The 144,179-nt window shown below is 44.4% G+C and overlaps 2 protein-coding genes and 1 long non-coding RNA gene across 6 annotated transcripts; 1 reads left to right on the top strand and 2 right to left on the bottom strand.

The window, feature by feature from the left end:
- Nucleotides 1-37,486: 37,486 nt before the first annotated feature.
- Nucleotides 37,487-95,663, bottom strand: LOC112543789 (uncharacterized). Of its 3 annotated transcripts, none has more exons than XR_012902489.1 (5): nt 95,345-95,663; nt 94,468-94,587; nt 43,464-43,628; nt 39,848-42,158; nt 37,487-39,548 (listed from the first exon to the last, which is right to left on the bottom strand). It is a non-coding gene; the product is annotated as an uncharacterized LOC112543789 (long non-coding RNA). The 3 variants fall into 3 exon arrangements; XR_012902491.1 differs by lacking the exons at nt 94,468-94,587; nt 95,345-95,663 and adding exons at nt 57,869-57,977; nt 58,726-59,678; XR_012902490.1 differs by lacking the exon at nt 94,468-94,587.
- Nucleotides 95,664-98,201: 2,538 nt separating this feature from the next.
- Nucleotides 98,202-119,327, top strand: LOC106731259 (uncharacterized). Of its 2 annotated transcripts, XM_075923439.1 has the most exons (23): nt 98,202-98,331; nt 98,417-98,487; nt 98,598-98,690; nt 100,229-100,356; nt 103,905-104,051; nt 105,537-105,608; nt 106,635-106,802; nt 106,893-106,989; nt 107,708-107,922; nt 108,975-109,128; nt 110,049-110,257; nt 112,345-112,462; nt 113,464-113,669; nt 114,297-114,414; nt 114,495-114,661; nt 114,737-114,837; nt 114,916-115,043; nt 115,165-115,215; nt 115,605-115,788; nt 115,878-116,001; nt 118,435-118,537; nt 118,783-118,890; nt 119,193-119,327. In XM_075923439.1, exons 1-22 carry the CDS (start codon nt 98,234-98,236, stop codon nt 118,878-118,880), a joined length of 2,850 nt encoding a protein of 949 aa, XP_075779554.1. In that variant the 5' UTR covers nt 98,202-98,233; the 3' UTR covers nt 118,881-118,890; nt 119,193-119,327. The 2 variants fall into 2 exon arrangements, with proteins under 2 accessions (XP_075779554.1, XP_025034524.2); XM_025178739.2 differs by lacking the exon at nt 103,905-104,051.
- A 9,004-nt stretch (nt 119,328-128,331) lies between these two features.
- Nucleotides 128,332-141,258, bottom strand: TTC32 (tetratricopeptide repeat domain 32). The gene is made up of 3 exons (XM_075923440.1): nt 140,970-141,258; nt 135,704-135,870; nt 128,332-129,293 (listed from the first exon to the last, which is right to left on the bottom strand). The coding sequence occupies exons 1-3, from the start codon at nt 141,116-141,118 to the stop codon at nt 129,166-129,168; spliced, it is 444 nt and encodes a 147-aa protein (XP_075779555.1). The 5' UTR covers nt 141,119-141,258; the 3' UTR covers nt 128,332-129,165.
- Nucleotides 141,259-144,179: the final 2,921 nt, after the last annotated feature.

Below are 144,179 nucleotides of genomic sequence, written 5' to 3'. Positions count from 1 at the left end.
GTGTCCACCAATTGTGTATGCCTCATTTTCTGGTTGCTTGACTTGATACACTGAGGTCTGATTTGCAGAACATTTGAGTACAGGCAGTCCCCGACTTACGCGGATCCGACTTATGTCGGATCCGCACTTACAAACGGGGCTTTCTCGCGGCGAGAAAGCCCCGTTCGTAAGCTGCTCCGGTGCCCCTGGTCTGCTGGAGACCATCTCCAGCAGACCAGGGGCACCAGGCGGGTTCCCGCGCCTCTGAGGCTTTGCCAGAGCAAAGCCTCAGAGGCGCGGGACCCCCCCGCGGCTGCGGCTTCAGTCCGGGAGCCTGTGGTCTGCTGGGGACCGTCCCCAGCAGACCACAGGCTCCCGGACTGAAGCCGCAGCCGCGGCGGGGTCCCTCGCCTCTGAGGCTTTGCCAGAGCAAAGCCTCAGAGGCTCTGCTCCCCGTGTCCCTGGTCTGCTGGGGAGGGGGGGGGGGGCAGCTAGTGTGCTCCCCCCCCCCCCCCCAGCAGACCAGGCTTTTGTTTTGGACTCTGGGGCAGAGCAGCTGGGGCGCTGCCGATTGGTCCTGCAGCGCCCGCTCTGGGCACTACTGGATCAACCCTGCAGCACCCCAGCTGCTCTGCCCCAGGCGTCCTGATTCAGCCGCTGCTGGTCAGTTTCAGCAGCGGCTGAATCAGGACGCCTGGGGCAGAGCAGATGGGGTGCTGCTAGGTTGGTCCAGTAGCACCCAAGAGCGGCGCTACTGGAGCAACCCAGCAGCACCCCAGCTGCTCTGCCCCAGGCGTCCCCAAGTCAGCTTCTGCTGAAAATGACCAGCGCTGACTACAGGAAGCCCCAGGCAGAGTTGCTCTGCCCCGGGCTTCCTGGAATCAGCTGCTGATCAGTTTCAGCAGCAGCTGACTTGGGGAAGCCTGGGGTTCTTAAGTTGATTCTGTATGTAAGTCAGAACTGGCGGTCAGTTTCAGCAGTGTCTGAATCTGGACGCCAGTTCCGACTTACATACAGATTCAACTTAAGAACAAACCTACAGTCCCTATCTTGTACGTAACCCGGGGACTGCCTGTACTCGCAACTGCAGCTGAAGCCAATGGGGGCTGTGCTCTAAATATATAAAGTGCTGTATAATGCTAATTACTCTGAAAAATTGGGTTCTGCTTATCTCAAGGTGAGCCCTCAAAATTAATGGAAACTTTTTACCTTAATCTGTTTGTGCTTCAGTTCTCCATTTGTAAAATGGGGGTAATACCCTTCACCTGACAAGAGACTTTCTGAAGATAAATGAATTATTGGTTTTGAAATACTCAGGGTACGTCTAGACTGCATGCTTCTTGCGCAAGAAGCTTTTATAGGAAGAAATCTTCTGCAAAAACTTCTTATGCAAGAGCGCGTCCACACTGCAAAAACTCATCAAAAAAGCGATAAGCTTTTGCAAAAGAGAGCATCCAGACTTCATGGACGCCCTCTCAAAAGTAAGCACTGATTGGTATGCACAGAATGGCCACCAGGGAACATGTGCTTTTCTCTCTTTCCACGTTTTGTGCAAAAACCCACTCTTCCCCGTCCACACAAACCTTTTTGTGAAAGAACTCTTTTGCAAAAAGGCTTCTTCCTCATAGAAAGAGGAATACCAACTGTGCAAAAACCCTTCTGTTCTTTCGATTCTCTTGCACAAAAACATGCTTGAGGTGTGGATGCTCCGCGAGTTTTTGCAGAAAAACAGTCATGTAGACATAGTCTCAGACGCTGTAGTGATGAGCACAATCAAACGTGTGAGAGGAAATTAATAGTTCTGTCTGCTCAGCAGGGTTTGAATGCTATGCTGTGATAAGGCCTCAGGTTACACACTGAACAATGAAAATAAAATAAAAATTAAAAAATATTGAATAGTTGTTCAGTAATGAGCACCATCAGTTCTGTGCACTACATAAGACAGTTTTTTCCACTGGTCCCTAACATGTAATCATGCAATTAAAGGCTGTATCATAATGCATATGCATAAGACCGTCAAATTAAGGTTGCACAGACAACTTTAATTCTGGCATTTCCTAACTTGAGTGCTTTACATTGCAGTCTAATTCATGTTATTTAACATGCTTTGTATAAAAAGGCTCTAGATCATGAGGTAACATTGTCTGGGGGAAAAAAGGTCTGGCCTTCACTTTGATAGGTGGGACATATTTCATTGTTATATTACAAATAGTTTTAGTACCATGACTGTATTTATCCCCTAATTTTTCCATACTTACAACTTTATCTCAGCTAGTTTACAAATTCACTTCCAGGAGAAAATAGCCCAAAGTTCAACTGGAGTGAGTTTTATAAAAAGACTGGGGAAAATAGAAATTAATTCTGACACATCCTATCAGCAATTTGTGCCATCATTCATCTCATAGTCCCTGGATAATTGAAAGCAACAAAAGATAATAATCATTTTAAGTATAATTTTCAACTGGAAAGATTTTTCTATTCTTTTTTCTACCCTACACTCCCCTCCCCCATAAAGAAAATGAAAGCTTTTTACATAGCAATATCTTTATCTTTTCATTTGCCTTTGTAGTATGTGATACAGATGTGCAACAAGAAAACCTGGCCAAAATCCACTTCTAAACAAAAGAATGAAACCCAAAAGAATGACTGCAAACATCCCAACCTGTTAAATATGTAAGTTTCAAAAGAAAGAATACAAAATGAGAGGTTTTTTATTTATTGGCAATTTGAGTGTGTATTGTTAATAGTTTAACTCTTTGTATTATGTTTTGGCCTAGCAGCCTCAACACAGACCAGGGTCCTGTTGTGCTAGGCATTGCACATACACATAGCCGCAACAGAGAGCAGGAGGACACTGTTTGGCACTGTGTCATGTAATTCACTAGTGAATGGATGCTACCCAGATATATAGCAAAAAATTGTACTTGGCCCCACTCCACAGAGGTTACAATCTTAAATAGCTAAGATCAAAAAAGAAATCTTATTATCCCCACTTTACAGCTGGGCTACTGATACAAAGATAATAAATGACTCATCCAAATTCCTGCAAGAAGTGTGTGGGGCAAAGCAAAAATCTAAACTCCAACCTCTGGTGTACCTGTCCAATGTCTTAATCACGAGACCACATTTTCTCTCTATTTATAATTCCTCCTTTTAAATGTCTGTCAATAATAGGGCCCTGAATTAGTGAAACTGCCTCCTGAGTACTGTACATGCAAAATCCTATGCCAAAAGTGTGATGAAGCTAACACTCCTATACGTCTACACTGCAGAGGAAGATTGAAGCTGCCACTGTTGATCTTCCAAGGTTCAAATTATCAGTCTAACTAAGACAGCTAATTCACAGAGAGAGGGGCACTCCAGTAGATGCCCTGCTTTCACAGGAGTAAGAGAAGTCAAAGGAAGAGAGTGTTCCCCATTTGACTTCCTGCTGTGTAGTCAGCACCAAAAGCCAAACACTCTTCCTTGAACTTCCCTTACTCCTCATGAAATGAAGGGTACAGAAGTTGCAGCAAGAAGTCCACCATCTCAAAATTATTTTGAAATAGCAACTTGATATGTGGACGCACTCTTTGTTATTTTGAAATAACATCAGTTATTCTGAAATAATGCTGCTGTGTAGATGTACTCCAAATAGTCCGGGATGTTCCTGTAGCATCTCATCTGCCTGTAGAAACTTTACCTGTAAGGACTAAAAAGGAAGGTGGACTGTGTGAATATGACTTTTGTTAAATGGCAAAAATAGTCCATCAAGGGTAGAATAACCTGTGAAATTGCTATCAAAGTTCATGGAAGTCTTTCCAATGTTCTCAATTTAAACTCAAAAAAGGTTTATTTGCAGTATAGTATTCAGCCATTAGATGTTTCTATGGGTTGTATAACATGTCTTAAAGGGTGTGATCCCTGCTAAAGGAGGAAGACAAAGCTAGAAGTCAAGCAATGTGGAAATTGTGTATATAGTTTTTACTAGTTTTCTTTTTTTAAAAATCCCTCTTACTGAAAATGGCTGATTTTTTATCTCATGACAGTCAGAATGGTCATAAACATACTAGATTTACCTGCAAATAAATTAGATTAAACAGAGATGTACTGAAAATCCTGTAAAGAATCAGCCAGCTGTATGTTCTGCTGAATACAATAACAGTTCATTGCATTCTTGACCAGTGTATGTGACTTGAAGGAGTGTTACTTAATTATGTCACAGAAGCATCATGCATTGCTGTCATTAGTGCATGAGTTTAAAATTCAACCCCAGGTATATAGCTATATTTGGCAAAAAGCAAAAATCTTCACAATGCTGACCTGAAGAAGAGCTCTGGTTTGATTTAAAGCTTGTGTCTTTCTCTGACAGAAACTGGTCCAATAAAAGATTTTCTCACCAGTCTTGTCTGTTTTAGCAGTGAGCCAAACCAAACTCTGAGATGTTCAGAATTAAGGATCAAATTTTGTGGCCGGAGCTAAGGATATTGGCATACAACCAGATTTTGAGATTGGTAAATAAAAGATCATTTGTTGTGTAGCTAATCAGTGCAACAAGTTTGCAAAAGTTAGCTGATCGCCATATTTGGGGTCGGGAGGGAATTTTCCTCCAGGGTAGATTGGCAGAGGCCCTGGAGGTTTTTCGCCTTCCTCTGTAGCATGGGGTACAGATCACAGCTAGACGATTCTCTGCATCTTGGGGTCTTCAAAGTATTTGAAGGCTTCAATATCTGAGATATAAGTGAGAGGATTATTCTGGGAGGGGTGGGTGAGATTCTGTGGCCTGCACTGTGCAGGGGGGTCAGACTAGATAATCATAATGGTCCCTTCTGACCTTAAAGTCTATGAGTCTATGAGTCTATAAAATGAATCAATTAAAATGAAGTACGAAGATGACATCATACTATATTGTAACCCATCACTACCGTACGATTGGACAGGAAATACCAATGGGACACACAGTAACCCTATCCTGGACAAGCTATGCCCATCACTGAGAGAAACCTGAGATATCTCTGTCTTTCTCTTACACTTTGGCAGCCATGTATCATTTGTGGTGCTAATAAAGTCCCACTAAATTGAACAAAGTGAGAAAAGTCTCCTTGCTTTACAATCTTAGTCCTCTATAGAGCAATTAGGATTGTAGTCCACAAATAAATCTCTCTCTGTTTAAACCTTCTGCTTCGATGTCTACCATCTGCATGGTATCAGAATTCACAAACTTAAATTCGTTTATTCTCAAAACATCCTCTTTGGCCACTGAGACCCAGTTCCTATACACTACCTCCACATTCTATCTTCACTAGTGCAGTGTAGCCCAGTTATACAAACAAGCAAGATTTAAAACATACTCTACTATGAATAACAGAGTTTCCTTAAGGGCAGTTTAGATCAGCATATTTTTTAGATTTCCTGTGTGCTGCATGCCACTGTGATGTAATCCAGTGAGATGCTTCAAAATGTGACAGGCATCTGAAAATGTGAAAAACATGTTTCCAAAAACCAAAGTTAGTATCACAGCTGATACTTAGCTTTGAAGTCAACTAAAAAACTAGGGGTGATAGTTCTGAACTGGATATTTAATACCATTTTGAGCAGTAATAGGCAGTTAGATGCTCAGATACTCACATGATGAGTGCAGTATAAAGAACCCATGTAGAATGCAATAAAAATAAGAATAAACAGGCAACCACTGGACAGCTCACACTGTACTTTTAGGGGATTAATGTCTGACATCCTTTAACAATACAGGCAACGTTTCATCAATTTTCAACTCAAGGTATCATACATTTAGATTTTTAAATGTACGTTTTAAGCCAGCAAGTTGAATTGTCCAGATCAATTGGCCAAAGTCCAATGTGTCAATTCCAAAATTTAAAAATAAACAATTTCTAAAATTATTTATTGCAACTAAAATATTAACAAAAGTAGCTCTTTTTCCTTCTCATGAATTATTTGTGAACTTATCCTGAATTCTACTCATCTACATGTAAGCTTTTGCTAAACCTTAGCCTATGGGTAGTCCCATGGCACATTAGAGACCAACAAAAATATATAGAATCATGAGCTTTCATGGGTAAAACCCACTTCATCAGATAAACGGATGCAAATAACAGAAAAAAATCTATATACATGTACAAATAGACAGCATCAGAAGTACCTGTCAATTGTAGGACCCATGTTAATGAGGCTGAGTTGGATGTGCCCTATTTGTAGCCTTTAATGCAAAAATGTGTATGTCAGAGGGAGGAGAAATTGGCTAACATGCATTTTCACATCTAAAGCTATGAATGGGGTACATCCAGCCCACTTAATTAGCCTCATTGACATGGGAATTCCACCTTTTTTGGGGGGGGGGCAGTAAATGTCTAGCCCACAGTTGCGGCGTATAAACACCCCATCCCATGGGGCTTGGGTACTAAGGGTGAGGATGCCACCCATTCAGCCATCGATGACCCCTTCTGTCCATCACCATGAGGCACTGAAGCCCATTGGCCTGAGTTGGTAGTGTAATCCTTTGTTCACAGGGCAGCAGATCCTAATGGCTAGAGTCAGTAACAACAGCTCTAGATTCAGCGAAGCACGAAGTCAGTAGCTTGGGGCAGCAGCCCCACTAGGCGGGCCTGGACCCACCCTACTTCACAGGGCCCCAACCCAGGGACTTATTAGAAGCAGAGTGGAGTGATCCACCACTCACCCTGCAGGGAATCTGATCACAACACGCTGGATTCACGCACGCTCTGTGGGTCACTACTTCCCAGATCGGTGTTTGTGGTGCTTCATGTGGTCTCTGGACCCTCTGGTTCTGCAGCATCAGCCTCTCCACAAGGCTCCTCTGACTCTGGAGGCTTGAAACAAGCTCCCAGGTCTCTGGCTGGGGTGCTCTGGAGCTCTGGAAGCAGATCCTTCTCCTCCAGCATCCAGTCCAGACTGAGCAGAGCTATTCTCTTTTATACCGCTCCAGCACTTGGAGCATGCCCAGTCTGGGTGGAGAGGTGGGACTTTCTCTGCCCACAGGGTTTTAACCCCTTTTCTCTCAGTGCAGGGTATGCACAGCCTGTCTCACCCTCATTGTGTAGTGAAAAACCTAAAAACATAGCCAGCGTGTATCAAAAAGACGCAGAAACCAGAATGGCCTATTTTTTAATCTCATTATTTGTAATGATTTTGAAGGACTTGACTCAAGACTTCTGAACACTCAGGGTTGACAATATTGCCTTTCCAACAGTAACTTAGCTACATAGATTCAGTATATTTTATAGCACATGGGGAAAAGAGTAATGCAATCAGATCAAATTAATGTTGCTATAGAACACTTACATTTTATTTTCTTTATTTTGTTTCAACTCCGTAACCATAAAGTTCACATTTTCCCCATTCAATTTCCTGGTTTTGTTTTTGTTTTACATTTAGACAAGGTTGAAATATTAATTACCTGCTTTTCATCATCACATTCAGTACATAGAAAGCAGAACTATTGAATAAAAGTGATGTTTTTATGTACTCGCTTTTCTGCTCCTAGCCACAGTTAGTTCCATTCCATTGTACTTTCAGAGCTACCATTGTCTTTAGTTATGGGCTATGTCTACACTGGCATGATTTTCCAGAAATGCTTTTAATGGAAAAGCGCGTCTAGATTGGCAGGACGCTTTTCCGCAAAAGCACTTTTTGCGGAAAAGCGTCCGTGGCCAATCTATACGTGCTTTTCCACAAAAAAGCCCCGATCGCCATTTTCGCGATCGGGGCTTTTTTGCGGAAAACGGTACTGTGCTGTTTACACTGGCCCTCTTGCGCAAATGATTTGTGCAAGAGGGCTTTAGCCCGAACGGGAGCAGCACAGTATTTCCGCAAGAACACTAACGATCTTACATGAGATCGTCAGTGTTCTTACGGAAATTCAAGCGGCCAGTGTAGACAGCTGGCAAGTTTTTCTGCAAAAGCAGATGATTTTGCGGAAAAACTTGCCAGTCTAGACACAGCCATGATGTTTTCCAGTTGTTGTTTCTTAAATATCAAGAAATTTAAAAATTATGCCTCTATTCAGGAAACCATCCCTTTTCAAGCTAGCACTTAAAAGGTGCTTAAGTCCTATTGAACCTATGTAGTTAAATTGATCCGCTATTAATTAACTCAGGAAAGAGATAATTCAGAATAAATTCGGGAAAGATTTAGAAATACAAATACATCCTTTTAGGGATTAGAAAGTTTTTCCTCACATTCAAGCCACGTCTACGCCCCCCACCCCCAGTGACATAAATTCACTGGCATTAGTTTGTAGTACCATACTCATTGAGAGTGCTTTAATTATGTGGACAGAACTCTCCCCCTCTTGGCACAGAGCAGCTACACAAGAGGTCTTACAGCAGCACAGCTGCATCAGTACAGTTGTGCAGTTGTAAGCTCTCTAAAAGGGACATAGCCTCAATCTGAATTCTCCTGTTCCTATTTGTTACTTATCTCCCATGGTCTTTCATCCCACGCTGCCTCATTAACCCCCTTGAGCCAACTAAAACAATTTCCCCTCTATTTGGCAACATGTGCAGGTAGATTGGACATTAGTGCTGTCTACTCTTCTGAGATATTTATTGATTGCTTCTCATCTCTTTATTCCTCACTCAGCAAAGGTGCTTTAAACTTTCCTCAGAAACCTCACTAATTACACCTCTTCCATTATGCAAGACAGGGTACAAAGGAGGAGAATGACAACTCATTGGTTTCCAAAGCCAAACTGTGGCCCTGTAAATCATACCAAAACATCTTAACAGTTTGTTTGCAAGGAGTATTGTAATCCTTTAATCTCCTGGCATGAACACCATGTGCACTAGGGGTGTTACCAGGCAGGATTTGCGTTCCCAATTCTTCTGTGGTAGAAGAAATTAAATCTGACCAGAAACTTTTCCCAGGTTCAGACTTGTTAATCAACAAAATAGTTTGGATCATTTTAGCACATTTCATGGAAATACCGTAGATAATGCATATTAGTATTATATTACATCATGGTAAAAAATAAATGGGAAATTTGGATGGATAAATGATTTCCTACAACATGAATCTTTTACAAGTACTTATGGTTTTATTACTTAGCTCATTACTGCACCCTACCATCACAAATGCCATAATACACTCCCACACAAATTTGTCCATCTCTCTCTCAAAATTTCCCATGTGGTTTGGTGTCATGAAACACAGATCTTGAACACAGTTATGGTTTGGATGAATGGTCTTTAAAGTGCTTAGAAAGTTGGCTGGGTCGTCAGATTCAATGGGTAATGATCAACAGCTCGGTGTCTAGTTGGCAACCAGTATCAACAGTGCCCCAGGGTTGTGGGGCTGGTTTGTTCAACATCTTCATTGATTATTTGGCAACATGTGCAGGTAGACAGGACATTAGTAGACAAAATTATAGGATCATCAGACAGGGAGGGATCTCAAGAGGTCATCTAGTCCAATCCCCTGCACTCATGGCAGGATTAAGTATTACCTAGAAAAGTGTAGTTCATGGACCACTAGTGGTCTGTGACCGTCTTACAGGTGTGCTCTGGGATCAGGTGTCACTCCCCCAAAGTAGGGAGCCTGTGGTGATGTTCCAACCCCACAGCCTCCTCTCTCATGAGGTTGGAGTGCCAGCACTGGCTTCCCACTGCAGAGGAGGGGATGAGTCTCATGGACTGAATCCAGCTTTCAGGAGAAGGAAGCAGCTCCTCGCAGTGCCACTATCCCTTCCCCCAGCTGTGGGAATGGCACCACAGGAAACTGCTCACCTGCAGGCTTTCCCTGATGCTCCCATTGGCCCAAATCGCAGCCTGGAAGCAGTGGGAGGCACGAAGACAAGTAATCCCCCTCATGCCCAGACCCTGTACCCCATCCCCCTCACCCACACCCCTCCCTCCAAGACTCCGTAACCTCGCTCTACTCCTACACCCTCCCTCCTTCACCCCCCATGTTAATCTTTGATGTCAGCAGGGGAGCGTCCAGACTATCGCGCTGAGCCGACAAACAGCTGATCAGCTGTTTGTCGGCTCAAAGCGGCAGCCATGTAAATTTAAATGAAGCGGCGATTATTTAAATCGCCGCTTCATTTTACTCTGTCGGGTAGCCTAATCTACATGCCTCTGGCGACAGAGGCATGTAGTCTAGACGTACCCTCAGACTTCAATCATCAACAATGGGAATGACTGTCATTTCTCTACTTCGGCTATATGGTATCTAGAGTTGAAAATCATTCTCGACCATAGATCCAAATAAGAACTGAATTTTAAGCACTTCCACCTTGTTCCTGTTCCTTGCAGTTCAATGTTTCAACTTTAGCATATCTGCATATAAATCAATGCAGCATTGAAGTTTTCTCTAATAGGTTTGAGCTGCCATTGAGTGGAAAAGAAGAAAATTGTGTAAAGCCACAAAGCTGGTTCAAAGGCTGGTCAGCAGGTTTGGTGTGCATTTTCTGCAGCATAGAACTTTTCACACAAGAAAATAAATCTCAGTTCGACTGCTGTAGAGTATAATTGTACATGACAGTCCATATTAGCTCTCAGTAGTGAAAATGGAGAAAAATAAATACTTTTTTCAACTGGACCCAAACATCAGCCTAATATGTAACCGTTTTTTTCGTTGGTCAGGAAAACATTGTTTTTATATTCTCACCATTTCACATTAGTTTATGTCACAGGATTCGAGCAGAACATTTACCACTGTAAAAAGTAATTCAGCTGAATAACCAATAACTGTCCAAATAGTAGCTTTATGAAATATTCCACTTGTGGCAAAAAAAAGTGTTTACTTTAAATCATCTGCTGGGGCACTGGTAATTGCAGGCGGGTTTATACCTTACTAAATGGCACTTATTGCCAATATGAGGTTTCACCTGCTAATCAGAACAAACCCTTAGCTGTATTATGGTTGGAAGTGTTTGGGCCAGTTATTAGTTCAATACGTACTGTGCTAGTTACAATTTTAAGATATGTTCAGCACACCAACTATAGCTGCTCTGTGCATTAAACATAAGTATTATTAGTTTTCTCACAAATGATGAATCCTGCAGAACTATACATATAGAGTGGGCAAAGTGATTTTTTTTCTTCAAGAGAAAAACTAGCATAACACAGGGAGTATTTATTTCATGAAGAAAATTAATGTTAATGTTAATGCTAAACATTCATTTTAAAATATGATCTAGTCAAAATTTTATTTTTTCAACATATTCTATTTAATAAGCTCTTCTCCTTCCACAATATGGTAGATTTGATATACACAAGAAATGAATAAGATCAACTAGTGTGCCAGAGAATATGAATCAGTGTTATGTTAATTCCTAGTGAGACACAACAGTGGGGTCCTAGCCACTTGTAGTCATCAACGATTTCATGGCAGTTTTTTCAAGAATGGCGATTTAACCTGGTCTAAAACTGTGTTGATTTATATTCTCTGCTTATATTCCTCCTTCTGTTTCAAGAGGATATCATATTCCTCTTTATTTCTTGATCCATATTATTATATAGCATTGCTGTGGGTTGTTAAGGCATATTACCACAGTAGATTAATCACTTTGAAACATACATTTGAAAGCACAATGTAAGTATTATGATGTTATGGTGATTAGTTACCATCCTGGCGTAAGGCTGCAATATTTGATTGTTCGGTTTGTTTTTTGTTGGTAGTGGTGGGTTTTCTGACAGGGCTGATGATGAGAGTGGCTTTAAGACACATTTCTAAATTTCAACAGAAAACCTGATTGTGATTATGAGCTTAAAAGTTGTGTGTGGGGGGGTGCATTCTCTCATGATAACTAATGTCTTGGAAGCATTGGCAGGTTACATGGTGTCTCTAGTTTCAAAGCATCTAAATCATCCTGTAATCAAGAGGCTTGAATTTTCACATATGTAGTTCTAGAAGCCCACTCTCACTGCAGAATTTTGGGGCCAGGTGAGAAGCACCTCTCCATGGTCACTGCAGCTCCTAGTGACCCCACTGTTGTGTTTCACTAGGAATTAACATAACACTGATTCATATATTCTCTGGCACACTAGTTGATCTTATTCATTTCTTGTGTATATCAAATCTACCATATTGTGGAAGGAGAAGAGCTTATTAAATAGAATATGTTGAAAAAATAAAATTTTGACTAGATCATATTTTAAAATGAATGTTTAGCATTAACATTATTTTTCTTCATGAAGTAAATACTATCATATTCCTTTTTATTTCTTGATCCATATTATTATATAGCGTTGCTGTGGGTTGTTAAGGCATATTACCATAGTAGATTAATCACTTTGAAACATACATTTGAAAGCACTATGTAAGTATTATGATGTTATGGTGATTAGTTACCATCCTGGCGTAAGGTTGCAATATTTGATTGTTCGGTTTGTTTTTTGTTGGTAGTGAAGGGGTACATGTCCCCTGACTGGGGCAGGTCCAGGTTCATCTGCCCCCCTCAGTCAGAGGAATACAACAAACTGGGCACTTTCCTCTCCCTGATGAAAAGGAACAGCAAGCAATGTTACTAGATGAATCGGGGGTGGAGGGGAGATCTTCCCCTCCTCCCACCCTCCCTAAATGGTGCATGGGGGAATGGGCGCCAACCCCTTTCACCTGGTGATTCTACCTCTTTTTTGTATGGTTTTATGAGACAATCCCATTCCAAGCACATCCCATGTCCCTGGCAAAACCAAATCCTGACCTTGCTTTAAGTTATGATAAAAAGAAGCTGTATATTGAATTTGGTGGCCCTAGATTTTACCATTTAGGAGGAGTTCTTGAATAAACAGACAAATAGAGAGATACACAGGCAGACAAATTCTCTCAAATATATAATAGATGATAGTTTATCGTATGTGTGTGTGCGCGTGTGTGTGTACATACAAACCTTCAGCCAATATGTATAAACTATCAAGCTGGTATGTACAATATTCTATGTGTTACTGGGATGGGTATCAAATTATCAATGGACCTATCAAGTACCTAAAAACAAATAGTGTCACGTCACAGGAGAAGCACCCTAATTCCAAGAAAAAGTAAAAATACCCAGTTTGTAACCATTATCTAGTCAAACTTCTCCTTGGTCTCCTCTTAAAACAAATCACCTTTGCCTGTTAAGAATGATGTCCAAATATTGCCTGATCTTTTGTATTTTGACACTATTCTTTCTAGCAGAAAAACATTGTGATATTGGTCTGCTAACAGGAAATGGGTCTGCTAATATGGCCTATTAAGTTTGGAGGCAGCTTTTACAATGCTTAATGCCAGGGCAAAAATATGAGCCATATGCCCAATGTGTGAAGTATAACACCACCATTACAAAGTGATGATATGTTTACATAGTCTTTATAACAGGCTTAAGGTTTTGTTAATTGTCCGCTGTTTGAACTTAATGTAATATTTTTGGTGTATCCTATAGAATAATATTGAAAGAATGAACAAATCAGTGGTAGAACCTTCTGAGATTTGCCTAATTACAACTCAAATTGTTCCCATATTGGAAATTACATGCATATAATGCCTTTTGGGGCACAGCATAGAAGCAGTATACAAAGGTCAGCCAACAATGCATTGCAATGAGTTCTGTCTTCATGAACTTTTTAAAAGTCATTTTCATGCAATGAGACACACACTGATTTACCAGAAACATATTTCAGAATTGCTTTATCCAATTTTTGAGAGTTAATTCTGCAACCCATGCAAATCTACGCTATTAAACACAAATTATGATTACATTGAATCTAGTCTGAGTTCCACCAACAGAAATCACTTTGCTTGGTCATGCGTGGAATTAGAATGATACTGTCACTTTAGATATCTACTCCCATTCACTCAGCAAGATCCCAAAGACCTTTACAAAATTTAGATCAGAATCTGCATCTCTGAGCATGTAGAATTCCCGTTGATATTAATGGGAAACAACAGCAGACACCTCAAGATGGATATACGGGTGCATTTCCGTGACACAGCTCACTTGCTGTAGCCTTATTTAATCCCTGCACTAATCCTTTAAGAATACATGTTTATGTACACAAACACTGCTATGGGAATTGATAGCTAAAGGGAATTAAACCTTGAACGATGGAATTACACACCTGAACTCAGTGAGATGTGTTTGAACTACGCCTACATATGTGGCTAAGGACACATTAAAGATGAATTAGATCATATTGAAGCCTGTGATAAGAGTCCAATGTTTGAAAACAGTCTATTTGCTATTGCCTTTATCTCCATTTTACATGCTAAAAGTTATCAAGAGACCCATCATTAAAGATATTTTATAGCTATTTTGACCATATTCCTCAAACCATGTGTACAAATAATAAAAGTATATCTCAGACCAGGTAAATATGGTTATATTTTGAACAGTCAAATACCATGTGAAAGGCAGCTGTTCTCTGCACAACTTAAATTGGTTAATAAATTGTTTGGATAAGATTTTTAAAGCCATCTTATTGCTATATTTCACCTGTATATGAAATCATATTTTAAAATCCCACTGCCACCCATACTTATGTATTGCTAAATGTCCCCTAATACTACCCCTCTGTTCCCCCAACCTGCACAGGGCACCCATTTGTTGGAAATGGTGTCAACTCACAGGGCCAAAGGATGGACAGGATTATAGGATTTGCTTCAACACAGATCCAGTTAGGGATAATGTACTTTATTAAGCTTACTACTCCACAGGGCACACACTAGCAAGTGACAGCACTACAGGACAATGCTTAGAGGAGTAAAAGACTCTTTGGAATGCTTACGCCTCTTCTGCCACGGGGAGTCCCGATCCCGAGATGCCTCACATCGGGGCTGCGGAGGACATGGCTCAAGCTGGGGGAATTCGGGGCACCTCTGAGGCTGAAGGTCCGCGATGAGACTCAGCTAGGGGCAGGAATCCCAGTAATCTTATACTTTAGCGGTTTACTGAGTGTGCGCGAGTTGGCCCAATGCCACTTTTAACATTCCCACAGGGCTGAGAGCTGAGGTCACATTATTTATCCCATAGTCGACTCTCAGCTTGCAAGCATAGGGAGTTGTGGCGGATGAACTGGTTCCTTATCAGACCATAAGGAACACCTGGGAGTTGTGCTGGCAGGATACCAGACTATGCTGTGTACAGATAAGATGGAAACTTCCATTCCTGCTCTCTGAGACCTGCAGGCAGTCCTGACGGCATGTCTCATGACCAATGGGCTCTTCACTTTTCCCCCACCATTAAAATAAAACTCACTAGATATTGTCAGGATGCTCCCACAGAATGGCTGTATGCCCCCAAAAAAAGGGTTTCCAAGGAAGGGAGTAGATTTCATGTGTGGTATATGGGGGTCCTGGGAACATACAGCCAGGCTCAGAGTCATAAGGCTATTTAGGTGTTCCTCCACTCACCAATGCAATGCCTCATCTCTAGGTACCTTACTGTCCAATTGAATCCTCAGCCATGGGCTAGGCACCTAAGATGAAGGGATTCAGTGAAGACAGCAAAGTGAACAGGGAACCACCTAAACCTGGAAAAAGCAACATATAGCAAAAGAGGAAGGGGCTTAGGCACCTAACATGGTGCTCCTCAGATAAGGATCTTCTTTTGCTCGGCATACTCCAGAAGTTAGGCATGTAAGCCACACCAGTCACTTAGGTAGCCTATACCTGGTTTTCCCTAAGATCAAGAATTTTTGTCATAAGCTGGGGACTCATCATTTGGAAGTGACAGAATAGGAAGAAATCATCCTGGAATCGACTAATGCACCCAAAAGTCTTTGAACCACTAGTGTGGTGTGGTTGTGGAAAAAGCAAATGTGATCTTCGGATGTATCAGACGAAGTATTTCCAGCAGACATGGGGAAGTATTAATACAAGGCACTGATGAGACCTCATCTGAAACACAATTCTGGTCATTTGTGTTCAAGAAAGATGAATTCATGTTGGAAAAGTGCTGAGAAGTGCTACCAAGATGGTTGGGGGTGAAGAACTTACTATATATGAAACAAAATACAGGACTATGTAGCACTTTAAAGACTAACAAGATGGTTTATTAGATGATGAGCTTTCGTGGGCCAGACCCACTTCCTCAGATCAAATAGTGGAAGAAAATAGTCACAACCATATATACCAAAGGATACAATTAAAAAAATTGAACACATATGAAAAGGACAAATCACATTTCAGAACAGAAGGGGGAGGTGGGGGGGGGGAAGGAAGGTAAATGTCTGTGAGTTAATGATATTAGAGGTGGGGAAAGGTAAATGTCTGTGAGCTAATGGTATTAGAGGTGATAATTGGAATTATCACCAATTAATACCATTAGCTCACAGACATTTACCTTTCCCCACCTCTAATATCATTAACTCACAGACATTTACCTTCCTTCCTCCCCCCCTCTCCCCGCATCCCTCTTCTGTTTTGAAATGTGACTTGTCCTTTTCATATGTGTTCATTTTTTTTAATTATATCCTTTGGTATATATGGTTGTGACTATTTTCTTCCACTATTTGATCTGAGGAAGTGGGTCTGGCTCACGATAGCTTATCATCTAATAAATCATCTTGTTAGTCTTTAAAGTGCTACATAGTCCTGTATTTTGTTTCAGCTACACCAGACTAACACGGCTACATTTCTATCACTATTTTACTACATATAAGGAGACTAAAAAAGCTGGGCTTGCGTAACCTAGTAAAATGAAAGCCAAGAATGGATATGATTGCACTCTATAAACACATTGGAAGAACAGGGATTCATCAGAGAGGTAAGAGAGTCATTTAAGGTTAAGGGCAAAACTGACACAAATAAATGGGCATGAATAAACTCAGACTGGAAATTAGAGGGCCATTTCTAATCATCAGAGGAGTGACATGCTGGAAAAGCCTTCCAGTGGGAGTAGTACTGGGAAAACAACTTAACTGGTTTTGAGATGGCTCTTGATACATTTGTTTATAGCAATTATATGTTGGATTTTTCCAGGCCTGTGTCTCTGCATGCAGTTAAGCTGGACCCCAGAATTTGGTCTCTGTTGCATGCGTTGTTCGTATGGGCAGGCAGCAACCATTTCCAATGGAAAAAAATAAATATGAATAGTGCCAGGCACTTCTTAACATCATATACTGTTATTCTTCCCCCAAATGAACCAACAATGACTCACTGCTATTGCTAATTTTGGCACGTTGGAAGCGTTATCTCAGATAATCAGCTTTGGTAGCAAAAACATTTCTCGCAGCTCCCTTTGGCCTGGTTCACTGCAAAAGAACCCTCGCAATTTAAGCTGAGTCTGAACCAGCTGCTCAGATGGGGACTGCCAAGTCTGAATGCATGCTTCTGTGCAATTATAATTATAAAAATTGCTCTCTAGCTCATGAAATGGCAGAGTCTTGCAGGCTTTTGTAATTAAGAAGCTGTCAGAAATGTATGCAGATCCAGTCCATACAGCCATGCTGCTTTAGAAATAAATCAATCAATAAAAGTAAAAAATCCTCTTTAACTGAAGGATTGGGGATTCTGCTTATGCTATTTCTTGACTTTGAAAGTTGCAATGGACTTTAAAGCAGTACGCTGAGGTAAAAGAAATGGGGATTGTGATTATGCAAATTTAGAACTATAATCTAAATAATCCTGGTTGCAGTAGGGAAAGGATTACCAAAAATATTAACAATGCTCTGATGAAAAAGTGCCAATTTGCTTTGATGTCACTTTTTGATCTAAATAGGTGTAGGTTCCCACCACCACTATAATATCTGAGTGCCTCTTACACATTAATTGCTTTATCCTCACAATACCCCGACAGCTAATTCATATTGATTACATTTTACAGATAGGCACGTGAGGTAATTACATTACTTCTTTGGGTGTCACAGCTGAGTCAAGAAAGGCCAGACATTGTCATCAGGGACTGCAGTCCTGAGACAGGAGTCACGAGTTGGTTGGATTGGGTTACTGCATGGGCAAAAGCAAGAGACAAACTGGAGATCAGAACCTCGAGCTAGGAACCAGAGTCAAGACAGCTTAGGATAACAGGGGGTCAGGCGTGAGAGAGAAACTGGAGGTAAGGACCCACAAGTCAGATACCAGGAGTCAAGTTAGGTCACAATGCCAAGAGATCAAGTAGAGGAAACAAAAGCAAGAAGCACAAAGACACACATCCAGAGTGGAATACAGCCCAGTTTCTCAGATGTCTTCCTGTTCAGTTGGTGGAGGGACTTACACTGGGACTAGGCTTTGTGGATCTCAGATATGCTACTGCTAGCATACTGCCACGTGGAAGATTGGAGTGTGGCCGTTCCCCTAAACTTTGAATCATAGAATACTAGGACTGGAAGGGACCTCGAGAGGTCATCGAGTCCAGTCCCCTGCCCTCATGGCAGGGCCCAGTACTGTCTAGACCATACCTGATAGACATTTATCTAACCTACTCTTAAATCTCTCCACAGATGGAGATTCCACAACCTCCCTGGGCAATTTATTCCAGTGTCTGACTACCCTGACACCTAGGAACTTTTTCCTAATGTCCAACCTAAACCTCCCTTGCTGCAGTTTAAGCCCATTTCATAGAATCATAGAATAATAGGACTGGAAGGGACCTCGAGAGGTCATCGAGTCCAGCCCCCCGCCCTCAAGGCAGGATCAAGCTCCGTCTACACCATCCCTGACAGATGTCTATCTAACCTGTTCTTAAATATCTCCAGACAGGGAGATTCCACCACCTCCCTTGGCAATTTATTCCAATATTTGACCACCCTGACAGTTAGGAATTTTTTCCTAATGTCCAATCTAAACTTCCCCTGCTGCACTTTAAGCCCATTACTCCTTGTCCTGTCCTCAGAAACCAAGAGGAACAAATTTTCGCCTTCCTCCTTGTGACACCCTTTTAGATATTTGAAAACCGCTATCATGTCCCCCCTTAATCTTCTTTTTTCCAAACTAAACAAGCCCAGTTCATGAAGCCTGGCTTCATAGGTCATGTTCTCTAGACCTTTAATCATTCTTGTCGCTCTTCTCTGTACCCTTTCCAATTTCTCCACATCTTTCTTGAAATGTGGCGCCCAGAACTGGACACAGTACTCCAGCTGAGGCCTAACTAGTGCAGAATAGAGCGGCAGAATGACTTCACGAGTTTTGCTTACAACACACCTGTTGATACAACCTAGAATCATATTTGCTTTTTTTGCAACAGCATCACACTGTTGACTCATATTCAACTTGTGGTCCACTATGACCCCTAGATCCCTTTCCGCCATGCTCCTTCCTAGACAGTCGCTTCCCATCTTGTATGTATGGAACTGATTGTTCCTTCCTAAGTGGAGCACTTTGCATTTCTCTTTATTAAACCTCATCCTGTTTACCTCTGTTTACCTGTTTATTTCTTCTTGTACTATCACCAGAGGCCAAGATAAACAAGTTTTCTCCCTCCTCCTTATGACACCCTTTTAGATATCTGAAAACTGCTATTATGTCCCTCCTCAATCTTCTCTTTTCTAAACTAAACAAGCCCAATTCCTTCAGTCTTCCCTCATAGGTCATGTTCTCTAGACCTTTACTCATTCTCGTTGCTCTTCTCTGGACCCTCTCCAATTTCTCCACATCTTTCTTGAAATGCGGTGCCCAGAACTGGACACAATACTGCAACTGAGGCCTAACCAGTGCAGAGTAGAGCGGAAGAATGACTTCTCGTGTCTTGCTTACAACACACCTGTTAATGCATCCCAGAATCATGTTTGCTTTCTTTTCATCAGCATCAGACCGCTGACTCATATTCAACTTTTGATCCACTATAACCCTTAGATCCCTTTCTGCCGTACTCCTTCCCAGACAGTTGCTTCCCATTCTGTATGTATGAAACTGATTGCTCCTTCCTAAGTGGAGCACTTTGCATTTGTCTTTATTAAACTTCATCCTAATTATCTCAGATCATTTCTCCAATTTGTTCAGGTCATTTTGAATTATCCTATCCTCCAGATTAGTCGCAGCCTCTCCCAGCTTGGTATCATCTGCAAACTTAATAGGCGTACTTTCTATACCAATATCTAAATCGTTGATGAAGATATTGAACAGAGCCAGTCCCAAAATAGACCCCTGCGGAACTCCACTTGTTATGCCTTTCCAGCAGGATTGTGAACCATTAATAACTACTCTCTAAGTACGGTTATCCAGCCAGTTATGCACCCACCTTATAGTAGCCCCATCTAAGTTGTATTTACCTAGTTTATTGATAAGACAGCATTCCAGACATGTGGGTCATGATATCACTCCCTTCTCCAGGGTTATCCTGTAGGCAACATGGATCCAGGTTTCTTGGGATGGCTCCTATGCAAAGCCTTAATCAAGGCAAGTTAAATGTTTTCAGATGACTCCCAAGTACTTTCCTCCAAACCATAACATTCCCAATCAAATCAGGCACCATATTTTGCTTCACTTGATCTTAGAGTCAATGACTCAACGAAGTGTACTCGCCTGACCCTATACTTGCTATGCTGGGGGTGAAGAGTAGGATCTATGGGGAAATATGTTCTTGGTATTTGGTTTTACAAGTAAGACATGGAATTCTGGGTAAACTCAAAGGCTATGTCTACACAGCAACATTATTTCAAAATAACTAGCATTATTTCGAAATAACTTAGTCCGAGCCTACATAGCAGGATATTTTGAAATAATGTCGAAATACTGTCAAACTGGAGGACTTTTTACTCTGACTCCTGTAATCCTCATTATAGAAGGAGTAAGGGAAGTCAGAGGAAGAATGTTCTATTTTGAAATAAGAGCTGTGTAGATGCCTCCAATTTTGGAATAAGCTACACAATTGACACAGCTCAATTTGCGTAGTTTATTTCAAGTTAAGCCCCGCTGCGTAGACACACCCTAAGGGACTGAGAGAGCTGGAGTTCAAAAGGTAACCAAGTTGATTTGTTTCTAAGGGCACGTCTACACTGCAACACTATTTTGAAATAACTAGTGCTATTCTGAAATAACTTAGTCCTGGTCTACATAGCAGGCAGTTATTTCAAAATAGTGTCAAAATACTGTCAAACTGGAGGACTTCTTACTCCAACTGTAACCCTCATTGTATGAGGAATAAGGGAAGCCAGAAGAGTGCTCTATTTCAAAATAAGTTCTGTGTAGATGCTCCCTATTTCAAAATAAGACACGCAATTGATGTAGCTCAATTTGTGTAGCTTATTTTGAGTTAAGTGCTGCAGTATAGACACACCCTTAGGGCAGTGTGGACATACTGCAGGGCTTAACTTGAAATAAGCTACGCAAATTGAGCTACGTCAATTGCATATCTTATTTCGAAAGAGCTTATTTTGAAATAGGGAACATCTATACAGCACTTATTTCAAAATAGAGCACTCTTCCTCTGACTTCCTTTATTCCTCATACAATGAGAGTTACAGGAGTCAGAGTAAGAAGTCCTCAGGCTTGACACTATTTCGAAATAGCCTCCTGCTGTGTAGATGTGGAATAAGTTATTTCGGAATAGTGTTGTAGTGTAGACGTACCCAAAGTCTGGCACGGGCCAGGGAACAGATAGGTTAGTTTCTGTCTGTCCATGCAGAGGTGCTCTTCTGAAAGCCCTACCTTTGTCCTACAAAAATTAGGACTGCTTGTCTGCATGCCTTCTGTAGTCCTAGTCACCTTTTCAAGGTGTCCCTTCACCTCCACTTAGATGTGATAAGCGTGCTGTACTAGTACAAGGCAGATGGGTCAGGCGGGGGATGTAGTTGTGGGCAAAATCTGGGTTGGCACCTGCAACGGATAAAGAAAGGGCTGTGGCTGTGAATGTGAGGTCCATATTATTATATGAGAACACTGCAAAGACTCACGGTGAAGACCAATAGTGTTGTATTGTTTGAGTTGGTTAGTTCTGTTTAGCCATTTGAGTGAAGATGGTAGGTAGAGGACAAGAGTGTATGGACTCCTAATACATATAGGGCCTTCTGCCAGAAGCAGATGGTGATGTGATCCAGGAGGCTGTGAAGACAGACTATTTTGTTTATGCACAGTTGGGGGATTTCCTCTGTGAAAGATAAGATGGAGCAGAGAACAAAGTGAGCATTCGTAGAAGTAGTGATCTACCACAATGAGGATGGTCATGAAACCACTGGATTCTGCTAATACCATAACAGAATACAGGAAATGGCATACCAGGGGTAAGATGAGGTGTTCAGAGAAGGGAGGAGATGCAGAGTCTCTGGTGTGGGATCTTGGTTCATGCACACACCCTCCTGGAAGTCGAAGAGGTCTTATTTGTTACACACATGAGGCCACAAAAAGAAATGGGATATTAATCATACTAAGTCACGGCATTATTGAAGAACTGCTACTCTTGTAGCTATGGGAACAGGATGAAACTCAGGAATTTGTGCAATTCTCAAGTTTAGTATGGAGACTAGTATCAGAGGGGTAGCCGTGATAGTCTGAATCTGCAAAAGCGGAGAGGAGTCCTGTGGCACCTTATAGACTAACCGAAGTGTAGGAGCATAAGCTTTCGCAGGCAAAGACCCACTTCATCAGATGCATGTATGGAGACTGTTGTTGCCTCTCCAGAACAGTGCAGATATGAGCAGTGTGTTGGACCAGATTAGCTGAGAAGATCCAAGTATGCATTAGACAGATCCAGAAGGTCTCGTAGCTCATAGTTAATGAAGTGGTGGAGCTTTGCTCAGGCATTAGCCAGTCAGAATGGCACAAATTGATGAGGACCTGCTGGAGGGAAATATGTAAGGATGCACCAGCAAATAAAAAGCCCCTGAACATGGCTCAGGCAGCATCTCAGTGAGAACCAGAGTGCACAGAGCTGCGTAATCTGGCTTCTTTCCCCAAACTCTTAGGCAGAACCCCAAATGCAAGTCACCCTGATGCTTCCTGTGTCTGCACTGAGATCAAAGCCATAAGTAAAGCAAATGGTTTCACATCTGGAACCTTAACCCAGGTAATACAGACTTCTGGCATTTGATGGGGTTTCATGACACAAGTCCTAACAAGGGTTTTCTGTCCCAGAATCTGTCCACGCCATGCAAGTCTCCCAATTAACCACCATCTTCCACTCCCACTAGGGAACAGATGGGTCTGAACCCAGGAGAGTGCAGCAGGATGCCTGGCATGGGAGCCCATCAGTAACCTCCCTGGTGTCCCGGAGCAGTGTGTTGAAAGACCTCTTTCTTCCAAAAGTCGTCATGTAGTTCATTCGCAAAGCCCGAGCTACAGGCTGGCCTTCCTGATCACATAGCATCTGGCAATGGTAGTTTCTCTGTAATTTGAAGTCTATAAACCAGGACTGGAGAACTTCAGTAACTCAGCCAGAGGGTAGAGGTCAATTACAGGAGTGAATAGGTGAGGTGCTGTGGTCTGCACAGCAAAAAGGGTCAGATTGAATCAGTGGTCAGAGCCCCAAAGTGGGCCATGATCCCATTTTAATGGGATCACCAGGGCTAGCAGTAGACATACTGGAGCCTAGAACTGAAGCTAAAACCTAAGTCTGAAACCTGCTGCCCGGAACGGAAGCCAAAGCCCCAGGGTTTCCACATAGAGCAGCGAGGTTCAAGCTCAACTTCATCACCTGCGCCAGGGATCAAGTAATACGTTTTGTTATGAGAAGGAGGTCACAATACGATGAAGTTTGTGAACCACTTATAAAGGATTTGACTAAATTGGTGGAACCCTATCAATCCCTAGCAGCAGCAGCCTACCACCAACCCCAAATTCTACAATGATAGCCTATTTCAACAATATACTCATTTTCAGTGCCCTTTCCAAAAGCATAATTTATTATGTCACAATAACGGAAACGCCTTGTTTGTATAGGAACCAAATGTGATACTAACTGTCATCTTTGTAAATCAGCTGTAGTATATCAAAACAAATCTCGGTCATATCAAACTGTCACCAAGGACAATGAATGTGCAGCTAAGCAGAGGACTTAACATACACAAGTCTTATGGTGACACACTGAAATAGGGTGAAATTCACCCTAAAACTAAATTCACAATTAAATGGCCCATGAAACCTGGCATGAGAATGGACCATTTCTATATACTTGCAGTCCTTTATCACTGATAGGGACTGATTCTGCATGGCATGTCCATCTGTTTTATATTGGTGTAATTGTTAAACTCAGTGAAGTTAATAGGATTGTCAGGGTGCACGCCCCACTGTGCCTCAGTGCCCCCTGACTGTCCTCATCTAGCCCCTCTCAGGGCAAGTTACAGTCTGTGTGGGTTGCCTATCATTGGCAATGGGGTTATCTCTACTGCCCCGCTTACCTAGGCTGCCTTGCCATCCGCCTCCAAATCTTGGGCCTTGCCTCCGGCCCCTAGCCCAGGGGAGTCTTGGCTGGCCCTCTCCCAGCCCTAACTGGCTATCCCCAGCTGGTCTCCCTCCTGGGAGCTCCTGCTTCCTCTGCAGTCAGCTGTTCACTGCCCTCTCTCTAAGCAAACTGCTTCTTTATATAGCTGCCAGCTGGGCTCTCACTCGCCCTAATGGTTTCAGCTGGCCTCTCTGTTTCCAGCCCCAGCTCAGGACCTGAGTCCTGGTCTTAAAGGGCCAGTGCAGGGCAGGCGCCCTGTCACAAGGATAAAACAGTGCATTTACAATCAGGCGAATAGTGAATAATTATAACACCTTCAAATATGTTTATATTTCAGCAAATTATTAAAATGAAAAATTATTACTTTTTTAGTAATACCGAATTTTCCCTCCCAGTTCTAATTTGCTTTTCTCCAAAAATTTAGCCTTTTCCTCATTTAATATACTAGGTTAATAGTCATTCTTCCACTCTTTGACATTTAAGTTTCTCAGTTAGAATTCATCAGTACCTATGGATTGATCATCTTTTAAAAAGATTACAAATATAGGCTGAACCCTCTGTAAACTGAGACTCACATAACAGCCATTGTCCAGCAGGGCCACAGAAGTTCCAGGACCAGAGAGTCCCAGTGAAAGGCTGCCAGACACAACCCAGCTGGGCTGCCCAGCAGGGACGTTGGGGGGAGAGACAGGACAGTGAGGCCTACAAAGGGTGGGGAGTCAGCCAGGAGGTTAGCAGCTGGACCAGGACTGCGGGGATGGGGAGCAGCAGATACAGGCAGTCCCCGGGTTACATGGATCCGATTTACATCGGATCCCTACTTACAAATGGGCTGAGGCAACCCCGCACTAGCTGCTTCCCCCCAGCAGACCAGGGAGACGCGAAGCTAGCGCCCCCCCCCCCCAGCAGACCAGGGAGATGCGGAGCGGCTTTTCTCAGCAGACACCTCAGCTTGAGAATAAAGGACTGAGGGGAGTGAGGTGTGGGAGAATAAAACTGAGCTCTGGAGAAATGTTTGGCTAGAGTTTCCCCTACAATATGTACCAGTTCCGACTTACATACAAATTCAACTTAAGAACAAACCTACAGTCCCTATCTTGTACGTAACCCGGGGACTGCCTGTATGAGCTCCCCTAGTCCAACAAAATCTTTCATCCAGGGCTGGTCAAATCCCAAGTGCAACCTGTACATTTAAAAGCATTTGAAGAATTAGAAAGAAATATCTCTGAGGCGATGTCTACGCTAGAGGGTTTTTGCACAAAAACAGCCATTTTTGCGCAAAAACCCATGGAGCGTCCACACCTCAAGTGCGTTTTTGCACAAGAAAATTTACTGTAAAATGGCAGAACAGAGGGCTTTTTTGCAGTGTAGGTATACCTCCTTCTAAGAGGCACAACTCCTTTTTGCACAAAAAGGTGTGTGTGGACACTCAACAGCAGTTTCTTGCATAAAAAGAGCCTATCAGAAAAAGCACAGGTGCTCTGATGGCCAATCAGAACTTTCTTGTGCAAGAGTGTCCATGAAGTGTGGATGCTCTCTTGGGCAAAAGCACATCACTTTTGCAATGCGCTTTTGATGTGTGGACGCGCTTTTGCGCAAGAAGTTTTTCTGGAAGATCTCTTCCGCAAAAAGCATCTTGCGCAAAAACCCTGCAGTGTAGACAAAGCCTGAGTGACCAGACAGAATATGGATAAAGCTAGAAGTAGTGAGGTTCTACTGTTGTAGTAACAGTCACTCACATAAAGGTTACTGGTCAAAGAAAGATTTAAGCCAGACCCGCAATTTTGCAGAAAAGTGCCACCGAATATAACAGAAGTCCCCATGGGAATACTTTGCTGACTAGTGTTAGTTAGATCTGGATGAAGAACATACATACTACTATCATGTAACATAATTATGGCTCTACCAATGCTTCAAATATCTGCTAGTGAAATTTAGCATCTTGTTATTAGAAGTGCCATTTGTTGGTAATATTGTGGTAAAAGCTGACTACCATGTTGCTAGAAGCTTCATGTTTCATAATGACTATGCTTTGTGCAATTGTTTTATGATGCATGTATGTAAACAGCAAACAGGAGCAACAAGCAGGTGGCCAGTGGGAACAACAAGCAGATGGCCAGCAGGAATAAGCGAAGCAGAACATGCACACGCACATGCACACACAGCCCAATGGTGGAAAGAGAATTCTTACAGCTGTACCTCTGAACTCTGGGTCTTCACTGACCAAAGAAAACTGTGAGGGGGGTTTGAAGAGGGAGATCATATCACAGACACTTTGGTGTTGGATTCAAGAAACTGAGGCAAAAAGACACCACCGAACCTACTCTGTGGCAGGTGTCTTGCTCGTGCACTTATATTTATGAATGCTGCTTGTGCTGTTTTCCTAATTTAATGGATGGCTACTTCTGTTAAATTCTTTCTATCCTCAGACTCTTGCAAGAGAAGTATTACCTCTCAGAGGTGCCGAGGGGGTGGCAAAGAGTCTGGGTGGGGCTCAAACCAGTTCTGTGCTATAATATTGAAAAGGAACCTCTAGATACTGAACCCAGCCCTTCTTGCTACCCACTTCAACTGGCAGAAGGGTTACACGTAAATGGGGAGTAGGATAATACTTTCCAAAACAGCCAGATTCAAATTTATTTCTGCAAAGGTGTAATGCTCATGCATGAACTCAGGAAGTCATATCATTTTTCATATTACTGCATTTACAGCTACATTCTTCATTTTCTTTTTTATTAACTCCCCCTTCTCTTTGCCAGTGACCCCTCTCTTTGCTCAGGCACTCCGTCTAGACTGGTTGAATGTTTTCCCCACTGAATGTGGTACAGGCAGTCCCCGGGTTACGTACAAGATAGGGACTGTAGGTTTGTTCTTAAGTTGAATCTGTATGTAAGTCGGAACTGGCATCCAGATTCAGCCGCTGCTGAAACTGACCGCCAGTTCTGACTTACATACAGAATCAACTTAAGAACCCCAGGCGTCCCCAAGTCAGCTGCTGCTGAAACTGATCAGCAGCTGATTCCAGGAAGCCCGGGGCAGAGCAACTCTGCCTCGGGCTTCCTGTAATCAGCGCTGGTCAGTTTCAGCAGCAGCTGACTTGGGGACGCCTGGGGCAGAGCAGCTGGGGTGCTACTGGACCAACCCAGCAGCACCCCATCTGCTCTGCCCCAGACGTTCTGATTCAGCCGCTGCTGAAACTGACCAGCAGCGGCTGAATCAGGACCTGGGGCAGAGCAGCTGGGGTGCTGCCGGGTTGGTCCAGTAGTGCCCACGGGCGCTGCAGGACCAATCGGCAGCGCCCCAGCTGCTCTGCCCCAGAGTCCAAAACAAAAGCCTGGTCTGCTGGGGGGGGGAGCACACTAGCTGCGCCCCCCCCCCCAGCAGACCAGGACACGGGGAGCAGAGCCGCAGCGGCAGCGGGGTGCCGCGCCTCTGAGGCTTTGCTCTGGCAAAGCCTCAGAGGCAGGGACCCCCCCCGCGGCTGCGGCTTCAGTCTGGGTGCCTGTGGTCTGCTGCCGCTTCAGTCAAAGCTCTGGCAAAGCCTCAGAGGCGCAGGACCCCCCCCCCACGGCTGCGGCTTCAGTCCGGGTGCCTGTGGTCTGCTGGGGACCGTCCCCAGCAGACCACAGGCACCGGGTTTCAAGGGGCAGCAGCAGCGGTTCCCGCGCTTCTGAGGCTTTGCTCTGGCAAAGCCTCAGAAGCGCGGGAACCCGCCCGGTGCCCCTGGTCTGCTGGAGACTGTCTCCAGCAGACCAGGGGCACCGGAGCAGCTTACGAACGGGGCTTTCTCGCCCCGACTTCCGGGGCGAGAAAGCTCCGTTCGTAAGTGCGGATCCGACGTAAGTCGGATCCACGTAAGTCGGGGACTGCCTGTACTTACAGATTTCTTACCCTATGCAAAAGGCACTCAGAGGCTGGGCAGTTACCTGATGCTAATTCTGTACACACATGAATCTCTCGGTTGTTCTACTAACACAGGGCCTGATCCAACTTATTGAAGTGACCTGAATTCTTTTTTGTGAATTTAATGGAAATTGGCTTGGGCCCTTAGTGCTAAATGTTCATAAGGAAGGTGAGATTTCAGACTTGACTGATGTCAAGTAATAACCAAGTGTCTTCACTTATTTTGTTAATTAATTATTTCAACTAAAACATCATACTCTAAAGAACAGAAATCTATTATTAAGGCAATGAGAACATTAAATTGAGTTTCACCCAGATTTTCCTTTTTATTAGTGAAAATGGGTCAGATCCTCAGTGAGCGTAAGGCAGTCAATGCAGTTCCATTGATTTATATCAACAGAGGAGCTGGCTCTATCACTTTTATCCAACCACAGACTGGGCACAGTTCCTTTTCAACCTTTTGATTTACCATTTACTTTACCATATTGATGCAAAACTCTTTGTCATCAAACACAAAGTCAAAATTCTGACCCAATTCTGAGCACTGAAAACCCAATGCATGTAACAAACCTTCTCTGATGAAAACAAAACCAAAGAAGCCAATGGCTTTCTTCCGAGACTAAATGTGTTGTGGTTTTGTTTTGGTATAGGAGTTTGGAAGAGGTGGGGGTTGGGAGTTCAGAAACACAAACAATCCAACAATCATCACTAAATTATTTTATCTGGAGTAATGCTAGAATGTTCAAAAGAACATTAGAACAGCAGTACAGGCAGTCCCCGGGTTACATGGATCCGACTTACCCCGTTTGTAAGTAGGGATCCGATGTGAGGCAACCCTGCACTAGCTGCTTCCCCCCAGCAGACCAGGGAGACGCGAAGCTAGCGCCGCCCCCCCCCCAGCAGACCAGGGAGACGCGGAGCAGCTTTTCTCAGCAGACACCTCAGCTTGAGAATAAAGGACTGAGGGAAGTGAGGTGTGGGAGAATAAAACTGAGCTCTGGAGAAATGTTTGGCTAGAGTTTCCCCTACAATATGTACCAGTTCCGACTTACATACAAATTCAACTTAAGAACAAACCTACAGTCCCTATCTTGTACGTAACCCGGGGACTGCCTGTACTTTTTCAGAAGCTTATCTCAGCAGCAGGAAAGCTAGAGTCACCATTTTAGATCCACACTCGAGGACCATCATGTTCTAAGGGCCAAAGCCCAACAAAGAATTCAGTGGACTTGGGATCAAGACCAATAGGTCCTACAGCAAAATACTAAGAGGTGACACACAAAACTAGTTAAACCAGGCAGAAGCACTAGAAATCTCTTTCACTGACTGAAGACTAAGACATTTACATAGCAACTTCCTGCACACCCGCCAGAAAGCTAGCAGAGATGATAGAGTGGTGGAATAGAAGGTTCTTATCCACAACAAACCAGGATTACCTAATCCCTAAAAACCCTGCATTTTTGGTTACATTTGCCAGATCAGATATTTTCTCATGTGTCTATTTGGCCACCTCTCAGAATTAAATTCTGATTGTTATTCTTTGCCACAACACAGCCCTATGTTACATGCAATTTCATGGTTCTTTTCCAGTAATTAACACCATACCAAGGGCAGCAAGAGTTGAGATGAAAATTAATGCTATAGCAAAGGCCCATTAATCACTGCTTTCTACAAGCCAAATTAACTACAGAAGGTAGGGCTGATAACATGACAGAAATTAAATAGAGAAAGCTGCTAAAAATATGTAAATAGAGTCTGCGCCTTTAGAACTTTTTCCTTAAAAAGCCTTAAAAAGAACAAAACAATAGCGTCAGTTATAGAAAATAACTTGTCAGTTTAGTTGCATGCAGCATTAGAAACGGAAGAGCAAGACAACAAATAATGAATGTAATTAAGAACTGGCTGGATTTTGTTTTCTATTTATTGATTTCTAATCAAGATACCTGAATAAAAAATGTTTTTGTTTCTGTTCCAGTTATCCAAGATTTTGGGGACAGAAGAACAATCATTCTTAGCATGATTGATTGCATGAATTTTTATCTAAAAATCTCACCACACACAACACTGGATGATAGCCAACATCTTCCAGATAAAAGAAATATTCGTTCAGACCAGAAAACATTAAAAATAGCCAAATAATTCTGTGACCCATCAAACCCTTAATGCCAACTGGCAAAAAAGGCCTTATTTCTAGAATGCATATTCTGGTTCACCAAATAATATTATGTGACATCTTAAATGAAAGCTGGGGTCACACTGGTCATTAATATAACTGTTGAATGTAGTTACTATGCAAGGAGGGGTTTAATACACATCTGCAAATACTGAAAATATGTCTTTAATACAGACTTTAAAAACATAAGTCACCAGAAGCAGTGAAAAAAAACCAGGTTTTCCTTTAGATAGGAGGTACAAAATGCTTCTCTGTCGAGCTCTTACTTAAGCATTGTAAGTTAATATACTAGACATCCATTTATATACGAAGTTAAATGATAACTAAGAGATGTGAAGTTGGTAGGGAAGTTACACAGGAAATACAGTCATGGGAGGTTATCGAGTCTTGGAGCACATATGATGTTACGCAAAATGCTGGTTCTAAAATGAATTTTGCAATCTGAAGTGTACGCTGTCCCTTTGGGGAGAGTAGACCTTGTATTTCTCAGAGTGTTCAGAGGATAAGGAGCTGGCCACTACCAGAATTCAAAGAGACCTGGGGACTGGGGAGCCACCTATTTGTTACTTGCAGCCTGAAATAAAAGCTAGACTAGTTGAAAGGAGAGAAGACTGCCTGAGTGACTAACAGGGTTGTGATATTAGGGAGCTGATACCTAGCTAAGCACAAGTTGACTCGCAGTCCTGGTTACCCTGAGAATAGTTATGCATTCTGAGCCTAGCCAGTGCCCACTGAAGCCAATGAAAGGACATCTCTAGATCTAAGTAGACACTGGATCAGACCCTTTAATAGCATTCACAGGTCAAAATACAAGACTTTATTTCAAACCTAAGAAGCATATACTGTCATGGCATAGGCACTATAATGTACATAAATTATCTTCAAAATCAAAACATTTCACAACCAACTTACCTATAGCAGGCCCTGAAATACAAACCGTCTAAGGCTGTTCCCCATTCTAGCTCTCTAAGTGTAGAAGGTGGGGGCCCACAAGAGACTTTAAAATACCTTGCCACTAAAGGCATGTGTTAAACTCTCCAAGGGTATGTCTACGCAGCAGGGCTAAAGCCGAAATAAGCTACGCAACTTGAGCTACGTCAATTGCGTAGCTTAAGTCGAAATAGCTTATTTCAGCTTTTAGTACTGCCTATGCAGCAGGAAGCCCGACTTCCCTTACTCCTTGTAAAACAAGGGTTACAGGAGTCAGAGTAAGAAGTCCTCCAGCTTGACATTATTTTGACGTTATGTCAAAATAACTGCTTGTAGCTGGTTTGGGCCTGTCACAGACAAGATATCAGATAGCAATAATAAGATCTCATGCTGTTCACCAATGTGTGAAATGGACAAGTAACATACGGATTAGCTCAATAAAAAGAACAGTCATGATGCTTACAATATCTGCGGCGCATTATGGGTAGAGTTGATTAGAAAAATTGGAGGAAAGGTTTCCAAGGAAAGCTTTGATGAAAGTGGAGGGAGGGAGGAAATTCAAAGTTTTCTATGGAAAATTTTGACTTTGACTGAAAAGATCAAAAAATACAATGCTTTACCTGAGCACCAGCTCGTTTTACAGCTCAAGCTGTAGAGGCTCTAACATTAAGTTCCAGAGGTCCCAGGTTCAAATCTACCTACAGGTGGTTACAACTGCACTGTATTTTAAAAGTGTCATTGGCCTATGCCAGCTGATTTGTGTTCACAGGGCTCAGGCTACCAGACTGTTTAATTACAGTGTAGATGTTTGGACTTGGGCTGAAACCTGGCCCCTAAGACACTGTGAGGTGGGAGGATCTGAAAGCTCAGGCTGCAATCTCAGCCCAAACATCTAGGCCACAGTTAAAAAGCCCCACAGCCTGAGACATACCAGCCAAGGGTGTCTAATTGTAGTGCAGACATACCCTAAAAGTTTGCTACTGTGCATGAATGTAATACTGTTTGAAAAAGGACTGTTAACACACAATAGAGAGTCCATTAGTGCACAACCCTCTAGTGTGGACTCATGCACCATATAGACAAGCCCTCAGAGAAGTCACCTGATTTCTGAATGATTCCATTCCCCCCCATTTAAAATGTGATGGATACATATCCCACAGACTTATTGTGAGGCTTAATCTACTACAGGTTGTACTTCTAAAATCCGGGATTTTCTGATCCAGCAGCACCACAGATATTGCAGGGCCGGAGAGCCCCTGCTGGCCAGGTTCAGGGACTGAGCTGGTGGTAAGGCACATAGGTGCAGCGGTAATGGAGCAGGCCTGGTGGGAAGCACAGCTCTGTCTAGCCAGAGGCAGCAGATCCAGTGGCTGGAAGCACAGCCCCAGACAGAGGGAACTGGCAGCACAGCCCTTACTGGGCTGGCATAGCAAGGAGAATAGCCCCGCCCAGGCTGGAAGCAACAGGGCCTGTGCCCAAGAGCATAGCCTGGGCCGGCAGTGGGAGTGCAGCCCTAGCTGGAGTCTGCACTGGGGAGCACAGCCCCAGCACTGGGCAGAGAGTGCCACCCCAGCAGGGCTGGGGGCAGTGGGCCTGTGGCAGGAGAAGGGCTAACAGTCGGGAGGGGGAGCTTTGACCTCCCCAGGTCTGGCAAACACCATGGTGCTGGATTAGGGAGTTCACACCTGTACATACTTTAGAGCCACACACAAGTGAGAAGCCAAACAAAAAACAAAACAAAAAACTCACTGGTGTGGCCCCTGACTGAGAAGGAGAAAGACACTCCCCACATTCACCTCACACACCAAGCCTAGTAGGGCCAAGGCTAGTACACTTTGTGCGCTCCAGTCCTGCAGTAGGTGCTGGGGGGCAGGATCCAGGCAAGCTGGGGGCCACATCCAGCCTCCAGTGGTTCCCCACTCCTGTTTTAGAGAGTTTGTCTGTTTGATCAAGAACTCCTAAATGGTAAGAACTAGGACCACCAAATGCGATACAGCTTCTTCTTAGTGTGACTGAAAGCCACATAAGGGCTTGGTTGTGCCAGAAAAACAGGATGTGCCTGGAATGGGATTGCTTCTCAAAAACCACACCGAAAAGAGACAGAATCATCAAAGCAAGTACAGTCCTCACAACTGCCGTAACGGAGCTTTCAACTAACAGTTGAAAAAGACTGAGCCAGAAAAATAGGATCAGCCTAGAACAGTATTGCCTCTCAATAACCCTTACAGAAAAGAAATAAAATGAAGATATTTGGCGTAGTGCTCTGTTTTGGCCCTATGGGGCAATGTTGGGTAAATCTCCCAATTCCTTCATAATGGTAAAGCACGTGAGATGCCTGGGTGGAAGCTAGTATATCATCATGAATGGTATCACACTGCTGCACCGGCCTAGGTTCTAATGCCCATACACATGCAGAGGAGCATACTGAACTCCTCCTCTGTGAGCAGCCCCATAAAACATGGCAGAATCTGGCCCTTTATAAATACTACTTAATATGGAAGGGAATGACAAGCGGGGAGTGTCCCATCGGGCCTCTCCTGTGCCAAGCAAAAGGAAAAATATTTAAGAACAAGAAAAAAAATCTCTCAGAATTCCAGAAAGCAAACCAACGGCCTGATTTATAGCGCCAAGTAACCCTTACCTTGAACAGAAGATAGCATGAGGAAGCAGAACAGAGCCATGGTGAGGCAGGGATGGTTGAAAAGAAATGTGTGAGGGCCCCAGAGAAGGAAAAACTGTGGCTGTTAGGGGAGCCTGCAGTGAGGGGGAGCCCAGTATTGACTCTATGCTGAAGCATTAGTGTTTAAAGGACTATCCCAGAACTGCTGTCTTGGCTCCCAGGTGCACCATAGCAACAGCAGCATGAAGAGATCTGTATAAGCCAGTATAGCTGATCCCCGACTTACAACCGCCCAACTTACAACCCCCCGCATTTACAAGCATTTTTTCTCATGCAAGATAGCTCCTAAAGCCCCACAATTTACGTCCGCAGCTCGGATTTACGATGGTGTACGATACAGACTCCACGTCAACCCAAAACAAGAAACGCACAAAGTCAGTCAGACTCACCAGTCTGCAGCTGCTGCTTGACCTGGACGCATCTCCACCACATCAGTCTTCACTTTTTAGTTATTTTTGTGCATTATTTGAACTATTTCGTTTAGTTTTTCCATTTCCGTAGTCAATTTTGGTATTTTTAGGGTATGAAATGGGTTTCCAGGAATGGAACCGCCATTTATAACATTGCGCCTATGGGAAATAAGGGTTCATCTTATGACAGCTTGACTTACAACGGTTCTCCAGGAACCAATTAGGTCGTAAATGTGGGGGTCACCTGTACTTCAATGAGGACATAGTGGGTGGTAGAGCACCATGCTTGACTTCCTCTCCTGCCCCCCTGCACAGCCCAGCACTTCTCTAAACCACACTGAAATGCACAGCTTTAACTGATCTCTTGTGTAAATATAGCATGTTACATACTTTAACAGTCCACATCTGTCTGCAGAAAGCACGTCTTAGTCTAGCTCTGATCCAAGGTAGGTTTGTGCTTTTCAGCATGAGTTGGAGAAAGTGGATGTGTGTGCACTGTGATTAGTTACATGCTAGAAATGCAAGGGAGTCTCTTGTGGAGGTGAGGAGTCTGAGTATGTTTGGGTTTTAAGACATGAGAATGAAACTCGTCTTTGCCGGTGAATTCTTTGATTTTTACTGAGTACATCAGTGGGGAATACACTTCAGCAACTTTAAATTAATCATTTTAAAAAGTGTCAAAACTCTTTTCAATTAAATGTATTTTTGTGAAAGCTGAAACATTTGGCTGAGATGTATCCATTTCTTCAAAGTTTTCAACAGGAAGGTTTTTGAGATCCAGGATGGGCTCTCTGGTCACTTCTCATCAGAGAGAGACAGACTAATCGAAAACCTGACCTTTTCCATTCAAAACCAGACATTCTGAAACAATTCCATTTCATGGAAACATTCCCAGATTTTGATTTTGTTCCATGTAAAAACAAAACAAAATTTCAAAACCACAATATCTGCCACAAAATCAAATTGTCATCTTCTGGTCAGTTCTATTAATTGAACTTTTTGCTTGAGGGTATGAGAAAGTATTGAGTTGAGAAAGAAATTGGCCAAATTCTGCACTTGTTAACACTGAGGTGAATTCAGAGTAATTGCTAACTTCAGTAAAATCACTCTGAATTTACATTAGTGCAACTAGGAGCAGAATTTGTCTCTACTTGTTTTAGAAAATAATTTAAAACTGCAATAGGGGAGATTAAAAGTATAAAGGGAATATCTAAGTAACTTTTCTGCATTACTAATATTTTGAAACTTTCATCAGAATCTCAGCATTTAAAAAAGATACAGATCAGAATCCGAACCAGATTTCAAATATAATCTGCCCACTTCTCTTTTGTACTTTTCTGCTGAAAAGAGCAAGTATAAGTGTACTGAAATCAAGATACGTTGGACTAGAATATACAAACCAGGATATACATCTCCCAATTATTGTTCATTGTTGATTTGATTGTGTAAAGATTCAAAATTAACCACTGTCACATTACTGAATTGGAGGGAAGCTGCACCCCTAGGTGGGGATGTTGGCCCCAGAAATTGGTATAAAGGGAGCCATGTGGGGTATTGAATGGGAGCTTATTGTTTGTTGATCTTATGTACGCTATTTATGTGAGTGTATAATGTCTGTGTGTGTAGGTAGGAATCTGTAATCTGTGTGGAAGCTGAATATTTCTCTGAATGTGGGTAAGTGTCATGGGGCACACGCCCCCCAGTAGCCTCAGTGCCCCCTGACTGTCTTCACATGGCCCATCTCAGGGCGAGTTACAGTCTGTATGGGTTGCTCATCATCGGCTTAACAGCAGTTTATACTGGCCCTTTAACAGGCCGAGTCTACCAACAGAGTCTCGTCGTAGCTGGGCACCCCCCCCCGGTAGGGGGACCCGGGCCCACCCTACTCCACCGGGTCCCGGCCCAGGGCCCTGTGAGCAACCCGGTATAGGGTCACTCCCTCGGTGGGGTTAGCTAGCCAAAGCCCACCAAGTCTCTCGGGCCAAGAGGGGCGCCTCCCGCTCCTGCCCTGGGCCACTTCCTACCTGGCCTTGCCCAGCTGGCTGCGATCTCCAGGCCGGCGTCCCCTCGGCAGGTAGTCTCCAGGTGACACCAACTCGCCTCTGCTTTCCTCCAGGCCTCTCCTGGAGTCCCCGGCAACTGCTGAGGGAGAGCTTCCCTCTCCAGTCCCCCTCCTGCAGCTGTATCCCTCCCAGGAGCTCTTGCTGCCTCTGCAGTCAGCCCTGGCCTTCCTTCTCCAGCAACTGGGCCTCTCCTTTTATAGCTGGCAGCTGGGCTCATTAGCCTAACCATCTCAGCTGGTCTTCCAGCTTCCCTCAGGCTCGGGGCCTGAGCCTTGGGCTTAAAGGCCCAGTGCAGGGCAGGCGCCCTGTCACAGTAAGCATGGCTATGGACAGGCTGAGTAGCGAAGCCCTGTGGGACAATGGCTCTCAATGGGCTATGGACACACCCAAAGAATGGAGTTTGTCACCTGAGGGCAGCCAGCAGGGAACATAGAGATTGGCCTCTGACCAGGTGACTTGCTGCATACCAGAAGAGGCCAGGAAGGAGGTATAAAGAGGCCATGCGGTCGATGCCATTTTGTTCTCAGCTCAGCACTTCATCCCAGAGGCAGCACTGCAGGGACTGAAGAGCCCGGAAGACCTGTGAACCCATCCTGATCGTAGGATGTGCAATAAGAACTTTTAAACCAGCAGCTGTAACATCTCTGCTAGAGCCTGCATCGAGAACTGGGAGATTCGGTGCATGTAACGTACTGTACTTTAATAACCTTACTCTCATGCTTTTCTTTCCTGTAATAATAAACCTTTAGATATAGATTCTAAAGGATTGGCCCAGCGTGATTTGTGGGTAAGGTCCAGAGGGTAAATTGATCAGGGATCTGTGGCTGGTTTCTTGGAACCGGACAGAACTTGTTCGGGGTAGGTGGGATTGGGTGCTAGGACCCCCCACCTGTGTATAGGCCCGGGGCCATCTGGGGCACGGATATTGCTGGGGTGTCAGAGGGGTTTTGCTCGGGAGGCTTCAAGCAGGTTGCTGAAGCGCTCTGTGGGACTGGTTTGTGGCCTGTGTGGAAAGGTCACCAGTCGGGGGCTGTAAGAAGCCCCGGATTCGAGCAGTTCGCCCTGAGCGGATGCCCTCAGCTGTGCCCAGACACGGCCCGGTCCGTCACAACCACACAATTCAAAATAGTAATATAGAAGGGACATGAATAAAAGAGGTTGCCAACACATCTAAATACTTCATGAAAAGAAATGTAGAACTTTTGCTGATTCGGAGCAGACTTATATTTCAAAGAAAGAAAAGTATGAATGCAATATTCCTGTAAATGCTGGAGGGGACTGAATAGCCTCAGGTTGCAGTAGACTGAACAGCCTCACTCATCGCCAGTCCAAAGCCCACTTTCCAAAGCGTCTTTCTATTGACTACAAGAAGATTTGGCTCAGACTTAAATTTCCTTTTGAGTCAAGGCAACACAGTCTAAGGTGCAATCCTATCCCCACTGAAGTCCAGGGGAATTCTGCAATTGACTTCAACTGGATCAAACTATCACTCATAGTCTTGTCAGGATAGAAACCCTCTTTTGGGGGATCTATTCTAGTCTCAGGGCTTGTCTACACTACAGAGTTTTGTTGGAAAAATAGCAGTTTTTCTGCCAAAACCTGTGTTACATCCACACTGCAATCATGTTCTTTCGAAAGTAAATCGAAAGAACAGAGGGGTTTTTCCTCTTTCTACGAGGAAGAAGCCTTTTTCTGAAAGAGTTCTTTTGGAAAAACGTGTGTGGATGGAGAGGAGGATTTTCTTTCGAAAGAAGAGGCCTCCAGGAAATAACACAGGTGTCCTGGTGGACGCTCCATCCATACTAATCATAAATGTATCATTCCTGTCTCCTGCCAGCTCTTAAAGCTGCAGGCAACCCAGACAAACCTTGTGGCATGAAGCCAGCCTGAGAGCAGCACCCTGACTGCGCAGCTCCCCCTGCCACAAGCCTTGCCACCCATGGTGGAGCCACAAGCCCCCCGCGACCCTTCTGGCCCTTGCAGGGAGCAGCCCCAGAGGTCCTAGGACCCACCAAGGGGAACCAAGAAGGAGGCACCCTCCTGGTCCAGAGTGGAGATCCTGTCCCTCCTCGAGCTGTGGGGTGGGGAGGAGACATTGCAGGACCTCCGCTCCAAACGCCGCAAGGCGGACATCTTTGAGCACATGGAGGAGTACCTGGCGGAGCACGGACACCCACCCCAAACCTTGGAACAGGTCTGGAGTAAGATAAAGGAGCTCCGCTAGGGATACATCAGGGCCAGAGAGCGCAGCTTGCACTCAGGGGCAGGACCCAACCTATTACTCCTATTACCAGGAGCTCCACCAGATCCTGGGAGGTGGAGAAACATCTTCCCAACCTGTCATCGTGGATTCTGGCCTCGAGACCCCCGACGTCGCCCAGCTGGAGGTCACGGCAGAGGAGGAAAATGACCAAGGCCAGCAGGAGGAGGAGATGGACACCATCACCCTGTCCCTGGAGCTGGTGCCTGTCAGCCAGGATGTCTTCCAGGCCTCCTCTGACATTGGGGAGGGATCTTCAGGTGACTGCTCCCAGTTTGTCACACACATAGGGTGCCCCCCCTCCTGTCCACACAGCTCCAGCCCCCCCTCCTGTCCATCTTTCTGTGGTCCCGGACCCACCCAACCCCAACGAGGCCCCTGCACCCAAGGTGGCACATCTAGCCGCTCCCCACACCACTCCAAGACTCCTCCCCCCGTTCACCTTTTTTTAATGTAAGATAAATACAGACTTCATTTTGTTGGAAACCAAACAGGTGTTTTTACTGAGAGGTCAGGGAAGGGGTAAAGGGAGGGGTTGTGTTGGGAAAGGGATGGGGCAGCAAGCCAGAGGTCCCTGTTGGGGAGGCCCTGGGGAGAGTTATTGGGGTTCTGGAGAGAACCTTTCCCTCAGAGCCTCCCGGATGTGCACCCTGGCCTCATGGGCCTGGTGGACAGCAGCTCTCCGCAGCTCAAAGGCTCACTCCTTGAGGCTGTTGTCTGCTCCTCACCCTGGGAGGAAGGCCTCCCCCTTCCTCTCCACAATGTTGTGGAGGACATAACATGCCGTGATCCCCTCGGGGATGTTGTGCTCCCCTACAACTGAGGCGAGTCAGCAGACACTGAACTGTACCTTGAGGCACCGAAAGGCACACTCGATCTGGAACCTGGCCCGGTTCTCACAACCTGCAGAAGGAGACAAACACACACACAAAACAAACAGAGAATGAGAAAGGGAGTGCCTGAGCCCTTTGGAGGTGCCCGCCCTCCCCCTCCTCCCCCAAACACCCCAGGAGCCACACACAAACGCCAGTAACAGGACTGTGTGAGGGCGGGATTGCACCACCCCCAGGGATAGGGATGGGGCTTCTCTCCCATGCCCCACTCCACCCCCCCCCCACAGCCTCCAACCCTCCTTTCCCTAGGGTTCCCCTTTTCAGGACTTCCCTCCCCCCTGCAGGGACTGCAGCCCCGGGGTGCCTTACCTCCAAGAGAAGGGCCCCAAAGGTGGACTTTCCCACGCCAAACTGGTTGCCCACCGACTGGTAGCTGTCTGGGGTGGCAAGTTTCCAGATGGCGATTGTGACCCTCTTCTCCAGGGGGAATGGCGGGCCACCGGTGGGTCATGTCTCCGGAGGGCAGGGGCGAGCCAGGCACACAGCTCCAAAAAGGTGGCCTTCTGCATGCGGAAGTTTTGGAGCCACTGCTGGTCATCCCACCGCTCCACAACCAGCCAGGTCCCACCAGTCTGAACTGCTGTTGAGCCTCCAGAAACACCTCTCCACTGTGGGGTGCGGTTGCCAGAGTGTAGCTCCCACACCTAGGGAGAGCATCCCCAGAATGAGCTCAGGGTCAAGCACGGTCAGGACCAGGAAGGCAGCTGGCACACAGTGCTGCAAAAATTGCATCATGGTTGTGTGGAGCCATCACATGTCCAGGAGCAGCTCCGGCTCCATTGCACCAAGAGAAATGTGGCATCCAAAAAAGCAGGGCAACCACAGTATGCACTACAAGAGCTTTGCTGTCCCTTGAAGAGGTAGCAAGCATGCAGCAGAAGCAGAGAAATGGCTGTTCAAGGGGGTCCCTTTAAGTGCGTATCTCTGCAAGGCTCTGGCACCAGCACTCGGAAGCAACTGGTGACCTAAAGCCCTGGCTGAAGTGGTTCCGGGTGGCCTCTTATACAAGAGATCATCCAATCAGCCTGGATGCTCTTTTGGAAAAGCAGATCGCTTTTTCGATGCGCTTGTGTGTGCGGATGCTCTCTTTAGGAAGAGGTTTTTTCGGAAGATCTCTTCCGAAAAAAAGCTTCTTCCGAAAGCAGCCTGAAGTCTAGATGTGGAGAAAGGGAATAAAGGCTTTCATGATGCCTTAAACAGAGTCTAGATCATAAAATGTCCTCGTGTCAAATGAGATCCCTTCAAAAACTGACCCTAGACCATGAAGCAATGTGAGTGTATTACAGGGTGAACCTCTCTAGTCCACCACTCTCTGATCCAACAACAGCTGTGGTCCAGCATGATTTTAGTTAGTCAGATGTCCACTTATCATGGACGTGGCCAAGTTTCCCATGGTCCCATAAAGATTGGCAGTCCTGGCTCTCGTGTTCTGTGCTGTTAATTTAGCTCTAATTTACCCCTAAATGTCTTCTAAGAGCCCAATAAGCAGTGGAAGTGTGGGAAATGCTGCTACACAACATTGACCTCCCATGGTTTGGCATATTCTCTAGTTCAGCACAGGTGAGGTCCCAAGGGTTCCAGACTACAGAGGTTCAACGTGTACAAGCTCTCTCTCAAATTGACACGAAGTACAGTATATAGTGTAAGCTGTTCACACAATAGCTTTATGGCATCTGAATGCTAAGTGCTATATTTCCAAAAGAATTAGTTTGACTGTGCAATCTTGTTTACAGTGCTGGAGTCTGTTATGTCGCTAGACGTGCAGACAGATAGTATATACATTGACATTACACAAAAAAACCTATAGTTAAAGATGAATATCACCATTCGTTACAGCCCTTTTCAGTTATTCATAGCCTTCTGAAACAAACTGCTTCAGCTATCATTTTCTGTGCTAGAGCATAGTCCAGAAATTCAAATAAAAATCCCCCTCACTAAATACTTTCTCCATGAGTTTCAGTCACATATTCTATGAAACCCTAACTAGAAAAAAACAAGTCATTTTCTTTAAACTGTCTCCGTTTGTCAGCTGTCACAGAGATCTAAGGAGCAAGCCAAGCTTGAAGAATATATTTTAAAGGAAAAAGTGTATTTAAATTGTTCATTATAGCAAATGTAAAACTGAAACTTGCTACTTTGGACGAGACAAAAATAATATACCACATTGTTACTGTGAAGTCTGGAAACTGTACAGGTGAAACTGGCTTTGCAACAACATTGAGTATGCCCATGGCCTCATTCTGAGTTCTGGAATGTAAGCTCACAGAATGACATATTCAGAAATACTAGTATAAACATGGCACAAAATGTTTCAACTGTCCTCCACATTTTATATAAGTAATGTCCATTCTGTCAGATAGCTCTCTTACTTGTGTCGCCCTAACAAAAGTCATGAGAAGAGCAAGGAGAAGAGCCAAAATGAAATATAAAACATGCAGGAATGGGAGGATATGAAGTCAGAGATGTGGGTTGGAATAAGTCCATGAAGTGCTCTGAAACATTTTGAATTGGTTTCAGAGGTGAAAAGCCAGGCACTTAAGGATACTGGAGGATGCCAATGCTGTAGTCCTATTTTCCAGAGTGAGAGTCATTTTGCTGTAGAATTCTGGACCTCTGGAGGCTGAGAAGGAACATAAGCCAAATCAGAAACATGCAATGGGGAACACATTACACTTTCTCAATCTGGAGTTGTAACGGTTGACATACTATGCCATATGATGATGGCAGAGGAGAGGTTATATATTATTTGTACTAGGGAAACCTAAATCATCTGTATGGAAAAGCAACTAGTTTCTTAAACTTTACAGGACAGACTTTCAGAGACAGACCTCCAGTTTTGTGAGTGAAAATAATTATAGGCACAGATTTGCACCCTCTTTTATTTGTACTTGGAATTTAAGTTACTAGAGAGGTCTATGTGCAGGTGCAACCAGAGGCTTGGGCATCTAAGTGACCTAAATCATTGCACAAAATATGGGGGCACCTGTGAATAAAATTGTTTGTATTTTTGACAAATATGGAGGCCAGGCTGAAATGCTGGTTCTATTTCTCATCTAGATAGGACTTTGCCCATTAGCTCACTGCTAATCAGACCTCTTGGCTGTGGCCTATTACCATTAAGCCAATGTTATTCCATCCTATAATTGCTCTCCACATGTGAAGTTGTTCCTAATAACTGTATATTGTGATTACTTTTCCCCTCAGCATATCAGGCAATCATTAAAGACCCAGGCACAAGTGAAACAATGGAATGTTACCATTTCTTTCTGATGCATTCACATGGATGCAGTCCAGTTGGCTATTCCCATTATTTTCAAGGCAGTGTATATTTACACGCTCAGTTCTGCTCCAATGTAAGCACCTCTACTCATTGGGAGAGTAGTGAGATGCTTTATTTACTTTTGCTGGATGAAGTGAATTCTGCCATGAAGTGACCTTCATTAACTACAGTGATTTATATAGCCAGAAGATTGACACGGCAACAATAGGCTGGTGATCACGGGAAACTGCCACATCAATCACTTCCCAGGACTAGTACAGAGGCAGAAAAGCAGGAGTAGCCATTTAAAAATAATTTCATGTTATAAACAGTGATGACATGAGTTAATTACAATGTTATAACCCACCCCTAATTGCATTTCAAAAGAGTTTTCCAAGAAAGAACCATGATCTTATGGAAAGAGAACTCAGCTTGGGAAACTACCCCACTTAGTTTGTTTTGTTCCTAATATTCAACAATCATCTCAACAATGTCTGTCTTTGTTTTTTTCAGGTGATCCTGATCATAATCTTGGGACTGATCCGATTCCCTTCAAATATTTCCAAAGTCTATCAATAATTACCCTTCATTGTAAGTAATCATCACAGTTTTTCATTTGGGTTTTTATTTTTTAAATTATTTCATGATGTGAAGGAGTTCACTCACCACAGGTGCCTGTGGGGATGGGTGTGGGCATAGTAGGCTCTCTTCTTTCCTGGCAACCCTGTCAACAGTCATTCTAGCTGTGCGATGGTCCGCACCCTCTCATGACTTAACCATCCAGCCAGATCATGTTTTCATGTTCACCCCTTCCAAGGGTAAATAAGGAGCCTAGAAAAGAATAGCATTATAATCAGGCAGGAGGCCCTCCGTTAGGATGAGGTCTCAGATTTTAACTCTCATGGCTTCTGGGCCTTTTCTTGTCTAGATTTCCCCATTATATGGGTACTTTTTCCATCTCCTGCCCTGTGTTGGAATTGGCAAGGGAACTCAGGTCCACCCTGTCCACTGGGTTCCAATCCAGAACCCCATGGTAGGCAGCAAAAGACCATTCTTCAAAAGGTGCTGTACTGCTGCTTCCCTGGATTGCTTCCTACCAGTCCCCTTCTATCAGAGGGCAAAGTGGCAACATTAAACAAAATAAATACAGGCTAAGACTCAGACTTTCTCATTGTCCACAGTCCTTGTTTCTAGTAGAGTCCCAATAACAGAGACCCCAGGGAGCTGGACTTTCTCTGTCTGAGAGCGTATAAGTCTATTCACCTCCACTGACAGCCTAATACGAGACCAGACCCTAAGACAGGGGCATGGGATGGGGAGGGGATTGGCAGGGGCCTGCCCAATGTAAAAGGGCTTGGGTGCCCTGACTGCCATCGCCAGCAGTGTAACAGGCTAAGGCAGGCTTCCTGCTCACCCTCACTCCATGTCACTCCCAGAAGCAGTCAACCCCCTTCCCTGAGGCCAGGTCTTTGCATACAGCTTCTGCCCTGAGTACTAACTCTGCAGCAACCATTGGCCAAGAACTGCAGTCACTGGGAGCTGCAAGGGTGATGCTCACATATGGAGACCTCCTGACTCCCCTCCCCCTACCCCTGTCTAGAAGCTCCTGCCACAGGAGTGTGCTGGTCGCTTTTGTGATCTGCCTGAGGCAAGTACAGCTCCCTGACTGCCACTTTCACTCCAAGCCCCTGTCCACATCCTGCACACAAACCCGCCTGCCCCAGGCTCAGCCCAGAGCCCTCTCCACACCCAAACTCCCTCCAAGAGTCTGCATCCCCTTCTGTATCCCAAGTCCTTCCCCAGCCAGGTGAAAGTGAGTGGAGAGGGGAAAATCAAGCAATGGAGGGAGTGGTGATGGAGTGAGTCGGGGGAATCTTGGAGGTGTAGGACTCGGCCTTATAGAAGATTAGGATTGAAAGAGACCTCAGTAGACAATCTACTCCAGCCCCCTGCTTAATCATTCCAGCCAGATTTTTGTCAAGTCTCTCCTTAAAAATCTCCAAGGATGGAGATTCCACCTCCTTCCTAGGCAACCCTTTCCAGTGATTCACGACCTTCCTAGTGAAATAGTTTTTCCTAATATACAACCTAGACCTCCCACACTGCAACTTGAGACCATTGCTCCTTGCTCTATCATCTGCCATCACAGAGAATAGCTTGGCTCCATCCTCTTTGGACTCCCACCCCTTCAGGTAGTTAGCCTTCTTGGCAACAATAGCACTCTATTGACACATATCCAGCTTCTCATCTACTATAATCCCCAGGTCTTTTTTGCACAACTGCTGCCTAGCCAGTCAGTCCCCAGCCTGTAGCAGTGCTTGGAATTCTTCCATCCCAAATGTAGGACTCTCCCTTGTCATTTTTGAACCCCATTAGATTTCTTTTAGCCCAGTTCTCCAGACCCTATCTCTACCCTCCAGTTCATCCACCTCTCCCCCCTGCTTAGTGTCACTTAATGAAGACACTGATCAAAACTAGCCTCTGGACTGGCTTTTTGAGTACTTTGCTTGATACTGGCTGTTGATTGCTACCCATTGAGCCTGATGATCAAGCCAGCTTTCTGTCCACCTTGCAGTCCATTTATCCAGGCCATACTTCTATAACTTGCTGGCATGAATACTATGGGAGACCATATCAAAAGCTTTGCTAAAGACAAGGTAGATCATGTCCACAGCTTTCCTCATATTCATGGAGCCAGTTATTTCATCATAGAGGGCAATTAGTTTGGCCAGGCATGACTTGCCTTTGGTGAATCCATGTTGGATGTTCCTGATCACCTTCCTCTCCTCCAAGTGTTTCAAAACTGACTCCTTGGTGACCTGCTCCATGATTTTTCCTGGGACTGAGGGGAGACTGACTGGTCTATAATTCCCTGAATTCTCCTCCTTTCCCTTTTTGAAGATGAGCATCAGATTTGTCTTTTTCCAGTCATCTAGACCTCTCCTAGTTGCCAAAAGTTTTCAAAATAGCTCTCCCATCACATCAGCCAACTCTCTCAGCACCCTTGGATGCATTAGATCCAGCCCTATGGACTTGTGCATGTCCAGCTTTTCTAACTAGTCTTTAACCTGTCCTTTCACTACCGAGGGCTGCTCAGTGCAGTAGTTTTAGAACTGATTGTGCAAAGATCAAGGCAGAAGAAAGCATTGAGTAGCTCAACTTTTTCCACATCATCTGTCATTAGGTTGATTTCCCCATTCAGTAAGTCACACACTTTTCCTGACCCCTTCTTGTTGCAAACAGACCTGTAGAAACCCTTCACATTGCTTGCCAGCTGCAACTCCAGGTGTGCTTTGGCCTTCCTGGTTACACCCCTGACTGCTTGAGCAATGTTTTTATACTCTTCCCTAGTCATTAGTCATCTGTCCAAGTTTCCACTTCTTGTAAGCTTCCTTTTTGCGTTTAAACTCACCAAAGAGTTCTCTGTTAAGCCAAGCAGATCACCTGCCCTATTTGCTATTAGGGTTGCCAGATGGTTGAAACAAAAATACCGAACACCCTTTAAGAGTGAGTGCAGGGATAGGAACAGGGGAGCGATTGAGCACTAAGACCCTAGATCTTTTGGCGGGCAGCCATTTTGTGCCAGCAGCCTTGGGGAACCAGATAAGCATGGGGGCTGGGGTCAGGAGGCTGGGACTGTTGGGGGTCAGGGAGGGCTCAGGGGTGGGAGGGAGGAGGCCAGGCACTGAGTGTTTGTAGGGTTGCCAGGTGCCCAGCATTTTCTCCTCCTGGCTGGGGAAAAATTCAGAGAATACCAGACATCTCAGGTGTCAGGTATTCTCTGAATTTTTTTTACCGGACAGGAGGCAAAAATACTGGACTGTCCGGGTGAATACCGGACACCTGGCAACCCTATTTGCTATTTTTTCTGAACACTGGGACAGGGACTTGGCCCTAGGGCAGAGGTAAGGCTGGGGTCTTTGGGTTTGTGCACTTAGATCATTAGTAATCTTACCAGGCTAGCATGTGGAAGCCCTATCTGTGTCAGAAGAGCATGCCTAGCACTGCAGCTTGCTTGGCAACAGCCAGTAAAGTCACAGCACAGCCCAAATGTCAGGCAGACAGCTTCCACAGAGGTGCAGGGTGCGCACATGAGGGCCCATTGACTATTCTGCCTCAGGGCCCAGAATTGCTGTTGATGGGCCTGTAATAGACTGTTCTGTTCTCTTTTTAAGCTCCTCCTCCAGCAGATACAGGCTTTGCAGGTATGGTGGGATGGGGCTGTTTGAATTCAAAGTAACTCTAACATCTACCTATCCAGCACAGGGCTTTTGCACCCTGTCACACATGACCATTAGCTTTCCTTCACATTTATCCTATATGGCTCATCTGAAACTCATAGTGCAGAATGAAAGTAAGAGTTCAATATTGTTCTAACTGAACCAGGGTCATTTAGGTCACTTATTTCGGAAAGACTGTTTAAACGTGATATTCAGTTTCGGCAGACATTGGTGAAATCACTACTGCAATAACATGTCTATCACTAGTGCGTAAGCTTTACAATGGATGTTAGTAACTGGGAAGAGACTGAAAAAACCACACCTCGCAATGAGAAATTTAAGCAGTTCAGTGTATTTAGTCATAGGCAACAATCATAGTGTATAAAGAAATTACAACATGGCTGATGACAGTGAACTATCTTGGCTGAAAGTCCAAGACTGGAAATAAAAACACTAGTGAGAGAGAGAGAAATTAATAATTTGACCAGATTTCAAAGGAAAGTGATAAATTCATCATTACTCAAAGTTTTTAAACAGAGATAGGATATCTTTCTAAGGGTACGTCCAGACAGTGGTGCTATTTCAAGATAAGTCCAGTATCCTGAAATAGCGTTTTCCACATCTTAGCCACAAGACCATTATTTCTAAATATATTTGAAATAATGGGCTTGCTATTCAGATGTCCCAGGAAATCTTGTTCCATGAGGATTAAGGGACTAGTCAGAATAGTAGTCTATTTTGAAATTTGGCACTGTGCAGATAATAAGCTACGGAATTTGCATAGCTTATTTCAAGCTATGCGGCACTGTTTGGACATACACTAAGAAAGAGATGCTCTATTAATTCAATTACAAGTCACTGGGCTTTAGAGCAACCACTTAGGGTACATCTACACTACAGAGGAAGATTGAAGCTGCCACACAATTAGTTTAGCTGAAGTTGCATATCTTAATTTAACTTTGTCCTGTAGTGTAGATAGACCTATTGAGTAGAAGAATTCTCTCAACTACAGAATAATAGGTAGAATTGTATTATGCAGGAGGTTAGCAGACCTGAGTAGCTCCTTTTGGCCCTAAAAATCTATGAATGCATCTGCCATTATCATCATTATCAAGTTGTTTTTTTAAAGTATTGTTTTGGCTGTGGTATATATCTTGTATTTTTATTATAAATTAATAATGCTTACATTTCACAGAGGAAAACAAAAACAGAAAACGTTATGCATGTATAAGCAGCAGAATTAATGTGTCAGCATCAATCTGTGCTTTGGGAATTTTCTAACTTCCGAGTTGAAATTCCAGGCTAGGTATTCCACTAATTAATTATAGGATTTCTTGCATTTCAATTGTAATCGTTTTTAATCAAAATAAAATTATGAAGTTATTTTTCTTGGGGCACTTATAAGTTCCAGTTGGTAGAAGTTATAAATTTTCCTGTACATGTTTATATTAAAAGGCCCATTAGCCCTAACAGAGCTATTTGTAATTTAGCTATCCATAGCTGACTTGGCACATTTCTTGATATGGAAATATTCAACCTGTGGAGCTTGCAGTCTCCACTGGCTTCAGAAGAAAAAAAAAAGCATAAGTTCTTTGAACTGGAGGTGATACTTGTTGATCTTATATGCTCAGATGGTTTTCCAAATGAAATTGGGCATCCTTAAGTAAGTCGCCCCAAACAGATGCATTTCCCTACACAAACTCCAAAAAAAGAGCCCCACCCCCCACACAGGAATAATCTAAGGCTCATATCTGAAGCTGCTACATTTAAACATTCATAATTTCTAAACTACAGTGTCACTTTCTCTAAAATTTACAAATTTATCTTGTAAGCCTTTTGGATCCATAATTATTTTTTACCTGCCTGCACGATACTTAGCACAACAACAAATTCTCTCTTCCCTTTCTTCCCACTTAGAATATTTAAAGTATTTGCCCCCCCCCCCCCCAAAAAAACAAAACAAAACAAAACCCTCTGACACACAAAACTGTTCAGTTTTCAGCTACAAGGTTTTGGTTTTCAAATAAAAAATGCAATTTTAATAGAAAAACACTTCTCACAATTTTGTCAGAAACACAATTTTCTTCAAAAAAGTGGATAGAAAAATTTCAACCAGCCATGCCTACCACATGAAGGATACTATAACTGTAATATATAAGTAAGTAGACAGAAAAAATTAGCCCTACTGATCAGTGACATGCCAGAGAAAAAGAGTAAATCTTTCATTTGAAGCATGGCAGACTCAGATTGTGTTGGTCTGCCAAGAGAAGGGATGTCTATGGTATGTTTGGTCTCATTCTCCCCTGGGTATGTCTACACTAGGAAATAATTTCAAAATGGCTAAAATCAAAATAACTCCCAAAATAACAAAATGAAGTAGTGCGTCCACACTATTGGGGAGTATTGAAATAGCTCAGAATTATTTTGAAATAGCATGTCCACACTGATTGGATCCTGCTTCAGATTTAGAGCACCCAGAAGCCCTCTGGGTAGAGCACCAGGAGAGCAGACGCTTCCTGTGGCTGCTTCGTCAGGCAAGCTGAGACATGTGCTTTCAGGGACTCTCCTCTCTACAGCCACATCTTACACTCTACTCCTCCACTGCCTACCTCCTCGTAGGACACCAAACCAACGCAATGTGTGCTGGTTGCCCTTACAGATGCCACAGCACTGATAACATGGAGCTGGAGCTACTGCAAAGCAGTGCCAGGCTCACGAGCCTCGTGCTGTGCTTCATTGTGCAGTTCGTTCAGACTGATCACATGCTGCTACAGCAAGTGGAGAACCACTTCACCCAGGTCCTGGTGCTCCTGCTGCTGCAAATGCTCCTAAACCCCCAAGGACACCATCAAATGCCGCTTCTGGCAAAGGGAGACCAGTTCTGACTAGTGGGACCGCATCGTCATGCTGCGATGGGACAACCAGCAGTGGCTCCGGAACTTCCGCATGCACAAGGCCACCTTCCTGGAGCTCTGCACATGGTTCACCTCTGCCCCTGACAGGACACCCAACGGCATCCTGCCAACCTCTGCAGAAGTGTGTTGCAATTGCCCTGTGGAAGCTCGCCATGCCAGACTGCTTCTGCTCCGTCGGGAACCAGTTTGGTGTGGGGAAATCCACAGTCGGGGCCGTCCTCCTGCAGGTAGCCAAAGCCACTAGCAACATGGTGCTATGGAGGTTCATCACTCTGGGCAATGTCAACACCATCATCAATGGCTTTTCCTCCCACCCCCATGGGCTTCCCCAAATGTGGGGAGGGGGCATAGACGGCACTCACATCCCTGTCCTAGTCCCGACCACTGTGCCTTGGACTATATACACAAGAAGGGGTACTTTTTGATGGTGCTGCAGGCTGTGGTGGATCAGAAGGGCCTGTTCATGGATATCAAGGTTGCCTGGTCAGGGAAAGCACACGATGCCTGCATCTTCCAGAACTGCTGTCTGTTCCAGAAGATGCATGCCGGCACTTTTTTCCCCCAACCGCACCATCAGAGTTGGGGATGTGGACATGCCCATCTGCATCCTGGACAATGCAGCCTACCCCTTGCTCCCCTGGCTGATGAAGCCCTACACAGGCAGCCTGGACCCCACCAGACTGAGCAGGTGCCACATGGTCACAGAATGTGCACTTGGCCACTTGAAGAGGAGGTTCAGGAGTCTTCTCATCTGCCTGGACCTCAGTGACTGAAACATCCCCTTCATGGTGGTGGCTTGCTATGTTTTCCACAACCTATGCAAAAGCAAGGGGAAGACTTTCCCTCCTGGGTGTGGGGCAGAGGCTGAACAGCTGGCCGAGGAGGTGGCTGGTGGCCCACTCCATGCACGAGGCTATGCGCTGCATCACCAAGGTGAGGGAGAAGCACATGGCTTCATACTGGCTCAACAGGCGGTCCCAGATGGCTTTCCACTGCTCCCAGTCAGCCCAGTGCTCCTCCCGGTCAGCAGCCCGCTCCTGGCACTTGTCATCAAGCTCCCAAACGAGGGACTGGAGGCAGGCCACCTGCTCCTGCAGCAGGTCCTTGTGGGTTCTCTTCCTCCAGTGGATCCCACGGAATTGTGCCGACATGTGGGAGGTGGGGGATACTCCTAACTCGCAGCTGACCCAGCTGTGAAGATACAAGGTCAGTCATCCTAGGAGACACTGTGTATGAAGCCTAGTCCTAATCGCTGAGCCAACTCTGAAGGGCCTGGTTCAGCCAATGGCTATGTGCTTTGAGCAAGGCCATCTGTTGCCTAGACAACGGGTACTTTCCAGAGGAGGCACGGACAGACCAGCAGTGCATCGCTACAACCACGGCCCGGGAACACGCAGGCATTGGAAAGTGCTGGCCTGGTCAAGGGTCCATGTGTCTCTTCTAGACCAGGCTAGCGGCCATCCAGCCATAGGCATCGATCCTGAAGATTGGTCTTCTTGCTCCAGATCTCAATGAGGTCCAGAATCTCTGCATCAGTCCAGACTGGTGCTCACTTGAGTCCCTGGTCAGGGATAGCTGAGGGTGCTACAGAAGTGCTGGCAGCCGTTGGGAGCTCAGAGGGATGGTGCAGTGTGGCATGGGGCTGGCGAGGCTCTCCTTGGGCTACAAGCCCTTCTCCTGAAGCCTGCTGCTTTAAAAAATCCGCAGGAGAAGGGGAGCAGTGGAACTGGTAGTTGTGGCCAGAGCGCCCACAAGTGCAGCCAAGAGAGGCCTCTGGTGGCCAATTATTTTGTAATAGCAACAGCTGAGCATCCACACTAATGCGATTTAGAAATAATTTCAAAACAAGCATTATTCCTCATGGAAAGGATTTTGAAATAACGGGCTTGGTAGTGTGGACGCTCTGCTTGTTATTTCAAAATAAGGGACGTTATTTTGAAATATCTCCTTAGTGTAGACCAGGGCTCTGTGGACTGCATCTTTGAAACTTCTAAGAACTCTGCAGGGATGTAGGCACATCAGCTATTGTGTTCACAGAATTCCTGCTGTCTGTATACAGAAACTCAGAACACACACATACATACACACACTTCTCTCATGGTAGTTTTATATTTGCTCTTCATCTTAATCTAAAAATCAGAGACACAAGGTGGGTTGAAGAACTCACTTTTATTAGACCAACTTCTGTTGGTGAGAAGACGAGCTGCTGAGCTTACACGAGGAGGAGCTTGTGTAAGAAGTTGGGCCACTGAAATACAGTACTTCACCCACCTTGTCTCTCTAATACCCAGGGATCAGCACAGCTACAACACCATTGCATATCTAAAATCGAACTCATTAAGACTCACAAGTGTGCCATTGCTCATTGTGCATGGAAAAAAAACACAAGAATTCAAAATTGTAGGCATTTTCCATTGCAAAAGTTTTACCACAGTTGTTCCTGGAGCTAACAAGAACACCTACCTGGTCCAATGTTTATTACATGTGCTGCAGGACCAAAATACAATCTAAAAGCTAAGAGTAACCCACAGTAAGGACAGAATTAAAGTAAGTCCCTCTATGCAAGTTTCCAACCTCTATTTCTAATTATCTTGCTTTGGTTAATTTGTGTCAGAATTCATCTTGTTTATTTTGTGGTCAGTTTTCCACTTCAATCAACATTGCATGAATACCTCCTTTATGCAGCAAATTATCTAGTGATGGTGCATTATATTTTCAGACCAAAGCATTTATAATCATAATTTTACTCCTATTAAACCTGATACAGGTTGCTACATGATCCTTTCCTCCACATAACAAAAGTCCTAGTAACTGAACAGGGTTAGGAAGTTTCTAGGACAGCAGTTCTTTGTGATACTTCACACATTTTACCTACCTCTGTAAGTAATACCATAAGCACAGATTAAGTGTGCCCTAATGTGCAAGTATGTAAATGTCACCTGCTAGAAATGTCTTTATAGTCACATTTGTAGGCCAGCCTGGTTACTACTTCTGAAACAGGACAAAAGCAGGTGCCAATATTGACTGGCACATTATTCCAGTCTCCAGCTGTCTAAAAAAGGGAAGCACTGTTAGATCTCATTTGATAAGACAAGTTGTGTTGCAGTTGGCTAAAAACAAGGGGAGGGGAGGAATTAGGCTGTGCCACTCATTTGATTAAAAGTAAATAACAATGCCAATGAAAACCCAGCTCTCTTTCTATGGTTAATCATTGAGTACAATTTATCCTGAAATGATGTGTGAAATCTGGCAATTACTGTGCCTAGAGACAGCAGGCCTGGCCTCACGTATTTCATGTGACATAAAACGTGCAAAACTCCCCCATCCCTATCTGAACCTAAGCCCCACCTGTCAGTCCTGCAAAGTTGAAGCTGTGGCACTGAGATGGGTAAGTATATGCAGGGCTCTTAGTAGAGATAGGTAGAGCCCTGCAAATCTGCAGATATTCGCTTTATATTCGTGGGTACCTGCATCCATGGATGTGAATGTGGATCTCCATGGCTCTTTTTTGTGGATATGGATGCAGATGCGGATGCTAATTTTGTATCTAGAACCCTGCAAATTTGTGGCTATTCACTTTATATGCATAGGTATCCACATCCACAAGTGTGGATGAGAATATCTGTGACTTATTGTTGTAGATACAGATGGGGATACAGATACAATTTGTGTATCCAGCAAGGCTCTAGAGATATGTCCTATATGCCACCAAGGCAGAGGAATCAAATCTTGTTTTCGTGCATGCTTCTCTTTGGGTTCCTGTGCTATTCGGTGATCACTCTCGGTCTCCTTCCAATTTCATTCCCACTTCCCATGAGTGTTCACTACAGGACCCTCTTCTTACCCCTAGGCTTTTCTCTCTCCACATGACCCTACTGGCCCCTTACAGCCACCACCTCTCTCTGCAAATTTTCTCAAATCTCTTTCCACTACTGATTGTCCTTCAGGCAATGAAGTCCAGGTCCCAACTAGCAGATCAGTAACTGCCATGGACTTGATTTTGAAAAGGCTGCTTCTCTTTTCCATACCTTTCAGACTGGCAAAGTCATAGGCAATATGATCTTTGTTTCTGGGCTAGTAGGAGTCTTACTGTGCTCCCTCCCAAGCCTCAGGAAGGGCCAAGGCAGAGCATTCTGTTAGGTAATGCAGCTGATCAGTGGTGGAAAATTCCAGCCACTCCCTGTGAACATGTTGGATTGCAGAGGGCTCTTAAGTCTCGCAGACAAAAACATATCAAGATCCAATGCTGGAAATTCAAGATAGACAGATTAGACAAAAAATGCAAGCACCAATTGGTAATAGTGAGCATAATTATTTATTTGGACAACTTAGCAAGGGAGGCAGCGGAGTCCTCCTCACTAGAAGTCTTTACATCAGAGTGAGAGGGCTTTTTTAAAAGATATGCTTGTGCTCAAGCAGATGCCCTGGGTTTGTGCTTGACAGAACCCTTTACGTTCTCTGGCCTACATTATGAAGTAGGGCAGATTGAAAGATGAGAACGGTTCTTTCTTGCCTTAGACTCTGAGGCTGTGTCCAGACTCAGGGGTTTTTTCGAAAAAAAGTAGCCTTTTTTCGAAAAAACTTCACCTGCGTCTAGACTGCAGCCGCGTTCTTTCGAAATTAAATCGAAAGAATGCGGCTTTTCTTTCGACGGTGGTAAACCTAATTCCATGAGGAAGAACGCCTTCTTTCGAAAGTGCTCTTTCGAAAGAAGGCGTTCTTGAAAGCAAACAGGCTTTTTAGAAAGAGAGCATCCAGACTCACTGGGTGCTTTCTTTCGAAAAAGCGGCTTGCTTTTTCGAAATTCCGCGTGCAGTCTAGACGCTCTCTTTTGAAAGAGGCTTGCAGTCTAGACATAGCCTGAGAATGGATGAGTGGGAGCCTAGAGAGGGAAAATTGTTATGCATTGGAAAAATTAGAGAGATGGCCTGAGGAAAGGATGAAAAGGGACAGGGGGACCTGAGGAGGAGAAAAAAATGGAGGAAATGGTGGGCTGAAATCAAGCAAAAGAAGCCCCAAGGATAGATGAGATTTAATGGAGAAGGAAAAAGATAAAGTGATGTCTCCCCACCCCCCGTGTCTATGCTTGATGTGCAGGGGACATAAAAGCCACTTGTAACTGGTTGGGAGATGATTCCCCTAGCCTATTCAGTGCCTTTGCTATCTGTAGACTTCCCTAACCCATCTCTTCCCAAGCCCTATGTTAGCAGGAGTGCTGGGGGGAGGTGAAAGCAGTCAGGGGTGCAGGCAGCCCTGCAAACTGCTCCAATTACACCAGAGGAGCCAGTTCAGCCCCATACAAGAATCCTCTGAGTAAAAGTGGCCTAAAGGTGCCATCCATCTGCACCTGTGCATGCCACACTTTCCTGGCAGCACAGAGTGAGGAGGTCTGAAACAGGAAGAAGAGAGCCCTAGAGAACTGCTAAAAGGGTGTAAGATACAATTTAGCACAGTTTTCCCCCCTGACCTTTTTTGAATCATGCCCCATTTTAGTTTCCTTGTTTCTTTTTGGCGTGGGTTTGTTTGTTTTGCTTGGAGCCCTCCCATGTCCTGACAGAGTGCAAAAGTGCCATTTCTGATTTTGATTGGGTGGGGCAACTTTCAGTGGAGGCCTGGAGGCTATGGGATTTTTTTGTAGGTTAAAATTAAAATAAGTCTATTTAGGGACCACTTCTTGTGATTTTTTCTGTACCAGCAGAGCCCACCACCTGCAATCACCTACACATACCCTGGAACCAACAATGTCCCAACCATCATACTCACCCACACATCACTTGTCAGTGCTCCTCCATTCTCTATGCTTGTCCAAGACAGCTGGCTGCACCCCCCACGCCTCCCCAAACAAATATGAACATTATCATGTTCCTATTATGCCTCTGGCATTTAGGGCAGTGATGAAGCTCTTCCAAGCCTGTCTGTTTCTTGCAAGACTTTCAATGGTTCCTCAGCTGAGCCCCAGGTTTTTCAGCTCGACTTCCACAGCTCTTCACCATGTTCTCAGATGGCCTTGTTTTTGGATGCTTCCAGTATCCATCTTCTTGCTACTCTGGTGATGGAATCAGTTTTCATCTGAAGCACTTGGCCAATCCATCTCCAGTGCCTTCTAGCAATGCCTCTTGCCTGCACTGTGACAATAAATCTTGATTTAAGATTGTTCTGGGCCAAAAGATACAGAGCATTTTTCTGAGGTAGGTTGTATGGAATGAAGACAGTTTGGACTCATCATACTTTCTCATTCCCCAGCATTCTGCACCATGTTGAAATTACGCAGCTCTGATCAGTCTGAGGTTTGGTTTTGGTGTTGTATTTTGATGCTTTCCAGACTGTATTAAGCTCCTGAAGATGTTCCTGGCTTTATTGCTTTTGTTCCAGATGTTCTGGCTTGTTCCGCCCACCCTGGCTGATGGTGCTGCACAAGTATGTGAATGTTTCTACACTGGTGAAACGTAACCCTCTATCCATATGGGAGACAGTGAGGCAATATTAAAGGTCATGATATCTGTCTTACTGTGGTTGATTTGCAGTCTGATTTGCAAATCATTTTTTTTTTCTTGTATACGGTGTTGGGTGTGTTATAGGAGAGCAAAACCATCTGAGAAGGCAAGATCTTCAAGGGGTGAGAAGGGTGTACATTTAATGTCTCTTGCAATGTCTTCTGTTGTACACTGCATTACCCAGGCAATGGCAGTGTCAAAAAAGATTACAGACATGACACACTCCAATGTACTCCTGTTTTGACTTCAAAACTGAGCTCACTGCGATCAATGCATGTAAAGTTGAAATAGAAGTTTTTGATGATGTTGATTATATGGAGATGGATTCCATATAGCCACAAAATGTACACTGGCTAGTCCTATGAATGCTATCAAAAGTCTTTTCAAAATCTATGGGCAGAGATGGGGAGGAGTGGCAGCATAGAGAAGTACCTGCTGGCTTCAGGCTAGAGAGCTGAAGCTAACAGCCAGGGAGGATAGCAATGGACAAGCTTACTCATCGCTGTCTCCACACCCGACAGCTGGCCCCTGGGAATAGCAAGAGGGGCAGGTAAAGTGAGAGATGCTCCCTTGATCAAAATGCTCTCAGCAGAGAGGCTATAGGGAAGGGTTCTCCATCTCTCAGCCTGTGGACCATCCCTGGCTGCAGCAATTGTGCAATCTGGCCTGAAACTCTCAGCGGCGTGGGGGGGGCGGGTAGCAGTTCCCAAGCTCCTCCCCTTCCTGCCCCGAGACGCCCAGGAGGCCGTGGGAGTTACCAGCCCCCGAGCTCCACCCCTTCCTGCCATCATTCTGCCCTCTCCCCCATGGCACCTTATCCCCAAGATATGGCTTTAGGGATCACCAATGTGCTCTGCTTCCCCCATAGCTCCTGCCACCACAGGGAGTGTGTGTGGAAGAGCACATGCACTACCACTATGCATATCAGGTCCCCCAATCTGTCCCGGGGATCCCTGAAGCTGTAGCCTCAGGGACGGGGTTCCAAGAGGGGACAGTGCGGGGTCAGTGGTGGGAAGGGGTGGGATTGGGGCTAGTAATAGACATTTCCCCCACACACACCATGGCCTGCTCAATTGCTCTGGCTGGGGATAGTCTGTGGGCCAGGAGTTTCATACCCCTGTTGTAGGGGATTCCTGTTGAGAAAAGTTGGGTTTCCCTGCAGTTGGAAAGACTGGGTTGGCTGGCTTGGAAGAGGGAAAGAAGAGAACCAATAAGAAACCTAGATGTGATGGAAGACACCCAAGTGTGGTAGGGAAGGACTCCCACCAGCCTCTCTGCTGGGATTGCCCACTGGGAAGAGTGTGGGGGGGCGGGTCTAAGAACTGTAGACATTGCATGTGGAAGTGTTTGGGACTTTTGCTGGGGAGTATTTGACTCCTGTTTTGGCAATAAACAATGCTGATGTATGAGAGAATAAACTTGTATGGAGTTACTGGGGTTACCTTAGAGGGGAAACTCCGGTATGTGCCCTGCCATGGCTGTCTGAGGAGGCCATCATCAGGCAGTCACACCTTCTTGAACACCTTCCTGTTTTTTTCTCTGTATGCTATTCTAAAGGCAAGACAGTGTAAGTATGAACATCAGTATCCAAGAGTTCAAAAGAAAGAGCAAGCCAGCAACAAATTATGGGGGAGAAAGTACATTCTGTAGTAGTAAATAACTGAAGTGTTTATGACACAGAATGATAAGGCAAAAGGCACAACTCATATCAATGCACCCAGGCAATATCACTCTTTTGCTATTACTTGGCCAACACTAGTTGGTTCCAGTCCAGCATCCTCCCCTGAAATTCAAACTGTCAGAATAAATTAAATGAGAAATCTCAGTCGCCAGCTACAGAGTTCAAGAGTTAAAATATAAGTCTTAGCCTTACTATAGCTGTCAATGCAAAGGTGTCCTCAAGCTAATACACCTCTGTCCTTCATAGAGGACATTTACTTTGAAGGCCCAACATCGTGCTCCTCACTAAAGCAAAATTATCATTGGCTACTTTGGGGGATTTGTCTGCCTAGAGAAGTCAGGTTTGTGGACTTTGTCCTTTCTTTGTGCTCAATGAATGAACCGCCAGTTATTTTGTGGTAGACTCAATTACCTCAATCTGTTTAGTTCATGGGGTGACATGATTACAGTCTGTAAGAACCTGACCATGGGGAACAAACATTTAACAACTAGTTCTTGGGTCTAGCAGAGAAAGACATAACATGTTCCAATGGCAGGATACTGAAGCTAGACAAACTCACATTGGAAATAGGGTGTCAATTTTTAAACAGTAAGAAGAATAAAACATTGGAACACTTACCCACAGACGCATGGTAGATTCTGCTTCGGACGATGTTTAAATAAATATTGTATGTCTTTCTAAAAAGATATGAGTTCGGATTATTCTGGGGAAGTTCTATGGCCTGTGTTATACAAGAGGTCAGACTAGGTGATCGCAATCTGTGAATGTTCAGTACAAGTTGCAGCCCTTAAAATTCTGGATGGATCCAAAAGATACAAAGGCAAAATAAGGAAAAAAATGTTCCAAAGATTTTTCTGGACAACAGCCAGTCACCAGTGGAACTGGAGGAAACCCTATCATATGAGTCATTTAAAAAACAGGACCAGTCTGGACAAAGCACTGGAAAAATATACCATAAGGAACAATTTTGTATTGGCAGGGGAACAAACAAGTCTGATTTTGTAGGTCTTTTCCATCTCTATTTTCTATGGGCTTCATCTGCAACAGATCTTACAGGATCAGGCATATAGCATGTAAGATTGCTTTAAAGCGAAATTAATAGACGTTTTATCTAGAGCTACAATGGATTAGATCTACTATTTGATTTACTATTTGATTTCATTCATTATGTACCCAAACATCTCAAAGTTAATAAGATCACATCTGAAAGGCCTATGAGCAACCACCTCTGCTTTGTACTACATAGAGACTCAAGCCTCAATATCCACATCTAATATTCAGCAGTGAAAAGCCTGTTTTGATCGAGAGCTTGGGTTCAAGTTATTAGAGAGACAAGATTCAGCTGCGAAGCTCAGATCTGGATTCAGACTACTACAGAGTCTGTTCACATCCAGGAATTTGGTCTGTGAGGTTATCTAGTCAGAACATACTGGCAGCATGTGTGTTCAAAAGTAAAGTCATTCCGTAACTATGGGATGTGCTTAGCAACCCAGCCTAGAAGAAAAACAAATACACCAAAGGATGCGAGCTACAAACAGTGATACGAGGTTTTGGCAAAGGAGAAAGGTGAGAAAGATACTGAGTTATCTTCCTAATCATCATCAGATTAAGAGAAGGGGAGAGGAATTACTAAGCACAGTTCTAACTCTTCCCTCGCTTTGTAACTCATACTCAACTCTGTGCATGTAACCTTCACTGGAAAGGCACGTTTGGGCCTTTATATATAGGTATACTTAAAACAGCAGTATGCTAAATGGCTAGAGAAGGGGGACAAGGAGACAGGAGATCTAAGCTAGATTCCTGACTCTTAACAGTCACTGCATATACTTCAGAAGAGCCCCTTAGCCTCAGTATCCCAGTTTCCTCTTGTGAAGAAAGAGGGTAACAGCATTCACCTTGGCACAGCTCCTTTAGATTCTCAGCTAGAAGCACAAAATACTAGTGTTACAAAGGAGGGAAGGAGAGAGTTGCTGAGATGGTGCAAGTGGGTTTAAAGTCAGAGTAATGGGATGAAACTAATCAACGGGACATTTAGGCTGAATAGCAGGAAACACTAAATAATGAAGCCCATTAGACTGTGGAATAGATTCCCAGAGGGAAGTGCTGGCTGCCCCTTCCCTTGTCTCATTTCAAATAAGACTAGTCAAAGCACTAGAAAATAATACTGTGGGGAACAGTCGCGGGCTGTGCTTTGGGGAGCAGGAGGGAATGGGCCGGGTGACCTAACAGGTCTTTCCATCCCCAAATTCTATTAATTTATTATTGGCTGTTGCAGAATATGATGTAACCGGCAGCCTTCAGTGATTGGCAAACCAAAGGAAGGTCAGAAATAATTTTTTGGATGCCTTGAACCAAATGAATGTCCCAAGCGCTGACCACATTCATTCGGCATGTTTAGCCACCTGGCAGTCCCACTGCAGCCAACCTAAATATTTCATATGAATTTGAAATGAAATAGCAAACAACCATCATTCTCAGAAATGTTAATTTTTTCTAGGATTTCTTTTTGCAGACAATCTAAAAACAAGTGATCGAGCCGGGGCACTTGCTGAGGTAGTTCCAGATCCAGCAGATTCCAGTGAAAGCTGCGTGGCAACTGATGGCCTCCAACAGCAGTTCCACTATGCATTAACACGGGGGGATTCTTTTGTTGGAGTCTGCTACTATCTTAGGATTCCCCTAGAATGGCAGATTGCTCCTGATCTGATGCAGTGAGATGCATTACAAACCTAGCCTAATTTATTTCTAGCCAATTCCCTGTTTGTGGAGATATATCGGCCCAAGCTGCTCAGGTTTCTCACACTTTTCTGTCTGCGCCTCATTCAATGGACTCCTTTCAAATGAAACCAACAGACAAGAGCAGATGAATCATACCCACACACACCCTTACAAACCTCAGACTAGAATTTGCACCCCATAGGTTCCAATGGTTATTTACAGGACTAGGGCCCTTTTTCACCCCACTGTGGACCAACCAATGGGTGGCAATGGGATTCTCTGACATATTTATCCTGACTTTATGTCTCTCTCATCTATGCCTTCTAGACCTTGACTGCACCCTTCCCTGCTGGGAAGGGGTAAAATGAGATACTGCTGAACAAGAGTCCAACAGGAAATGTAGACTACTAAGTACTAAGGAAAGGGAGAGTGGATGGCTGAAGGAAGAGGTGGAATCAACTGATTTGGGGAAGTAGCAAAATGGATCACCCCAAGGGTTTGGTAGGAGGAATGAATGAACTGCAGGGTAGGGGAAGAAGAAGTGTTTTAATAGAAAACTGATGAAGCAAGTAGGAAATTACAGAAGTAAAAATCGGTGTCACATTCAGAAATGTATGTGATACAACTGATGGATCCTGCTGGACTACATGGAAGGGTGCCAACTTTGGAGTTTTATGCAAATGTTATGCAAGTTCTATGATAATTTTTACTTCAGTATTTTTAGTGGAGCTGATGTGGCCAAACCCTGAGGAACTGGGAAACCTGTGCTTCTGTCCCTGACTATCTGAACTACTTTTTCCCCCTCCCTATATACTGGGGAAGCCACAAGCCCCTAACATATTTTAGAGCATCCATGGAAATGCTCTAACTTAGAGAGAGCTACAGTAGCCCTCAGAAGCCTTTGTATCAGCTGAGAATAATCAGGAATACAACAACTCTCCAGCCATGCTGCCTCCCTCAGCCATGCCCACACCAGAGGGCATAGAGCTAGCATAACTGGGTCGACAAAGTCAACATCCTCTAGAGAAGTTGAGATCAATGGCCAGTATGGCCCCTTTACGCTCTTCAAGTAATAAAAGGGAACAAAGAGCAATGAAGAACCACCCATTCTATGAACTTTGCCTTGTTCCCACTAAATTTCAGATTTACATCTTTCTTCAAGTCGAAAAAAGATGGAGGCAGCGAAGAGAGCAGCTGTTTGCCCCCTTTCCAATGTTAGCTCCTTACCTGGCAAGGTGTCCATAATTTCATTTTCTTCACCCAGGGTTTTATTTGTCAGCCCAAACACACAACAGCAAACAGGTTTTAGAAAAGCTGGAGTAAATGATACTTTAACTCAATGTTTTTTTCACTGAGGAAATTAAACAGTGGCTGTGATTTCAGTGGCACATGCAGGAAGTGATGTGGGTTGAGAGATCAAATGGTCACTGGCACAGACAAAATTAATTATGTGCGCTGAGACCACTGAATCAGTAACAGCAGCAGCTACAGGCTAGAAAGAGCTGATTTGCACTGAAACATATAGGAAACACAGTGCGACACTGGCAATGAATAAAGAGAAAAGTTGCATTGTTTAGATGTGGGAACATGGTAGAACCACACGTGTCAGGATTAACCTGCACCTGCAGATTTATTTATTTTTTTCAAATTACTACTTGCTTATTAAAGAACTGGCCGAATGGTAATAGTTTACATGAAGTTATGCAGGGAGAGTTTGGATCCAGGCTTTTAGTTCTGTTCATTTTATAGAAAGGCCCACATGAAGGTTGGTTCCAGACCCAAAACCAGATCCAAACATCCCAAAATGCTGGGATCTGAGAACCAAAGATTCTGGGTTCTTCTCTCCATAGACAGACATGCTCTTTGGATGTCCACACTTGCAGTTCTGTGCTTAAACAGAGCTTCCAAAGAAGAATGAGAAACCTTTTATTGCAGGACAAATCTAGGATACGAGACTAAATGTGACTCCCTCTCTGTTCAAGAGTTCACAGTTAAGTGAGTTTTAAATGTATTGACCGATAAAAGGACAGAGGAAGAAGTGTTAAGTAGTTTGTATTCTCATTCTTTCTATATCTGAGCATGTGTCCCATCGACATTCTGATAGAAATCCTCCCATTCCCCCGTTCAATGTAATTCTCTCATTCATTCCGCACTATCCTGACGTCTGTTTTACATTTGATAATTACTTGCATACTATCTTTATGAAGATATATCTCTCTCTGACTCTTGTTTTCTGCGTATCAGGGGAGATAGCCCCTTTCTTTCTCTCCCGCTATTATGCCCCAAACAAACTGCATACCCACTGTGAGCCAGTTACTAGTGTCATGTGATCAGAGGCTGCCACCTAGTGCACCCAGATGTGTACTGGATCCAACACACATCTAGAGTATTAACCATACAGATCAGATTTATTAACCGTGGAAAATCTGATTTTTCTACTGAGTGTTTTTGCAGTGTGGCTGGAAAAGGAACACTCAGCCACTACCAGTATTTAACCTAGATGAAAACACCATACAAGCAAAAGAATGGAAGAAAGTGGGACTTGGGAAGCCGTAATAGAAGAGATACATTGGTGAACCTCAAAGATAGGGCCCTACCAAATTCATAGTCATGAGAAATATGGCATGGATCATGAAATCTGGTCTCCACCTATGAAGTCTGGGCTTTTGTGAGTTTTTATCCTATTCTATAACGATTTCCATAGGAGGAGACTAAATTGGAGGCCCTGACCCAAAAGAGAATTGCAGGGGACTTGCATAGCTAGAGAGGTGGTGTCACAGTATTGCCACCCTTACTTCTGTACTGCATTCAGAACCAGGTGGCCAGAGAGCCCAGCTCTGCAGGCGGCAGCACAGAAGTGTGGCAATACAATACCATGCCATCCTTACTTCTGCACTGCTGCTGGCAGCAGCTCTGCCTGTAGAACTGGTTTCCCAGGCAGCAGCCGCCACTCTCCAGCTACTCAGCTCTGAAGGCAGCGCAGAGCAGAGGAAGGGTAGCAGTACCACAACCCCCCCCCCCCCAGACACCACCACAAAATAACCTTGTAATGCCCTAGTATCTCTTTTTGGGGTCAGGATCCTTACAATCATTACACCATGACATTTCAGATTGAAGTAGTACAATCATGCAATGTCTGACCATGCAAATGACCAAAATGGACCATGAATTTGGTAAGACTCTAAAGACTCAAAACCTACTTTGCTTCATAGAAGAGCTAAGCTGCATGCATGCCATTCTCTGGCCATGATAAAGCAACCAGGAAGATTCTGCCACTTGGTCAGGAAACTGAATCAACAGTGTTTCTTTGGTCCTAGTCCCAATAGTCAGATACAGTACCCGGTAATCAATAACAGAACCATTCAGGGTTCTTGCAGACTTCTGAGCTTCCCTTTCCATTATTCAGTAGAGACTTAATTTCACTCTGGGTGGGAAGGAAACACTGCTTCACACAACATGCAGTGTTTCCTGGCATATTCATTTAGATAGAATAATTGGGCCAAAGGTGTAATAGAACCAAGTTATTGCCCAGCATCAAACAGTATTAAATAAGGTTTGGTGTACAGTACAGGGAACTCAGCTTGCTTAGCACCATGGCAAATACACTATGGCTATGTCTATATGGCAAGGCTATTCCACAAGAGGAAATGCAAATGGAGTGCTCATTTGCATATGTCACACTCGCAATTGCATTTCCTCTTCAGATTCCTTTTGCACAAGAGGTTTTTGTCAAAAAAAGAGCTGTGTAGACGGCTCCTTTTTGCACAAAAAAACCCTTTTGCGCAAGAGCCATTTTTCCTGAAAAAATTCTTCCTATTGAGAGAAAGAAAAGAAGCTAGTTGAAACAGGCCGGAGCTGTGGTTATTGCTTCTGCTGCCGCTAAAGTCAGATCTCATTTTATCTCATGCGGTATTTGGGATTCAGTTGGAGCTAGTTAAGGTGGCAATATTATCCCCGGCCTTCTCTTTGGCCCATCTGCTCAGACATCTCTCTGGATTAGGAGAGAAAGTTGTAGGTTCCATGAGATGTCAGGGTGGCAGCCTTGATGAAGAAGCTCACTCCAATAGCCTGTATCTGTACTTTCATTTTTTATCTCCTCCTCTAAAGGGAGTGAGAGATAGAATAGACCTTCCCCTTATTATGTGCCCACCAATTAGGCTTAATATTCAACATACCAATTCTGATCCATTAATTTCTGGTTCCACTTCTGGTTTTGTTATGCATGATTTCAACACAGTCATTGAGTTATATCACTAGGCCTTTTTGTTTACACTAATCCAGTGCATCTCCCTTTCATTCCTCCTCCCCCATCAACATTTGTTATTGTAGGTTATTGGATGATCTTTTACATACTATTTACAATTGAATTTACAATTAGATTAAATCTGTAGGGCCATTTATCATGACAGCCCATTGAGTTCTCTGCTCAAAGGCGGTGAATAAGTCATAGTTGCTTGACTGTATAAAGTGCAGGCCAATTACATGACCTATAACTGGAGTACTGGCAGCTACCATAATTAAAACAAAATTCCATGTTCCAGGTATGAACCAAATAATCTAGTCAAGGGTAAACTTTGGTTACCTGCATTTATCTCATTCAGATTTGGGGCTATGAAGTTTAAGTTAGTCTTCCCATTTTCACGCCATTTCAGTTAGGACTGATTCTACATACCACTATGGAATTGCCTAGGTGCATTATCAGAGATATTCTTTGCCTTGCTCTGAAGCCAAAGGTATGACCCGTTGCTGCAGATGAGACACTGGACTGGACAGACCAAAGGTCTATTCTGATTTGACAAATCCTGTTTATAAAACTAGAGAGCTATTTCCCTTTACCAGAGCAGAACCTCCTTCCTCAAACCAGCCACAACTGTCTTAATTCTTCCACATTCCATCCATATGTACAACCATTAAATCTGTTGTCTGACTACGCTGTATACATCCCATCTAAATGGATCATCATTGCCAAACAAATTCTGCTATTACACTTCTCTGCATTCCTCAAACACCAGGGCTGTGTCTAGACTGCATCCCTTTTTCGTAAAAGGGATGCAAATTAGACATATCGCAATTGCAAAAGAAGCGGGGATTTAAATCTCCCCCACTTCATTAGCATAAAAATGAGGGATTTTAAGAGGGATAAGGGTTCTTTCGGAAAAGGCTTTATTTTCCGAAAGATCCGCGTCTAGACTGGCACTTTTTTCCGGCAAAGCTCCAAGCCAGAAAAAAGCGGCAGCCATTTTTATGCTAATGAAGTGGGGGAGATTTAAATCCCCGCTTCATTTGCAATTGCGATATGTCTAATTTGCATCCCTTTTACGAAAAAGGGATGCAGTCTAGACACAGCCCAGAATTTTTTGTTGTATCGGTCCCTGCCCCTTAGCACTGGACTCTAGAGAGTTTTTTTACCCCCCCCCCAACTCCTCCATCAGTGATCTGGAATCTCTTAGCACTAGTCCTGACTAAGCTCCCTGATTCTTTTCAAGTCCCAGCTCAGCACTCATCTCTTCTTCCCTGCCATATAGCTCCTAATTCCTTCATGTAGAGAATAACATATTTTAAACCTGCTACCTCCCAGCTTTGGTCAACCACCTTTCCCAAAACCTGTGCTGCGCTATGCACCCACACACACAGTCTGCTTTTACACATCAGATAATAGATGTAATCCATCTAGAAATCAGGTGCACTTTCTTTAAACATTAAGTTAATTGGATCAAGGGATATGGTGGATTCATCATAAGAACATAAGAACGGCCATATTAAGTCAGACCAAAGGTCCATCTAGCCCAGTATCCTGTCTGCCGACAGTGGCCACCACCAGGTGCCCCAGAGAGGGTGGACCAAAGACAATGATCAAGCAATTTGTCTCTTGCCATCCTTCTCCAGCCTCTGACAAACAGAGGCCAGGGACACCATTTCTATCCCCTGGCTAATAGCCTTTTATGGACCTAACCTCATCCCTTGAAGTCTTGTACTTTTGACATTCCATTGTGATGTATCCATAAGGGTGGATGCAGGAATCAGATGCTAATAGCACGGTATATTGCAATCTGTAAGTGTATGTACCTTCCCCAGGGGCCTGCACAGTGAGAAGGCTTATGGTCCATCAATAGCCCCGAGAGGCATGCCAACAGGATTGTAACTCCTGGTAGACATATCAAGTGCAGGGACAAATCAAAGAGCCCATTGATCCTTCAGGTTGAGGGTTGAACAATAGGCCAACACCCTATCATCATCAAAAAGTTATAGAAACACAACAAGGTAGACATTCCAGCAAACAGAATGACAGATTGTGGATAGTAGAGGGACGGTGGCACCTTGTTAAAGCCCTAAGTGACATCCAAGAGCATTAGAAGGATTCAGACATATGTGTTGATTAGTCATCTGTGACACTCTTATGACACCAGCGCTAGATCAAAATCATTGGTTTTGTATTAGATAAAGTTTCATACCCATCAAGTCTCTTCCCAATATGAACTAGCAAAAGACCAGTGGACCAGGACAAATCCCATGGAAGCTTATTTTTGTAGGAATAATGCAGTGACATATTTTCAGCAATACATACTACATTTTCAAGTTATAATTAGACAAGCCAAGTATTTGTGTGATTTCTACCATAAAAATGTGAAAGCAGCAAAATTCAGACTGGCTTTTGTTAAATCTGCACTCCAAGAATAATAGGAGTTTATGTGAATTACCAACAAAATTGTTTGGGGGAAGAAAGTTGTTTGATGGCATAGGCAAATTCATTAAGCCAAAGTTTACATGAAAAATATTCCTGTAGAGCCCTATAGATTTAGGCATCCTGCATCTACCATATGATGCTGATCACTGGACCCGTCTCAAGCCTACAGTGTTTGGAGCATTTTCCAGTGGTTTGTTAGTGAAGATTTGTGACTCACATTTATTCTATATGCTATGGCATACTTACAACTAATTTAAGGTATATGCTTGCAAGAGTCATTTCACCCATCTGTTACCAGGTGCTGTTCAAACAGAATACAGGTGTGTGGAACAAGAAATGAATATTATCATCTCTCCAGGTATTCAAATGATTCCAGCAGAATAGAATCCAAGCACCTCCAATCTCTGAATAATAAAATTGTCAAAGCAGACTCCTGCTTTTGCTATTTGGCATCTGTACGCACCTTTACTTTTATACAGAGGTTCTTCACCAAATTGGCATCACTTTATCTGTTATGGGTCAGTTACAACAACTATGGAATCATCTTGACACAACCACAAAGTTCAGGATCTGTTTGAGGGGTATCCTTCCGTTGCAGCTGAGTTGAGAAACATGGATACCATGCCAGTCAGACCAGACAGCGCTGGAAGCTTTCTGCACAAAATGTCAACATCACATATTGGACATAAAGTGGAATGAATTCTTTACAGTCACTCTAGTCTACAAATTCATGGGGCCATTGCCCTTAGCTGGTGTATTACGCTTTTTAAACATGTACCCAGAATGCCACCAGACATTCTAGCGAATGCAATTCTCTGAGTGGCTGGTAATATCCAGGATAAAATTCCACCAACTGAGAGGTGGAGACATCCCAGAGGCAGACTCCCCCACCAATTACATGGGGGGGGGGAGAATCAATTCTGTTCCAATGTTGGACTTTTGGACCATCAAGCATGTCTGGCCACACAGGAACAGACCAAATGATGAATGATCACTATATCCAGCCATTCAGCTAAGTGTTAAAGAAAATGACCGTACCACTTTTCTGTATATATTGTATATATAGTAGAACCAACTTTGTGACACAGATAAGTATGACTAACTACAGTAATCTAGAGGTGTAGCCATTCTAGAGGTGTAGCCATGTTAGTCTGTTAACTTTAAATACAACGAGTAGTCCTGTGGCATCTTAGAGACTAACACAAATATATATAGTATCACGAGCTTTAGTGGGTGATGAGCTGATGAAGTAGGTTTTACCCACTAACGCTCACGATACTATATATTTTTGTTAGTGTCTAAGATGCCACAGGACTACTCATTTTTACAGTAATTCAATATCCTACAACAAACATTTATGGAGTACCTTTGTATCAAAATGAATATTTCAGCTCTGCTTCAGTTTACAGGGGGCAGGAAATCAAGCTTGCAGTAATAGATACTCTTAAACAAACAAAACAAAACTGCTCAAAGTTTGTTTTAACCCCCAATTCCTTGGCAGAATCAGCTGCCAAAAATCTGTCCTATCAACATAGAAAGCCAAGGAAACATACTCCTACCAGTCACTGTCTTTGCCTTAATCCAGCCAAAATATAATTACTCTTGATTGGTAAAGCTGTATACAAACCACTAGAGACAGACTATCAAACAAACCTTTAGACAGCAAGGAAATGGCCATGACAGGACCCAATACAAAAGACAGATCCATATATTATATCTGTAACAGTTCATGCAACCTAATACTAGTTTGAAGCAGCAACAAATCATGATAATATTTTCCCTTCTGGAAACAAGTGTCTGGATATATCTGAACCCTCCTCTTTTCCAGAGCTTTCTTCCACTGAGTGATCAACTGGTTTCTCATACTGCATTAGTTATTCCCAGTGCTTCTTAACCTGCCTGTTTCTCCTTATCTATGGTATTTACTTTCCTAATATCTCACTGTGATATTTCTACATTTCTAACTGCTGTTTATTGCAGAGATAATTGGGTGGCTCAGGGGATTGATAGTGGGATATGGAGCTCTTCACCTTCACATTACTCTCTCAAACCTGGAGAAGGTCACTGCTGTTTGACAGTGCCAATGACCTTTATTCAGGTACTAGTGGAAAGGCATGACGTCACAAGACAGAACCACAATTAGCAACTTTGCTGTGATCCCTGAGAGAGTTGTCATGGATTGAATGGGCCGAGAGACCAAACTATAATGGTAAATTATTACTTTTAGTGGCGACAACATGGTATCTGCGGGGGGAGGGGGGGTAACAGGCCGTGGCCTCTATTGGTAAATGTTGACATTTCAGTGGTGACCACCATACTACCTTGTCACATAAAAAGCCATAGGTAGGCCTGCAGGGGTTAAATTTGTATTCCTGTAGGTCAGCCATGAGTCCTGCTGGCAAAAATACCAGGTGTTCTTTATCAGACAGCCTTCATCAGCTGCAACTCCCTATGCTTGCTAGCTGAGAGCCAAGTATGGGATAAATATCATGACCTCAGCTCTTTGCTCCGTGGGAATGTTGAGAGTGGCATTGGGCCAACTCACGCACACTCAGTAAACAGCTAAAGTATAAGAACACTGGGAGTCCCATCCCTCTACAAGTCTCACCAGGGACCTAGACCTCGAAGGGTGCCCTGGATCCCTCTAGCTGGAGCCACATCCACTGTGGCCAAGTGTGAGGTGACCGGAACAAGACTTCCTGCAGACTGAAGGGGCATAAGCATTTCCAAGTGCCTGTTACTCTTTTATGAATTGCTCTGCCTATGCTTATTGGTGTATTACTTTGCAGTAGCTGTGTGACCATCTGGCAATATTAAGCCTGTAATAGTCGCGATGTAATAAGATTAATAAAAGCAACTATCCCTAATCGACTCTGTCGTGAAGTGAATCCACAGCCCTGTTGGGCCCTGCCTCTGTGAGCTGACACACATCAGTCACATTAGTACGGCAGTACAATGAAACATGCACTACCACGATGCTTGCTGCACTTGTTCTATGGAGAATTAAAGAATTCAGCTTTCAGGACTTTCAGTCTGTCATTTCATTAGCACTAAAGTCATTAAAAATAATCATATAAGTTATAGTTGTAGTACAAGTTATATGGTTCGTAGAGTCAGTATGCCTTGTAGTGAATGGAGTAGTGATTGTTGAAGGGCAATTACCTGTCATATGTCTCTAGAATAATCTAGGAAACTTCTGTTGCTAGAAAATGAAAAAATAATCTTGGGTTGCAGAAATCCCTCTGTTGAATTCCTCCATTAACCCACTCTCTCTGCCTCCGCTTCCATGTGAGGGAGTTGAGTTCTGGCACTTTCATTTGATCTTCAGATCACATCATGGGAATGCCAACCCCTTGGATCTGGCATCGGCCGTTATAGCATTTCCAGACAGACATAAATATACAGATTAGCCTTTTCTGCATTTTAACTCATAAAAACAACAGCAGCTTTGAAGCACACTGGCATTAGCACTAAGATTAAGTATTGCAACCTGCTATTGTTGGCAGAGTCAGACTGGCCTCTCTGTTTTCCCCCACCTTCTTGTAATCCTCCATCTTCTTGGAGCTGTGACGATTCATGTCACCACAGAGCAGTCTTGGCAGATGCACACCTTTAGGCTAGGATGATTTTACAAGCAACCTTTTCGTATTTCATTGTTTGCCTGGCTGGTTTATTCTCTGTTCTAGCAGTTAGACATATTGAACACTCTGTCAAATAGCTACATATTTCATGCTGAATTGTAGTCTATAGAAATATTTCCAAACACAGGTCTGGTCTAAATCTGCCAACTTTATTGCAAGACCAGGAATGAAGTCGATCCATAACCTTCTGAACACCAGCTTCTGAAACAAATATAACAGCAAAATCACAGATAATCTCTCTTGCACTTCGTACATGTATGCTCTTGTAAACAAACAGCTATTTGTCACCATTACTCAGTGGTTTACAACTCAAAGCAATGAAGTTTCAGATGCTCACGTGAGAGGTCCATCTTAACACATGGTTCATATTTTAAAGTCTGAGAGTATTTAGATTTAGCTGGAATAGCTCTCAGACTCTGGATGGCATGAGAACAAGTGCCATTTACAGTGCTCTCAATCACCTTCCTCATTTCAGCCACTGATCTAAGCTAAGGCTAAAGTAGGATGCAACAAAGAGGTTACGTCTACACAGCAATATTATTTTGAAATAACTTAGTCCGCATCTATACAGCAGGCAGTTATTTTGAAATCATGTAAAAATACTGTCAAACTGGAGTACTTCTTACTCTGACTCCTGTAATCCTCATTGTATAAGGAGCAAGGGAAGTCAGAAGAAGAGTGCTCTATTTCGAAATACGTGCTGTATAGACACTCCAAATTTCAAAATAAGCTACGCAATGGACTTAGCTCAACTTGTGCAGCTTATTTCAAAAGGTAAGTCCTGCTGTGTAGACCCACCCAGATAGGAGTTCTAAAGTCAAAGTTCATTTCTTTTCTTCTTGACTTGGAAGCAGCCCTTCGTCAGTGCTCACCCTCCTCTTTGGCTGATGCAGAGAGTCCTTCCTTCCTGTTTAAGAACTGGTTAAAAAAAACAGTCATTTGACATTTGTGGAAAAGTTTGAAAAAATATAATTTGCTCAAATTTTTCCCTGAAAAATCCAGGAGTAACACAAATTTATTCAGAAATATTCATTTTAAAAAGTCATTTCCTTTTAAAAAAGGTGACAAAATTGTTGACCAGATCTACTCCAGTTTCAGTCATCTATAGCCACTGGACTAAGGTGTATAAATGACAGTCTTAAGAAGCCAGTTTGTGCAGACCCATGACTGAAGCTAAGGAAGGAAAAGATGCAACTATAGTTCAGGAAAGGATTCCCTTTTGGGGTGAATATTAAAATTCAGAATAATAGGTTAAAGGAAGTAACAGAAGCAGGCACCAATTGTGTTTAAGGAAACAATAAAAAAATGCTTGTCACTTATTTAGCTTGGGTTTCAAAATGCCTCTCAACCTTCCTACCAAAGAACACAGATCCATGAAACAGGCCAAACCAGTGGAAGACGGTAGCACAACTTGTGAAATGAAAACTTTTCATCAGGAAAAAAAAAGGTTAAATCCACATAAAAGAGGAACCTTCTGCTCTGTTCAATTATCCCTATCTTTCCTGACCCTGATAATACTTTGCTGAGACTCATCTATGAGAAGTAATGAACTGGTCCAAACAGTAGAGGATACCCAGAGGGAATAAAGTGCAGTTGTGGTGATTAGGAGCTTGACAAAGGCTGACAGGGCCTTTGTTGTTTCTCATCAGTGATTCTATTTCAAATTGATTAGGTTAACAAGACAAAAATATGATTTTTTAGCTTTTCAGACTCCATTGGGGAATTGATCAAACTGTCTTCTTTAGGTTATTTACCTCATTATCAATAACAAGATATCTTTGTCAGAATCAAACTGACAATGTTCTTGATGATGCATTTGGTGCAGTAAGATCCTGTTCACTCTTCTGTAAACATATGATGGAAAATCGGAAACAAAAATATTGTGGCTGAATGCTTCACAGCAGTTGTAGTTCAATGTAGGCTGGTCTCTCTGGTTGAACTACATCTACCGTGATGCACCATGGCCTCTCTTCTTGGCAAGGGGAAAAGCAGTGCATCATGAGAGATGAGATTCATAGAACAGAATTGAAACATACAGCAAGTGAACTAAAACTGACATGACACACTGCATCAGCAACCTTTCTTAATCAAAATATGCAGGGGAAAATATCAATGTTTTCCACAGAAAGCAGAAACATTTAATTAAAAGTTGCTTCATCAAAAACCAAATTTTGATGAAAAACTTTCAACTAGGTCTAAAAATAATTGTTTTAAAATGAGCACTAAGATACTGTACGTTTTACTCAACCACGTATAAAGAGCTGATATAGAATAAGATGATGATATATTGAACACAATTACTTTCTGACCATAAACACACTTCAGCCTTATACTATGACCTCATAGAATTTATGCTTTAAATCTGCAAGTATGGCACTTAGAGTTCCAGGCATTTTGAAGTAATAACATCAGGTAATAACTAATCCTGAATTCACTGAGGAGGGAAAGGGATATTACCAGGTGAATGAAGGAAAATAAATACTTGACAAATAAAGCCAACTTTTAGTTTAAAAAAAATCTAATACAGAAAACAAGGACCAAATCCCATAGTTCTTATTCAGGGAAAACTTCCATCCAAGGCAATGGGAATGTTACACAGATAAGGACAGAAGATCTCAGATACAGAGGAACAGGGATGGAGGAGCTACTACCTACACCACTGTTAGCATCACAGATGGGAGGAGGCACTAGCATAGCCAGAACCGTCCCATCTCTACTCATAGAATCTAGGTACCAGCAGGTGGGGCAGCTGCCCCGCACTAGCTGGAAAGGCTTTCACAGAGCCCTGGTCAATCAGAGAGGAGCTTTGTAGTAGGTATGTGAAAGTGTAATAATGTACACGGTTCACCGATGAGCCTGGGTTCATCAGTTAACCTTTATGGTTACACGCAGGCTCCAAGTACATGTGGGAAGCCAAATTGAAAACCAGCTCCTCACATTCATCAGCTCCCTGGGGCGCTGCCTGCCTGCCCCACATTGCTGCTTCTGTATCAGAGGTGGCAGCACAGGGAGGCAGGGAGGAGCCAGTACATGCAGGGAGCCAGCTTAAAAGATGGCTCCCAGGGAGCCGGCCACTGCCCTTCATGTAACCGCTGAAATTTTCAGTGGTTACATGGTTACTTAATTAAACTCATTTTAACATCTCTTCTTTAAGAAGCCAACAAAGGGTAGCTTGCAGGAGCAGCCCTTTATATAAGGAGCTGCTCATTAGAGAGTGAACAGTTGGATCCTGACCAGGGAGGGTGCAGGACCAGTTCCCTGAGAGGCATTGTAGAGCAGTGCTGGGCGGGCTAAGATGAGCTAGAGACAAAGGCTCTAGCCTGATACCTGCCTGATCTCCCCACTTCCTTTCCCCTTACACCTCACCTTGCCACCAAGGTGTGGCCCATGCAGACTGTGGCTTCCCCTGAGACAGAGGGGCTAGGCTTTAGGGCCACTGTTGGCCACAGTGGCAGGTGAAACTGGGAACTGCTGATGCCTCCCATAAGGGGGAGGGCATGCAGACTGTGGCTTTCCCCTGCGACAGAGGGGTTAGGCGTGAAGACCACAGCTGGCCACAGAGGCAGCAGAGACCAAGGATCACCAATACAACCCCCGGGAGGGGGCAAGAGACCATTGTAGTGGGCATTGCCAGAAGGCAGTTTCCCGAAGAGGGCACTACGGTGTGGGAGCACCGTGGGTCTGGAGCATGGATGGGAGAGACACCAGCTAGAAGGAGGTACCCTGCTGACGATCAAACTAATTCCCTGGAGCTACCAGCAGGAGGTGCCAGAGCAGTGAGTCCCACCCCGTGACACCTATCCACACACAAGCACAGGGCACACAACAGCAGTGTGTGGACAGAGGGAAAGGGAACTATTCCCTAGGGCAGGACCATCATCTGGGAGACAGACACTGAACCATTAGTCCCTGGCCATTAGGAATCATTTCTTGATCTCGATTTCATTAGAAATGTCATGAAGAAACAGCAAACATATGCACCTGGAGGCTAGTTCCACAGACACTTTTCAGAGTTAAGCATTCTTGTCAAGCCACACTATGACCAGCTTTAACATAAGCAGCTCTTACTTTTCTGCTGGGTCACTTTTTGCAGAAGCATGAACAGCAGCAAATTGCTCATTTCAGCATGTGATATCTGATTCTACCTAGACAGGGCCTGCCTTCTGTACAGAGTGCCCGCCATAGCTTAGCTGGGAAGGCTGACATTATAGAAACCCTCCTACGTCCATCTCCTCTTCTGTATCCCCACACACACTAGCTTAAGTTTTGCACAATCCAGCTCCCAGAGGCACTGTTCCCATCCCCCACACAGGCCACCCCATCTGCCTTTTGGGCACAGGTCCTTGAGAGTCAAAGCAGGGTTTGTAAAAATAGTTCTCTATGTCTGCTCTACTTTTGATTCATGGTCCACTTAGGTAATGTCTCTTTCAGTTGCATGGAACAACTGGGGCCCCATTGACCCTGGGGACATTACATCTTCATAAATAAGGGAAGTTACATAAAGAAATAAATCAAGACAATATTTAAGACATGTTACAGGGAAGCAGTAAAATGCAAAGACAAAAAAAAGCATAATCAAAATTCAAGGATTCAAGCCAAATTCTTCATAAAAATAGCTCTTCCAAAGACATAGTGAACACTGTCAAGCTCACACTGGATTTCTCTCCAGCATCTTGGCTGACTCATTTTGCACAGGCTGGGGAGTAAGTTTCTTTCCCTAGCCACTGACTGACAAACATGGCTAAAACTAAGCAGATACAGCTCAACCCACTTTGATCGACGGGGCAACTCTTCAGGGAAACTATGCATTTCCGCAAATGCTACCGTACATCAGTGTTTCATGGTCAAGAAAATAGGGTGTTTTTTTTCCTTTTAAACCAGCACATTGTTCCAGTCAGTTCAGCACCTGCTGGTGTAATATACACCCGCAAGCATTTGCAACACAGACATCTGCTCAGGATATTGTGCTCGGTAGCCCTTTGAGATGTATCTGCAGGTCTCTCTCAGGTTTCCACATGCTAGTGCTATTCCATCTGCAAATCTGGGACTAGCCAATGGTTTGTTCGGACAGGTTCTTCATACCGCCATAGATTTGCAGGGATTAGACTCAATTCCATGTTTGGGGAGCAAATGGGATTATAAGCTTTGGCAAGCAGTTCAGCAAGGAGAAGGAAAACTCCAGTTTCAAACGAAAGGGGTTGGGTTTGTACAGCTGACCTGTATCACTTGTTCTACAGCTATGCTCACATGAACTAATGTCCATGTCCCATGTATTTCAGAAGGGTAAGTTAAAGAACATAATGCAGATTGCTCCAAGTGAAGACAAAAAGTTGAGGGAGGCTAGGCATGTATGGAAGACAACCAGGGTGGAGACCAAGCACTCAGCACATGGAGCAGATATCAGTGTACACCAGCCTGGAGTATGATCATGAGTTTTCAAAGAAGTCTATAAATGTCACTGGCCCTGAAGAGGGAAGTTGCAAGCAAGATGACAAAAACTCTAGATTCTGCACTGAATAAACTGTTCTAATGGGAAAATGCACCTGCTAGACAAAGACTCAGAATAGATTTTAATATTAGGGCTAAGTGGGGCATAAGACCTGTGATGGTCCTCTGCACAGGAGCGAGTTTTACCTATAGAGGCTGGAAATACAAATTGGTCAGTAAACAATAAATGAGCTATACGGACTGTGTGTCAGTGCCCAAGTGCTACAATTTCAGGTATAGCAAACAAACAATTTTGCATAAGTCAAGTCCTCATAAGGAAGTAACAGGGTCTCATCTAAATAACACCAGTCAGAGAAACACGCCACAGAACTGATGCCAAACCACAGCTTTTAGTATTCATTATGAACCTCAAATATAGGCTGACCCCACTCCCATTAAAGTGAATGGTAGCTTCTAGAGATTGGCCTAAGATTCAGTAAAAAAATTAAAACATACAACAGTTGCCAAAAACAGAGAGCCAAGACAAATCCCACCTCTGTTGTCTCTGTTATATTCACTGCATGCACAGAGAGAAATTAAAGTATTTTATGTTTTTATCTTTGCAGAGTGTTGAAACATAATGCTGCTTCTGAGACATCAGAACCTGAACCATCCAAGAACCCAAAACCAGAGAGAGGCAAAACAATTGTTCCCTAAAACAGAGAGGCACCACTCATCTTAGACTGGCTTCCCTCAGACTGACTGCTGAGGACAGTTCATATGCTTCCTTACAAAGTCTCTGAGCCTGCCAGCAGGACCAGGAAACCTCTTAACATTTCAAAGTTTCAGCTTGTAATAGTCCCATACACCACAATCCTCATTCCAGTGTTCCCTGTAAGCTGTGTGCTCGTGTACTCGCTAAAGAGATATTTAAATGCTACCCAGATGATTAGCAGAGCATCCACAACTAAGTTTTTCTTGGTGGTGCATATTCACACATACTTCGGTGCACATAAAAAATTATTCTGCACGTGGATGGAAAAAATCCACACGTGGATAGAAAAGATAAGAGGGAACACTGATCCTCACCCACTTATGTGCCCATTCTGCATGTGAAGAAAGTCATTCTGAATAAGTGTGAGCTGTACATTAAAAGACCAACAAGCTTGACCTGTAGTGACCATGGAAAAATAGACATTGCAGAGCCAAGGACTCTCTGCACTGCATACTCTTCCATTCAACCCAGTAGCTCAGCCTCATGCATACTGTAATTTTATTTTAAAATGGAGGTAAAGTTACATACAAAGTAAGTATGGCCTTCTGGCTCTCAGCAAGTTGCTGGTATGGCCTCTGCTGTAGTAAGACATGAGCACCCACGCTGCTCTTTCATGTTGGTTGCCCATGTTATATTTTTAGCCTGGGTGATGTTTAATGACCTGTGAGAGACAGGCTGATCTCTAAACTATTGCCATTAAGCTGTGGTGGCTGAGGTTTGTGGCTTCGCTGTACTGACGCTTACAGGAGGGATGGCTGATACTCTTGCTCGATAGTTGTAGGCTTCTTCCAAACCTCAGGCTTTGAAACAAGACACTGGCAAGCCCTTTTAGAGAAATGATTTCATGCATGTACAAATTAAGCCAAAGAACACAATACTTGTCCCTTTGGTGTTTATTTTAAAATAATTATTCCATGTTCTCTTTTCTTTCAGAACATTAAACATGACGCTGTGCATGATTTTGCTCAGAAGGCAACAGACAGCTGTACTGATGAAAAGTCAAAGGAATAACACCATGGCTCACACTCAAGAATGGATTCCTCTGTCTCTTCAATATTAAATACTACAAAGCTTAATCCTGCTCTATGAGAAACAGAGATCATCAATTGCTAGCTGATTTATAGCATGGTTGGATTTCTCTTAATGTACATGGGTTTCCTTAAGTTTGGTTGTTTTTCTGCTCTATTCACTGTATTGTTATTTACAGTAACATGTCAGCTTTGGGTAAAATGGGCTATATCACTCAAGTAGCCTTCTAGGAAGCATGCAATGATTGGAAAATGTGCTTATACAACATTGATCATGTGCACAGTAGTTATTAATGTTTACAAGAAAATGGGGGTTGTTAGCGCCACTGCAGTCAAATTGTGATTGGTTCTGCATGCTGGATAAGCTGTTTTCACTCTCAGATTAAAATTTAGATATTAGCAACACTCCTGTTGAGGTACAGGTAGTTCTCAGAATATCCTTTCCAATTATATAAATGTACATGGGCATTGGAAAAAGAATGTATTTTATCTGAGCTGAACCTGCACACAGACTGGAAGGAATGTTAAACAAAGCTTTTTTATTTTTTGATCAGGTAGTTCATATGGACCACATTTCTTACAGTAAGGGGATAAAAAATAAAGACAAACGGTCCAAGAAAACAAAGTAGCCCAGCCAGTACCACAGCCATTTGACCGTGAGACAGTTCCACATTTGGAAAAATGTATTTCTTGTCAGCCATGCCTCAAATCTGCTAAGTATGCCCATATGGTATCATGGCCATTGGTTCTATCAAAAGAGAAAATGAATGGAAAAAAGAAAAATAATACCAAGAAATGGAGCAGCAAGGAGATGCCAAAATTATTTCAAGTGCCAATTTCTGATTAAATGACTGTGATCTTTACAAAGTCCAAGATGTGTAAGAAATTGCTTAGTATACATGCCTGGGTGAAAATTTACCAGCCCAATGAGTAACATGCAAGCTCAACTTTAATAAAACACTGCTGCTTAAATATGAATACCAAAGTTGCCAGACAGTCGCAGACATATAACATTAGAAACAGAATGTGTGACCTTCAGCTTCAAATACAAGGATCTCTACTTGGCAAGTCACCATGAAGGAACAATTCTAATAGTACAGCCAATAGATGGATTTACTAAGCACCTGAACACGTCCGCTATATATTCCCTCTCTAATAAAGGTCAGTGACACACATAGGTAAGTGAGCAAATCACAGGATTTCCATAGTTAAACAGAGTTGCATTTGGTTCAAGACCAAGTATCAGGAGTTCACAGAAATTCAGTATAACATTTAGTCCATGACCCTCAGCTGTAGAAGTGACAACCCTACAACAGCATACATAGATACAGGAGCCACAATATCAGTGGGAATCAAAGATGGGAGTTTCAGCACAACCTCCTACTGCTCCTGCATGGCCAACCCCAAAAGTTGAAAAGCTGTCAATCAGTCCCCCCAAAATCATGATATTGACTTAAAAATAATGGGGTTACTTTTGTAATGGTTCCTTTCTGATTTATCTTCTACACAACCAAGAGGATTAGAAATGCATTATTTTTTAAATGAAAGCTGAGATACTTACATATTCACCTGACTCCAGGAGCTATAACAAGTATCAAGAGACTCGTCATAAAATCACAAGCACTTCCAACATTGTGTCCATTGGACATGAGCGGTTACCAGGTTGTTAGAGTCCTGGGACTAGACATTACAGATCACACACATTCATTCTAAGCTAGTGAATAATGCACATATAGGCCTGCTGATGGGGGGAGGAGGCAAAGGGAACAGTTGCCTCAGGGCTTAGTGACTCAAAGGGGCCTGGAGTTCCTGGCCGCCACTGCTGCTACTGCTACTGTGGCAGTGGTTGTGGCTGGACCCCAGGCCTGTTTGAATTGCTGCTGGAGCACCGCTCCATACAGCTATAAGAGCTCGAGGGGAGGGATGCCACAGTCAGTGTGGCGCTCAGGGCTGACTGCCCTCGGCCCCACCCCTTCTGTCTCCCCACACCTTGTCTCAGGCCCCACTGCGCACACAGGTGCCATGAATATACAGCACCAAGAACAGAATGCTCAGTATTACAAACAAAGGAACCAACAACATAAGGAAGTCAACAATATGTTTTGTTACTTTTTTACACACAAAGTATTTTTGTTAAACTGTAAAAATCCACAACAGCTATCGGAAACCCACACAATCTATGAGTTACACTGACAAAATGGAGATAAAATAAAACACACTGGAAAGTGTGTGCATGCATGCACACACACTGGATTCTTTGAAAGCTCTTAGACAACCTCTCAATCTCACTCATTTCCTGCATTTTAAATGGTGCTCAACTCACCTTTTTTACATCCGTTTTTAAGCAGAATGCCATGCATGGGGCTTTCTGCTTAACAACCAATGATACAATATGGCCCTATCTATTTTTCATCTGGAAAATATTTAAAAAATGAATCTAGGGATGGAAACTTATATTATAATAATAAACTTTAATAATTATTAAATATGTTTGCATATGGCGGTATACATTATATACATATTCCTCCATTTGGACATAAGCCAAAATCCAATGAATTCAGTGGGAGTCTATCCACTGACTTTAGATCAGGGCCTCATCTTCCTTGTAAATATAACAAAAAGTTGCTACACACCAAACATGGTGGGCACAAAACACCAGAAAGGAATCTAGTCTCTTCAAAGGCAGTGTAGGTGCATTGTATCAAGTGAAAAACTGACCCCAGAACTACTTTAGCAGCAGTAAGAGACGTATATTAGAGTGTCTAGTGGTTAGGACTTCTGGGTACTTATTGTATATTTGTCAGTCTCTTGCTGTGCGGTTTTGGACAAATCATGTCGCTCAGTTTATAGCGAAAATGGTATAGTAATGGAACAATCTACTGGCATTTTGTAAGGTGTTTTTATATGTGTCACAAGCTTTGTCATCTCCACAAAAAAGCCACAATATAAACAATGGTGTTACATTGGTCTTGCATTTACTTTAACACAATGGGTAATGGAGTGATAAATTTTTGCTCTGTACAGCAAAATTCCCTTTATTCTAAGTACTGTCCTTCCAGAGAGAAACAAATGTATAACACTTAGTTTCTCTACTGCATTATCCATGTCATCTTTAATTGCAAAAATGTATATTGCAAAAAAACTGATGTGGCCAAGTAAATCTGTATCTGATTTATGGGCAATTTATAAAGGAAATAGACCCTATAAAATGTATACAAATGTGTAGCCTTGCACACAGGGTCAGATAGATAGTTTAACAAGGAAATAATTAACGTGAAGTGTCTCTCATGAGCTGCCAGGTAGATATTTTGATTGCCCGGATTTTCACTAAATTCAAAGCCAAAAAAATGTATAGTTTTCCAAACATTCTTTAACTCTATCAACTGTGTCAGTGTACTACAGCTGATGACAATATATTTCACCAGGGTTGCCAAAAAACTTTTAATTGTAAATGGTCCCTGTATTGCATTACTTCATAGGAGAAGAGCCAACTTATAGAGGGCATGATCAATTTTGTAGGGAAGTAAGTCTATTGCCAATGCTTTTAACCCATCCAAGAAACAAATTTCACACTATGCTTTTTTTAAATAAATTTTAAAAACCCACAAACAACAATAAAACTCCTATTCTAAACCTCCGGTTGGAGCCCTTAAATCCATGTTGCTTTTCCCAGCCTCACCAATAAAGCTCAAGCAGACTGAAGACAGGGAATGTCTGTGTTGCCAAGAGCAATTTCCAGTGGACTTTGATCAAATGATGCTGTAATCCCTGATGGGACACATACTTCATTTATAAGGTATTCTTTGGTGTCGTTCCCAAGGAGTATGCAAGCATACGTGTTTTGTGAGCAGAAAAGCGCTCTCTCTACAATAAGCAGTACAGATAGCAAGAGGACAGCCCTGCCATGCTCAACTCAAATGCACAAAGCTGGCTAGATAGGTTTGCTTTCAACATCACTCATTTATATGGCCTGACCATGTTTGTCTGGGCTAATCAGATAGAGAGAAGGCCAAATCTCAGTCCTAGGATTTCTATAGACATTCCCCTCAATCCAAGAGTGATAATTAACACATCATAAAAGTCTTATTCTCTTCATTGTTGCGCTCATCCCTGGAAAAGGCATTTTGGAAACTAGTGGGATTCATTAAATTGCAGGTTATCACAGGAAAAAATATTTCTGAATTTTATTACCTGATTACGGTCAATTGCCTCCTTTTCAACAGAGAAGCATTTGAAGTGTGTTAGAGTTTCAGAATGATTTGTTGCATTCAGGAGAGGATATAAAGTCACCTAAGTTCACATTTCCAAAGAAAGATTTACAAAAATATATCAATTAGGTTCAAGCTCAGTTTGCATCCAGATACTTATTCCTCTTAAAAAGGCATTCCATTTTTCCTACAATGCTGCTGAGCAAATTACATTGATATAGCCGGCTATTTTGAACCTTTATCAACTTCACCCTAGTTTAGTGATCACTGAGGACTCTAACATACTTTCCTGATCTGTTTAATAAATTCCACTAAGATCAGAATAAGCCTTCAGCGTAATGGGAGCGCATATGAAGACCCAGGTGTGCAGATGAGAAAAATCACAGAATGGTTTTTTTGAAAGCAAGATATCTTGACCTTATAGCTTGAATTTTTTCGTATTCTGCATTTTTACAATTTTCTAAATGTAATCCATTTGTAAAACTACTATTTGCAGCACTAAATCTTCTCCACTCTTCTCTTTTTAAAGAAGAATTACTTTATACATATGCAAACACACACACACACACACACACAGAACCCATTCTTGGTTAAGATAGCCACATGCGTACAACAAAAAATTCAGAAAAACTTAATAAGTTCCTATGTACATCTGTATTCTAGAAAGATGGTTTTTTTAAGAAAAAGAAAAGTTTGTTTCAATTTCCCATTTCCTTCACAAATAATTCTTATGATTTGAATAAAGGAAAATATTAAATGCACTGCTTCAAGGATATTTTCAATTAATAGATATATTAAATTTCTTTTCTTGATTGAGCTGCCTGTCAAGATGGTATGACTTATGGATTGAAGAATCAGTTTGGAAATGTTCCAAGAGAAGGTTAAAAAAAACCTGATGAAAGTTAAAGGATTCTGATGCAAATCAACAATAAGATTAGTGTTTCAATCCCTTTTTGACAGACTGTGCCGCAGCTGAACGGCTTCATGTTTCAATTTCTCTTCTCTTTAGCTTTAACATCCCCATTTCAGCATGAGTGGCAGGACTTGTGGTTCTGTAAAAGGGCATTCTTAAGGAGATAATGAAATGTTTCCAGATCTTAACGTACCACATATACACCACTTGTATTTTGAAAATGAGGGGCTAAGCTTTATACGTTGGGAAAGTGTTAAATGTCTGTGAGAGAGAATAAAGCTTGAGGAAGTTTCTTAAAAGCTGTTTTTATAAGATAAAATGTAAATCGAAACAGAAATCAGCTTGAAGCACAGATATGTTACTGATGTTATTATGAATCCTCATTTCCTACCCAACAAATTATTCTTTTCAATGTTGTTCTATCATCCTGTTTTAAAAGTTCCTGGCTTCTTTTTAATAGCCGTGTTAAGTTTTTCTCTAATTTTTGCATCTGTTGAGTGTTATAGAAGGCTCTCTTGGATTTTGTTTTCAGCAGGCATGTTTACGTTTTTAGCATCTTTTTATACTTTAAAAATCAATTCTTGAGGGAAAAGAAGAAAACAGTAATAATTCTGAAATAAATTTTGTAATTTGCAGTATTCATGTTCGGGAAAAAATATTAGAAGCCTTGAAACATGTTGATGTACTTCACTTCTTTCATAGCTCTGTTTTAGATATCAGTATATCCTTTAAAGCTCATCAGAAAATTCAATAAAATGCAATTTTCCTTTGTTCCTATTTATTTATAAATTGTTTATGAATCTACACGTTACAGAAATCTGCTTTAATGAGATAGGATTTATCCCAAGTTAGTCAATGGATATTTTAAGAAAAATATAATAAATTATTTTGCAAAGAGTTTTTCATATACTGTAACCAGAAAAACAATTTATTCCACTTAAAAACATTTTAACGTTAAAAAAATGGAATCAATATTTCAAAAAGTACACAAACTCCCTGAAGTTTATATTTTGTACATGTCTTACATTAATCTATGTTGAACTGCACAGCTCAAGATATTGTATGGGCTAGATACACGGTATCTGATTTTTCAGTAGGTAGAAATACATGGTGTGTTATTTTCTGAGGAGCCACAAAATTATTTAATGTATCTAATGATTACTTGACTGTTTACTGGAAAGAAAAAAATCTTATATTTAATGCAAATTCCTCTACATGCTGAATGTAAATGTTAAGTCTCTGATTCTATCATTGCAGCTCACTAGGGGTATGTCTACACAGCAGGGCTAAAGTCTAATTAAGCTACGCAACTTGAGCTACATCAATTGTGTAGCTACAGTCAAAATAGCTGAATTCAGCTTTTGGGACTATTTACAAAGCAGGAAGTCAAAGGAAGAACACTCTTCCTTCGACTTCCATTACTCCTCATAAAATGAGGATTACAGGAGTCGGAGTAAGAAGTCCTCCAGCTCGACATTATTTCGAAATAAAGACTAGCAGTGTAGATGCACACTATGTTATTTCGGAATAACGTCAATTATTCCAAAATAATGCTGCTGTGTAGACATACCCTGGCTGACTGCTGTGGGCATGCAGAGCTTGACTGAAGCCTTAGATTCTAATCCTTCACTGACATCAGTACAGAATGGGACTTGGGGGCCTGATATCATCTCTCCTTGTACTCTGGGGAGCTTTAGGTGCAAAGGAATGTAGAAATAAGTCCTTGCCTACACAGGAAGAATAGCCTCAATGCAGCTGCACCAAATGCTGCATCAAACCTGATCCCAAACTACAGAGAAGGGCAAGATGGCTGGCACTGATTGAGCTGATGTTAATTCTTGCTTCAAGTGAGGGCAAACCCTGATTTGTTGAATTTGTGTAAACCCCAACTCCCCTCATCTACCAGGTCTTGTGCTGGCTCAATGCTGTTTCTGAACACCAAGCTTTCAGCTGGCGAAGGTTACACCTCACATAGTAGGTTTGTTGTACTGTTTCGGACTCCCCCTGTGTTGGATCTACATACACCCACTTACAAAGAAGCCTGATTGGTCTTGTTGACACTTGTTCTCCTTGGTATATCACCAGCAGTGCAGCTCCATGGGTCAGAGGAATAGTGGAAGCACAGGTGCAAATGGGCAGCTGGAGGCCATTTGCTTTAGCTTCAGTGCTATCTACCGTCTCTAAGCAATGTTGAAATGGCAACAGCCAATGGTAGCGCAATTGTTATTTGCATGACAGCAACATTAGAGGCACCAAACAAGAACAGAATTCCATTGTAGTGTGCATACATATCAGGACAGATGGTCCTTGCTCCTATTTACAGTGTAAATAGGCAAGAAAAAAGGTAAGAAGGAAAACTTCCAGTTAGTGAATCACTCTAGGACTAAGCTGGGAGATCCACACACCTAAAATGGAGCTGCAGTGCACATGCACCAGGGTCTAAAACATAGGCCTCTAGAGAATTTTTACAGCAGAAAATTAGGTGCCATGTCTAGGAAGCAGCTGAGGGGAGTTTTGTGGAACTGAGTGGTTCCATACACAAAGATTTAGCTGTCTAACTCTAAAATCTAGGCACTTAAATTTCTTCATGGCTCACGCCCACAGACCAAATTATAGCTATGCCATTTAGTGGTCTGGTGAAAATTGGTTCCAAATTGTGAAGATTATAAGGGGTTTTTAAAATGTGCATGTGCACTGGGTTTTGTAATGCAATCTGCTAATGGTCTGGAAACATTCTCTTGATTTTGCAGAGGCATACATAGCTTAAGACAGCTTGGAGGCACTGCTGTCTCTTTTCTAAAATTAGAATCATAGAAGATTAAGGTTGGAGGAGACCTTAGGAGGTCATCTAGTCCAACCCCCTGCTCAAAGCAGGACCAACCCCCAACTAAATCATGCCAGCCAGGGCTTTGTCAAGCCTAGGGATGTAAAGTCCCATTTAATCAGTTAACTGGTTGAACTTTACATTTAACTGGTTAACCACTTAAACAGGATCCCATTGGCAGGGGGCCGCTCCAGCCTGGCCGGCCACCGCTTAACCAGTAAACATCACCCAGTAATGGTGGTTAACCAATGACATCCTTAGTCAAGCCTGGCCTAAAAAATTTCAAAGGATGGAGATTCCAAGTCCTCCTTAGGTAACCCATTCCAGTTCTTAACCATTCTCCTAGTGAAACAGATTTTTCCTAAACCTTCTCTACTGCAATTTGAGACCATTGCTTATTTTTCTGTCATCTACTACCACTGAGAACAGCCTAGCACCATCCTTTTTTAAATGCCCCTTCAGATAGTTGAAGGCTGCTATCAAAGCCCCCCTCATTCTTCTCTTCTGAAGAACAACTAAGTCCAGTTCCTTCAGCCTAAGCTCAGAAGTAATGTACCCCAGCCCCAGAATCATTTTCACTGCTCTCCACTGGATTCTCCCCAGTTTGTCCACATCCTTTCTGGATTGTGTGTGGGCGGGGGGAGGAGAGGAATAGACACAGTATTTTAGATTTGGCCTCACCAGTGCTGACTAGAAGGGAATAATCACTTCCCTCAATCTGCTGGCAATGTTTCTACTAATACAATCCAATATGCCACTAAGTTTTCTTGGCAACAAGGGCACACTGTTGACTTATATCCAGCTTCTCGTCTCTGGGAATTCCTGGGTCCTTTTCTGCAGAACTGCTGCTTAGCCAGTCAATCCCCAGCTTGTAGCAGTGCTTGGGATTTTTCTCTCAAGTGTAGGACTATGCTTTGTCCTTTTTGAACCTCAAATGTCTTTTGAAAAAACCCTCCAATTTGTCTAGGTCACTCAGAGTATCTACCTTCCAGTATAGCTACCTTTCCCCCCAGCTTAGTGTCATCCACAAACTTATTGAGGGTGCAATCCATCCCCTCATCCACGGAGACGTTGAAGAAAACTGCCCTTGGACTGACCTCTGAGGCACTCTGCTTGATATTGGCTGCCAACTAAACATTGAATGTTGATCACTACCCATTGAGCTTCATGATCTAGCCAGCTTTCTATCCACCTTATAGTCCATTCCAAACTGAAAAATCCCAGTTTTATTAATCTCTCCTCGTATGGCAGCCACTCCATATCCCTAATCATTTTTGTTGCTCTTTTCTGAACTTTTTCTAATGCCAATATATCTTTTTTTGAGAGAAGGTGACCACGTCTGCATACAGTATTTACAATGTGGGAGTACCATAGATTTATACAGAGGCAATAAGATATTGTCAGTTTTAAGCTACATCTAGCCTATGGAGAAGATAGACTCCGCAGTGGTCAATCTTCTGGCATTCAATTTAGTGGGTCTAATAAAGACCCACTAAATCAACACTGGAATTCCTACTACTCATGAGGAGTAAGGGAAGTTGATGGGAATGTTTTTCTCTCTCTTTCTTAATGATTCCTAACAGTCTGTTTGCTTTTTTTGACTGATGCTTCACATTGTGATAGTTCTCTGAAAACATCCACTCAATGACTCAAAGAATCATAGGGCTGGAAGAGACCTCAGGAGGTTATCAAGTCCAGCCCCCTGTCCAAAACAGGACCAATCCCAACTAAATCAACCCAGTCAGGGCTTTGTCAAGCTGAGACTTAAAAACCTCTAGGGATGGAGATTCTACCACCCTCTCCAAGACCTCTCGAGTGGTAACAGCTAATTTAATCTACAACCAGAGAGCTTCCTAGGTTTGCAACAGAGAGCAAGTACAGGTCTGCTGCCCTTCAGCTGCACAAAAACAACAATGTTGCATGACCCCTGCATACAAGACTTAAGTGAGTTTTAACACAGAAGTGTGACTATGCAAATAGCGTGAGGTCTTTTCCCCCATTTCATCATAAAGTGGCAAAGGAGAGCTCCTTCCAACCCTGGCTTATAAAACTCTTAAGAGTAAGATCATGCTTTTTATCATAGAGGGTATAGTGTTGTTTCAATTCTCATGTAGCCTACCTTGTATGGTAGGGATTCCATCACCGTGAATGGCTCATGGTGACACACACTAAGTTTAAATGTTCTGCTACTGTATTAGCCTTCAGAAATTGCCATTTTCTCTTCAATTTTTGCCAGCCCCTGTATAAAACTATGGTACGCCCACATCTTGAATACTGTACTGTGTACAGATGTGGTCTCCTCACCTCAAAAAAAGATATTTTGGCCTTGGAAAGGGTTCAGAAAAGGGCAACTAAAATGATTAGGGGTTTGGAATAGTTCCCATATGAGAAGAGGTTAAAGCGACTGGGACATTTCAGTTTAGAAAAGAGGAGACTGAGGGGGGATATGATAGAGGTATATAAAATCATGAGTGACGTGGAGAGAGCCGATAAAGAAAAGTTATTTATTAGTTCCCTAAGTAGAAGAACTAGAGGACACCAAATGAAATTAATGGGTAGCAGGTTTAAAACTAATAAAAGAAAATTCTTCTTCATACAGTGTGTAGTCAACCTGTGGAACTCCTTGCCAGAGGAAGCTGTGAAGGCTAGGACTATAATAGAGTTTAAAGAGAAGCTAGATAATTTCATGGAGGTTAGGTCCATAAAAGGCTATTAGCTAGGGGATAAAATGGTGTCCTTGGCCTCTGTTTGTCAGAGGCTGGAGAGGGATGGCAGGAGACAAATCGCTTGATCATTGTCTTCGGTCCACCCTCTCTGGGGCACTTGGTGCTGGCCACTGTCGGCAGACAGGATACTGGGCTACATGGACCTTTGGTCTGACCCAGTACGGCCGTTCTTATGTTCTTATAAGATCCAGAAAGCAACACAGTAGCTTTCAAGACAGGACAGTAGCAGCATGAAAGATGGTTCCCATCAGTAACAGTAAAAGGGTTTTTTGAGATGCAGAAACCAGCAATGGAGTGGAAAGGCAAGGGCCAGCCCAGAAGGAAACAAAAGAGTGCTGCAGTTGGCACAAGCAGCAGTGGGGCTGCACAGACCATGTGGTGCATTACCCCGGAGAGCCTGAACAATCAGGGTTAGTCATTCTATCTTCATAATAGAGGCTGGAAGCACCATTTCCACCTGTTATGTTGTGGTTGTCTGACAGGCCCAGCTGCTTTCATGCTTTGTCTGTCACACAGGCTGCCCTCTTGTGGTTTGCTGCTTCACAAGTTGGATTTTTACTTGCCACTCTGCAATGCGTTACGGGGTGCCTCACAGCATGCCTTAAAAATATACAACACAGTGCTGATTTTTTAATGTGCTATAAGGGGCAGCGTAGGGCAGCCAGGTTACAGTACTACCTCCATGTGAACACACATCACTTAATCCACCTATCGGGCCTCCCTCAGTTTCCTGGAGACCTGGGATTCCTTCCAGGCAGGTCTCACCAACCAGTGGAATTTGTGTTTTATCTTCCACTGCCTAAATGGATCTTTTGGAGCTTCCAAAATAAACCCAGCAACCTCTCAGATCTCTCCAGCAAGGGTTGCCAATCATCGTCGCACCCTTCTGCAGGTGTCAGGGCTTCCTCGGGAAGACATGGTTTAAGTTATTCCGAGGCTACAGCAAACCCAAGAGGAACACTTTGCAAGAAGCATCACTGGGAACAGATTAGGAGCCAGTTCTCCATATGGGGAGGAGCATATGAAACACTACAACAAAGCCTTTAAAAGGCATGGAGTGGGTCTCACTGAAATTAAAAGAGCACCAGCCTTCACAGTTGAGGCTCCTATGCCAAAGTTTTCAGCCAGTTTACTGATTTCAGGATGGACGTGTCCCGAATTAAAACCAGTTTCACTCTCCCATTTGCTAACCAGCACCTGAGCGGAGTCAGGAATTTAGCCTTCACATGAAAGAGGGCTAGGATTGCCAACCCTCCAGGATTGCCCTGGAATCTCCAGGAATTGAAAAGTAATCTTTCATTGCAGATTATGTCGTGTGATGAAACCTCCAGGAACATGTCCAGCCAAAACTAGCAACCCTAATGAAGGCACGAAGCCACGAAGTTCTCATCTGAATCCCTGAAATGCAGGGTGATTTGAGCCAGCCAGAGTAGCACTTGAAGTTAGTCCCTTATTTCAAGGGAGCATCAGACAAGGCCTTTTCTCAAAAGTGAAGAGAGACACCCAATGGAAAAAGACAAAAGTGCACCCAGAGACTATGAGCCAGAGGAACAGAGAAAGTAATAAAGTTTATGGGCAAAGGAGCCAGGCAACCAGCCTCATCTCCAGTGGTCCAGATCAAGGAAAGTCGCTTGAGGAGAGGCTCTCCCTGCTGTTGGAAGTCCTGCAGCTGTGTGAGACTTCTGCCGCCTGACTGGATACACTCAATCCCAGATGGAGCCACTGCAGTTGCACCACTACAAGCTTGCTGAATTATCTAAGCAGATCTATATTCTAGCTGCCTTGCCAAGACGACATCAGGAGTAAGAGACCCCAGAGCAGGTATAGAAATCCAGGGCCTCCATGGGGGTGCAAATGACTCTCACATTCTTGTGCAGGCCTGTGAATATTTCTCAACCTCTCTCCTCACACTCCCTCCACTGATCAGAGCGCTGTGCACAGGGCTGTCCTAGGGAGCTTGGATGAGCGAGCAAAAGGATTCTTTGGGTTCATCCCAACTTAACTAACTCGTTTTCCCAGAAGAGGGCATTATAAAGAAACTGGGCCCAACTCTATTGTGCTGTCAACAATTTTAAAAAGATCTACAGGCCAACTTTCCACATAAACTGGCAAATGGGACTTAGGGGTCACTAAGTAACTGGAAAATTATGCTGACATGCTAGTGAATCTTAACACTATTATAGAAGCATTTTGAAAACTGCAATTAATGATTCTCCACAAATACTACTGTCCCCTTTTTACAGATGGAGGAACAACCAACATCTCTCCAATCTGCTTCTTGTGAAATTCTAGATGGTACAGATATTGCACTCAGGCACTGACAGAAATAGCATATGCCCACCCAGGCACTTAGACTATAGTATAACAAGAGCAGCAAGCACAGGTTCCAGGTGGTCGACACACCTCAGTGGCCAAACAGACCACTGCAGAAGGAACTATTCTAAGAATAAGCTGCAGCCACACGATCAAAATCATTGAGATTCAGAGTTCAGAACTAGTGTCAAATGCCCCATAAAAAACAGAATAATCCTCAGTGATCTCCAGGGGTTCAGGTTGTCTACCCTGATCCCCAGCTTAGTTCTCTCTTTCTCTCTGTAAACTGACAATATTAGTTTGTTATGAATTTAAACATTTTGTAACCCAGACCCATGTCAGAGACCCAGGAAATAGAAAGCATTCTTCTACCTGCATCCCTGAATGTTCTTCCGAGCAAAGACTATGTATTTCTCCATGTCTATACAGAGCCCAAAGCATTTTGGGCACCATTATAAATATAAATAAATAATAGAGTGAATTACACTTGCACTCAGGTACTGGCCTGGGAATTGGATGAGGGTTAGATCTTACACAAGGTGTTTTGGGGCCCAGTCCAGGAAAGTTTTTACACATATGCATAACTCCCATTGAAATCAATAACAAGTACATGCTTAATTGCTGCACTGAATAGAGATGCTTTCTTGGCATGCGGCATGTATCAATTTGTGCCTGTAGTACGGGGTGAGAAGCAGTATCTCTCTACCTCACATAGGCAATGTTCAGAATGTTAGTGAGGTGCTCAGATACTAGGGGCAGTACAAGTACTGAAATCATAGAATCATAGAATAATAGGACTGGAAGGGACCTCAAGAGGTCATCGAGTCCAGCCCCCCGCCCTCAAGGCAGGACCAAGCTCCGTCTACACCATCCCTGACAGATGTCTATCTAACCTGTTCTTAAATATCTCCAGAGAGGGAGATTCCACCACCTCCCTTGGCATGTTCAGATTATTATTAAGCTTTCGGGCCAGATGTTGCCACTTTTATTCGCAAGTAGAAATTTCCTCTAGAAGAACAAGGAGTCATACAATAAAATTACTAGGCAGCTGATTAAAAAAAAAGTATTTCTTCACAATCAACCTGTGGATCTCCTTGCCAGAGGTTATTGTGAAGGCCAAGACTATAACAGGAGTCTATTTATGAGTAAGATACTACTCATTATGAGGAAGGAGGACAGAACTTGGTCCATAAATTGCAAACTCCTTTCCATAAGAACCTCACAAACAAGCATGTAGGCAACTTATCTAGCATCCTGTAAGCAGGCACGATGATAAATAAAAATAAACATATGTCTGCCCACTCCACTTGCTTGAAAAGACTCATCCAATTAAATACCAGACTGGGGAGGGGGAGAAGCCCACAAATTAAATACATTGTATTCCAACATATCCTGCAGGTCATGAATTCAGGCTCCAATGAACAGAGGTGTTGTCCCTGCAGTGAAAATGCCAGGATAGTAGTATCTTGGAGGTTATTCCTGGAGAGTAACAGCAAAACATTCGAGCCAATTTCAAGTACTATGAAGGGCATAGAGGGCATATTTAAGCGCTATTAGTCATCCAGAAGAATTTTGTTTTTCTAACCTCTGCATTTCTATCTGTCACTTTTAGGGAATAAATGTGTGCTCCCGCCAGTTCTTTGACATTACACTTGCTTTGGATGATTGCCTTTCCCAAATATTAATAGTAACTCATTATGGACACAGCATTGGTATTTAGTTAGATCAGACCAGCTTATTTTTTAAAAACAACTATTTCATATAAGGACACAGATGTTTTTAATTTACACAAAGAACAAACAAAATCTTATTGTTCAGTTACAGAGAATACAAACACTAATGGCTCTTTTAGAAATTAACACTAACAAAGTTTTTTTTAAGAAAGTCCCTTGTCACATTAGGGACTGCTTGTGCCTAATCACCTATATTAATACATTAGTGGTAATGAGTGCTGTGTTTTGTAGTCCAAGTCAACATGAATGCAGTATTTACAGAAGACAATAGAAAATTGCATAAGCATAACAACTTAAGCTCATGTTTATACAAATAAGGTTTTTTTTTTTACAAAAAATTAAGTAGGGATATAAACTCTAGCAATTAGGGCATAAGCCAATCATTGGCTCATGGTGATTGTATTATAGCTTTCTCTGAAGCATCTGAAACTGACCCTTGTCAGTTGACCATTGACTCAGAAAGCAGCCTGGAGTAGATGGACCACTGCTCTGATGCAGAATGGCCATTTTTACGATCCTGCCATCCAGCCAGTTCCACTGTATTTTCTTGTCTCCAAGCCCACGCTTGAAATGGCGTACAGATATTGCAATCACCTGCCCCACAACTGGATTTCATGCCACCTACCCTCCTTTGATGCCTGCACAGTGCAAGCTTCACATAATTGTGGGGGCATTTAGGCCTCTGAGAAGGGAAATTCTTTTGTGCATGGATGTGAGCGACTTTTATCCACAATGGGTTTTCTTGTGGTAGCACAGGAACTTAACTAATGATTATTCTCCTTTCCTCTGAGATCTAAAAACTCTTTGACGACTCCCCAGCAAGGTAGGTGTTATCCTCCCCATTTCACAGATGGGGAAACTGAGGCACAAAAATTGAAGTGATTTGCCCAATATCACCCAACCAGAGCTAGGTACAGAACCTAGAGTTCCTTGTTTCCAGCTTTGAGAGTCAATCACTATGCCATTTTCCCTCTCTCAACCTCCATCGCTTTACTATGCCAGCACTTTATAGTAAGGCACATTCTACTCAGTAACAATTAAAACCAATATAACCAAAATCTTTATCTAAAATTAAAACATAGAAAGAAACTAGGGCTAGTATCTCTGTTATATCAGCACATGGAATCTTCCTGTCAGTGATGAGAATACTTCTAAATTCACCCCATATTGAGAAGATGAAGGAATATATAAGCATAGCATATACCTCAGGGTCCTCACTATCTCAGGTAGCCGCACAGCTGTCAGAGAACATGCTCTCTGCTGCCACCTTAGGGCTACACTTATTTTCTCACTATGGCCTAACAAAAGGTGAGCCAGGAAGCATGCAAACAGACATGCAGTATTAGTAGCAAAGCTCCAAAAAGCCTACCTTTTTTTAATCCTCTTGCTTCTTCACTGCCTGCAGAGTAAGCATTTGTGAGCTGGCCAAAACACGCAGTGCACATTCACAGCTGCTGCATAATCTCTGCACAGTCATCCAATAGGAGCACTGGGAGTGGTACATGTTAGAACTCATGGGTCATGCCTTACAACTCAGAAGTATCATTATTCTCATGCCCTGTGGTTCCCTTCCCTCTCAGGGTTTTTCCAGCAACCTTATGGGAAAGAGTGGGAATTTGGCTCATTGAATCAAATTTCAGAGAGCCCTGTCTTTTTACTACCAACTAACACATCCTAGAGTGAACATTATTCATCTACTCGCTACCAGTCTCTCCCTGCCTCTTCTGTGTTGTAGTATTTTGGAGACCCAGGCTAGCTTAAAATGATAATAGGGGATATAGTGAAAACTACTTAGCCCCTTCCTTTTAACCTGTCCTATAGCAGTGGTTTTCGGGACAAATTTTTGGCGGCCTCTTGCTGGTGGCTGCTCTCACACTTTTTCCTTAAACTACTTAATTCGTTTAGGAAAAACAAACAAATAAGCAGCATACATGTCGGAACCATTTAACTTTATCTATTGCTAGCTAGAAAATCCACTGTGAAAAGTGATATTAACAAACCTACAAGTATCACTCTTCACAGAAGACTTACACAGCCCTGGCAAGCCTGCCAAATTAAGCCCTGGATTGGGGGTTGGAGGGTGGCAGCAGAGACCCTGTAACCTGAAGCCTTATGGTTGGAGCCAGAAGCTGTGTGGCCAGAGCTCAAGGCTGGAACTTGAAGCCCCAGGAACAGACTTCTGCTCTGCCACCCCACGGCTGAAACCCAAAACCTGAGCACCACCCTGGGAAGTGGGGGAAACTCACCAACTGCTTACTACTGTAGTACTGCACCTTAGGTATCTCCAGGGGGCTGCAGGGCCCAACCTCTGCTGGCAGCCCCAGCAACCAAACCAGGGCATTCAGGAGCAACAGGAAAGGGGAGGAGCCTCTAGTTTGCCTCCCCACACCCAATCACAGTCCAGGAGGCTGTGGCTGTAAGAAAAGTTTCTAGTGGTCACCTTTGAGAAATTACCTCCTACAGCATGGCTGCGTCTAGACAGCAGCTGCTTTTGCGGAAAAACTTGCCGGCTGTCTACACTGGCCGTTTGAATTTCCGCAAGAACACTGACGATCTCATGTAAGATTGTCAGTGTTCTTGCAGAAATGCTATGCTGCTCCCGTTCGGGCAAAAGCCCTCTTGCGCAAATGCTTTTGTGTAAGAGGGCCAGTGTAGACAACGCGGTATTGTTTTGTGCAAAAAAGCCCCGATCACGAAAATGGCAATTGGGGCTTTCTTGTGCAAAACCGCGTCTAGATTGGCACGGATGCTTTTCCGCAAAAAGTGCTCTTGCGGAAAAGCGTCCATGCCAATCTAGATGCTCTTTTCCACAAATGCTTTTAACGGAAAAACTTTTCCGTTAAAAGCATTTGCAGAACATCATGCCAGTCTAGACGTAGCCCATGAGTGCAGGGGAGGCAATTAAAAGTAAAGGTCCATACACTTAGAAACAAAAAACATTTATTTAGGCCACCTGTGGGGTTCATTGCCACACAGACAGACAGAAAGCTGAACACTGGTTGAAAGGTTTGGACTTTTTTTTTTTAAATCACTAATAACAAACCTGATTGAGAGAGTTACTGAGTCCTCGCAGCTCCCATTAAAGTCAGCTTTCTGTGTTAATTTTCCAGTTCTACAATACAATATGAAACACAGTTCCAGCCCCACATAGAAACAGAGTTCTATTTGTACAGCACCGGTCAACTCAAAGGATTCCAAAACACTTTTTGAACTGCACACATGAATCAACTCATCCACCATTCCCCTTCCAGCCAGGTCCTATATGGAAGCCTGACCAGGCAGTTCTTTACTTTGGTCCCCCGTTTGCAGGCCTTGCCCTTGCAGCAGCTCCCAGCCAATGGGAGCTGCAGGAGTGGTGTTTGGGGTAGGGCAGCACAGCTCATGGAGCATTTTGGCTGCCCCTATGCATAGGGACAGGCTGGAAGGGATGGGCAGTGTGCTCCCAGGAGCCATAGCACATGTGGAGCAAGGCAAGCCCCAAATCTTGCTCTCCAATCGGTGCTTGAGGGCCAGACCTCTCTGCTTGGGTGAAGCTCATTAAATGATCAGGCATTCCTGGGCTATGTCTACACTGGCGGGTTCTTGCACCAGAAATATGCAAATGAGGCTAAGCATGGAATATTGCTGAGCCTCATTTGCATACTTAATGAGCCACCATCTTTTGCAGAAGAGGCTCTTGTGCCAGAAGGAGCTGTTTACACTGCCCCTTCTCGCGCAAGAAAAACCCTCTTGCGCAATGCCGCTTCACTGATTATTTTCAGGAATAACGGCATTGCACAAGAGGGTGTTTCTTGCGCGAGAAGGGGCAGTGTAGACAAATGGCGGCTCATTAGGTATGCAAATGAGGCTCAGCGATATTCCACGCTTAGCCTCGTTTGCATATTTCTGGCACAAGAACCCGCTAGTGTAGACATAGCCCTGAAGGGAAAAGGCTCTGTAGCCAAAAAACAATACCAGGAGACCTGTAGGTCCATGCTCTGGACCTTTTTATAGAAATCATTGAATTACAGCATGTGTCAGCTTCTCACCTACATAAAGAGACCTCACAGGCCAGCTGTGTGAATGACTCCATTATTTTGGAAGAGCCTGGAGATCCTCAGATGGAAGGGGAGGCAGACCTGCAATTCCGTATCATGGGTGCAAATGGCCTTCCCAGGTCTTGCTTTTCTCCAACGTAAAAGAAACTATTATAAACCTGACCTCCTCATAAAACAGAACAGAGCTAATCAAACAAGTGAATGAATTTAATGCTCAGAAGAATGAGGCCCCAGCTGCATTAACAATGGTTCTGGTCCCCCAAAATGGGTATTAGAGGGGGGCCACCACCATTATTCAGATATGATATTCTAGTTCAACAGGAAAAGAACATTTACCTTACTGAACTTCCTCACTGCCCCAGTTTGTGTCTCACACACCCCAGAGGAAACAGGTGAAATTCATCCAAGCCACTGCAAAGGTCCCAGTTTGGTCTATCAGAATGACACCCCAAACACACACTTTCTGAATTCCCCTCCCTAGGTAGTAGCATTCCCATTCCCACAAGTGGATGATGCTGTTGTTCCCAGTAATACAGCTCCTAACAAACCATTAGCTGTCTTCTCTGCTAACATGTTGAGTCTGGCTGATCACTGAGCAGAGCCACGCCTCTCTGACCCTCTTGGTTACAGCTGAGCATTTCAGGAGAGAGTGAAAAGTTTTCACCAAAACTGATCAAACAAACCAAAGGGCAAGCAGGATTGGCCTCAAAAAAGCAAAGGGCAGCTGTCACAGAGCTGCTATCTCTGGCATTGCTGGGTCACCAAGACATTTAGCAATGACATGAAAACCTGCTGGGGAAATGCTACAGAACTGCCCCATATCTAAGGGCAAAACAATAGGATCTGCGAGAACTGCCTCCAATGGCCTCCATGTCAGCGCCTCCTGGCACACAAACATCTAGCTGTGGGAAGTTCCTCTTCTGCCCCAGATGAGATTAAAGGACATACAAGAGGATTCAACCTGCCCCCATCCAGCCCCTAGAACAAACACTTCCTCCTGGAGTTACACTGGGAAATCCAAAAGAGAGTGGCCTATGCTCTAGAACAGGCCCAGCTGCAGCAGCTCCCCCCTTGCTATTCCTAGGCTGGCCCAGCCTCATGTCAGCATGCCAGAGAGGGGAGGAGCCTTGGCAATCCAGCCCCATTTGCCTGAGGTTGTGGGAAAGCATGGAGGCTGCAGGCAGATTGCTCTGCAGGTAAAGGGACTCTGATCCCATCCCCCACCCCCTGTTCTTTCCAGTTGCTTTGTTCTGATCACCCCAGCACTTGTCTGTATTGCAGAATCTCACTTCTCCTTCTCTGGCTCCAGCCCAGGCTAGGAAGGACCCAAATGGGGCAGGCAGCTCCCCCAGGTGGGTAAAAGGATACAACAAGAGATTGTCACTAACATTTCCCTTTTCTTTTCATGAGAGGGCTAGGAACTGCCTGCTGTTCAGCCTCTGTTCCTCTTTCTCCACCCCAGGTTTTGTAGAGAGCAGCTGCCCCTCCAGGATTTTTTGGGTGAAACTGGACAAACTCTTCCTGCAGGGCAAGTTCTTCACTCTGGAGATTGTGGGTGAGTAGCAAAGTGGCAGATCTCAAGCCAGGGGCAAGCTGGGGAACTTCTAAAATTGCCTCTAAATGCAGAACCTGTAAGTTAGCTGCTGAGGGGCCTGCTGTTTAAATGTTGTTTTAAAAAGCTGGCAGATGGTTGGAGCAGAGTGATGTAATTTACTAATGGCCTAACAGCTATGGCCTTGGCCATTGTCGGTAGTAAGGATGTTAAAATGTGGTTAATTGACTAGTCAACTAGTCAATGGAATTTCCATCGACTAGTCGATAGGTACTTCCGCATTCCTCCTTTGAAATGTACAAGAGCCCCTACTGGGGCTCTTGTACATTTCAAAGAATGCAGAACTCCACTTACAGCCCATTGACTCTGGGCTGCATGCGGGTGCCTTCTTTGAAATGCACAAGAGTCCCCAGCCTTGGAGCCCAGGATCAGTGGGGGACTCAGAGTCCATGCTATGCTGCATGCCGCTAGGATCAGCTATTTGGTGGTTGTCCCTTTAAACCACGCATCCGCGTGATTCAAAGGCGCAGCTGCGGGGAGCCCAGGGTCAGCTGGGGACTCCACAGCTGATCCCGGACTCAGTTGACCCTGCAATTGACTGGTTGGTGACCACAGCCTTACATCTAAGGTAAGTAGGAAACAGGAGGAAAGATAGTCCTGTGGTCTAGGGCTTTGGAAACCTGGGTTTGAGTCTCTACTCTGCTGCTGAACTTGGGTCACTTAGTTTCTTATTTACAGGTAGGAACAATACTACTTCCCTACATGAGAGGGGTGTATGACATTAAAGATTGTGAGGTGCTCAAACTCTCCAGTAACTGGGGCTATATAAGTACTAGGCATGGCTGCTCGTTAAACTCTGTCTACTAGTCTTATGTTGATTCCTACATCTAGTCGTTGACTAAACTAGCTCCTTAATTGAAGGAATAGTCAACTCACTTAATACAATGTTACTAACTCTCCAAGTTACTGAGTATCAATCAGTCACTGATTAAGCCCTTGCAGCCTATCACACTAAAAAAGACCTATCTCTCTTCCATATCATCTGCTAATGAGCTTTCCCTTAGCACTTCCTATTCTTCAAACAGTTGCCTAGTTCCCCAACTAAAAATGTACCTCTTATGAAATCCCTCCATGATCACTAGAATGCTGCACCCTGGCAAACAGAGGTGAGCACCAAATTTGGGTGACTTGACAGTTATATTTCAGGAAACTGTTCTGAATGGTTCCTCAAGACATCTGAGGTACAGGATACTATGTACAGAGGATTAGGCAGTAAGATAATGTAATAGCTGAGTCTTGTGAAAGTACAGAGCTGTCACGTTCACCTTGAAAGCATGGTCTTGTTTGCTTCTTAAAGGAGCATGCTGGCTTGACCAAGTTAAACTGACCTTCTGAATGGTGGTGGGGGTTGTAACTCCATCTAAATGTCACTCTGAACGCATGTTCCTGATGTACCCACATCAAATGAATCACGAAAGCTTTTCCCACCTGTTTTGCATGTCTTGTTACTCACTAGAGACGTGTCTTTTCCTTGTCATTAGATCCCTCTGGTGGCACAGTCTTGCTTGAGGAGAAAATGGCTGCTCGCTGTGGCTATGTCCTATCTGAAGATGTGTGGGGCAATCCTATCTTCCGGGCTTCTGTACTTGGCTGTCATGTGGCAAATGAGGTGAGGCCCAAAGCCTACCATGGAGGTCTGGTCTTCAAACAGTTGCTAGAGGAAATGCAGAGTAGCCACCAGACTAGGCTGCTGTGTGACTTCTCAGCAGGGCATGATGGGAACATGAGAAGTCATGCTGACTGTGTGGAGGGGAGAAGAGATTGTTGTTGCTCACTAGCTGCTAGTTCAAACTTGTCCTTGTTGCTGCTGGGGAGTCTTGAAATTCTCAGTGGAAAGTAGTAGAATTGTAGGCCTCTGCTGAAAAGGCAGCATCTGTAGCCTTATTCTGGCAGGCACTTACTGCCTTAACTTGAGTGGTATTTTGTGTCCTAATTCAGACCTCCAGGTGTAGGCCAGTGACAAGCTTGTGTGATTTAGAACCCTAGTAACAATGAGGGGATGAGCTATTTGCCACACCGTGGCTACAATACATCACCCACTGAAGTGCTTGGCCTAGTGCTGGGAAGTCACAGAAGCTCTGGACTCAAGTAAAGTAAAAAGTTCCAGTGAGAATCTACTCTGCTGTGAAATGGGGTGAAGTTGTGTGAAGAACAGTGACCAGCTTTGCATTCTGCTAGGTCTTTGCTTAATGGCACTGTAAGTATACTAATTTCTAGCAAAAAGGCCTTTTCATAGATGAACAAGTATCTCGTATTGGGATAGCTCTCTCTGTATACTGGCCAAGTGAAAATGAGATACAGGTAGTATTTATTTTGGTGATGCCAGTTGAGGTAAATACAAGGTGCAGTTATAGCCGTGATCACCAACCGGTAGATCGCAAGCTACCGGTAGATCTCAGGGGCTCTAAGAGTAGCTCTTGAGCCCTCTCTGAACTGCACGCCTGCGCAGTACATTTACATTAGATTTCCTCATTTGAGGAGCAGCTACTCACCGAGCAACACCACAGGTGAGTAGCTGCGACGAATGGTGGGAGCTGGGAGGTCGGGAGGGCTGAAACACTCCAGCCAGCTGGCTGTGGCTTTCAGCTGACAGAGGCTGCCCCGCGCTCCAGCTGATCGGCAGCTTCCCCTCTGCGCCTGCCCATGTGGAGCTTGGTGCACCCTGGCTGAGCACCATGGCCAGCTGGCTGGGCAGCCACTTTTTTTTGCTCCAGCCCAGCTGCCCTGTGGTCAGTCCGGAGGGAGCGCGGGTCGGATGGTGTAGGGAACTCCCTGCCCCCAACCTTGTTCCCTCTCCTCTGCCCCAAACTTGTCCCCTGCCCTCCTGGCCCCCTGTTCCCTCTCCCTTGCCCTCCCCCACCCTGCTGCAGAAACCTGCCCCCCCTCTGCAGAAACTTGTCCCCCGGCACCCTACCCCCCCTGCAGAAACCAGTTCCTTCTGGTACCCTGTCTCCTACTACAGAAATCTGTCCCCCTGCTTCCCTCTGCAGAAACCTGTCCCCCCCAGCACCCTGTCCCCTGCTGCAGAAACCTGTCCTGGCACCCTGCCTCCTCTCCCCTGCCCCCACTGGCACCCTGTTTCCTGCCCCAGAACCCACTAGCACCCCTCCCCAGTACTGTGTCCCCTGCTCCCAAATGACTTCTCTATGGGTCAGTGACCCCTGACTCAAGGCGGGTTTCCTGCCATTCTCATAAATAAAGACAATGCAGAAACTTTTTGTGTTTAACATAGTATTTTATTTAAAAATGAAGCCTGGCCAACAAACCCCCAATTGGGGCCAAGCCCCCATCTGGCCACAACCACTCCTGCACTCCCCCTTCCCCAGACCCTAGATCTGAGCCTATCGAACACTGGAACCTCCTGCCCTCAGCCCCTCACATAGCCCAACCCAAATTCCTGCACCCTCACATCCTCAAGCCTGTGGCTTGCTTAGTATCCCAACACTGCCCAGCCTGGAGCCTCCTCCCCGAGCCAGTGTCCCCTTCTCCACCTCGTCCTGCATCCAGATTTCCTCCCAGAGCTTGCACCTCTCACCCCTTCCCACACCCAAATCCCTCATTCCCACCCCAGAAACTACACATGCTGTCTCAACACAGCAAGGGTCCAGCTAGACTGCAGAGTTTTTCAGGATTCTGGAGATATCCCAGAAAAACTCTTCTACATCCAGAGTTGTGTTTGTTCTTCCGCTTTTTAGTGGAAGAGCAAACAGGCTCTTTTGGTCACCCCTATATTCCTCTTTCCACAAGGAATAAGGTGGGTTCCAAAAGAAGGGTTTTTTTTCTGACATTTGGTACAGTCTAGACAGGCCAAATGTTGGAAAAACCTCTTCCTACAGAAATTTTTTTTTAAAGCAGCAGTATAAGGATTGGGGATAGCAAGTGATAGAGAGGAGGAGAATAGAGAGGGCAGGGCTTCAAGGAAGGGGCGGGGCAGTAGAACTTGGCTTGGTCTGTCATTTAAAAAGTGATCTTGGGTGTAAAAAGGTTGGAGATCACTGAGTTACAGGCAGTCCCCGGGTTACGTACAAGATAGGGACTGTAGGTTTGTTCTTAAGTTGAATCTGTATGTAAGTCGGAACTGGCGTCCAGATTCAGCCGCTGCTGAAACTGACCGCTAGTTCTGACTTACATACAGATTCAACTTAAGAACCCCAAGTCAGCAGCTGCTGAAACTGATCAGCCGCTGATTCCAGGAAGCCCGGGGCAGAGCAACTGTGCCTCGGGCTTCCTGTAGTCAGCGCTGGTCAGTTTCAGCAACGGCTGACTTGGGGACGCATGGGGCAGAGCAGCTGGGGTGCTGCTGGGTTGCTCTAGTAGCACCGCTCCTCGGCGCTACTGGACCAACCCAGCAGCACCCCAGCTGCTCTGCCCCAAGCGTCCTGATTCAGCCGCTGCTGAAACTGACCAGCAGCAGCTGAATCAGGACGCCTGGGGCAGAGCAGCTGGGGTGCTGCCGGGTTGATCCAGTAGTGCCCAGAGCAGCGCTGCGGGACCAACCGGCAGCGCCCCAGCTGCTCTGCCCCAGGGTCCACAACAAAAGCCTGGTCTGCTGGGGGGGGCACACTAGCTGCGTCCCCCCCCCCCCAGCGGTCCCTGGTCTGCTGACGGTCCCTGGTCTGCTGAAGCATGGGACGCAGCTGCGGCTTTGCTTGCGGTGCCCCTGGTCTGCTGGGGACTGTCTCCAGCAGACCAGGGGTACCGCGAGCAAACCTGCCGGGGCTGTGGCTTTGCTCCCGATGCCCCTGGTCTGCTGGAGACGGTCCCCAGCAGACCAGGGGCACTGGGAGCAGCTTTTCTCGCCCGGAGGTCGAGGTGGCTGACCGCTGCCTGCGAGCTCCGGGGCGAGAAAGCCCCGTTCATAAGTGTGGATCCAACATAAGTTGGATCCGCGTAAGTCGGGGACTGCCTGTATAGGGTTGACCATGAATGGCTATATCCAGATAAATACTACCAATGTCTCATCTCCGCTTGGTCAGTGCAGTGGGATAATTATCCTGATTATTCTTTTCAGTGAAATAGCCTATGGATAACACATTTTTTAACTCTGACTTCTTGTAATGCCCTAAATCTGTGGCAAGAATACTAGTTACTACTTAAGTCTAACAAGTCCTTTCTTAAATTACTAGAAAACTTCCCTTTGCACTCCATTTCTTCTAGGCAGATGAATTGTTTTCTCTTACTATAAACATAAAAGTGTCCTCCTCTCCAGACATGAGGCGAGCTGCCACATACACCTACCCTATGTACTGTACCTACTCTCCGTGGGCTCCAAGAGAAATTGTATGTGAAGAAAACTATATGGAGGTAACTTATCCATCAAAAGCTATAACACTGAAGTTCTCTGCAAATCAGTGCACTCTCTAAGCTAAGACTGGCACGAGCAGTTTACTCTACACTACCTATATCGTGGGATAAGGAAAAGCTCTCAACTTGAGCAATAGGGACATTTGCCAGTTTCACATATGTACTACAGACAAAGTGCATCTGCTTAATAATAGATTAAAATTTGTAAAGTTCAGTATTTTGGGTATTCCTGATCTGTAACCAGTAACAGTCAAATACTGCGGGGACTGCCATATTTTGTGCCACTGCAGTGGGAAGCATATCTGTTAACACTCCAATTAAACAGGGAGCTTTCATGAAAAAGTGCTGCAACATCCAGTGAAAACATGTTGCTCTTCTTGGTTTGGGATGGTAAAGTTTGGAGGTAAGCCCTCTGTTTTACAAGACTAAAATTCTGATGCATCTCAGGAATTTTATCAGCAAGGAGGACAAACTCCTGCTGGAGATGTCAGAGGCATCCAACTGCCACAGTAGAACCTCGCACCAGTCCAATTTCATATACCTCCTTTTATGTATTGGTTACATAAGTATATCAGGGACAAATCTGCAGTTCTATAAGAAGTCTTTTGGGACTTGAGATTGTCCAGTCTCGTGCTAAAATGTCTGGTGCAGACAGTGAGCACTTTGCTACACTTGAGTGGCAGCAGTTTACTACTACTGTATCCAGATCTTGCTTTCCTGTATGGTAAGAGATGGTTAGCATTGCACCTTGCGTGATTACTAGGAAATGCATTATGTGCACTTTAGTCTAACTGGCTGTACCCTGAGTTCCAAACTTACCCAGGACTGGTCTACATTACAGCTGGAAGTCAACCTGCATTATGCAAGTCATGTAACTAAAACAGACAACTTTGGTCATCTTACAGAGGTGTCTACTGCATGCTGTGTCAACAGGAAATACTCTCCTGCTGACTTACCTTACTCTTCTTGGGGAGCTAGAGTACATTAATCATCAGGAAAGCACTCTGCAGTCAACTTAGTGGGTCTTTGCCAGAGCTGCTAAATTGACACCACTTTATGGATTGCAGCAAATCCTATCTAGCTGATAGTATAAACATAGCCAAACACCCATTGTACTCCCTGAAGCACTACAGAATTAACCCTACCCTCAAGAACACACAGTTCACAGTAATCAGCAGTTGGCTATGAAGATTGTAACTAAACTCTTGTAAATATATGGAGCTGTAAAAGACCTTGAGAGGTCATCAAGTCCAGTCCCCTGCCCAGACAAAGTACCATCCCTGACAGATTTGCCCCAGAGGGATTGAACTCACAACCGTGGGTATAGCAAGCCGATGCTCAAACCACTGAGCTATCCCATGTAGCTTGATAACACTCTTCATACATCACTGAGACACTAATTCCTTCAAAGCTCCCTGCCTCCTCAGGACATAAAGGCATGCTGTATTCATGTTTGCCCAAAATCTCTTTCTGCCCTATTTCCAGGTGTCAGTGAAGACTGATGTTCCTGCAATTTCAGATGATGATACTGCAACATGGATGTCAGCTCTGCCAGAGGTATGGAGGAGCATGTTTTCTAATGACTTTTCCCTGGCTCCTCTGCTCTCCTACATAGATCAATGGCTTGGGTGACGATGCTGTCATTCTTGACCTCTGACACCCTATAAGCTCTTCTAGAAAAGCATGAAAGGCAGAGATGCTCTCAAGGAAATGCAAGTCAGCCTCCCAGGAGAGGAGAACTTTCATAGATAAGGGACACTGTGCAAATTATAACAAGCTCACTAGACTACAGAAGAGAAAAGTGGATGTAATAACAAAATATGGCCATTTGTATTAATTTTATTCCTTAAATTCGTCTGGCATTTGAGCTATAGGCTGCTCCAACAATAAAAGCACACTAAGGGAGTGAAGTTACCAAAAGCAATGTTCTTTAGGGTGTGTCTGTACAGCAGGGCTTAACTCGAAATGAGCTACACAAATTGAGGTACATCAATTGCATAGCTGATTTCGAAATTGGGAGTGTCTACGCAGCACTTATTTCAAAATAGAGCACTCTTCCTCCGACTTCCCTCACTCCTCGTACAATGAGGATTACAAGAGTCAGACAGAGTAAGAAGTCTTCCAGCTTGACAGTATTTCGACATTATTTCAAAATAACTGCCTGCTGCGTAGACGTGGACTAAGTTATTTCAAAATAACATTGCTGTTAGACAAACCCTTAGTGACCAGTCCATGGACTGGCACCAATTCCTGAGATCTCCCTGACACAGTTTAGGAAGGCAGCAAGCTGGTCCCTGGTATCAAAAGGTTGAGTCGCTCTGACCTAAAGCACTAAAGGGCCTCTCAATTGTGGGAACTCTTTCAGGCCCACAAATATAAACTAGCTCCAAAGGTAAAGATCATGTGGCTTCTCTGGAAGTTGGCTGCAAAAGCTGCATGCTGCCTTGCCTTCATGTAAGGCATGTACACTTCCGGCTTGGGCTAGGCCAGCAGTGTCCTCAAATGTTATTCCCTTGAGCCTAAATCTTAATGACAGAATAATTTGGTTCACTTATATCTCATCCAACTATGTTTCTCTTTCAGGTTAAAAAAGTTGAGTACCAGGTATGGCAACTGATCTTTCTTTCTCCTTCAGGGAGAAAGAAAATAATGGTAAGCGATGCAGCCAAGTTGGGTTACAGCTTCAATAATACCCTGGCTCGAGTGTTCCTCCGTGCTCCATATTCCAGTAATGAATCCAAACTTACAGTGGTGAGTGGTAGCTCTTATAGTGGGACTCAGAGTAATATTGTTTCCACTCTCTCTTTCTTTCTAGCAATAGTTTTTCTTATCTTTCCATAGGCTAATGGTGTGAGTATGAATACAGTCAGTTCCACTTCCATGTACAAGCAGAGATGGTTGCTTCTGTTGATTGACACTACTGTCTCATGTCCTATAGGTACGAATCGCTTCACAATTTACCAAGATTACTAAGAACAGCCACTTGAGCAAGCTAGTAGAAAACGCTTCCTTTGGGCCTACCTGCAGCTGGCTGTTCAAGAGAAGCAATGTAAAAACAAACCTATCCTAGAGGTGTTCCAAAGTAGGATTTCCTTAATTCATTTTCTCAGTTCTCCCTCACCCTTATACCGACCTTTACAAAAAGGCAATAAGACATCAAAAAAGCTGTATCAAAAAAACTTGCAACTGAGTATCAAGACCAAAAAAACCCTATTTCTACCACTGGGTTGGGAGTCATATTTAGGTAATGCCTAGGGTAGAGTTGCAACACCAAAAGAAGGTGAGATTTCTTGTGTAATAAAGAATGGGAAGTTGTGGAGTGTCTTTTAAGAGGGAAAGGAGATTTAAGAGGAAGGTGCCTAGCATGGCTAGTGAGTATCTTTGTAAGAAAGTAGTAACTCATCTGACATTGATCAGACTACTTTGAATACCAGGTTTTCTTATGACAAAATGGCCATTGTTGAGGGATAATCTCTGCTAGATAATTTATGCTCTCGTGATGTCCAAAGAAATACCTGGATAGAATGGGAAGATGGGATGGAATGGTAAAGAAGAGGAGAAGGTGGCGGCAGCTGTTATGAAATCAAGCTCAATCCTGCTTCTTTAGAAATACAAATTCTTGCACTGAAGAATGGTCTGATTATCTGAATCAACAGATGGCACCAGCTTCTCGGATACTTCTATAACTTGGACTGTGCCAAACATTATCCCTACACTAGTGCCTCAAGGATCCACCTTTGTAACCCAAAACATTTCAGTGGGAGTCGATGGCCAAAGAATAATGCAGCCTGAACAGAATTATATTCTGGAACACAACAAGACACACATTCAAATTACTATACCCATTGGAGCCCCGGAGGGAAGATTAAAGGTTAGTGAGAACCTATCATAACTTAACAGCTTAATGGAAAAGGTCAAAAACTTCCAAACGGTAGTCCATCAACCCAGTTGCTGGTGGAGACATAGGTGCCAATTTCCTCTCTAGCTTGGGAATTCAACCCCTCTGCCCCAGATGCTGTCCCCACTCCACCCCTTCTCCCAAACCTCTGCCTCACCTCTTTCTGCACCCCTCCCCCAAACACATCCTGTTCCCACTCCTTCCCTTCCCGCTCAGCAGCTCATGAATGCTGCAAAACAGATTGGAGGCAGGGAGAGGGAGGAGCTGATCAGCGGGGCCACCAGCAGGCAAGAGGTGCTGAGGGGAGGGAAGGAGAGGGGGAGCTTGGATGCTCCAGTGGATGCTGAGCACCTGCTAATCTTCTCTGTGGGTGTTGTAGACCTGAAGCACCCACAGAGTCAGCACCGATGGGTGGAGATGTGCTGTATGAATGATGCTAACTTCTTCCAGATATTAAAGTGAATTAAAAGAGTATTAAAAAGCTATGAAGGTCTCAATAGCTGTCTCATCTTGAGCAAAGCCGGGGTATACTTTAGAAAGGCTTAGGGAAAGTCAGTCCCTGATTCTTGGTTGCCTGCCCAAATATAAGTTTATGCTTAAATTGCCCTCTGAAGCTTCAACTGCAATGTACATGATGCCAGCAAAGAATCTACCATATTCCTAACTGTCCTGCCCCTTATGCTGGGCAGTGCAGCTCCTGCACTGGGATGGAGCTGATGCAGTGTGTCTGCAGGATACAAACTATCTTGGCCAACTCTAGCACATTACTAGAGTGGAGGATAAAATGGGAGACATTCTTCCAGTCATAACAGGGAGTTGGATAAGACACGGTGACATGGAACACCCAGAATGGAGAGCGGGACACAGGTCTGTGTGTCAGGAGCAACCACTGTGGGGGTGTGATACACAGAAAAAGTCACGGACAAATGGGAAAATCGGGCGCTCTCTGACTTTTTTCCCAAGTGTGACAAACCTGCAATCCTATCCATGCTCAATTCTCCTTGGTCTGAAATCTTATCTCCTAGAGCACTGTGGCCAATGGAGTCCATGGAGTAATCTATAGTATCAGCTTTTTCTTGGATCATATCTGGACAGATGTAGACTGGCATATGACCAAGTACACTGTGATCAAGCCCATCACTACACCTTTCTTGCCTCGAATACCAACAGTCATCAACAGTAAGTCCCTCCTGTGGCTAGCTCAATAGTAAGGACTATCAGCATCAACAGGAGTGCCCCTCTCCATTCAAATTAGCTGTCTTAACTAGACCCACTAATTTGAACCCTGGAAGATTGACAGCGGCAGCTTCAATGTCCTCTGTGGTGTAGACGTACCCTGACAGCTGACCTCTCAGTCTTAGGCATGCATACACAGACCTCCTGATGCCTTCCAGAAAACAAGAATCAAATCATCGCCTTAAAAAAAAAGTGATTTTATTAACAAAACAAAAAGATATACACGATAAAGCTACTTGGTTGCTAGGTGTTACAGAGCAACTGAGAAAAAGAACAGATTAAAACAGAGAAAATTGTATTTCAGGGCTACAGCTTAGATACAGTGAATTGGGGGGGGGGGCACATGGACTTAGCAAAGAGAATTTTAACAAAACAAAGAAAATAACCTGATCATGACTAAATATACATTTTCCTATCTACTCATGATCCATGCTTCAAGGTCCTGTCCATTTCCATGCCCAGTATTCCTTGTAGGTATGTTCTGCCTGGTTCAATTCATCTTGTTTCCTCCAGCTCCTAACTTAAACCCACAAAGAAAACAGTAGGCAGGTATATCTTTTCAATTCAGATTTCAACTCCCTTTCCCACTGGCTCTCCTGGCTCCCTGCCAACACCCCCTAGCTACCTGAGTTTAACCCTTTAGTCACCATTGCTTCCAGCACTTCTCCTATCCATCACCGACACTTTAATATAGTAGCACTACCATATTACATATCCCAAATATTTGTTTAGTCTAAATTCCTTGACTGTAACACAGGGATAACTCTTATAATAGATCTCTAGAAAGTAAGGCCTGTTCCTTCAGGCATGTTGTGTTTATTTAATCTTCTATTTGCAGTAATCATATGCTATCAACCTAACAGATACTCTTCCAGAGAAGAGAACATTTGATGTTGCATTTGGATCCTTTCTTCCTGATGTGTCTCTGGTGACAATCACAATAGGAAATGTGCCACTTTCCCCAAGAGAGGCAAAGCATCATGGGTACAATGTTTATGAAATTACTTTTCCCAATGGAACAAAAGGATTTAACTTAGAAGTTCCTTTTGATGACCCTACCGTTCTAAAGGAGGTAAGATAAGGAAGCTATGAGGTAGAATTCAGGAGGAAACTGTTCTTCCCAGCTCACACATTTTCAAGTTATTGAAACTTTACTGTCCTGAACTGGGTCAAAAATCTCAAATTTTCATGAACCCCCAAATCTTTCAAGGTCAAGCTAGTCAAAACCCCGCCCTTACAGTAACAACAGGCAGTGGCAGCTTAGCTTAGCTGTGCTGCTTATGTACCCATGAAGTTCAGGTGGGTTTGTACACAGTACGGGTAAGCCATGCTACTGTCCATTCTTCTGTAGCTACGCTACTATTTATATTCTTACTAGCATAAGTATATGTGTGCTAGATGAGAATCACACCCCTAGCACATAGCATAGACGGAGCCTAAATTTTAAAAAATAAAGTAATTTTCAACAAAACACACAGAACATTTTGGGAAACATTTCAACAAAATATTTTGACATTTCCAAAAGCTTTAGAGTCAAAATTCACTGAAACCAACCCTTTCCTGCAAACAGGGATGGTTCTGTTGAATCATCATTTTAACTTCCAGCACTTTATTGGAAAATTCCCAGCCAGCTCTGCTATGATGTTAGAGAACATGACACATCTGACTAGGGTCCTATCTAATTCACGATCATAAAAAACACATCCTGGACCATAAAATCTGGTCTCCCCTCTGGAATCGGGCTAGTGGAGGGGGATTGCTGTATTGCCAACCTTACTTCTGTGCTGCCTTCACAGCTAGATATCTGGAGAGGGGCAGCTGCTGAGTGGGCACCTAGCTTTGAAGATAGCCTCACTGTCAGCAGCAAAGCAGAAATGAGGGTTTCAAAGCATGGGGGGGGGGGCTGTCACTTTTGGGGGGACAAGGCTGGCCTTATGGGTAGGTACTGTAGGCAACCATGCCAGGGCACTCTGGTCAGAGGGGAGTAATGGTCACCCTCACTTTCCACATACACAGCCAGCCCAAGACCCCTTTAATCCAGAGAATTGGGCCCAGAACTAGGAAGGGGCAGGGCTGGTGGACCCTACCATACACCAGGCTCCAAGTGCTAGTCCCTGGCTGGATAGCAATGGGACTTCCTCCTCCCCAGCACAGGCTGTTCCTAGGGCCAGGTCAGATCCACCTCAGTGAACCTCTCCCAGAAGCAGAAAACTCTGCGGCTACTGGCTGAGATCCAAGCTATGAAGGCAGTGCTGCCACCAGCAGCAACACAGAAGGGTGGCAATATTACAAGCCCCTCCACACACACAAAAGTCATGTGACCCTCCCCCACACAATCTCTTTTCAGTTTGGATCCCCACAGTTACAAAACCTAAGGATTTTAAAATTCCATGGCCATTCCATTTACCAAAATGGACCATGAATTTGGTAGGGCCCTAATTATGACTGTCGTGTGAACATGTTAAGGCAGCCATTGTTCAAAACATACATCTGGCATTACTAACCACCAGTCACACAATGCCAACGAAGGTATCACCAGCCTGATCAGAATTAACATTCTGTTTGAAATGTCTTGAGCACCTGCCTTGCAGTATAACAAGACTGCATGAGAAAAGCAACTTCAGGTATGACTAAACTTACAAACTGTGGCTTCTTCTGATGTTGGCAAGGGTAAGAGTCATGCACAGACTGTACAGCTGTAGGACCTTATCCAGTCTATTAAATAACTACTTGTTGGGATGGGACTGCCTACTTCAGAAAAACACAATGATCATTTATTGCCATACTGCGGTCAACCAACATCAAATCATTCATCAAGCTGCTTTTTCCATAATGCAGTTCAAACTATGAGTTAAGCAGCATACCAAGTGAGTAAATGCTAGGCAGATTACAAATAGATATCGAAGCCTGGGGTTGGATACATTTGCAGCACGAGTTTGTAATATGGTAGGGATGGGCTATTCTCCTTTTGTATGAAATGAGTGAGGAAGGAAAGGCCCTTCAATGCAATCTTGGACCAGCTCACACAGGGCTGTTATGTGAAGATCAATGTTGTTTTCAGTTGTGGAGAACAAAAACAGGTGTGCAGGGTAAGTGCATTCTTATCTGAGCTGGAAGCAAATGCTGCTGAGATTTCACTTTCTTCTGACTCTCTTTCAGTATGTGAATAGAAATGAAACAAAATATACCCTCCGTGTTAATTATACGCTAGATGTGGGTCCTGAAAAGAAACAATATAATCATCCAGCAGAAGTAGAATGTGTGGTTGCTGATATTGGTAAGCTTCCTTCAAGACTGGCTGATACTAGTATAATGAGGGCAGGATTTTCATTGACCACAATGGGAACCAAATTAGACCAGTGAGGAGAGCTTTTGGGGAAAATCCCACTCTATAATTGCTCATTACTGACAATAAAGTTAAGTTGCTTTTCAGATGGCAGCTCTTCTTCATTCTGTCAAAGATAATTGAGATACTAAAGGAATAAAACCTAGTCATGGGTCAGAAACCATTTTTTAAAAGAAATGGCAAGTCGAGGCCAATGAAAAAAGTCAAACTAACCAAAGCCAGTCAACTCCAGTATGTTGCATATACTGGTAATATTTTGCAGACCTTGATTTTGATTTATCCTATAATATAACCTGCTTTCACATCCAGGATAAAGTTCAGTTAGCCCAAACACTGCTCTATAATCTCTAGAAATGGCAAAATTAGTCCAAATAGGTCAGAGAGTCAACAATTAAGACCTACTGTATGACAGTCTCTCCAACTTCTGGATTTCACAATGTGCCTGGCCACAAGATCCTTCTGATCCTTCATCTTAGGGCATGCTTACACTTGGAAATTATTTTCAAATAGTTAGTTCAGGAGTCATTTACTTCAAAATATGCTTATTCACCCAGGAAAGCAAGGGTACAGATTTCAAAATAACCAGCCTTAGAAATATCCAGTTTGGTAGAGTGGATGCGCTGCTTATTATTTCGAAATAATGCCCTAGTGTAGGCCATGGCTTAGAAAACATGTTTTGGGTTGGGCTGAAAGATGGCAGAGATAAAATAAAGCCCAACTAGTCTTACTAAGGTTGGAGTTTATCCTTAAGTCAGCTGGGCAGCTGCTAATTATTTGGGACTTTCAGCCATATCTTGTATACAATACCTTACCGTCTAGCAGTAGGGATTTAGTACAGTCTATTGTATCAATACAAACAATTTTTCCATGATAAGAATAAATACTGTAGCTGAAACTTGTATATCCAATCTACATCCTGGCTTCTTTCACAGAACTACCAGAAGCAGTTGGCTATTGTGATAAAGAGAACCTGTATCTAGCAGTTCCCATTTCAGCTCTGCATCAGTATTGGAATCTGTACGTTGGTAACAGACCTCTGAATCAGCATACTGTGCTCTCAGATAGGTATCTCCTGACTACCAATTCTACCCATCTGGTGTTGCAAGTACCTCTGTTTGCTATGGGGATTGTCTATGAGGTATGCAGACGATATTGTAAGGCTTTGTTATCTAAAAGGTTTCTTATCGTGAAGGAAAGGCTATCCACCCTCAGGCTTGCCATATAACATTACAGTAACCACTTCTACTGCAGAAAATATCAAGGGAAAATAAGATTCCAATAAGTAAATAAAACCACAACAAGAGATCTGACTTCTAACTTATGATTCCACTGCATTTATTTACCCAGTGCAGTGGCTGAAATGGTCCCCCAGACCTGTGTGGCAAACACAAAATTGTCAGGTGTTAAGACTCATCCATATTGGGTCAAGCACTGTGTTTCAAAATGATTCTTAATAAAGAATTTCTGCTAATGGAGTGACTAAGCTATAGTTGCATTTAGCTCATGCAAAAATCTACATTATAATACAAATCTAGGCTACTATACAATCGCCAGTGAAGCATTTGGGATTATGCCCAACTAGTCTGCACCAGTAAACTTGACTTGTGGCCCATGTTGGATCAGGCTTAAGTCTTCGTGATTGTCTCAAATGTTATATCTTCATGCTTGTCTCAGATGTTATATCTTTGCTAGTGTTTAAAGAGAGCCTTCTCTCTATGATCAGTAAACTATTTTGCCTGGAGAAATATTGTCTTTTTCTTTATAGGAAGTGTCCTTTCAGCAACTCAAAGCTAGGTTTGACCTTGTACTCAAGAAAGCAAATACTCTGGAGACCATAAAAACATTCTCTGTGAGCTGCAATTTCAATTCTTCAGAATTTATAGGTAAGCGAGATCTAGGTATTGCTCTACAAAATGGAATGTGATGCCTTTCCTCAATTTAACAGCCTCTCTGACTGTCTTAGTATGCTACCCTAATGGAACTGTGACAGTCTCTACCCCTATGAAAACTATTCCTTCTATTGACATGGGCAAAACAAAACTAAAGGACAGCAGCTGCAAGCCCAAAGAATTTAATGAGGAAAAAGCCTTCTTCCAATTCCACGTTTCCACTTGTGGCACTTCACTGAAGGTAAGCCACTGGAAAGAGGGTTTTTTCCCACTTTCTCAGTAAACTCAAATTCTAATCAATTTTTGGCTCACACAGTTTGAAGGTGAGCGCCTTATTTATGAAAATGAAATATCTTATGAGAAAGAGATTCTCCCAGCATGGGGACCGCCTAGAATCACAAGAGATCCAGATTATAGGTAGGACTGCTGCTCGCTGACTCCACTCACTTCCTAGGCACTCTTACCATACTATCTCCAATAGTTCTCTTATTTTAGATTGACAGTCTTGTGCTATTACCCAACAAAAGAGAAACTGACCCATACTGCTATGGTTAGCAACCTACCTGCAAATGGATCCCCTCCTTTTGGCTATGGTACAGTGATGGTGAGATCAAATGTGTCAAGTAGGTGACTTTATTTCCCTCCAGTTTAAAACATTTGCATGACTTGAATGCTTACAACTCCTAATCTCAAGGGTTTAATTGCATCTTATAAAACACCATTTTTAATGTTTATATTCTGTAGGATACAGGAGGACCAGACAAGCTCTGAATATAATTGCAAAGGTATCCAAAGGTAAGATCATAGGTGAGGGAACTAGAGGTGAGGGGGAATAGCTGAAACGCCCCTCACCTGAGGTTCCTGCTGCTGCCCCGTGCCCAGGTCTTGCACCTGGGGTCCCAGCTGCCATCCCCATCTCCAGGACCTATCTGTGTGCCCATCCATGGCTGTGGCCCAAACCTAGGCCCTCTTACCACTGTCTGGATCCCACCTTCCCATAGACGCAGCTCTGTTCCTAGCCCCAGGTCTGAGGGGAGGAGTGGACAGTGGTAGAGGGAGCTTTTTTCAGCATCCCCACTATTAAAAATATTCCAGTGCCTCTGTATAAGTTTTCTTCTTTAAAAACTAGGATTGTATCAAATGGTTCTCAAATTAATAAAATTCCCAAACCCATTCTTTTCAAGATGAATCTTTCATGGAATTCTATGAACCAAATATGACAATAGTTCAACCTGCCTTGGCACCCATGTTTTTTGAGATAGAGCTAAAAGATGAGGAACCCAATGTTGAATTATACTTGAATACTTGCTGGATGACTGGGTCTTCAGACTTCAACAGCACCTCACAGTGGAACATTACTGTGGATAGGCAAGTAGAAGTAGCTTTAATGACCAAACTGATCATCAGAAGCACTTTTTTAACATCTAACTGTGTTGTTGCTCTGATCTCTCAAATAGCTGTGGGAACGAAAACAACAAATCTGTCACAGAGTTCTATCCAATCTCTGTTAACAGGAGAGTGAAACATCCCCCTCACTTTAAAAGATTGGCAGTAAGGATGATGATACCTTTGCTAGGCCAGGTAAGATTAAGACAAGTTAGAGAATCTAGGCTCTGAAATGATATTCTAACATTGCCTGCTCTAAATAGAGGAAATATATTTATACTGAGGAACAGACTTAAACATGCTATTCTAAATTCCTCTATTAATAGGCCCAGCTTAAATGCCTGAAAGGATAACACCAAGTTTGTGACTTAGCTACCTGGGGGACGACTGACAGGCCACTAAGTCTGACTGATGGATACTTTAGTTTGGCTGGTTTCTCAAAAGCCAAAATTTATCTTGCAACACAGTTTTAGTGTCTTAATGTGGTACTTGCTGGACTAAACTAAAAGGCCTGGTATGGGTATATAATGCTTATACAGTTTCTGACACTTATTTTTTATAGGATCAGATTCTTGGTCCTTCAACTCAAATGTTTGGCACAAAGTCAAACAGGCAAACCAACCTGTGCCATAACAGCCATATGAAATACCACTCAGCTCACGTGTTTCTATTCCATCCCATCCAACAGCCAACTTAAATGCCTGGCTAGTGAGGAGTATGATGTTTCAGATCCCTTGGGATACCAAATGAGATTCTGAGATACCACTGGGAGAGCCTATTCTTTCAACCTGGACCTCGCTTTAACCATGTCTTGCTGAGCCAGGCACTAAGGCTTCCTCTAGCAAAGCACACAGGCAGGACCATTCCCAGCTGAATAAAATACAGACAATGAGAACAGCTGTGGGGAAACTAGGCTTAAGGGATTTACTCCAGCTCCCAGATGTTCACAGCCCCCTTGGGGACCAACCCAGAGTTATATGAAGTTTGCCTGCTTCCTCAATGTGTATGCATGTCTCTCACCTCCCTCCCATTAGAAATTATATAAACTGGGTTATATGATAAACTAGAAACAAGATACACCTTTTCATAGTTAAACTGCAGGCTGTGTCTACACTGGCCCCTTCTTCGGAAGGGGCATGCTAATTTTGAACTTGGGAATAGGGAAATCCGCGGGGGATTTAAATATCCCCCGCGGGATTTAAATAAACATGGCCGCCGCTTTTTTTCCGGCTTGGGGAAAAGCCGGAAAAAAGCATCTAGACTGGCGCGATCCTCCGGAATAAAGCCCTATTCAAAGTAGGAATAAGAGCTCCTCCGGAATAGGGCTTTATTCCGGAGGATTGCGCCAGTCTAGACGCTTTTTTCCGGCTTTTGCCCAAGCTAGAAAAAAAGCGGCGGCCATGTTTATTTAAATCCCGCGGGGGATATTTAAATCCCCCGCGGATTTCCCTATTCCCAAGTTCAAAATTAGCATGCCCCTTCCGAAGAAGGGGCCAGTGTAGACACAGCCACTGTGATTAGAGAGCTAACAAACAGAGCAAAATTGATTACTAAGAAAATAATACAGAGCACACAATCTAAGCTAGAGTCACTAAAGAAACTGGATATAACTAATAATGTCTCACCCTAGAAATTATTTCAGATAGAATCCTGCATTGGCTAGGTGTCATCTTGGCCTGGGTCCAGCAATTCTTCCTCTACCCTTTCAGCTATAGACCTTTTTGTTTTGGGGTGTTTTCAAGTATCTCTTTGGGATGGCAGATAGAAGAAAAGCAAACTAAAAGCCATCCTTGTTTTCCTTTTCTGCCTTACACAGAATTTCCTTAAAGTAGGAAACCTTTGATTCCCCCCAGCCTTATGTAGAATAGTTCATCAGACCAATGACTTGGTTAGTATCAGGTGAGCAGGTCACCTGACTCTACAACATCCTTGAGTCAGAAGCAGTATGGTAGGTCCCTAAGAAGAACAAGTGAATGCAAAGTCCATTGTACTAACTGATGAGCCATTAAACCCTGTCTGGCTTTTCCATTGCATGCATACAAATGGGATAATCACATTCAGTAAATCATAATCTTGCCTAGGATACCTTACATGAACCCTCTTGCATGAAGCATTGCTCAGTTATGTCATTCATATTAGAAGCAACTTTTCATAAAGCATAAGGAATGCCCCGTCACAGGGAGGGCAGAGGAACAGATGGATTTGGCAGCAGACCTAGAATGTTAATCTGTGTCTCTGGCAAGCCTGGGGGTGAAGGAAGGAAACAGATGACGGTCAAGGGTTGTCCATTTTAGGATGCCTTGCCAGTTGCTCTTCCTACTCAAAGTAGCTGCTTCTGGTAACCAGGGCCAAAAAAAACTTTAGTCCTTTCAACCTCAGGTAACATCTCACAAACTCATTAGAAACCAACATGAGGCCGTTTATCATGAGCTTCTTAATAAGCTGCCTAGTGGGTTAAAACCTCCTGTCTCAACCACTCTCTTAGAATCTTTTTTGTAACACAGAACTAGACATTCAATGACAGATTTGACAGAGGTTGCCCTGTACAAGCATAGATTTGGTAAGTGGTCGGGGAAAGGTAAAATTAACAAATAGATTCCTTACCAACAAGTTGTTCTTTCTTCTCAGGTGCATTTGCACTGCACAGTCATGGTCTGCTCTCCTCCTAAAGTATCATCTGGCAGCACTTGGACCTGTGGAGGCCAGTGTGACCCTACCAAGAAGAAAATGGGTAGGTTTAAACAGGGAGAATTTGGCTATACTTAAAATACTCTGGGGTACATTTTTACAGGTAGCAAGGTACCTCAATACCTTTCAAACTCTGATCCTCTATGTTAACTGGCTCCTGTGATATTGAGCTGATAGTGTAAAACATGAGTACTTCCCAGCTTCAGAATGTCAGTAGATTTAAAGCCAACAGAGTACAGTGTCTATGATCCTTTAGTCTGTCAATAATATTCTTGTAAAACTTTCCAGGTGAGCAGTCTGAACCAGAGTCTGGTCTCCATGGTTATGTATTGGCCGGGCCAGTCTGGATTGTTGATCCTGAACCAACTAAGGAGAAAAACATATAGACTAAACTAGGTAAGTAGGTCAGTGGAACTACATCTATTTATAGTGGGGTCTAGAGACCCTTTGTGGGTCTTTTACTTTGCTCATGTAGAATCACATAGCAAGGTGGGGCTGTCTCACTATCTGATGAAGGGCCTATCTGTTCTTGAAGGTGATCAGAACTATGGCTTGTTAGAAGTGAGAACAGACTCTCAGACCCATGACAGAATTGCAAGGCTGACAAACTGCAAATTATTAGTAAACCCTCTGTACAATGACTAATGGAGAAGTCTACAAAAATCAAGCAACTCAGTAACATTTTTCCTCTCTTTCAGATGCTGATGCATAAACATAATGGCCATAGCTGGCCACTGAACTCATCCTGTGTCATGTCGTGGCTGCTTTATTATAATTTCATAAACTGACTTTCATGAAGGGGTAAAGTGCAAATCTGAAACATTGGCTAAGAGTATTGTTTCAATACACACAGGCTACTGTAAATGAAAAAACAACAAGGAGTCCTGTGGCACCTTAAAGACTAATGGATTTGTTAGGGCATACGCTTTCATGGATAAAACCCACTTCATCAGATTAATGGGAGTGGAAATTACAGAGGCAAAGAGATTATATATACTAGTGTAATAAAAGAAAGAAGTTACTTACCAAGTGTAGGACCAGTGTTAATGAGGCCAATTTAGTCCGGGGAAGAGGAGGATGTGGCTCACTCACACCAGCTGATGGATAGGTGTGAATAGCAAGAGAGGGAAAATGGCCTTTGTAGTTTGTCCTTCTCTTGCTATTCACACCTTCCCATCATCTGCTGTGAGTGAATCACATCCACCCTGACTAAATTGGCCTGCACTTGATAAGTAACTCCTTTCTTTTGTTATATTATTACTTTATATATATCCCTGCCTCTGTAATTTCTACTCCAATTCATTTGATGAAGTGGATTTTACCCATGAAAATAAATAAATCCCAAATAAATCTTATGCCCAAATAAATCTGTAACCCTTCTGCCGGGTAGGCCCGGCAGCAACCAGGGCCGGGTTCAATATCTAGGGGTCCAACTCACATAGAACTGGCTTGAGCCCCTACCCAGTACCCTAGGAAATTTACACACCCATGGGCGCCTCTGCGAGGCAATGCTTCTCCATTCACAAGCACAGAGTCTGCGTGTAGAAAAGAAACATTTAATGAAACAGAGAGAGAAGTCACATGGCATTAACTTGGGAAAATACTACAAACAGAGTTTATAGCCCAAACCATGAGCAAAGTCCAACACCCCAAGGTTATGTCTACGCTGGCAGCTTCTTGCGCAAGAACAGCTGTTCTTCTGCAAAAACTTGCCGGCTGTCTACACTGCAAGAGCATTCTTCCAGAAGTAAATTTACAGTAAAGCGTTGGAAAACAGGGCTTCTTCTGGAAGAGTTATTCCTCTCCCCACAAGGAATAAGCCCTCTTGCACAAGAACTCTTCCACAAGAGGCCAGTGTAGACAGGCAACATGAATTTCTTACGCAAGAAGCCTGTATGGTTAAAAAGGCCATCAGAGCTTTCTTGCGCAAGAGAGCGTCTACACTGCCATGGATGCTCTTGTGCAAAAGCACATCTCTCTTGTGGAAGAGTTTTTGCATAAGAACTCTTCCACAAAAAAGTTCTTGCGCAAGAAGCTGCCAGTGTAGATGTAGTCCAAAAGTCTCTGGAGTCCAGCAGCCCAAAATCTCCCAGGCTACGTCTACATTGGCACCCCTTTCCGGAAAAGGGATGCTAATGAGATGAGTCGGAATTGCATGTAGACATGAGTCCTGTGACACTTTAGAGATTAACAGATTTGTAAGCAGGGGCTGAATTACTTCGAAGTAGGAATAAGATCCTCTGGAAAAGGGCTTTTTTTCCGGAGGATCGGGGCCAGTGTAGACGCTCTTTTCCGGCTTTTCTAAAAGCCGGAAAAAAGCGGCGGACATTTTTATTTAAATGCCGTGGGGGATATTTAAATCCCCCGCGGATTTCCCTATTACGACTCGTGAAATTACCATGCCCCTTCCGGAAAAGGGGCCAATGTAGACGTAGCCGTTGTGTCTACATCTGCAAAAACAGCAAGGAGTCCTGTGACACTTTAGAGATTAGCAGATTTGTAAGCAGGGGCTGAATTACTTCGAAGTAGGAATAAGATCCTCTGGAAAAGGGCTTTTTTTCCAGAGGATCGGGGCCAGTGTAGACTCTCTTTTCCGGCTTTTCTAAAAGCCGGAAAAAAGCGGCGGACATTTTTATTTAAATGCCGCGGGGGATATTTAAATCCCCCGTGGATTTCCCTATTACGACTCGTGAAATTACCATGCCCCTTCCGGAAAAGGGGCCAATGTAGACGAGCCCACACAGCTCCCCCTGAGTATAGTAAATGAGTAATTACACACATGTGCCTAACATGATCCTCACTTATGGCTTATTCCCTGTAAAATTTAACTGAATGTGCTCACTTCTCTCAATAAAAAACTGTCAGCCTGGACACTGATCAGATTGGCCTAGCTCTAAGTCAAATCTCCTTTCCCACAGTCTCAATGTAGTAAAAAGATCTAGGCAGTACTGCTTTACAACGAAGGGTATGTCTCCCCTTGGCTGGCAAACCATAGCCAATTGGAGCATCTTGCAGCCCGTCAACAGCTTACTCAGATGGGCCTGCGACCCAACTTTGAAAACCCCTGCCATAGAGGGTATCCTTTGGGATGTGCCCATCATTCATTCAGCACATACGCCTAAGCCTGCCAAGGTGTCTCTATTTGAGTAGTTATGGGCACCACAGTGTTGGTGACTCCGCCCAGCCAAGAGATCCTAAAGATTTGACAAAAGCAACACAAACAAAATCTGTTGAATCTCTTTTCCTGGTGAGAGAGTAAGCAGTGTGTGTCTCACTCCCATACAAAAGTATGTTGCAAATGTAACCCACACACCTAGGCTACGTCTACACTGCAGGCTTTTTGCGCAAGAACAGCCGTTCTTGTCCAGGTAAATTTACAGTACAGTGTTGGAAAATAGGGCTTCTTCCAGAAGAATTATTCCTCTCCCCATGAGGAATAAGCACTCTTGTGTAAGAGCTCTTCTTCCAGAAGAAGGCAGTGTAGACAGGCAACATGAATTTCTTGTGCAAGAAACCCCTATGACTAAAATGGCCATCAGAGTTTTCTTGCGCAAGAGATTGTCCACATTGCCATTGATGCTCTTCCACAAAAGCACATGGCAGTGTGGATGCACTCTTGTGGAAGACCTTTTGCCCAAGAACTCTCGCACAAAACAGTTCGGCTATGTCTACACTTCCGGCGCCTACCTGGTCCTGCGCAAGATGTACAGTACGGCATGGTAAGAAACGGCTTCTTGCGCAAGAGCTCTTGCCAAGACAGCTTACACTTGTAAGAAAAGAGCGCAGCTCTTGCGCAAGAAGCACAAGCGTGGACGCTCTCTTGTGCAAGAAAGCTATTTTAGCTATAGAGTTTTATTGCGCAAGAATCCCTGCCGCGCATTCACACTGCCATGGGCACTCTTGCGCAAAAGCACATCTCACACATGGCAGTGTGGAAGTGTTCTTGTGCCCGACTCCTTGCACAAGAACCCTTGCGCAAGAAGCCACCAGTGTAGACATAGCCTTCTTGTGCAAGAAGCCTGCAGTGTAGATGTAGGCCTAGTGTGGTTACTGAGCAATGCAAGTGGTACCTAGACCACAGCAAAAGTTAACAGCTCAAGAGACCTCTACAGCATGGACTGGGAGGTACCTGGCTTTTAGCTCAGAGGGTAGAGGCTCCTATACTCAGCTCCAGAGCTCCTAGGTTCAAATCTGCCCGGTGGTGATTACAAGTGGGGGCTTGTCCTGGAGCTCAACTAGATCTCTGAATCTTCGGACGTGCTTCCTCACCTAGGGGAAGTATGTAACCCATACACCTAGGCTGCATCTAGACTGGCAACTTGCCAGCTGTCTACACTGGCCACTTGAATTTCCGCAAGAACACTGACGATCTCATGTAAGATTGTCAGTGTTCTTGCGGAAATACTATGCTGCTCCCGTTCAAGCAAAAGCCCTCTTGCGCAAATGCTTTTGTGCAAGAGGGCCAGTGTAGACAACGCGGTATTGTTTTGCGCAAAAAAGCCCCGATCACGAAAATGGCGATTGGGGCTTTCTTGCACAAAACCATGTCTAGATTGGCACGGATGCTTTTCCACAAAAAGTGCTTTTGCAGAAAAGCGTCCGTGCCAATTTAGACGCTCTTTTCCACAAATGCTTTTAACAGAAAAACTTTTCCGTTAAAAGCATTTGCGGAAAATCATGCCAGTCTAGATATAGCCCGAGGCTATGTCTCCACTACAGGCTTCTTGTGCAAAAGGTCTTCCACAAGAGTGCGTCCACACTGCCATGTGCTTTTGCACAACAGCATCCATGGCAGTGTGGTCGCTCTCTTGTGCAAGAAAGCTCTGATGGCAATTTTAGCCATAAGGGTTTCTTGCGCAAGAAATTCATGTTTCCTGTCTTTTTGTGGAAGAGCTCTTGCCCTCTCGTTTGGGACTGGTCAGGTGCTGGACCAGAGAGGTCCAACCTGTACTTTACTAGTAGACCTCTATAAAAGTCTGTTCCCCAGAACTGGGATTATCTGAACAATGAATAACAATCTTCTTACTCAAATATTCTCTACGGCTACGTCTATAATGTGCTGTGTTGCATAATAAAATGTGTAAATGAGGCAAAGCGCTAAATATTGCCATGCCTCATTTGCATACTTAATGAGCCGCCATTTTGCACAAAGAGCTTTTTCACAAGAGCCGTTCTGCCAAAAAAGTGGCAGAATGGCTCTTGCACAAGAGGGGGGGGTTGCGCAAAAATGGAGGTCTGCTGACTAGTCCCAAATGAGAGGATTTGCCAGATCAGAGGTCACCTGCTACCAGCTCCCCATACCACCTTCCTTCCCCATTGCTAGCCCCAGCCGTGCCACCATATTGCTACAGCCCCAGCAGCCCGGACTGCCCTGCACCCGCTATTAGGGCTGCTGCAGCTGCTGCATTTCCAGCCCCGGCCCTGCTATTGGTGCTGCTACATCTCTGGCCCTGGCCCTGCAACGGGGGCTGCTGCGGCACCTGCTGTGCTCCCGGGGCTCTGGCACCAGTCCCAGCCCCGCTAGGCTCTGAGCCGCCAGCCCTCTTGCCACTGGGGCTAACCAGGACTGCCTGGTCCAGGAACATCCGGGGTCCTGCTGGACCATGGATGTTACCAGATGAAAAAGTCCCGATTTTGGAAGGTCAAACCTGTACTCTGACAAACATGAGGTCTGCCTGAGGAAAGCAGGCAATGGCTTTTTGGGGTGTTGTAGGAGACCTTGAAGAAAAGGCTGTGAATTTTTAATTTCTGCAATGTCCCTAGTGGAGAGAGCCCATACCAATCCAGGCATGTTAGCAACAATCGCCTGTAGGATGTACTGGTGCCACACCATGATAGGCAAACACTTAGTCAGGGCTCTAAAAGGAGCAACCAATATCACTTCAGACATTCTACAAGAACTTGTAAGTTTCAGGCAGAGACAACATGTAAAGTCTGGTAAAGGGGCAAATCGCAGAGTACCATATACCTCTCTATATTGTCTAAAGATTACATTGTATTCATTTTACAAGTTGAGGGAGATTTTCTGAGTTACATCTGGAAACACTATAAAAATACAATTTTACTGCCCTCTGCTATTTTTATGATTCAGAAAGGATTAGGAGTAGCAAATATTTCAAACAGTTTACTGACAGAGAGAAGGGTGTCTTCCTAACACCCTTTTGACAGACCTGAGTGGCTGAAAATACCACACAGCAAGGCTTAATTGCTTCAGATCGAAAAAGCAGATGGAGTCAGATTGACTGGCAGCAAAGACATCTGGATACCTTATAAAGTTATTGGCCAGAGATACCTGAAGAATTTAAAATACAATACAAATGCAATACATTTGCCAGGGAAGCTCGTGTCTTGCTGAGAAAAGGAAACACTGTGAAAAACTGCTGTGTAAGGTTATGCCCAGTTCATCAAATCATTCCTATAGTGATGATGCAAACAGGATAAAAACTCAACAACAGCATATATAAAATGAAACGTCTGTGGAAAACTGAGTGGATCTAGCATAAAGGTTCTGTGAAGGAGGGGGTTGTTTTCCAAAACATACATGTTAAGTCTCTGAATTTTTTTTAAATGCATGTGTGTTGCATATAGAAAGCACCTGTAACTGACAGGCATCTACCTGAACTTCTCCCATAGAGTACCTCTGTAGTTCATCCTGTTATAAACTGGAGCACCAGTCTACCACACACTACTCATGATTGCAATGTAAGCAGTGATTTGTACTCATCATCAGGCCAGGAAGTATGCACCAACCAGCTTACATTTTGCTACCTTTCCCTCCAAGTGCAACTTTGCCATTCTACCACTTTTATATTAGATCGCAAGGGGGGCAGCCCTCCTGCTTCCCACCATGTTAACATGAGGCACTTGCAAGACCCTTTCCTGTGATAGCCAGTGGTCACAAGGGGTACGTCTACACTACAGCGCTAGTTCGAACTAACTTAGTTCGAATTAGTTAATTCGAACTAAGCTAGTTCGAACTAACGCATCTAGAACTAAAAACTAGTTCGAACTAGCGTTTTGCTAGTTCGAACTAGTAAGTCCACATTGAGTGGACTCTGAACAGGGCTTAAGGATGGCCGGAAGCAGTGCCGGCAGGGCATAAAAGGAGGACTTAGAGCATGGAGATACTGTCTCAGGCTAGCCGAGGGCTGCGCTTAAAGGGTCCCGACCCCCACCCCGGACACACAGTTCTAAGGGGTGCCCCGCTTGCAAAGAAGTTCTGGCTTGGAGTGCCCTGAGTGCCCACACTGGGCACATCACACCACTCGGCCATCAGCCCGGCTGCACTTGCCGCAGGCTGCCATCTGGGGAGAGGGAGTAATTGGGGGGCTGCAGGAGAGCTTCCACCCCCAGAAGCCCGCAGAGCCAGCCCAGTCCTCCCCATCGGGGGCTCGTACCCCATTCCTCCCTCACCTCCTTCCACTTACCCTTCCTTAGCCCCCCTTCTTCTTGATGTACAAAATAAAGATAACGTTTCTTCCAACATTGACTCTGTCTTTATTGAAAAAAACTGGGGGAGACTGGGAAAAGGAGGTGGGAGAGGGGAAGAGAAAGGCTGGGAGAGGGGAGGGCAACTAACATGATCAGGGGTTGGGAACAGGTCCCAGATGAAGAGAGGCTACAGAGACTGGGACTGTTCAGCTTAGAAAAGAGGAGACGGAGGGGGGACAGGATAGAAGTCTGTAAAAGCAGGGGTTGGGTGGAGAGGGTGCATTCATAAAAGTTCTTCCTGAGATCCCATAAAGAAGGACTAGAGGACACCAAAGGAAAGGAATGGGTAGCAGGCTTGAAACTAGTAAGAGAAAGTTGTTGTTCTTGACAAAGCAAATAGTTAACCTGTGGAACTCCTTGCTGCAGGAGGCTGTGAAGGCTACAACTAGAACAGAGTTTAAAGGGAAGTGAGATCAAGTCATGGAGGTTGGGTCCATGGAGTCCTATTAGCCAGAGGGTAGGAGTGGTGTCCCTGCCCAAAGTTTGTGGAAGGCTGGAGAGGGATGGCACGAGACAAATGGCTTGGTCATTGTCTTCGGTCCATCCCCTCCAGGGTCCCTAGGGTTGGCCGCTGTGGGCAGACAGGCTACTGGGCTAGATGGACCTTTGGTCTGACCCAGGACGGCCATTGTAAGCTCAGGGCTCAGTGTCGGGGGTCTCAGTGGACCCCCTTGATTTTCATGCACACCTGGTCCTGGGTGGCCAGGCTGGCAGCTCTCCTGCCCTAGACGGCCACTTTCCTGTGCCTAGTGCGGAGGTCGGGGACGAGGTCCACGATGTCCGCACTAGCCCAGGAAGGTGCCCGCCTCTTGCGGTCCAGGGCAAGCTCCCGGGAGCCGCCAGCCTGGTCCCGGGAAGAGGGGGTGGGCTGGGGGGCATCGGGTGGGTGGCTCTGTGCCGTGCCAGGTGCAGGGTCTGCTAGCTGGGTGCTGGCAGGCTTGCACCTGGCACGGGCACCGTAGCCAGCCCGTGCCCCTTTAAGGGGTCCGGGGCCGGGAGGGGGGCATAGAGTTTCCCTGGTGTTGGCCAGAGTGGCCACCAGGGAAACCTGGGGAGGGCTAGCCTCCCACTAGTTCGAACTAAAGGGCTACACAGCCCTTAGTTCGAACTAGCTAGTTCGAACTAGGCGTTAGTCCTCGTAAAATGAGGTTTACCTAGTTCGAACTAAGCGCTCCGCTAGTTCGATTCAAATTCGAACTAGCGGAGCGCTAGTGTAGCGCATAGGAAAGTTAGTTCGAACTAACGTCCGTTAGTTCGAACTAACTTTGTAGTGTAGACATACCCCCACTGGTTAATGACTCAGAACATTTCCTTCCCAACAACCACTGTCTATTCACCCACAGGCACACAAGCAACATTGTATTTATTTTTAAAAAAAGCTACAAGAGATCTGCACTCCTATCTTGCCAAAGCTTACTACTCCTCCCACAGACCAACTTCTTCTGCTCCATGCTCTCCCCTCCAGAAGCTGCAGGCCACTTACCCTTTCCGTTCTCCAGCACATGCTTGGCATTTTGGGATTTGTAGGCGCTCGTCTTAGCAAAACAGCTGTGCAATTTTTGGCTCATGTCTGGGAAGAGCATCTTTTTTAGTCACTGGCACAGTCATGATTACTTAAAAGTTGTTTGCCTAGAGCAGTCTTATCTGACCAGTTTTGTACTTGCTCTTCCTAACACCACCTTCTAATTCATTTCCACATAGGCAAGCACAAGAAGAAACACCTAAACAGAAATAGAATATTCATAAAAATAATGTATGTATCACTTGCTAGTCTTTTTGTCCCAGTTATGAAATGGGAGCCTGCCATAGACAAAGCAGTCCTCACTAAGACACACCTTTCATGGGGAACACAATGACTACAGGGGTCTTCACCTAAAAACGTAAACAGAAACTCTGCAGTATATGGATCCTACTGGCACAGTAGGTCTGCTTCTCCACCTTTAAAAAAAGGGGAAACAATGTCACAAAACCTAACAGGGGTGTCAGAAGGCTATAACCATTGTCCATGAAGCACTATAGGTTGTACAAAATTGTGTCTACAGGGTATTGTGCTCACTGAAACTGCTTTAATGGTTCAGCCCAGAGCTGGAAGCAGTTTGTATAACAAAAGTAGTAAGGATGGTAGCCAGAACATAAATCAACTTAAGGGCTAAACTTCACTCTCTGCTGATTGAGTATGGTATGAAACTTCATTGGAATGATTTCTGAGCGTCAACAGGATGTGACTTTGCATTTGTAAGGAGCTGTGACATCTTCCATGAAGCAATACAGAGTATAAAAGGAACATTAAAGTGATCTTATTTATTTAGGATACATTTCAAATTGATACCATACTTGCAATCAAAACCTTTTTTTAAACTGGAACTTTATTGCTGTGCACAACACAATCTCATAACAGATCCTATGCTTGTGACTTGAGTTGCTGCTGCTTCTGTAGTCCAGTCTGAAATAAAAGATGCACCATTGTGCCTTTACCCTTGTGGCTAGTTAGATCACACTAGATTTAATGTAATAATTTTTTTTTTCCAAAAACAGAAAACAAGCCAAAAGATATTTGCCTATGAACAACTCAAACAATTACAGTCCTTGTGCTTTCCGGCATGATACAGAAATCAAAACAATATATCCATTTAGTATCCTTTACTCAATAGTCCGTTGCCTTTGTGATGGCCATACTGGAAATCAATTGGCAGATGTTATATTCCAGCCTACTAACATACTGTAAAACAGTTTTAATAATGTTAAACAGATTATTTCTACTAAAAAGCTTCAAGTATTGAAACTTGCTATAATTTGTCCATTTCCTTCACTGAAGACTTATTAAATAAATCTGTGCAAGAGTACATGTAAACATTTTTAACAGACTTAAGTAATAATTTCTGAATTATCCACCATCTTTGTATATATTATAAATATTTCAACACAGAATGACCAGCATCATAGACAGGTTTGACACTGTGCTTTTGTCCAACATTGCAATTTCAGAACTATAAAAGAAAATCTATAGTTTACTTGGCAATTATTGTACATACCTACTTTGATTATTTATCTAAACCAAAAAGTTTCTTTTCTCTAGAGCAAGATAAATTAAATGTAAACAATCTTGTGTTTTATTCAAAGACTAAAATCTCAAGATAATTGAGTGTTCAAGAAAGCATTTGTATGGATCTTGTAGGATTTTTAAGAGGCCCTTCTTTGTTTTTCTTCTTTATCAAGAATAGTCTGTTTTAGACTTAAGGAAGCATCTTCAAATTCAGGGTTTAATGCTAGAACTTTCTTGAAATCTTTTAAAGCCTCGTCATAGTAACCTGTGCCAAAAAAAAAAAAAAAAAAAAAAACCCACGCATTACTTATCTCTGCATTCAATCAATTTCACAAACCAAAGCTGAAGAATGATTCCTGATGGTTTTACAAAACAAAAAACAACACAAACCCCAGAAGATTTTGGGCATTGTGTATTTGAAATTTTAAGGCAGTGGTTCCCAACCTGTGGTCTGCAAATCCCTGGAGGACCGTGACAGTACTGTAAGGGGTCCACAGAAAGTTTAGGGAAAGAAAGGAAAAGAAAGTAAGGATCGGGCCGACCGCAGGACTGGGACTTTTCATCAGGCGATTCCGCCCCAGGGCTCTCTGTATGCGACTCGCCACATGTTTGCTGCCTCCCACCCTCGGGATGGAATCTAAATGTGCCAGGAAGCACCATCTGTCTTCCTACCTTCAGCTGTGCTGCTGTTTATGCTCCAGCTCTCTCCCTACTCCCAATCCCTACTTTTCCTTTCCTTTTTTTTCCTCCCCCAGGGGTCTGTGCATGGCCAAAGACAGAGTGCCAGGGCAGGAGCTGCCTTTGGCCATGAGAACCCCCTCGTGGATGGGCAGGAGACAGCGGGGGTGGGAGCTGAGGAAGCAGCACAGGTCAAAGGACATGCTGGCTGTCACTCCCCTTGTGGGGGTCTGTAAAATATTTACAGATTGAAAAGGGGTCTGTATGCTCGAAAAGATTGGGAACTGCTGTTTTAAGGTATAAACTTGTAATAGGTTAAACACCCCAATGGGGCTGGGCCGGGGAGAGGTGCTTCTCCACAACTGTGGCAGCTCTGGGCTGGATTGTGTCAGGGCGCTATTCCCCATCCTTGACTGCAGCTGGGGCTGGGGCACCAGTCTCCTCTTATGGTTTCAGCATGTCTGGCTGGGTCAAGGTAAGGGCATTGCAGCAGGTCTAGAGCCTGGGGAGAGGCATCTCTCCCTGCTGCAGCCTTGAGCATCTCCATGGTGCTTAATAGGCAGCTGCACAGCAATATGGCTGGAAGCTTAGAGGGACCTTAGTCCATGTGCATAAATAAGTCAATCTGCAAACTAGAATTCTGCGGGATTGGTTTTCTCCATCTGACATGACACTGATATCATGTGACCATAATTTCTGTAAATGGTGTTAATCTTCTCAGTCTCGTTAGTTTGAATAAATCAGTTCTTATTTATCAGATATTCAACCTAGTGCAAGTTCTAAATAAAAGATGATAAACAAATGCTGGGACACCAACTGCGATACCAGTTATAATGGCCAAATGGGCTGATGGAAGTGAGGACTGAAAACCAATTTATTATTTCCTTGCTTTTATTGGCTTCTCACACTTTAATATTGTGTGTGTTTATAAGAACATAAGAACGGCCGTACTGGGTCAGACCAAAGGTCCATCTAGCCCAGTATCCTGTCTACCGACAGTGGCCAGCACCAGGTACCCCAGAGAGGGTTGACCGAAGACAATGATCAAGCGATTTGTCTCCTGCCATCCCTCTCCAGCCTCTGACAGAGGCCAAGGACACCATTTTATCCCCTGGCTAATAGCCTTTTATGGACCTAACCTCCATGAATTTATCCAGCTTCTCTTTAAACTCTATTATAGTCCTAGCCTTCACCGCCTCCTCTGGCAAGGAGTTCCACAGGTTGACAATACGCTGTGTGAAGAAGAACCTCCTTTTATTAGTTTTAAACCTGCTACCCATTAATTTCATTTGGTGTCCTCTAGTTCTTCTATTATGGGAACTAATAAATAACTTGTCTTTATCAGCCTTCTCCACACCACTCATAATTTTATAGACCTCTATCATATCCCCCCTCAGTCTCCTCTTTTCTAAACTGAAAAGTCCCAGTCGCTTTAGCCTCTCCTCATATGGGCCCCGTTCCAAACCCCTAATCATTTTAGTTGCCCTTTTCTGAACCCTTTCCAAGGCCAAAATATCTTTTTTGAGGTGAGGAGACCACATCTGTACACAGTATTCAAGATGTGGGCATACCATAGTTTTATACAGGGGCAGTAAGATGTTCTGGGTCTTATTTTCTATCCCTTTCCTAATAATTCCTAGCATCCTATTTGCCTTTTTGACCGCCGCTGCACACTGTGTGGAAGTTTTCAGAGAACTGTCCACGATAACTCCAAGATCTCTTTCCTGATTTGTCGTAGCCAAATTAGCCCCCATCATACTGTACGTATAGTTGGGGTTATTTTTCCCGATGTGCATTACTTTACACTTATCCACATTAAATTTCATTTGCCATTTTGTTGCCCAATCACTCAGTTTGGTGAGATCTTCTTGGAGTCCCTCACAGTCTGCTTCTGTCTTGACTATCCTAAACAGTTTGGTATCATCTGCAAACTTTACTACCTCACTGCTTACCCCTTTCTCCAGATCATTTATGAATAAGTTGAAAAGGATTGGTCCTAGCACTGACCCTTGGGGTACACCACTAGTTACCCCTCTCCAATCTGAAAATTTACCATTTATTCCTACCCTTTGTTTCCTGTCTTTTAGCCAGTTCTCAATCCAAGAAAGGACCTTCCCTCTTATCCCATGGCCATGTAATTTACACAAGAGCCTTTGATGAGGGACCTTGTCAAAGGCTTTCTGAAAATCCAAGTATACTATATCTACTGGATCCCCCTTGTCCGCATGTTTGTTAACCTCTTCAAAGAACTCTAATAGATTAGTAAGGATTTCCCTTTACAGAAACCATGTTGACTTTTGTCCAACAAATTATGTTCTTCTACATGCTTCACAATTTTATTCTTTACTATTGTTTTGACTAATTTGCCCGGTACTGAAGTTAGACTTACCGGTCTGTAATTGCCAGGATCGCCTCTAGAGCCCTTTTTAAATATTGGTGTCACGTTGGCTACCTTCCAGTCATTAGGTACGGAAGCCGATTTAAAGGATAGGTTACAAATCACAGATAATAGCTCAGCAATTTCCCATTTAAGTTCTTTTAGAACTCTTGGATGAATGCCATCCGGTCCCGGAGATTTGTTAACATTAAGTTTTTCTATTTGTTCCAAAACCTCCTCTAATGACACTTCAATCCGGGACAGTTCCTCAGATTCATCACCCACAAAGGACGATGCAGATTCTCCCCAACATCCTCAGCCGTGGAGACTGAAGCAAAGAAATCATTTAGTTTCTCCGCAATGGCTTTATCGTCCTTGATTGCTCCTTTTATAGCTCGATCATCTAGGGGACCCATAGGCTTTTTAGCAGGCTTCCTGCTTCTAATGTACTTAAAAAACATTTTGTTATTTCTTTTTGAGTTTTTGGCTAGCTGTTCCTCAAAATCTTTTTTTGCTTTTCTTATTACATTTTTACACTTGATTTGACAGTGTTTATGTTCCTTTCTATTTATCTCACTAGGATTGGACTTCCACTTCTTAAAAGATACCTTTTTGTCCCTCACTGCTTCTTTTATATGGTGGTTAAGCCACGGTGACTCTTTTTTAGGTCTCTTGCTATGTTTTTTAATTTGGGGTATACATTTAAGTTGGGCCTCTATTATGGTGTCTTTAAAAAGTTTCTATGCAGCTTTCAGGGATTTGTCTCTAGTCACTGTGCCTTTTAATTTCTGTTTAACAAACCTCCTCATTTTTGTGTAATTCCCCTTTTTGAAATTAAATGCCAGGGTGCTGGACTGCTGAGGTGTTCTTCCCACCACAGGAATGTTGAATGTTATTATATTATGGTCACTATTCCCAAGCGGTCCTGTAATGGTTATATCCTGGACCTGATCCTGCACTCCACTCAGGACTAAATCGAGAATTGCCTCTCCCCTTGTGGATTCCTGCACTAGCTGCTCCAAGAAGCAGTCATTTAAGCCATTGAGAAATTTTATCTCCGCTTCTCTTCCTGAGGTGACATGTATCCAGTCAATATGGGGGTAATTAAAATCCTCCATTATTATAGAGTTCTCTATTCTGGTAGCCTCTCTAATCTCCCTCAGCATTTCTATGTCAGTATCGCTGTCCTGGTCAGGTGGTCGGTAATATATCCCTACTGCTAATTTCTTATTATTGGAGCATGGAATTTCTATCCATAGCGATTCTATGGAACATGTTGAATCACTTAATATTTTTATTTCATTTGATTCTACATTATCTTTCACATACAATGCCACTCCGCCACCCACCCGGCCTGCTCTATCCTTTCTATATATTTTATATCCCGGTATGATTGTGACCCACAGATTTTCCTCATTCCACCGGGTTTCAGTGATGCCTATTATGTCTATCTCCTCATTTAATACGAGGTACTCTAGTTCACCCATCTTATTAGTCAGACTCCTAGCATTTGTGTACAAGCACTTTAAAAATTTGCCACTGGTTATTTGTCTGCCCTTCCCTGATGCATTGGATTCCTTTGTATGCGGTTGTTTGTCAGCTCTGGCCAATGGTTTGCCCTCTCCCCTCCTCTCTTTCCGACTACAGCTTAGAGAATCTCTATCAACGGATTCTCCTCTAAGAGAAGTCTCTCTCCGATTTACGTGCATCTCCGCACCAATCGGCTTTCCCCCATCTCTTAGTTTGAAAACTGCTCTACGGCCTTATTAATGTTTAGTGCCAGCAGTCTGGTTCCACCCTGGTTTAGGTGGAGCCCATCCTTCCTGTATAGGCTCCCCCTCTCCCAAAAGTGTCCCCAGTTCCTAATAAATCTAAACCCCTCTTCCCTACACCATCGTCTCATCCACGCATTGAGACTCTGAAGCTCTGCCTGCCTATCTGGCCCTGCGCGTGGAACTGGAAGCATTTCTGAGAACGCCACCATAGAGGTCCTGGATTTCAGTCTCTTTCCTAGCAGCCTAAATTTGGCCTCCAGGGCATCTCTCCTACCCTTCCCTATGTCATTGGTACCTACATGTACCACGACCACCGGCTCCTCCCCAGCACTACACAGAAGTCTATCTAGATGCCTCGAGAGATCCGCAACCTTTGCACCAGGCAGGCAAGTGACCATACGGTTCTCCCGGTCATCACAAACCCAACTATCTATGTTTCTAATGATCGAATCACCCACTACTAACACCTGCCTCTTCCTAGCTGGCATTCCCTCCCCATCAGAGGTATCCTCAGTGCAAGAGGATACCGCAACATCCTCTGGGAGGAGGGTCCCAACTACGGGATGGTTTCCCTCTGCTCCCATTAAATGCTCTGTTCCCTTGAGACTTTCATCCTCCTTAAGAACACTGGGGCTCTCAGACTGGAGGTGGGACAGTACTACAGGGTCCCGGAAAGTCTCATCAACATAGCTCTCTACCTCCCTTAGCTCCTCCAGTTCAACCACCCTGTCCTCCAAAGCCCGAACTCGGTCTCTGAGGGTCAGGAGCTCCTTGCAACGGGTGCACACATACGCCACCCGCCCACAGGGCAGGTAATCATACATGTTACACTCGACACAATAAACAGGATAGCCCCCACTCTGCTGCTGGGCTTCTGTCTCCATGTTTGTAATGAATAAGTTTAAGTACAAACTGGGATTCTTTTTAAACTTCTGGAGTATAGATTATTCTAAGAGTTAGGTTTTAAAGAAGGACACAAGTCACTCGTGCCCTCTAAACTCCCTCTCCAAACTCTCCTGTTACCTGTTCCTGGTAGCGCTCTCCCTGGTCGCTGAGTCACAGGCTTATATAGCTCTGGTAGCCCCTCCCCCTGACTGAGGCTCAGCCAATTAACAGAGGCTTCTAGATTTCAAACCTTTTAGAAGCTCCTTCAAACAAACAAACCAACCAACCAACCAAACAGACAAACACAAGCTCAGCACACTGCAAATAACTCCCCTACACACAAACACACACTCCAGACAGCCACTTACCACAAGGGTCCCATTTTTACTCCTCTTTTACCTGGAGAACTCCCTCTCCAAACTCTCCTGTTACCTGTTCCTGGTCGCGCTCTCAACCATGGCCTGCTGTTAGGAATACCTCCATTGAAAGCAATGGATTTTCCTTGGTGTAAAACTGTTTGAGCAGAATCAGGGCCAAAAAATCTATCCCCAGAACTTTACACAGCTCATATAAAATGACAGAAACAAATTAGTCTGGGGGCCTTTTTAACACAGATTAAGTTGCACTATAAAAGGCTGCCACTTATCTGGTGGGTCACTTGGTCTGTTCAGCATACTAATATCATATAAACACATTTAAAAAAACAGTTTCCTGTTTATTTTTAAAGCAATTACTTTGGGCAGTGATTTAAGAGGACTGATTTTCCCACCATTTTACTATGGTATAATTTCATTAGCATGAAACTGAAATAATGCAAGTCCAAGTTTGCAGCACAATAATAGCATTATGTTTATGATCGTAGTATTTACGGGCAACTAAGAATGGGGCACCACTGTGCAACCCAGTCTCCAAAGACGACATACTAAATTACAAAGTGAACAAAAACATGTTTTTCCATACCTAGCCTATACAGTATTAATCCTCTGTTATAATATGGGACTTCAAAATCAGGCTGGGTTTGTATGGCTGATGTGTAGTCCTCCATTGCTTCATAGAAGTCAACTCGCAGGTACTTGATTTGTCCCCTGTTGTTGAAAGCAGTGGCAAGATCATGAGTAATGCATTTCCTTTAAATAAAAGAGAGAGCAGGCTCTGAGTATTTAAGAGAGTTAAAGATCTGGTCCATATTACATACCTGTATCAGTTGAATTATGTTGGTGAGGTGTGTGATAAATCCACACCCCAGATCAAGAGTGTCATACTGACCTAACTAGGGATGTTATATTTAGATTAATTGACTAGTCGATGCAATCGACTATTCGATTAGTCGATAAGGGCACCTCCTGCCTTTGAAGTGTAGCAACAGCCTCAGGGCTGCTGCTACACTTCAAAGGTGAAAGCACTGCAGAGAGCATGGGGCCAATGGGGGACTCAAGCAGTCCCCCACTGGCCTCCCATGGCATTTCAAAGCGGCAGCACCACAGTGGAATCCAGAGTCAGTTGGGCACTCTGAGTCCCGACCTGACCCTGGGCTCCACAGGGTGCTGCCACTTTGAAACACCACCAGAAGCCCAGGCCCACCTGGGAACTCCTCAGCTGACCCTGGGCTGCACACAGTGTTTCAAAGTGGCAGCGCTGTGTGCAGCTCAGGGTCTGGCCCCAGGCTCCACGTGGCACTGCTGCTTTGAAGTACCCCTTCTTTTCCGCCCCCCTCCCTGACTCTGATAGAGGTAGCCGGGGGGAGGAGGGGGAGGAGGAAGGGGAGAGAGGGATAGCAACTAGTTGACTAGTGTGTCAACTATCCAATAAGCATTATCGGATAGTCAACTAGTCATTCACATCCCTAGACCTAACTGTAACCCCCAAGGAGATTACCTAGATTCCTGGGGCTCTGTCTGCTGGCAGCTTGGGGAGAGGCACACAGTCCCTGGTAGGGAGGGGGAGCCAAGGCAAACTCAGAGTCTGCCTGGCAACCATAGGGAGTGAGATGCCTGTCCTAGGGAGTTCAGGAAAGGGGAGAAACCATTGTTTTTTATGAGTCAGGCTGGAGCCAGCCAGGGCAAGGGCAGGCCTGGCTGTGTGGGGAGCTGGTAAGCCCCAGGTCTGCATGCAGGTTCCCCCCTGAGAACTGGCCTCTAGGGATTTCAAAGCAAGATTCCTCAGCAGAGGCGTAGCGAGGGTGTTATGCGCCCGGGGACAAAGGAAAAATTTGCACTCCTCACCCCCCCGCCACATGGCACAGCCCCGAACCTGGTGCATAGCTGAGGGTAACTTGTACCGCATCTTCCCATGAGCAGAATGAATTTTGTGTTGTGCACCAGTACTGAGTTCATGGGGCTTGTTTGGATGTGCCACTGTGGCACCCAAGTTATTAATAAATATCTTATGAACCACTAACTTTCCCCTCTGCTGCCCTGTCTCCTCCCCTTGCTCCATCATCTCCCCTGGTGCCTGCTGCCCCCCAACTCCTCACCCTCCTCTGCTGTCCTGACTCCTGCCCTTCTCACTGCCCTCAGCCCTCCTGCGACCTGCCCCCCTCCACCAGCCCTTCTCTCCCCCCTGTGCCCAGTTCTCCAGTAGCCCTACTCTGATCATGGGAGCTACCTCTCCTCATCCCCTCTTTTAACACCTCCCTCTACACACCCGCCCTGTCTCTCTCCTCTGGTGCTGGTCCCTCCCCTGCAGGTGTCTGCCCTTCTGCTTCGCCCCCAGAATCCCCTGGCACCTCCCCTTAGCCCTGCACCCTCCTGGTGCCTCCCCCTTCCTTCACTGCCCCGCCCCCTTTGTCCTCTTTCTCCCTGATGTCCACCCCTTCATCACTCTCTGCCCCCATTCCTCTGTGCCCTCACACACGACTTGCTCCATCCCCACCTTTCTCATGCCCACCCCTTCTTTCAAGCCTTTTCCCAGCACCTCACCCTCCCCCATCTAGACCCCAGTGCCCTTACCCTCTCCTCTCCCAGCTGACACCTCCCTGTCCCCCCCTCCCACTGACACCTCCCCTCTTTCCCTTTTCCTCATTGTCTCCACCTGAACCCCTGGCATTTGTCTCTCCTCCAGGCTGTCCCTTGGTGCCTTCCTCTCCCATACCCTCCCCTCCCCTTCCGCACAAGCCCCTTCCTCTCCCACCCTCTCCCCTACCCTCCGCACAAGCCCCTTCCTCTCCCACCTCTTCCCCCTAGTTTTCCCTCTTCCCTGCCCTGCCGTACCTTCTGCCTTCCACTTTGCGGGGTCGGAGTCTGCGCTTGGGCCCCGGACTCCAAACTGGGAGCTAGGCCACGTGGCGCAATGCACCGCTGAGCAGTTTTAAAGTCCCGGGCTGTGACGTCATGTCACGCCCAGGTGTCTCCCCGGTCACCTGGAAACGCTGCGCATGGTGGCAGCAGCAGTCGGCAGTGTGTGCCGGCAAGGGGGAGCAGACTGAACGCTGCACACAGCAGGGATGGTCCAGGGCCTGGGGAGATATGCGGGGGGGCCGCCAGGTGGGGGCCGGGGCCCGCACCAGGCAGGGCCGGGGAGAGACCCAGCTCTAAATATTGCTGGAGCAGGGCTCCTGGCTCTGAATATTGCTGGAGCACTGACATGTGACTCGCTCTGACCCCGGCCCGGCTCACCCTAGAGTGGCACCCAGGGGCAATTGCCGCCCTGCGCCCCATTCACTACGCCTCCGTCCTTCAGCTGGGATTTCCTTCTCCACTGATGATTCCCAGTTTGTAGAGTTTGCTGGGAAACTTCCAAGCTGAGTTAGCCCTCCAGCTCCCTAGGTGAGACCAGTCACCACATGGTCAGTTCTGCTCTGCCTGCTAGTTCAGGACTGCTGCCTGCTGTGTGTGTGTCTGGATGCTGGGCTAGGAGACTACAGTTTGGATTTTAGTACAGTTGTGTAATCTGCACCTTGAGCCCTGAACCCCTTGTGGTGAGGGGAAATCCTGGGATCGAAGCAGCCTGATTCTTGCCTGAATAGGATCCTTGCTAGCAGAGATCAGCCCCTCTGCAGTAACTGAGGAGTCTAGAGTCATCTCTAAACCGGAGGATCATTCATGGAGTTTGAGAGTGCACCATCTTCTAGTTCGTCAGTCAGGGAATTTGTTTTGGGGACTCCCTACTCCCTGAACTGTGTCCTCAAGCCAGGGAGTAAGGGTTTGGGGATTTTATAACCTGCTGCATATTATACCTGTGGAGGGATTTACCACCTTCTCCCTCTTGTGAGTCCTTTGGGCTGTACTGAACCCAGTCAGCCACACTGCTAAACCACTACAGAGAAGAATTTTGTGGTCATAGGTCATCAGGGGCCCCAACAAAGTATGCGTACCAACGGAACACTAATCTTACATTTGCTACATCAAGTCACGTGACTGAGGAAAGTCACAGGTAGTAGCAGCATGGGCACCGGTGAACCTAAAAATAGTGTTTTACCTTGTTATGTTATAATTGTTTCCTGTTTTATATAATTATTGTGTTGAATATATTGTATGTGTTTGTGTTATTTATTGAAGTCTCCAACTATCTCGCAAGTAAGTGGGGATTACCCTGTGGTTAGAATTTTCCTCCCAAATTGCCCTGGTGACCCTGCCAGGAAGGAGTGAGGGGGGTAGAGGAACCACCAAATAAATTCATAGGAAAAAATAAAGAAGATACACCCAGCTGAGTGGGTGGCGGGATCCAGAAGAACCTGTCCACCGAAACCTGTAGGCAGATTGGCATTAAAGAAGGTAATTGGGTGGAGAGGGATGCTACATAACTCATCGTGTAAACAGTGCTTGGTTGGGAGAAGAACTTCTTCCATTGAAATAACTACTGCTTCTTGGGGAGATGAATTAACTACTCTGATGGAAGACCTCTCTGCCATCCAGCAGCAACTTGTGACAGGAGGGCTATGTCTAGACTGGCCAGTTTTTCCGGAAAATCAGCCGCTTTTCTGGAAAAACTTGCCAGCTGTCTACACTGGCCGCTTGAATTTCCACAAAAGCACTGACTTCCTACTGTAAGAAATCAGTGCTTCTTGCGGAAATACTAATCTGCTCAAAAGGGCCAGTGTAGACAGCTCAGATTTGTTTTCTGCAAAAAAGCTCCGATCGCGAAAATGGCGATCGGGGCTTTTTTGTGGAAAAGCGTGTCTAGATTGGCACGGATGCTTTTCCGCAAAAAGTGCTTTTGTGGAAAAGCGTCCGTGCCAATCTAGATGCTCTGTTCCGAAAATGCTTTTAACGGAAAACTTTTCCATTAAAAGCATTTCCGGAAAATCATGCCAATCTAGACGCAGCCGAGGAGTGTTGGCACTACCCCTGCCTCTCCCCAACATTGTTCTATCCCTCCACACCTCTTCTCAGCACTCCCTGGAGTGGCACTGCATGAGCGGGAGCCATCTGGTCTGCACTTTCCTCAGCACTGCTACTGGTGAGTGGAGGGAGGGAACGAGGGAGGGAATTTGCCAGCACTGGCCCTCCTGCCAGCTGCTGGGTGGTCCCCCCACCATGGGGGGGGTGCATGTGGCTCCACGTGCATCCCCCACGTATCGCCAATGCTCCCATCAGCTTAGAGCATTTTCATTAAAGCACTGCAGCTATGACAATGTAATGTTTTAAGGGTAGACACACCTACAGACACCCAGGCCAGGGGGCTGACTGTGACACTGGCACCAACTCACTGGATGCTCTAGTGCTACAGCAGCCACCGAAACACATTAGCAGGTGCGGAGCAGCCACCAGCAGCTCCCTCTCCCCCTTGGCACCCTCCTGACCATTTGCAGTTCTTGCTCAGCTACTTCTCCCACCCCCTATCCCCAGCACCTCCTCCCCACAGTGAACAGCTGTTCTGCAGCATGCAGGTGGTGGCCAGGGATGAAGGTGGCCGGGCAGGGGGCTTAGCACCGCCAGGGCTCAGAGGAAGCCCCTGCCTGAGAGCATCTGGTCTGTACCCAGGTCACAGAACTTCCCCCAGCCACGAGCAGGTGGACAGGTCTGAGACCCTGCCCCGCCCCTTGGAAGCGCCCAGGCAGGGGCGGGGCTAGGCCCGGCGGAGGGACAACGCATCAGACAGGCTGGGTCGCGCGGGAGGGGCGGGGCCTATCATCCGAACCCGCCCCTTGCACATGACGCCTGCCCCTCAGGCTGCATTCCCATTGGCTGCACGGCGCGTGCAGAGCCAGAGCTGCCCCCGCCGTCCTGTTGAAGAGCCTGCCTCCTTCCTCTGCAGAGACGCCAGCCCCTCTCCCCCCGAGACTCACCTGCTGGGGGCGGGGCCAGCGGAGGAGCATGCGCACTGCGCGATGAAGCGGCTGTAGAGTTCCTCCGCGGTCTGAAACCGCTGCTCCTGGAACTGCACGTGCGCGGCCGACAGCAAGTCCGGGGTCTCGTGGGCCGGCTCCTGCTCCATGACGCGGTTACATCACATCACCCTAGCAACCGTTCCCCTCCCCCCGCCCGGCTGAGATCGGTCGGGGGCCGCTCGCTACGCCGTACGCAGATGTGACGTCACAGCCCCGCCCCTCCTTGCCCCTTCGAGCGCAGGTGCAGCGGAGGAACTACCCATGATGCATTGGGCTGCCAGCGGCTACGGCTGGTCCTCGAGCGCGTTGCACTGCTTCCCGCCCCAGAGGCGTGCGCGCGCACCAGGCTCCTCAGTCCTGTCAGCCCCGCAGGTCGCCTCAGACCTTGGGCCTGCCCCGCAGCGCCCCCGCCTTCGGCCGCCTCTCCGGTGTTACGGCCTGGGCGCCCACGGGCCGGAATCCGAGCTCGTCCCGCGGGGCCAGGCGGGGTCCTGTGTGTCCCGCCAAACTGCCAGCAGCCGTAGCCCGGCCCCACGAAGCGCTGCAGCCGCCTGCTCCGGATTAGCTGAATTGTTGGCTGTCCCTGGTGCGGGGCAGTAGCGCCCTACGCATCCGCTCGGCAGCCGGGGGGAGGCACGTTCGCAGCCGGGGGGAGCTGTGGGTCCTTTTCACAGCCACGGGCACCATTATTTGTTAATGTAGAACCCGGCAAACCAGCAGCTGCCTGTGGCGATCGATGCGGATACAAATTGTGTATCGTGCCAGGCTCTACCAGTTGGACCAGATGAATGGGGGTCTGCTGTAGAACTGTTATTCTATGGCACCTGCTGGCGTAAGTGTAACTCGCGTTCAGGCATTTGTGTCTTGGCCTCCGCCATTCCGTTTGAAAAACAGCTAAGGAGTCACGACTTAAAATGCAATGAAACAGGAACAGTAGGTGGCAATAATATGCAATGGTCAAATGGCTATTTAAATAATCCTGTGCTGTGATAGGAGCAAAGTACAGCTATGTAATAGGAACCTGAATTCATATGCGGTGGTGGGAGTGTTTGATAAGCAGGGTTGTCTATAACAGGATGTGGGGTCTAGGACCTAGGACAGACATGCTCTGCCACAGGTCCCACAAGCACTTAGAGACCCCCTGTGCCAGGTTGTGCTGGCCCCTTCTGGGATGGACACAGGATCAGGGCAGATATGAAATCTGCCTTAGACTTGCTGCGCAGCCAAACTTTTAAGTTGTTTAAAATCTGCTGGATTGGTTCCTGCAGCCTCTGGGCAATAGAGCCCAAATCCTGGAGACTCCTGGGCTAAGTCTACACTGGCACCCTTTTCCAGAAATGCTTAAAACGGAACAGTTTTCCGTTATAAGTATTTCTGGAAAAAGTGCGTCTACATTTGGCAGGATGCTTTTCTGGAAAAACACATTTCCGGAAAAGCGTCCGTGCCAATGTAGACGTGCTTTTCCGCAAATAAGCCCCAATCATCATTTTCGCGATCGGTGCTTTTTTGCGGAAAAGACTACTGGGCTGTCTACACTGGCCCTTTTCCGGAACAGTTTTTCCGGAAAAGGACTTTTGCCCGAACGGGAGCAGCATAGTTTTTCCGGAAAAACAATGACAATTTTACATTAGATCGTCATTGCTTTTCCGGAAAAGCAAGCGGCCAGTGTAGACAGCTGGCAAGTTATTCCGGAAAAGCGGCTGCCTTTCCGGAATAAGCGGCCAGTGTAGACACAGCCCTGGTGAAACTGGGAGGGTTGGTAACATGTTGCTCTGAAAGCTCTATTGGACTAGACCAGTGTTTCTCAATGTTTACTGTGGGCCTATTCTGAGAGAGCTGCTAATGGGCAGCTCCGGTTTGTTTACTTACCAGCTATGCAGCCATGGAGACCCACAGTTCCCATTGGCTCCAGTTCACCATCTGCAGCCAAAGGGAGATGTGGGAAGCAGTGACCCGGACCATACCGCGTTGAAATTGCAACCTGTAAGCATATAGTCAGATAAAACCTTGTTTGCTTTAAAGTTCCTTAGCTTATTAAGTAAGGCATTAGCTTGAATTTTATTCCTTTTGTAACCAAACCTAACTTGTAGGCATCATTAGTTCTCTCTATATATAAAATATTTTTTCCTATGGGATGACAGTGATGTCATGTCACACTGCATCACCACACCCCCAACTCCAAGCCCAACACACACCCCGCCTGGAAGTAGCCTCTTGCCACGCTGCCAGCTCCACTGGCAGGCTTCCCCTCTGACCAGCCTCTTTGCCTACACCCCTACCGGCTGCAGCTCCTCCAGGCCCATACGCAGGGGGAAATGTGAAGGGTGGTAATGCACCCTCCCAAATTCCTCCTCTTCTCCTACCCCCCCATGCTCCAGCTGGCCAGGGGAAGGCCAGGGGAGGGAGCTGAGCATTGCCCCATCCTCCCTCCTCTGCTCCAGCTAGGGAGGTGGAAGCCACAAGCTGTTGTGCTACCTTTCTGCTCCTCACTCCCTGGTGTTCAGTGTGGCCTCAGCCCCTCCCCAAGGGCGGGGAGTGGGTGAAAAAGCCAGGGGGAGGAGCAAGAAAAAGCTGGGGCAGGCTGGGGGGGAGGGTCAAGAAAGAGGACTGGGAAGGGGATAAGGAGGGGCAAGAAGGGTCGCGAGTGAGTAGGGAGGGGCAAGGAGGGGTGAGAGCTGGTATGGAAGAGGGGGCAAGAAACAGCTGGGCTGAAAGGGAAGGAGGGGTGAAAAAGAGTGGGGGAGGAGGCAAGAAAGGGCCGGGGATCATTGGGGGGAGAGAAAGAGGGGTGAGAGAGAGCCAAGTTCTCCCCTGGCAGCTGGGGACAGGTGAAAGAGCCAAGGTGGCTTTAGTCCCATGCCCTCCCTGGCCAAGTGGGGGTTGGGTGAGCGTAGTGAGCAGAGGGTGCAGCTCGCTAGTAATTGCTTAAAATTTGTTTTCCTGCAGTTAAACTTACCTTATTTTATTAGTGTATTTGGATTAAAGTGTGTGGGGAATTCCATTTGACATAAATTATATGCACCAGCCTTGTTAACTTTTCACAGATAAAATGGGGGATGTTATATAATCTTGCATTGTTCAGTAGTGTGCTTGACAGTACGAGATGCAGATTTCTGGAGGAAAATCTGGAAACAGAATCTGCTACTGCTGCACAGCTAGCAGCAATTA

The sequence above is a fragment of the Pelodiscus sinensis genome, chromosome 3 (assembly GCF_049634645.1).
Source record: "Pelodiscus sinensis isolate JC-2024 chromosome 3, ASM4963464v1, whole genome shotgun sequence".
Classification (NCBI taxonomy): Eukaryota; Metazoa; Chordata; order Testudines; family Trionychidae; genus Pelodiscus; species Pelodiscus sinensis.
This window is presented reverse-complemented; position numbering and strand designations above follow the sequence as displayed.

Coding starts and splice junctions, on each gene's coding strand:
- TTC32 (XM_075923440.1), bottom strand. CDS start 141,118: ATGGAGCAGGAGCCGGCCCACGAGACCCCGGACTTGCTGTCGGCCGCG. Junction 135,871..140,969: donor GCTGGCCCCGCCCCCAGCAG/GTGAGTCTCGGG, acceptor TTTTATTTAAAG/GAAATGCATTACTCATGATC. Junction 129,294..135,703: donor ATTAATACTGTATAGGCTAG/GTATGGAAAAAC, acceptor TTTTTGGCACAG/GTTACTATGACGAGGCTTTA.
- LOC106731259 (XM_075923439.1), top strand. CDS start 98,234: ATGTCAGCATGCCAGAGAGGGGAGGAGCCTTGGCAATCCAGCCCCATT. Junction 107,923..108,974: donor CCCCGGAGGGAAGATTAAAG/GTTAGTGAGAAC, acceptor CTTATCTCCTAG/AGCACTGTGGCCAATGGAGT. Junction 114,415..114,494: donor CAATTCTTCAGAATTTATAG/GTAAGCGAGATC, acceptor TGACTGTCTTAG/TATGCTACCCTAATGGAACT.